The sequence below is a fragment of the Nomascus leucogenys genome, chromosome 12, assembly GCF_006542625.1.
Source record: "Nomascus leucogenys isolate Asia chromosome 12, Asia_NLE_v1, whole genome shotgun sequence".
Classification (NCBI taxonomy): domain Eukaryota; kingdom Metazoa; phylum Chordata; class Mammalia; order Primates; family Hylobatidae; genus Nomascus; species Nomascus leucogenys.
The window spans coordinates 49808277-49939550 of record NC_044392.1 but is presented as its reverse complement, the minus strand read 5'-3'; the positions used below and the strand labels follow the sequence as shown (position 1 = coordinate 49939550).

General features: G+C 44.9%; 4 protein-coding genes and 1 long non-coding RNA gene across 20 annotated transcripts; 2 read left to right on the top strand and 3 right to left on the bottom strand.

The window, feature by feature from the left end:
• Window positions 1-7783: 7783 nt before the first annotated feature.
• On the bottom strand, window positions 7784-14522 carry RFX5 (regulatory factor X5). 8 transcript variants are annotated; one of them, XM_003259229.3, is made up of 11 exons: window positions 14350-14522; window positions 13627-13744; window positions 13343-13471; window positions 13066-13099; window positions 12244-12326; window positions 11866-11985; window positions 11555-11674; window positions 11335-11416; window positions 10819-11020; window positions 10480-10580; window positions 7784-10316 (listed from the first exon to the last, which is right to left on the bottom strand). In XM_003259229.3, exons 3-11 carry the CDS (start codon window positions 13456-13458, stop codon window positions 9324-9326), a joined length of 1851 nt encoding a protein of 616 aa, XP_003259277.2. In that variant the 5' UTR covers window positions 13459-13471; window positions 13627-13744; window positions 14350-14522; the 3' UTR covers window positions 7784-9323. The 8 variants fall into 8 exon arrangements, with proteins under 8 accessions (XP_003259277.2, XP_012366680.2, XP_030680411.1 ...); XM_012511226.2 differs by having other exon boundaries at window positions 13620-13744; window positions 14350-14446; XM_030824551.1 differs by having other exon boundaries at window positions 13717-13744; window positions 14350-14446.
• Window positions 14104-15029, top strand: LOC105740603. The gene is made up of 2 exons (XR_001116670.2): window positions 14104-14327; window positions 14771-15029. It is a non-coding gene; the product is annotated as an uncharacterized LOC105740603 (long non-coding RNA).
• Window positions 15030-31435: 16406 nt separating this feature from the next.
• On the bottom strand, window positions 31436-39830 carry SELENBP1 (selenium binding protein 1). Of its 2 annotated transcripts, XM_003259236.4 has the most exons (12): window positions 39741-39830; window positions 36856-36912; window positions 36585-36697; window positions 36146-36331; window positions 35341-35461; window positions 33858-34040; window positions 33411-33589; window positions 32903-32981; window positions 32698-32819; window positions 32324-32416; window positions 32058-32176; window positions 31436-31837 (listed from the first exon to the last, which is right to left on the bottom strand). In XM_003259236.4, exons 1-12 carry the CDS (start codon window positions 39742-39744, stop codon window positions 31675-31677), a joined length of 1419 nt encoding a protein of 472 aa, XP_003259284.2. In that variant the 5' UTR covers window positions 39745-39830; the 3' UTR covers window positions 31436-31674. The 2 variants fall into 2 exon arrangements, with proteins under 2 accessions (XP_003259284.2, XP_030680407.1); XM_030824547.1 differs by lacking the exon at window positions 39741-39830 and having other exon boundaries at window positions 36856-37042.
• A 26036-nt stretch (window positions 39831-65866) lies between these two features.
• Window positions 65867-68262, top strand: PSMB4 (proteasome 20S subunit beta 4). Its single transcript, XM_012511287.2, has 7 exons — window positions 65867-66055; window positions 66309-66515; window positions 66773-66919; window positions 67090-67171; window positions 67557-67673; window positions 67864-67952; window positions 68139-68262. The coding sequence occupies exons 1-7, from the start codon at window positions 65916-65918 to the stop codon at window positions 68149-68151; spliced, it is 795 nt and encodes a 264-aa protein (XP_012366741.1). The 5' UTR covers window positions 65867-65915; the 3' UTR covers window positions 68152-68262.
• Window positions 68263-69039: 777 nt separating this feature from the next.
• On the bottom strand, window positions 69040-126762 carry POGZ (pogo transposable element derived with ZNF domain). 8 transcript variants are annotated; one of them, XM_030824538.1, is made up of 19 exons: window positions 126419-126762; window positions 109056-109180; window positions 107893-108051; window positions 97655-97830; window positions 96590-96698; window positions 95097-95387; window positions 94797-95015; window positions 91896-92002; window positions 90886-91223; window positions 90334-90488; window positions 78878-78978; window positions 78208-78354; window positions 75297-75431; window positions 75012-75184; window positions 74705-74845; window positions 73868-73924; window positions 73544-73656; window positions 73240-73264; window positions 69040-72786 (listed from the first exon to the last, which is right to left on the bottom strand). In XM_030824538.1, the coding sequence occupies exons 2-19, from the start codon at window positions 109177-109179 to the stop codon at window positions 71124-71126; spliced, it is 4233 nt and encodes a 1410-aa protein (XP_030680398.1). In that variant the 5' UTR covers window position 109180; window positions 126419-126762; the 3' UTR covers window positions 69040-71123. The 8 variants fall into 8 exon arrangements, with proteins under 8 accessions (XP_030680398.1, XP_030680397.1, XP_030680404.1 ...); XM_030824537.1 differs by lacking the exon at window positions 126419-126762 and adding an exon at window positions 109280-109464; XM_030824540.1 differs by having other exon boundaries at window positions 69668-72786; window positions 94797-94988.
• Between the last annotated feature and the right edge of the window lie 4512 nt (window positions 126763-131274).

Sequence of the window (131274 nt, the reverse complement as noted above, 5' to 3'; positions counted from 1 at the left end):
GGTGGGCGGATTGCTTGAGCTCAGGGGTTTGAGACCAGCCTGGGCAACATGGTGAAACCACGTCTCTACAAAAATACAAAAATTATCCTAGCTGGCATGATGGCATGCACCTGTATTCCCAGCTACTTAGGAGGCTGAGGTAGGAGGATCACTTGAGCCTGGGAGACAGAGGCTGCAGTGAGCCAAGATCATGCCACTGCACTCCAGCCTGGACAACGGAGTGAGACTCTGTCTTAAAAATATATATATCGGCCTGGCGTGGTGGCTCACACCTGTAATCCCAGCACTTTGGGAGGCTGAGGTGGGTGGATCAGTCGAGGTCAGGAGTTTGAGACCAGCCTGACCGACTTGGTGAAACCCTGTCTCTACTAAAAATACAAAAATTAGCTGGGCATGGTGGCGGGTGCCTATAATCCCAGCTACTAGGGAGGGTGAGGCAGGGAATCACTTGAACCTGAGAGGCAGAGGTTGCGGTGAGCCGAGATTGCACCATTGCATTCCAGCCTGGGTAACAGAGCGAGACTCCAGCTCAAAAAAAAAAAAAAAATTCTCACCACTGGTCTGGATTGGGAAGAATCACTAGTCCACATGTTAGGCCCACCAGCTCTTGGCCAGCTTCCAATCAGCTGTTCCGCAAATATCATGAGACGATGATCCTCCTTTAGCCCAGAGTTTAAAATGTCATGTATCCCCTCAAGAGATAACGTTCCAAACAGCCACAAGACTAGCCTTTTGAAACATTGTAGAAAGACATGTGACAACCTTTTTTATAGTAGGAAGTTTTCTTATTTTCCAATGACAGAAAAAATTTCAGGAACATCTCTGTTCAAATTTGAAGCAGGCACTGTTTATAGCTAGTCAGGTATAGACCACCCCACTAAAAATACACACACACACAACCATAAGTAAAAGATTTTAAGTTTCCTATTTATAGCTCTAAGGGTTTATATGTATAAATTTCTTTCTTTCTTTCTTTTTTTTTTTGAGACAGAGTCTCACTCTGTCGCCCAGGCTGGAGTGCAATGGCGCAATCTTGGCTCAAGGGACCCTCTGCCTCCTGGGTTCAAGCGATTCTTCTGCCTCAGCCTCCCGAGTAGCTGGGATTACAGGCATGCATCACCATGCCCAACTAATTTCTGTATTTTTAATAGAGACAGGGTTTCACCATGTTGGCCAGGATGATCTTGATCTCTTGAACTCGTGATCCGCCCGCCTCAGCCTCCTAAAGTGCTGGGATTACAGGCGTGAGCCACTGTGCCCGGCCCATATGTATAAATTTCTTTGCATCCCTTTATGACTGTCTTTCTGCTGTTTTCTGGAGGTTTTTTTTTTTTTAATTACCTTCTGCTTTTTTTGTTTTTGTTTTTCTTGAGACAGGGTCTTGCTTTTTTGCCCAGGCTAGAGTGCAGTGGTGTGATCTCAGCTCACTGCAAACTCTGCCTCCTGAGTTCAAGTGATTGTCGTGCGTGCTTCAGCCTCCCAAGTAGCTGGGATTACAGGTGCACGCCACCATGTCCAGCTAATTTTTGTATTTTTAGTAGAGACGGGGTTTCACCATGTTGCCCAGGCTGGTCTCGAACTCCCGACCTCAGGTGATCTGCCCACCTTGGCCTCCCAAAACGCTGGGATTATAGGTATGAGCCACTATGTCTCTACCAAAATCACAAAAATTAGCCAGACGTGGTAGTATGCACTCCAGCCTGGGTGACAGAGCGAGACTCCATCTCAAAAAATAAATAAATAAAATAAAATAAAATAAAACCCTGTAACACTCATTAAAATCTCAAAATCATTCAGTGCTATGGTATTCTAAAGTGAATAGATTCATCCTCAATCTCAGTCATGGTGAGGACAATATTTATTTGGATGAGTCTTATCTATTCTATCACCAGTGGTTTATTTTACCATATGCCTGTTACCTCTCATCTGTCTGCAGCCTGGTCCAGTCCTTCATCTCCTTCCACATGGATAATGGCAACAGCTGCCTGGCTCATTCCTTTAACTCCAGTTCCTCCATCCTTTAATGCAAACTTCATGTCTTTCATTCATTCATTTATTCAACCAACAGATAACTATAATAGTTGTTTATTCTTAGTTTATTTTACTTTAATTAATTATTGAGACAGGGTCTTGCTGTGTCATCTAGGCTGTAGTGTAGTGGCACCATCTGGGCTCACTGCAGTCTTTTCGCCCAGGCTGGAGTGCAATGGTGCAATCTCAGCTTACTGCAACCTCCGCCTCCCCCATTCAAGTGATTCTCCTGCCTCAGCCTCCCGAGTAGCTGTGATTACAGGCGCCCCCCACCAAGCCAGGCTAAACTTTTTTTGTGTTTTTAGTAGAGACAGTGTTTCACCATGTTGGCCAGGCTGGTCTTGAACTCCTGACCTCAGGTGATCCGCCTGCCTTGGCCTCCCAAAGTGCTGGGATTACAGGCGTGAGCCACCGTGCCTGGCATTTTTCTTTTTTTTTTTTCTCGAGACGGAGTCTCGCTCTGTTGCCCAGGCTGGAGTGCCGTGGCGCCATCTGGGCCCAATGCAACCTCCGCCTCCAGGGTTCAAGCTATTCTCCTGCCTTAGCCTCCTAAGTAGCTGGGATTACAGGTGCCTGGCACCACACACAGCTAATTTTTATATTTTTAGGTTTCACCATGTTGGTCAGGCTGCTCTCGAACTCCTGACCTCAAGTGATCTGCCTGCCTTGGCCTCCCAAAGTGCTGGAATTAGAGGCGTGAACCACAATGCCCGGCCTCACTGCAGTCTTGAACTCCCAGGCACAAATGATCCTCCCACCTCAGACTCCTGAGTACCTGGGACTATAGGCACGTACCACAATGCCTGACTAATTTAAAAAAGCTTTTTTGTAGAGACAGGGTCTCACTATGTTGCTTTAACTCCCGGGTTCAAGTGATTCTCTTGCCTTGGCCTCCCAAAGTACTGGGATTACAGGGATGAACCACCACGCCCAGCCTTCTTCTAGTTTATTTCTCACTATTGTTCATACACATCATGTCCGCCTGACAGGTCTCTTTGGGTTGTACTGCCATGCCACATCCCCACACTCGTTTTTCCTATAATGTCCTCCTCTTTTTCGCCTATCCAAGCTCTTACTTATCTTAAAGGCCTAACTCAAACCTGCCTTTTCCATGAAGCTTTCACAAATTACTCAGCCCAAACTGATGTCTCTGAATTTACAGCTCTTATGCGGTAAAGTATCATGACTTAGGTTTTTTTTTTTTTTTTTTTGAGACGGAGTCTTGCTCTGTCGCCCAGGCTGGAGTGCAGTGGCGCAATCTCGGCTCACTGCAAGCTCCGCCTCCGGGGTTCACGCCATTCTCCAGCCTCAGCCTCTCCGAGTAGCTGGGACTACAGGCGCCCGCCACCACGCCCGGCTAATTTTTTGTATTTTTTAGTAGAGACAGGGTTTCACCGTGGTCTCGATCTCCTGACCTCGTGATCCGCCCGCCTCGGCCTCCCAAAGTGCTAGGATTACAAGCGTGAGCCACCGCGCCCGGCCGACTTAGGTCTTTTTGTTTTATGATATGTCTTATGTTGTTTTGTCCTTGCTTTATGAGTTTGACTTGTGCAGCTAACTCCTACTCACATCTACAGTGGTCATCTCTGATTCTTGCCTCACACACACGATCTCACTCTGGGCTCCCACAGCACTCTGTGCTCACTACTTATATAACTCACACTGTGCTGTGATCATTTATTTGTCTGTCTCCCCAGCTAGAATGTTTAAAGTTGGGGTCTGAGTAAACCAGCTTCTTTTTTTTTTTTTTTGGAGATGAAGTCTCACTCTGTTGCCCAGGCTGGAGTGCAGTGGCACGATCTCGGCTCACTGCAAGCTCGGCCTCCCGGGTTCACGCTATTCTCCTGCCTCAGCCTCCCGAGTAGCTGGGACTACAGGTGCCCGCCACCACGCCAGGCTAATTTTTTTTTGTATTTTTAGTAGAGACGGGGTTTCACCATGTTAGCCAGGATGGTCTCGATCTCCTGACCTCATGATCCACCCAAAGTGCTGGGATTACAGGCGTGAGCCACCACGCCCAGCCGTAAACCAGGTTCTAACAAATGCCTGACATTTAAAAAACAAGAGGGAAAATATCAAAACCACAGTAAAGGATTCCTACTTCTGGCAGCATGGATAAAAGAAAGGGCTATCCATTAAAATACAACTAGATCCTAGATAAATTACAGCAAACGTACTTTTTAGCACATTGCTGAGTTCATTAGAAAGAGAAATCACTAAAAAAAAAAAAAAGTACAGGCCAGGCACGGTGGCTCACGCCTGTAATCCCAGCACTTTGGGAGGCTGAGGCAGGCGGATCACGAGGTCAGGAGATCGAGACCATCCTGGCTAACACGGTGAAACCCCCGTTTCTACTAAAAATAAAAAAAATTAGCCGGGTGTGGTGGCGGGCGCCTGTAGTCCCAGCTACTCGGGAGGCTGAGGCAGGAGAATGGCGTGAACCTGGGATATGGGGGTTGCAGTGAGCCGGGATCGCGCCACTGCACTCCAGCCTGAGCAACAGAGCGAGACTCCATCTCAAAAAAAAAAAAAAAAATACAAATTAAAAAAAAAAGTTGAAACCTATATAAAGGAAGAGCAACATGGAGTAGTAGAAGCAGGTTTACCCTGAGGACAAATGCCAATGTCAGCACTGTGATCATAGTCTAAGCCTTGGGCCTAGGCCAAGGGAAGAGAAGAAAAACCTGCAACTCCTGAATTAAACCTGGACTCTTGAAGGGGCTAACATAGTCCCAGGTTTATGCAAATGCAAATCCTCTCTGGAGGGAAGTATTCCTAATTTAGGTCCTCGGAATTCCCACAGATGAAATTTAACAAAATATGAGTTCAAAACCCCAAAATATAAAATAGGCAAGGCACGCTGGCTCACGCCTGTAATCCCAACACTTTGGGAGGCTGTGGCGGGTGGATAGCTTGAGGCCAGAAGTTCTAGACCAGCCTGGCCAATATTGTGAAACCCCGTCTCTACTAAAAAATACAAAAATTAGCTGGGTGTGGTGACATGCGCCTGTAATCCCAGCTACTTGGGAGGCTGAGGCAAGAGAATCCCTTGAACCTAGGAGTCAGAGGTTGCAGTGGACTGAGACTGCACCATTGTGCTCCAACATGGGTGACAGAGCAAGACGCCATCTCAAAACAAAAAACCCCAAAATATAAAGTATACAAGTAAACAAGCTACCATGGACAGGACTCAGCAGAAAACAACAAAATGGATTTAGACATCCAAGATGTTACAGAATATAAAATAACAATCCCAACACATTTCAAAGAATTGGTATCATAGACACTACATTCTCTGAACACAAATGATTAAGCTAAAAATCAATATCAAAAAGATACAATTTGGGCCAGGCGCGGTGGCTCATTCCTGTAATCCCAGCACTTTGGGAGGCTGGGATCACGTGGGCGGATCATGAGGTCGGGAGATCGAGACCATCCTGGCTAACACGGTGAAACCCTGTCTCTACTAAAAAATACAACAAATTAGCCAGGTGTGGTGGCGGGCGCCTGTAGTCCCAGCTGCTCCAGAGGCTGAGGCAGGAGAATGGCCTGAACCCGGGAGGTGGGCTGGCAGTGAGCCAAGATCACGCCACTGCACTTCGCCCAGGCGACAGTGAGACTGTGTCTCAAAAAAAAAATTACAATTTTAAATGTCCAGATATTTGGAAGTTTGTTTCTAAATAGTTCATGAGTCAAAAAGTCATAAAGGTAATTTAAATATTTTTAGAGCTAAGTAATAAAAATACAGCACAGAAAAACTTGTGGAATGTAGAGAAACAGGTTATTAAAAACTTAAAATAGTAAAGAAGATAGCCTGAAAATTAATTGGCTAAGTGTCAAAATGAATATGTTGTAAAGGAACATAAAATTAAACCTAAAGAAAGCATAAAAAAGATAGCTATAGATAAGATCCATAATTAATGAAATGGAAAACAAATACATAAGGGAGAGGATCAACAAAGCTCAAAGTAGCATCTGAAGATATATAGGTAAAATAAATTTCTGGTGCAATTGATCAAGACCAAAAAAGGAGGCACAAGTAAACAACAGAAATGAAAAGGAAGATATGCCTATCAACAGAGCAGAGATAAAAAAGAAACAAAGCCAGGAGCAGTGGCTCACGCCTGTAATCCCAGCACTTTGGGAGGCAAAGGCAGGCGGATCACTTGAGATCAGGAGTTTGAGACCAGCCTGGCCAACATGGTGAAACCTCCTCTCTACTGAAAATACAAGAATTAGCTGGCCATGGTAGCACGCACCTGTAATCCCAGCTACGCCGGAGGCTGAGGCAGGAGAATCGCTTGAACCCGGAAGGCAGAGGTTACAGTGAGCCAAGACTGTGCCACTGCCCTCCAGCCTGGGTGGCAGAGCGAGACTCTGTCTCAAAAAAAAAAAAAAAAAAAGAGCTGGGCGTGGTGGTTCATGCCTGTAATCCCAGCACTCTGGAAGGCTGAGGTGGGTGGATCACAAGGTCAGGAGTTCGAGACCATCCTGGCTGACACGGTGAAACCCCATCTCTACTAAAAATACAAAAAAAAATTAGCTGGGCGTAGGTGGTGCACACCTGTAGTCCCAGCTACTCGGGAGGCTGAGGCAGGAGAATGGCGTAAAACCTGGGAGGCGGAGCTTGCAGTGAGCCGAGATCGCACCATTGCACTCCAGCCTGGGAGACAGAGCGAGACTCCGTCTCAAAGAAAAAAAAAAAAAGAAACTAGAAGAAATATATGCACTTTATGTTAAGAAAAAATACATGAAATGCACAAAACCCTAGAATAATACCTTACCTAAGCTGACTCAAGAAGGAATAGAAAGCCCAGTCTATAATTATTAAAGAAATGGAATCAATAGTTAAAATTATTCCCACAAAGAAACATCAGTCTCAGATAGCTTTACAGGTGAGTTTTACCAAACTTTCAAGAAACAGTTTGTTTCAATCTGATATAAATTCTTCCAGAGACTAAGAGGGAACAGTTCACAACTCAGAGGGTATATAAACCAAAGGACCATGGTAGAAGCCTCTTTAGAAATCTTACTGAAAACAAAGGCACTAACATGTACAAGAATGTTCATAGCAGCAGTTTGAAATAGCAAAATACTGAAAACATCCCAAATATCCATTGATAGATGAATGGATAAATAACTTGTGGTTTATGCACTTGATAAAATATTATGCAGATGAAAATGAATGAATCATAGCTATATCTACAACAGCATGGATGAATCTTAGAAACAATGGTAAGTGAGAAAAAGCAAACTGCAGGGGACTATTAGAGTATAACATAGCTGGGCACAGTGGCTCATGCCTGTAATCCCAAAGCTTTGGGAGCCCAAGGCGGGCAGATGGCTTGAGCCCAGGAGTTTAAGACCAGCTTGGGCAACATGGTGAAACCCTGTCTCTACTAAAAATACAAAACTTCAGGCATGATGGCAGGCACCTGTAGTCCCAGCTACTACGGAGGGTGAGGTGGGAGGATTGCTTGAGCCCAGGAAGTGGAGGTTGCAGTGAGCCGAGATCACACCACTGCACTACAGCCTTCACAATAGAGTGAGACTGTGTCTCAAAAAAAAAAAAAAAAAAAGTATAACATTTTCTGTAAAGCTAAAAAACAAGCAGAATTAAACACATTTTAAAAATTATATATACATACATGGTTAAAAAAATATCTATAGCAGATAATAGACACGCAAATTAAGGACAGTGGTTACCGCTAAGAAGAGGCGGGGGACAGGCTAGGGAGGAACACAAACACAATGGTATTTCAAATGTTTTAATGTATAAATTGTGTTATGGGTCACGGGTACTCATTAGTATGCTTCATAATTTATTCACGTTAGATATACTCTTTATAGATATCAAATATTACATATTATAATTTCTTAAAATCTGCTGTGGTGAAAATAAATGAACACATGAAGTCTCCCTGAAAGAAAATCAGTGTTTCTTGGGAAGAACCAAGATTCCCTGACAGAAGCTACCCTATGTAGAGGACAAAGTAGGTCTTCAATAAATATTAGTTGGTTTACTGCTTTTTCCAAGGATACATCTGGAGGGTCTGCATTCCTTTCTCATTGGTGCCGCCTGACCACAGAGCTAGCTTTTTCCGTGACATCTAACCTAAACCCCGCAGTCCTAAGTCCTGACACGTATGACAAGACGCTGCCACCTGGTGGATACAGAATAGATTTAATGAAATGGCTAGTTGGTGGAACTGGCAATAGGGTGAGAGATAGGGAAGCAGGAATGAGAAGACAAAAGTTAAGAAACAGGAAAAGGAAGGAGCTCCATCTCTAATATATGGAGGTAGAAAAAAAGGGACTATCATCTAAATGAGACTGGAGAGTCCCTAGAGGAGAATGGCTTCACTCTCCTTCCTTCTGAGACTAGAAACAAGAGGAAAGAGGCTACAGCTTGTATTGAGGGAAATGCAAGACCGCGGAGAAAAGAAAGCAGGTCTAGCTGATCTCAACTTAGCAAGCTAAAATAATAGTAGCCTGGTGTCAGCGGCCACCCAAGCAACTCCCTGCTCCTAGTTTCCACTTGGGGAATCCATGTGATTTTGGGGAGGCTGACCCCCACCCTTTTCCCCAAAGGTGCTGTCCATGATGTAGAATAAGCAAATTAGCATGTACCATCCTCCTGGCCACAGTGATTGGTCAGGGGTGGACATGTGACCCAGGCCTAATCAGTGTGAATATTAGGGCTTTTGCTGAGATTTCTGGTACAAAGATGCCTTCTTTTTCTGATTGGACATAAGTGGGGAAACGTGTAATCCTAGGAATGCTGGCAGCCATTAAGTGGCCCAGACTTAAATGGTCCTACAGAAGATGCAACAGTGAGAAAAACGTCAGTCCAGTATTTAGAGACATATTGAACTACTGGGTCAGGCTTCACCTGGAGCCAGCACTACCTATGGACTTTCCAGTTACATGAACCAATAAATCCTTTTTATTTTAAGCCAGTTTGAATTAGGTTTTCTGTGATTTAAAACCAAAAGATTCCTAATCTATACATTCATCATACTTAGCCCATTCCTACCTTCCCACAGGATAGCACAGGGAATACAGGTAAGGTCACTACAGATTTATTGGTTACACTAAAGCCAAGGGTATCAAGCTGAAAAGGTCAGAGGCAGCAACCAGGTACTAAGTAGACTGGGTGACTCAGCTGTCTGTACAGAGGAGAATGGACTTCCTTAGGAAAAGAATAGCCAAATAAGAAGCAAGTGCAAAGAAGGGCCTCTACTAGGCAAAGTTAACGTAGGGATATAAACACTCTTCCCCACAGACCTATATCATGGGGGTGTTGCTTTGGGGTCTTTATGCTCCTGGGATAAGGAAGTTTGAAGCACATGCTCCTTTAAGTCTTTATTACCCTGTGGTGCAGTGCCTACCTCTCCTTTTGCCAAAGGAAAAGCCTCCTTTTGGCTTCTGCTGCCCTTGATGACACTGACTTTTGAGGGGACCAACGGAATTTTATCTTCTGCTTCTTTGGTATGCCGGGAACTGGGGCCCCTTCCTCCTTTGGAAACAGTACCATCTCCCTGACCCTGGGCAAGCACTGCCCCCTTTTCAGCCTCTCCCATTGGCCCTGGCCTCTCTGCCCCTCCAGCTGAGTTGCCTTCCCCTCCTGAGCCCCATGTCTCCCATGGTAACCTTGAGTACTGGGCAGAGTCCATGGCAGCTGCTGACTTGTGAGGGGTAGAATTCCTTTCCCCACTTCCACCTGACTTTTTTCGAGGGCGCCCCCGTTTCCTTTTGGCATCACTTGCTGTATCCTCTATATCCTGCTTTGCTGCTTTAGCTGGTGGATCCTGCCCACTGGCCTCACTCACAGGTACTTCAGCTGTCCTCTTGACACCCTTGTCATGTGGTCCTTGGTCACCACCTATGCCTACCTCTCTGTTCTCTGTGCCCCAGGGCTGAGTGAGTCCCCCAGGTGGAGCTCGCCCAGGCCCAGGTCCAGGTCCAGGCAAAGCAGGAACAGTTGGTAAGATCATGTTAATGATGGGCACAGCTGCTGGGGGTGCCCCGGCCCTACTAGACAGAGGCAGTGTAGCCACTTTCAGGGCACCTGAAGAAAGCCTGGGGGCCAGAATAGGTGGAGAGACTGGGATTGGCGGAATAAGCGAGCGAGGGGCCCGGGGAAGAAGCAGAGGCAGCCGAGCCACTAGGGCATTAACCTGCAGGTTATTGGCTCCTGGGGCTGAGCTCTCAACTACACTCTTCTTCCGCTCTCCACGTGCGAGAGGACCGGTCCCAGTTCGGGCTTCCAGATCCTTAGGAGGCTAAAAAGTAAAGAGAGGAACACAGTAAGGTGTGAAGACTGAATACTGGGGGAAACATAGACGCCAAAGGCACAGGAGGTGGAAAAGCAAGGGACCCAATTGGAGAAGGATATACTAAGCCCCCAGCCCAGGACAGCAAAGTCAGGGCCACTGACTTCCTTACCTGGGCTGGTCTCTCTGGCTTCTTGTGGGCTCCACCCTCTGGGTTCTCCACACCATTCTTTGGTTTAGATGACCGTTCCCGAGGTGCATGTTCGTCCTCTTCTGCAGAGGTGCCAAAAAGGTAATAGAGTAAAGGTGAGGAGGAAACTGAGGAATATGGGAGTGAGGCAATTCTGATTGACTGACTGGTAGAGACAGGAAATGGGGTGCTAAAGCATGTCTTAGAAGGGTCTCCAGGAAGAGAGGGCAAATCCAAGGTGTCTCTATTCTAGTGTGTGGGAGGGCCACTGAAGCTGAAAGTGGCTCAGGGTTGCTGAGACATAAGAGAGGGTCAACCCACCAGCAAGCCCCATGGCCTTAAGCACATGGGCATGTGCAGATCGGGCAGAGATGAGATGCTGCTGTAGCAGGAAGCGGGCGACCTCAACGATGGAACTGAAGGAGCGTTTCAGGATCCGCTCTGCCCAGTCACAGGTCAGGGCACATGCTGCCTCCACCAGTTCATCTCGAGGTGCTGGGGTTACTTCTGGGCCCATTTCTGGCTGAAGTGGGGAAGGACATGCCCAATCACACTCCAAATTAAAGAACCCTTGCCCCCTCTCTTGTCAGAGACCAAAGACTGTTGACCAAAGCTGAGACCAGACTGGGGATGGGAGTAGCATCTACCTATCCCATTGCAGAAGCCCACAAGTTCTCTTCATCCTCTGCCTCAGCTACAGGGTTGGCAGAAGGGAACATCATACCTAGAAGCTATGTACATAATGACTGAGGCTGTTAGCCCTCAAAACATGCCCCAAAGACCTCTGACTTTTACCTGGGAGAGAAGAGTGGAATTGGAAGGTGATTTGGTACTTACACTCTCAGAACCCTTTAGGTCAAGTCCAGGCAGGGGTGGCATAGACACCAAGGTCTTCCTCCTTATGCCACTGTAGCAATATCTGATGCAAGTTAAAGAGCAGCCAACACATGGCGATCTCCAAGCCCCTCAAGCAAGTTAAGCTGTTCCACTCCTGGCTCTCCACATCCTAAGTCTTCCTCCCAGGTCCTCCACCCCCAACCTCTATAGTCAAGGATACTTGGACTGGCCCCGGCCACCAAGCCTTCGAGCTTTGATGTCAGGGAAGATCTCTCTGATGATCTTGCCAAAGTTGGCTGTGCTGAGTGGGCGGCAACAGGCAAGACTCTCACAGTACTTCCTGAGTGAGAGGGGAGCAGAGTGGGAAGATACTCAGAGAAGGAGGCCATGGGTAGGCTTGAAGAGTCCCTAGGGATCAAGTGTGAGGAACCCTTTAAGAAGGCAGGCTTTATCAAGGCAGGAAGCTCTTCATGGGTGGGGGGGTCCTATGCCCACCAATCCACTCACCCCACCACCCACCCCTCCACCCACCGATAGGCATCATAAACACTTTGCTTTGGCAGACAGGTGTCAGTGTGCTCTTCGAGGTGGTTGCGGATCCACCTATAGGCATACATGTACTCCTCATTGCTCAGTGTACTTGGCTCTGAGCTACAGAAACAAAAGGAACAAGCATTACTAAGACCCTAACAGTTGTCCTGGTTCTTCCCAAACTACCACTTTAGTAGTGCTGGACCAAATTTAGTTCACCCAGAATCTACCTTTCCCCAGTAAACCAAGTCAGGGCGAGGACCTTTCCTCTTCATCAAGGACAGCAGTTACGAGTCTTCCTATTCATCTAACCCCTTCCCAGTGAACCTTTCTCTAAGAATCAGAACCTCTGCCATCTAAAACTACCATCAAACCTACCTTTTGTCTGCAGTGCTGGGTCCTGAGGGGAGCTGAAGGTAGAGATACAGCTTGTCATTGTCAGAAAATTTCTGTACATCTTGCTGAGGTAGGAGAGAACAGAGGCAGGAGAAATAATAAGGCCAAGAAGGACCCAATGTAGGACCCTCTGATCCCCATCCCAAAGTCTAGCTGACTTACAGGGTGTCAGACTGAAAAAGGACCTTAGAAATTATTTGACAAGGCTGGGCGCAGTGGCTCACGCCTATAATCCCAGCACTTTGGGAGGCCGAGGCAGGCTGATCACGAGGTCAGGAGATCGAGACCATCCTGGCTAACACGGTGAAACCCCGTTTCTACTAAAAATACAAAAAAAAATTAGCCGGGTGTGGTGGCGGGCGCCTGTAGTCCCAGCTACTCGGGAGGCTGAGGCAGGAGAATGGCGTGAACCCTGGCGGCGGAGCTTGCAGTGAGCCGAGATTGCGCCACTGCACTCCAGCCTGGGCGACAGAGCGAGACTCTGTCTCAAAAAATAAAAAATAAAAAAAAGAAATTAGTTGACACTAGGTGCTCTGAGGAGCCCTATAGGCTACCATGGCGAGGAGGGGAGTAGAGGGGATCAGCTCTGACTTCATCTCTGCTGGGCTTCTATGCAAGTGCTCACAGAGATCAAGTGAGAGGGACAAAGTCAAACTGGCAGCAAGTTTGCAAAGCCAACTATCTTCTGACAAGGCAGATGACCCTACCTCTCCCACGTCAACGTTTTGTTGATGCCCATCATCCTCACATCCTCCTCCCTCAGCGTTTCCATCCCTCTGTTGCCCTCTTCCCCAACACACTTACCAGGATCCCCTCTACTTTGTTCTGCACGGCCTTGCTGTGGGGAACAGGAGAAAGCTGGAGGTCACACACAAGATTTTCCCCGTCTCTTTATCTGACTGCTAGGGAGGGAAAAGGACTGAAATGCCCAGCAGGTGCTCAAGAATTGCTACCATGGCCAAAAATCTCCCTCTGCTCCCATGCCCTTGCTGAGAGGCAGTTCATCTACAGCCAAAGTGAAGTGCTGCAGGGATCTATACTCAGGTCTTGGACAGGATTTGGAGATGTGATGAGTACTTACGAAATGGTACCTCGGAGCCTCTGAAGAAGGGTGGTAGGTTCCCCAGCCTCAGCACCACCTGGGGGGGCCCTTCCCCCAGTCTTGGGGCTCTTAGCATCAGGCTCATCTTCTGCCATCCCGGCATGAGGGCTAGAATTGAGAAGGACAGGCATAAAGATGTAACTCACACTGGCCTTCCCTTCCCCAGAAGGCCCCAGGGCACTCCTCATCTCTTTACCCAGGAAGGCAGAGAAACAGAAACAAAGCCTCCGAATTTCCCCAGTGGTCTTTTTCTCACCACTTGCCTTCTCCGAAAATTAGAAATTATTCCATTACTTCGCCAGGCCCATATATACCCAAAGAGATCTTTGCCATCTCCATTCTATCTGCCCCACCTTTCTGAAGTCTTCTAAATCTGGAAAACTGTAAAGGAAGAGATAGGGGGATTGGGAATCCATGTTAGCAAGAAATTTTCATTTCTGCCTCTGACCCCATACTGCCCTCCTCCCCCTCAAAAACAACAATAACAGCCACAAAACAAAGTTCTCTAATTCTCAAAAATACTCCTCACCATTGCATATGCCTGGGAGGTCAGCAAGGATACGAACATATTCTGCCCTTCTAGGCTTGGAAAAAAAACTGGGCCCAAGTTCTCATTGCTTAATCTCGCCACGACTTCCCCCGCTGCTCCCCCTCCCCACGTCGCCGGCCCCTACGTCATCTCCCACAACAGCCCATCCTGAGGCGCGCCCCCACCTCCTTCCCTTCCCCCTCCATTCAATCCCCGGTTTCTGCAAAGTGGAGCGGGGGTGGGGCGGGGTAGCGGAACTCATGGGCTGGGCGTCAGAAACCCGGCAGGGGAATGGGGTCCCAGATTCCGGGCACGTGCACATGGGTGAAGAAGCTGTTGAAAATACGGCTACAATCTTTTTCTGCTCTCCTCCCAACTCATCTTGCCCCCTCCCTACCTCTGAACAGTCGCCTTCCAACACAAGGAACAATAAAGGTAAGGGAGAAAGAGAAACTACCTCGTAGCCACCTTCACTCCAGCCCAGCCCCAAGGTCCTGGCCCAGCCGGCTCGTGCGTTGCTTTATTTTCCTTTTTCTGAATGGTTGTAATAGCCGCGATCTGCCTAGATACACGGGCGGCCTGCTCTGTCATTGGTAACTGCTGCCACCCGGAGACAGAAGGCGCCGGGCTGGTACCGGCGGCCGCTGAAGTCTGCCTGGTAACAGAATCTGATTGGTCAATAGGGGAGGGAAAATCCAAAGTTGGTCTTATTTGAGTCAAGAGGGGGAAGTCCGGGTTGGGTTTCGGTTAAAACTGGGGTCGGTTAGGACTGCAGGTCCCAAGAGGTTCTTCTCTTAAAGGGACCGCAGGATGAAAGAACGGGCGCTCGGCTCCCTTAGGAACTGTCTTTTCTTTTGCCCTCCCCTTTTGTGTTTCAGTTTAGTCTACGGTCCTCAGAGCTGCCGGAAGAGAAGAATCAATGGATGATAAAATAACTAGAAAATGATGGGTAGGAGTGATGGAAGTTCACTGTAAGCTCCTATAACCCCCCCATCACCATCACCACATGCCTAATACAACCTGCAAACACACTTACTCGCAACAGACCTGCAATCTGGGCTCTCTTTCCTTCTTGATGGAGGCCTCAAAACCTCAGCAGTTGTACCCATCAAACTAAAATGCTTTTTCCCTCTTAGTGTTTCTTGGTTTCCTGTGTGTACTTTCCTTCCAAGGAGTTGCAAATGCATTTGCATCCCTATAGTTCTGCAGTCGGTGAACCCTGGAATTTTGATGGACTCCCACGGGGGTGCTGGATGCCACAGGAACTTTTTACACTCAGGGAACATTGTACTGAATAGGTCATGGGTTCTTAACCCTCTTACTTAAGACGTTTTAAGGTTATGAATCAGACGAAAGCAATGGACCCTCTACCATGAAAAATGCACACAGAGACCAAGTTTTGCATCTAATTTCAGAGAGGTCATGGACTCCAGGTTGAAAGCCTCTTACATGGATGTATTTTGTTTTGCACAGCAGACATGTTACAACCAAAACTCTATTTGCCATCCTGACATCTAATACGTTCTCCAGGCTCATCATTAATGTGCTTTTGTAAAGAAGACAGCAATGCTGCCTGAGCTCATCACCATTGCCCTTTACAGCCTACCTTTCCCTATTACCAGCTTCTATGAGTGCTGGGGGAACCCAGGAGATTGTGGAGTTGGGGGAATAAGGATATACTGGCAAGAAGGTTTTCTTTTTTCTTTCTTTTTTTCTTTGACACGGAGTCTCGCTCTGTTGCCCAGGCTAGAGTGCAATGGCATGATCTTGGCTCACTGCAACCTCTACCTCCTGGGTTCAAGCGATTCTCCTGCCTCAGCCTCCTGAGTAGGTGGGTTTACAGATGTGCATCACCACGCCCAGATAATTTTTGTGTTTTTAGTAGAGACAGAGTTTCACCATGTTGGTCAGGCTGGTCTCAAACTCCTGACTTCATGTGATCCACCTGCCTTGGCCTCCCAAAGTGCTGGGATTACAGGTGTGAGCCACTGCGCCTGGCCAGGTTTTCTAGTAACAGCTAAAATTTATTTGGTGTTTATTAGGCCAGGCGCGGTGGCTCATGCCTGTAATCCCAGCATTTTGGGAGGCCGAGGTGGGCGGATCACCTGATGTTGGGAGTTCGAGACCAGCCTGACCAACATGAAGAAACCCCATCTCTACTAAAAATACAAGATTAGCCGGGCGTGGTGGCACATGCCTGTAATCCCAGCTACTCGGGAAGCTGAGGCAGGAGAATCACTTGAACTGGGGATGCGGAGGATTGTGCCATTACACTACAGCCTGGCAACAAGAGTGAAACTCCGTCTCAAACAAAAACAAACAAAAATTTATTTGGTGTTTATTATGTATCAGACACAATACCAAATGCTAAACACCTCGTGTAATGCTCACAGCAACTCTCTGAAGTAGGTACTATTACTGTCTCCATTTTACAGATGAGGAAACCAATATGGAGAGGTGAAGGGGCTTGTCCTTAGTCACATATGTAGTAAGTGCTAGAATCAGGATCCAAAGGCAGGCAGTATGCCTCAAAGCTGATTGTTCTGAGCACTGCCTTAGACTGCATGCATACATGTTTGCAGATACTCATAAACAAATATGGGTATAACGGGCTGGGCGTGACGGCTCATGCCTATAATCTCAATACTTTGGGAGGCAAAGGCAAGAAGGCAAGAAGATTGCTTGGGGCCAGGAGTTTGAGACCAGCCTGGACAACAAAGTGAGACCCTGTCTCGCTACACACACACACACACACACACACACACACACACACACACACACACAGCCAGGTGTGGTGGTGCATGCCTGTGGTTCCAGCTACTTGGGAGGCTGAAGCAGGAGGTTCACTATTACCCATGAGTTCGAGGCTACAGTGAGCTATGATTGCACCACTCTGTCGTGCAGCCTGGGTGACAGAGTGAGACCCTGTCTCAAAACAAACAAACAAACAAAAAAGCCGGCTGGGTGCGGTGGCTCACGCCTATAATCCCAGCACTTTGGGAGGCTGAGGTGGGCAGATCACCTGAGGTCAGTTCGAGACCAGCCTGACCAACATGGAGAAACCCCGTCTCTACTAAAAACAAAAAACAAAAAAAACAAAATTAGCCAGTCATGGTGGTGCATGCCTGTAATCCCAGCTACTCGGCAGGCTGAGGCAGGAGAATTGCTTGAACCTGGGAGGCGGAGGTTGAGTGAGCCGAGATCGTGCCATTGCACTCCAGCCTGGGCAACAAGAGCAAAGCTCCATCTCTAAATAAATAAATAAATAAATAGCAAGCCAAATATGGATATAGGCTGATGGAAAGATAGCCCTAACACCACTGTTTGGTATGAAGGAGAACCTAAGGCACTTTGGTTGCAAACAGAGTTTTGGGTAAATTATCTAGCTTAAAAATTTGCAGATAACAGGGAAAAATTGGAAGCTTTAGTAAGGGGGGAGAAAGTATCATAGTACATAGTACACAGTAAAAGAGATGATTTTGACAGCACTATAGAAGGTAGAATTGAGTAAAAGAAACGGCTAGAGATAGGAAAGAGGGAACTATTAATTTATGCCAGGCATTGTGTTAAGAGCTAGGGATAAAAAGCTGAATAAGGTATGGTCCTTGCCTTGGGCAGTAACAATAAAAATTGTCCGGATAAGCATCATATAATAGCAGGTATTTATACAGAGCCTAATATGTGTTGGGGCCTGTTCTTTTTTTTTTTTTTTCGAGACAGATTCTTGCTCTGTCACCCAGGCTGGAGAGCAGTGGCACAATCTCGGCTCAGTGCAAGCTCTGCCTCCCAGGTTCAAGCAAGTCTCCTGCCTCAGCCTCACAAGTAGCTGGGACTACAGGCGCCTGCCACCACACGGGGCTAATTTTTTTTGTATTTTTAGTAGAGACGGGGTTTCACCATGTTAGCCAGGATGGTCTCTATCTCCTGAACTCGTGATCCACCCGCCTCGGCCTCCCAAAGTGCTGGGATTACAGGCATGAGCCACTGCGTGCAGCCTCAGATAGATACTATGATTATCCCCATTTTACAGGTGAGGAGACAGGCAGTGAAAGGTTAATAATTTGCCCAAGATTACAACCTAATTTAGTAAGCTATGGAGCCAGGATCTGCACCTAGGCTCTTTGTGTTGCAGCTTTTTTTTTCCTTTTTAGACAGAGTCTCACTCTGTCATCCAGGCTGGAGTGCAGTGGCATGATCCTGGCTCACTGCAATGTCTGCCTCCCAGGTTCAAGTGATTTTCCTACCTCAGCCTCCTGAGTAGCTGGGATTACAGGCGTGTGCCACCACACCCAGCTAATTTTTATATTTTTAGTAGAAATGGGGTCTCACCATTTTGGCCAAGCTGGTCTTGAGCTCCTGACCTCAAATGATCCACCCACCTTGGCCTCCAAAAGTGCTGGGATTATAGGTGTGAGCCACCATGGCTGGCCTGTTGCAGCTTTTTCACTCTTGCTGTTTGGCAAGTGGGAGGGAGTGTTCCAGCATTTTCACTGCAACCGCTGGTGAACTCTGCATTCTTGTCCCACAACCAAGAAGAATAAGGTGTGCAGACACTGGAGAGTGAGTAAGGCAGAGTCAGATTTATTTATTTATTTATTTATTTTATTATTTTTTTGAGATGGGAGAGTCTCACTCTGTCACCTGAACTGGAGTGCAGTGGCACAATCTTCGCTCACTGCAACCTCCACCTCCTGGGTTCAAGCAATTCTCTTGCCTCAGCCTCCCAAGTAGCTAGAACTACAGGTGCCTGCTACCACACCCAGCCAATTTTTTGCATTTTTTTTTGGCGGGGGGGATGGAGTTTCACTCTGTTGCCAAGCTGCAGTGCAGTGGCACAATCTTGGCTCACTGCAACCTCCACCTCCTGGGTACAAGCGATTCTCCTGCCTCAGCCTCCCAGGTAGCTGAGATTACAGGCGCCTGCCACCATGCCCAGCTAATTTTTGTATTTTTAGTAGAGATGGTGTTTCACCATGTTGTCCAGGATGGTCTCGATCTCTTGATCTCACGATCTGCCCGTCTTGGCCTCCCAAAGTGCTAGGATTGCAGGTGTGAGCCACTGAGCCTGGCTAAGTTTTTGTATTTTTAGTACAGACGGGGTTTCACCATGTTGGCCAGGCTGGTCTTGAACTCCTGACCAGCCAGAGTCAGATTTATTAAGCAACAGAAAAGCTCTCAGCAAAGAGGGAGCCCGAAAGAGGATTGCCAGCTATGAGGCTGAGTGGGAGGGTGAGGAGGAGGGTGGCTTATGGACTGGGAAAGGGAGGAGTGTGCTGACCGGGCCTGCAGGCTATCTTGGAGAAAGCACCACTCAGAAAGAGGTATGATAGTGTAAAGAACCAATTGGAGGCAGAAGTGAAGGCTTGGCTCAACAACTTGGCCTGGAACCAATCAGGGACTGAAGTGATGATTCACCCTATGTAAATGAAGACTCCCCCTGTGGCCAATCACAGAAAGGTAAGCATATGTAAAATAGGTGAAAACTAAGAGACTAAGGTGTGCCAAAGAGAGAGAAATATGTCCAAAAAGGGAGTGGTATTTGTTCATCTGGGTTCCTAGAGTAGGTATTTCCATTCAAGAATGCGGGCTGTCTCTTATCTGGGACCTGCAGTTTAATTTTCAGGCTGTTCTTTGTTTGAAGGAATTTTACCAAGGACCCACCCTAACTGCCTGCCTCACTGGTTTCTTCTTTCTCCTCTCTCATTTGATTCAGAATTTGCTCTTGGGCACTATTATACATTGCCTGCTAAGATTGGGAGTGAATTTTTTTTATTTTTTAAGAAGGAGTCTTGCTTTCTCGCCCAGGCTGGAGTGCAGCAGCACAAGGTTGGCTCATTGCAACCTCCACTTCCCGAGTTCAAGCAATACTCCTGCCTCAGCCTCCCGAGTAGCTGGGATTACAGGCATATGTCGCCACACATGGCTAATTTTTTATATTTTTGGTAGAGATGGGATTTCACCATGTTGGCCAGGCTGGTCTCGAACTCCTGACCTTAAGTGATCCACCCATCTTGGCCTCCCAAAGTGTTGGGATTACAGGCGTGAGCCACCGCACCTGGACTTTTTTTTTTTTTTTTTTTTTTTTTTTTTTTACCACTGCACTCCAGCCTGGGTGTCAGTGAGGATCTGTCTCAAAAATAAATAAACAAAGAAATAAATAAACAGCTGGGCACAGTGGCTCATGCCTGTAATCCCAGCAATTTGGGAGGGTGAGGTGGGTGGATCACTTGAAGTCAAGAGTTCAAGACCAGCCTGGTCAATATGGTGAAACCCCATCTTCACTAAAAATACAAAAATTAGCTGGGCTGTGGTGGCGTGTGCCTGTAATCCCAGCTACTTGGGAGGCTGAGGTGGAAGAAACACTTGAACCTGGCAGGTGGAGGTTGCAGTAAACCTAGATGGCGCCACTGCACTCCAACCTGGGCAACAGAGTGAGACCCTGTCTCAAAAAAGTAGGTAAAAATAAGTAAATAAATACAATACAATACAATAATAAAAAAGAATATAAAGACAAGCTGCAAATTGGGAGAATATATTTTCAAGACATATAACTAACAAAGGATTATTATCTGGAATTTTTGAAGACTTCCTACAAAAAAAGATAACCGGCTGGGCATGGAGGCTCACGTCTGTAATCCTAGCACTTTGGGTGACTGAGATGGGCAGATCACTTGAAGCCAGGAGTTCGAGACCAGCTTGGCCAACATGGTGAAACCCTTTATCTCCACTTAAAATACAAAAATTAGCATTAGCTGCTCATGGTGGTGCACACCTGTAGTCCCAGCTACTTGGGAGGCTTAGGTGAGAGAATCGCTTGAACCTGGGAGGCAGAAGTTGCAGTGAGCCGAGATTGCACCACTGCACTCCAGCCTGGGCAACAGAATGAGACTCCGCCTCAAAAAAAAAAAAAAAAAAAAGAAAAAAAGGATAACAAACTAGAAAAATGGATGGGAATTTCACAAAAAAAGCAGAAATGGCTCATAAACATATGAAAAGTTATTGCCTATATAATAATCAGGAAAATGCAAATTTTAAAAGATACCATTTCACACCCACTTAATTGGCTTTTTTTTTTTTTTTTTTTTTTTGAGACAGGGTCTTGCTCTGTCACCCAGGCTGGAGTGCAGTGGCATGATCATGGCTCACTGCAGCCTTGACCTCCTGGGCTCAAGCAATCCTGCCACCTCAGCCTCCCGAGTAGCTGGGATCACAGGCACGCCACCACACCCAGCTAATTTTTTTGTATTTTTTGTGTAGACAGAGTATCACCTTGTTGCCCAGACTGGTCTTGAACTCCTGAGCTCCAGCGATCTGCCCACTTTGGCCTCCCAAAGTGTTGAGATTACAGGTGTGAGCCACAGCAAAAGTTTTAAAGTCTGGCAATATTGGGGGTTGACATATTATGAATCAACAAGCGCTTTCATTCACTGTTGCGGGAGTGTAATTTGGTAAAACTGTTTTGGAAAATAGTTTGATATTACTTGGTGAAGTTGAATACGTGAGTATTTCAATTTACATTTAATATCTCAGTAATCCTGCTCTTAGACATATGCCCTAAAAACACAGGCAGTAAAATTTATAGTCTCACTGCTTGCATTAGCAAAAACTGGAAATGACCCAATATCCGTCAACCCTAGAATGATAAGTTGTGATATGTTCACTGGATGGAATCGCACAGAGCAGTGGAAATTAATGAGCTACAGCCACACACATCCACTGGATGAACTTCAGAAAGTGAAAAAAACAAAACACAGAAGAAAACATACAGTGCAATGCAATTTATAAATATTTAATGTCAGGCAAAACTGAACAATATATTGTTTATGGGTAAATACATAGGTGGTAAAAATAATTAATAAAAAGCAATAGAATCATGACCATAAAATTAAGGATAGAAGTTACCTATGGTGAGCAAGGGAAAAGAGTTTGGGAATGGTTGTTTGGCAGTTAGTAACACCTTACATAGCATCTAATTTAATATGCTTGTTTTCCAATGAATGGCCAGCCATTTCAATATATACTATCATTTTCTTTTTCTTTTAACTGTTTCCCTTTACAGTTTTATCATATGCTTTTATTGTATACTAAGTTTCCTTGTATAGTTAGGTGTATTTCTGGACCTTAGCCTCTCTTTTTAAAAAAGATTTAATTTTAATTTTTTTTTTTTTTAAGACAGAGTCTCACTCTGTCACCCAGGCTGGAGTGCAGTGGCAGGATCCTAGCTCACTGCAGCCTCAAACTCCTTGGCTCACATGATCCTCCCACCTTGGTGGCCTGAGTAGCTGAGATTATAGGCGCATGTCACCATGTCCAGCTTATTCTCTTTGGTTGATTCTTTTTGTCTATTTCTCCACCCATAACACACTGTTTTAGTTAATGTTTTGAAATACTATATTTCAAAATATAGTATGTTTTGAAATCTAATGCTGAGAGTCTTCTGTTATTGGTTTTATTAACTAAAAAATTATTCCTATATATGGAAGATTGTATTTTCCAAATGTGGCCACAAAGTTTCTGGTTCCACACACTGTTTCAGAACCTTACAACTTCCCTGTCAAGAGGTGGAGTTGGCCGGGCGTGGTGGCTCACGCCTGTAATCCTAGCACTTTGGGAGGCCAAGGTGGGCAGGTCACTTGATGTCAGGAGTTCAAGACCAGCCTGGCCAGCATGATGACACCCTCTCTCTACTAAAAATACAAAAATTAGGCTGGGTGCGGTGGCTCACGCCTGTAATCCCAGCACTTTGGGAGGCTGAGGCAGGTGTACCACCTGAGGTCAGGAGTTCGAGACCAGCCTGGCCAACCTGGTGAAACTGTCTCTACTAAAATACAAAAAATTAGCTGGACGTGGTGGCGGGTGCCTGTAATCCCAGCTATATGGGAGGCTGAGGCGGAAGAATCGCTTGAACCCAGGAGGTGGAGTTCGCAGTGAGCTGAGATCATGCGATTGCACACCAGCCTGGGTGACAGAGTGAGACTCTGTCTCAAAAATAAATAAATAAATAAACAGATAGATACATAGATAAATAAATGAAAGAAATGGAGCTTAGTCCCCTGTTTCCTTGAACCTGGGAAGGCCTTTGTGACAGGCTCAGTAATCGGAATGTGGTGGAAGTGATGCTGTGTGACTGCCAAGTGTCGGCTGGAGTAGATGACACACCTTCACCTTTGCTGCTCTCTCGGAACACTTGCTTTTGAAACCCAGCTACCATGTTGTGAGGGAGCCAAGCAGCCATATGGAAAGGTCATGTGTAGATGTTCTGGCCCCAGCCTTAGCTGAAGGCCCAAGTGACAGCAGCACGAGTCTCCAGACATGTGAGTAAGTGAGCTATCAGATGATTCTAGCCTCTAGCCTTTAAGCTGCCTCCACTGACACCAAGCCGAGACAAGCTGTTCCTGCTGAGCCCTGTCCAAACTACAGATCTGTGGGCAAAAGTAATGTTGTCATTGCTTTAAGCCACTAAGTTTTGGGGTAGTTTGTTACACAGCACTAGGTAACTGGAACACTATCCTTCGCATTTCCAGGCTAGTTTTAGAAAGAGCTCGACAAGTTTCGTAAAAAATCCTCACCCCTCTGAGGTAACGTGTTCTGATAAGTATCCTCCCTTATTCACTTCCATGTCATTGCAAACACAGGGCCACTTAAATAGAGATTTTGCTTTGTTTTGCTTTTTGAGATAGAGTCTCGCTCTGTTGCTCAGGCTGGAGTGCAGTGATGCAATCTCGGCTCACTGCAACCTCTGCCTCCCAGGTTCAAACGATTCTCCTGCCTCAGCCTCCTGAGTAGCTGTAACTACAAGTGCGTGCCAGCATGCCCAGCTAATTTTTGTATTTTTAGTAGAGATGGGGTTTCACCATGTTGGCCAGGTTGGTCTCAAACTCCAGGCCTCAAGTGATCTGCCCTCCTCAGCCTCCCAAAGTGCTGGGATTACAGGCGTGAGTCACTGCGCTTGGCCTTAAATAGAAGTTTTTCTTGCTATCATGGTTGAATTTGTTTTTAAAACTGGGGATTATACTATAGTTACAGAGTTATTCACATAACTCTACGATTACTTTTTTCCACGAACAATGTGTTGCACACATTCCTCTAGGTCAGATAGTATTGAGAGTAGAGAGTCTGCCACACATCAAAATCAGGAAGTCAGGGAAGGGACTCCTAAGAGCACACCAGAGGAGGCACAGAGCAGATATCCAGAGCATGGAGCCAGCTGGCCAAACACTTGGAAGATGAAAGTGGGAGGACTGGATGCAGGAATGTGAGAAGGAGGACCTCACTAATCCCTGAGATGAGTGCAATTGCCTGATGCTGTCTTTTAGAGACTTACTGGAGTGCAGTGTGCGAGATAATGCTTGAAGGACCAACGATGGGATAGACATCTCCCAATGCTCTCTTATATCCTTTGTCTTGGTGGACTGGCACTACAGCTTTTCTGAGGGTGTCCCTGAGCCCAACAAACTTTCTAGAACCTTCTACATGGCCTCATAAGCCATGGTGCTGGCAGGAGATCCTAGGTGATATGGTAGACTTTTCCCACAGCACACTCCTGAGCTTTGCTATTCTTGCTCATCTAGCTTGGTTCTGGGGTGCGGGGTAGAATCTTTGTGAGCGCAGCAGAGAGAGATATCTGGGTGGGTACCCTCTGCATGTTGCTGGTGCCTGGGTTATCTGTGACAGGAGGGCCTCTTGTTTTTGGAGTCTGTTTCAGTGATATAGGGTTAGACATAGTGAGAGGACGCCAAGATCAGGATAAAAGTGAATAGGATTTTAAGCTTTTATTATGAAAAAGATTCATTTCTTTACAAAATTAATTTTATTGTGTATATTTAAGATATATATAATGTTACTATAGTGAAGCAAATTAATATATACATCATCTCACATATTTACTCAATTTTTTTTGGGGGGGGAAGAACAGCTAAAAACTATGAAAAAATTTAAATATATAAGAGGAGAAGGAAGAATGTAATAAACACTCACATACACATACCCATCATCCTGCTTGAATGATTGTCCACATCTGATCATCTATTTTTTTTTCTTTTTGAGACAGAGTCTTGCTCTGTCACCCAGGCTGGAGTGCAATGACATGATCTCCGATCACTGCAACATCTGCCTCCTGGGTTCAAGGGATTCTCCTGTCTCAGACTCCCTGGTAGCTGGGATTACAAGCATGTGCCACCACACCTGGCTAATTTTTTGTATTTTTAGTGCAGACAGGGTTTCACCATGTTGGTCAGGCTGGTCTGGAACTCCTGACCTTGTGATCTGCTCACCTTGGCCTCTCAAAGTTCTGGGATTACAGGTGTGAGCCACAGCACCCAGCCCCTCCCCCCTTTTTTTTGAGACGGAGTTTGGCTCTTGCCCAGGCTGGAGTGCAGTGGTGTGATCTCGGCCTGCAACCTCTGCCTCCCAGGTTCCAGTGATTCTCCTGCTTCAGCCTCCTGGGTAGCTGGGATTACAGGCACAAACCACCATACCTGGCTAATTTTTGTATTTTTAGTAGAGACGGGGTTTCACCATGTTGGCCAGACCGGTCTTGAACTCCTGACCTCAGGCGATCTGCCCACCTTGGCCTCCCAAACTGCTAGGATTACAGGCGTAACCCACCGCACCTGGCCCTGATCTTTTTTTTTTTTTTTTTGACAGAGTCTCGCTCTGTTGCCCAGGCTGGAGTGAAGTGGCATGATCTCGGCTCACTGTAACGTTGGCCTCCCATGGTCAAGAGATTCTCCCGCTTCAGCCTCCTGAGTAGCTGAGATTACAGGCGTCTGCCATGACACCCAGCTAATTTTTGTATTTTTAGTAGAGATGGGGTTTCACATGTTGACCAGGCTGGTCTTGAACTCCTGACCTCAGGTGATCCGCCCACTTCAGCCTCCCAAAGTGCTGGGATTACAGGTGTGAACCACCCCGCCCGGCCGATCATCTTGTTTTATCCATGCCTCCCCACTCTAAATTACTATAATGCAGACATTCATTATATTGTATATTCATTATGTTGTATCATCTTTAAATACTTAAGTATTTACAGTAAATAATGTAATGTGACTAAAAAATAAAGACTCTCTTTTAATAATGCCCAATGCCATGATCACACCTAAAAATTAAAAATTATTTCTCAATATCATTACACATCTAGTCAGTGTTCAAATTTCTCTAGTTTTCTCAAAAACTGTATTTTTCTCTTGATAGGTTCAAATCAGGATCAACAAAGGTCACACACTGCGTTGTATTTGGTTCGGTTAATGTGTTTCCTAATTCTTTCTAATCCATAGTCTGTCTCTCTCAGTGGGTCTGTTGAGGAGACAGGTCATTTGCTCTATAAGATTTCCCACATTCTGGATTTTTATTGTTGTATCTTTATGGTGGTGTTTGTTTGTTTGAGACAGGGTCTGGCTCTGTCACCCAGGCTGGAGTGCAGTGGCATGATCACAGCTTACTGCAATCTCCACCTCCTGGATTCAAGCAATTCAAGCAGGGTGATGGGTATGTGTATGTGGGTGTGTATTACATTCTTCCTTCTCCTCTTATATGTTTGAATTTTTTCATAGTTTTTAGCTGCTCTTGTCAAAAAAAACCAAAAAAAATGAGTAACTATTTGAGATGATGTGTGCCTATGGTCCCAGCCTCAGCCTCTGGAGTAGCTGGGACCACAGGCACGTGCCACCATGCCCAGATAATTTTTGTATTTTTTTGTAGAGAGGGGGTTTTGCCATGTTGGCCAGGCTGGTCTCGAACTCCTGAGTTTAAGTGATCCACCCAGCTTGGCCTCCCAAAGTGCTGGGATTACAGGAATTAGTCACCGTGCCTGGCCTATAGTATTCTTAAACTTGTTCCTCTGTTCCTTGTATCTCCTGTAAACTGATGAGAGACCTAGAGGCTTGTTCAGACTTTTTCTTTTTTTTTTTTTTTTTTTTTGAGATGGAGTTTCGCTCTTGTTGCCCAGGCTGGAGTGACTGCAGTGGTGTGATCTCGGCTCACTGCAACCTCCGCCTCCCAGGTTCAAGTAATTCTCCTGCCTCAGCCCCCCAAGTAGCTGGGATTACAAGCATGTGCCACCAGGCCTGGTTAATTTTTTGTATTTTTAGTAGACATGGGGTTTCACCATGTTGGCCAGGCTGGTCTTGAACTCCTGACCTCAAGTGATCTGTCCGCCTTGGCCTCCCAAAGTGCTGGGATTACAGGCGTGAGCCAACACATCCGACAGGTGGGCAGCTCTGTTGCCCAGGCTGGAGTGCAGTGACGTGATCTCAGCTCACTAAAACCTCCATCTCCCATGTTCAAGCGATTCTTCTGCCTCAGCCTCCTGAGTAGCTGGGACTACAAGTGCACACCACCACACCTGGCTAATATTTGTATTTTTGGTAGAGATGGAGTTCGCCATATTGGTAAGGCTGGTCTCGAACTACTGGCCTCAAGTGATCCACCCGCCTCGTCCCCCCAAAGTGCTGAGATTATAGCTGTGAGCCACCATGCCCGTCCCTGTTGTTCATTTTCTAACTGGAGTGTTTGTTTTTTTACTGTTGAGTTTTTAGAGTTTTTCATGCATTCCAGATACAAATCTTTTGTCAGATATGGCATGAGTCCTTTAGACATAGCCCCAGTTGTCCTTTTTTTTTTTGAGACAGAGTCTCGCTCTGTCGCCCAGGCTCAATCGAGTGCAATGGCGTGATCTTGGCTCACTGCAAGCTCTGCCTCCCAGGATGAAGTGATTCTCCTGCCTCAGCCTCCTGAGTAGCTGGGATTACAGGCATGCGCTACCATGCCCGGCTAATTTTTGTATTTTTAGTAGAGATGGCGTTTCACCATTTTGGCCAGGCTGGTCTCGAACTCCTGACCTCAGGTGATCCACTCGCCTCTGCCTCCCAAAGTGCTGGGATTACAGGCGTGAGCCACGACGCCCGGCCGCCCCAGTTGTCTTCAGTAGTTTCCCTGCCTTCAGGTATGGCAATTGCTCTTACCAGAATGAACAAGATGAATGGGATGGAATATTGTTGAGTGGAATTTTAAGCTTTTAGGAAGAGATAGAAATGATGTAGAACTACATTATCCTTTCTCATTCTGAAGAAGTTTGGTTATTGAAGAGAACAGAGCAGAGACCAAGGAAAGAAACTTCTGGTAAAACCTTGTAAATCCCAAGGCTCCCTGTAACTCCCTACTCATCTTGAGCACTTCATTTATATCCATTTATTCATTAAAGTGTACTAAGTGCCAACATCCAAGCTAGGTGCTGGGAATTAACAGGGAGTTTAGATTCCAAGAGACATGTGTTTATGATGAGGTTAAGTGCAGCAGGCTTTGTGAGCATTAAAATGGGCCCCTGGCCTGGAGGAGCCAGGGAAGGAGGCTTCCCAGAGGACAAGGAAATCTGGCCTGGATGGCAGGTGAAGCAGAAGGAGGGAATCAGGACTCCAGTTGAGGTGGACATTTCAGGGAGCATGTTTAAAGGCTTCAAAGGGAAAGTATGGTGTATTCCTGGGGTGGTGAGACCATCCTGGGGGTCCTAGGCTGCTCCAATGTTTATAAGAAAGACACCTTTTCAGAAGACTGAAAAGAATGTAGGTCAATACCTGAATGTTGTTTAATATTGTCTAGGGAAGAGAATAAAGGAGTCAGTAGAATTACCATTTGGGCTGGGCACGGTGGCTCATGCCTGTAATTCCAGCACTTTGGGAGGCTGAGGTGGGCAGATATCTTGAGTTCAGGGGTTCGAGACCAGCCTGGCCAACATGGTGAAACCCAGTCTCTACTAAAAATACAAAAATTATCCAGGTGTGGTGGTGCATGCCTGTAATCCCAGCTACTTGGGAGGCTGAGACAGGAGAATTGCTTGAACCCAGGAGGCAGATATTGCAGCCAGCCAAGATCGTGCCACTGTACTTCAGCCTGGGCGACAGAGCAAGACTCTATCCAAAATAAAATAAAATAAAATAAATAAAATAAAATAAAATAGTAATTACCATTTGGCTGCTGTCTCTAAGGGTTCTGAAATTTCTATCAGATTCCTTCTATAAAGAATTGAGCCAGGTGTGATGCTTACGCCTGTAACACTGAGGCTGCAGTGAGCCACGACTGTGCCACTGCATTCCAGCCTGGGCACCAGAGTAAGATCCTGTCTCAAAAAAAAAAAGAATTGAAGGCTGGGCATGGTGGTTCACTTGTGTAATCCCAGCACTTCGCAAGGCTGAGGCAAGATGATCACTTGAGCCCAGGAGTTTGAGACTAGCCTGGGCAATATAGGGAAACCTTATCTTGAAGAAGAAGAAAGAAGAAAAGAAGAAGGAGGAGGAGGAAGGAAGGAGAAGAAGAGGAAGAAAAAGGAGAAGAAAGAAGAAGAGGAGGAGGAAGAAGAAGGAGGAGGAGAAGAGGAAGAGGAGGAGGAATAATAATAATAATAAGAAGAAGAACAACAACAACAGCAACAACACCGCCTCCACCACCACCACCTAGCACAGGGAAAGGAGACATCTCTGAGTAAAGTTCTAAAATACCATCTGGGTGAGGAGACAAGAGTGCCATGGCCTGGCCTGTTGGATTGGTTCACCATGGTGTTCCTAGCCCTCCTGTGTGGTAATGTTCCTGTATTCCAGGTAGAGGTGACACATTTAACCTCCTGATATGGTTTGGATCTGTGTCTCCACCATATCTCATGTTCAGTGGTAATCCCTAGTGTTGGAGGTGGGGCCTGGTGGGAGGCCTCAAAGGCATTTCAGAGACCTTTGCAGCAGCTCCTCCCATCACAGGCCCAGAGGCCTAGGAGGGCTGAATGGTTTTGTGGGCCATGTCCAGGCCCCCCCTGCTCTGTGCTGCTCCCTGTATTCCAGCTGCTCCTGCTCCAGCTCCAGGCATGGCTCAAACGGGCCCAGATATAGCTTGGGCCACTGCTCCAGAGAGTGCAAACCTAAGCCTTGGTGGCTTCCATGTGGTGTTAAGCCTGAAGCTCTGCAGAGTGCAAGAGTTGAGGCTTGGGAGCCTCCGCCTAGATTTCAGAGGATGTATGGAGAAGACTGGGCTCCAGGCAGAAGCCTGCTACAGAGGCAGAACACTTATGGAGAACCTCTACTAGGGTGGGGTGGAGGGGAAATGTGGGGCTGGAGCCCCCACACAGAGTCCCCACTGGGGCACTGCCTAGTAGAGCTGTGAGAAGAGGGCCACTGTCTTCCAGACCCCACAATGGTATATCCACTGCCAGCTGGCACCCTGCACCTGGAAAAGCCACAGGCACTCAACACCAGCCCATGAGAGCAGTCATGGGAGCTGAACCCTGCAAAACCACAGGGGCAGAGCCCAAGGCATTGGGAGCCCATCCCTAGCACCAGTGTGCCCTGGATTTGGGACATGGAGTCAAAGGAGATTATTTTGGAGTATTAATATTTAACGACTGCCCTGCTGGGTTTTGGACTTGCATGGGGCCTGAAGCCCCTTTCATTTGGCTCATTTCTCCCTTTTGGCATGGGAGTATTTACCCAATGCCTATACCCCCACTGTATCTCGGGAGTAACTAACTTGTTTTTTATTTTACAGGCTCATAGGTGGAAGGGACTTGCTTTTTCTCAGATGAGATTTTGGACTTTGGACTTTTAAGTTAATGCTGGAATGAATTAAGACTTTGGGGATTATTGGAAAGGGATGATTGTATTTTGAAATGTGAGAAGGACATGAGATTTGGGAGGGGCTGGCGGCAGAATGGTATGGTTTGAACCTGTGTCCCCAAAAATCTCATGTCAAATTGTAATTCCCAGTGTTGGAGGTGGGGCGTGGTGGGAGATGACTGGATCATGGGGGGTGGGTTTCTCATGAATGGTTTAGCACCACCCCCCTTGGTACTATCCTCGAGATCAGGAGTGAGTTCTCCTGAGATCTGGTTGTTTAAAAGTGTGTGGCTCCTCACCCCTCGCTCTCTCTCTCTTGCTCCTACTCTGGCCATGTGATGTTTGTGCTCCTCCTCCACCATCTGCCATGATTGTAAGTTTCCTGAGGCCTCCTGAGAAGCCAGGCAGATGCCAGCGTCATGCTTCCTGCAGAGCCTGCAGAACCATGAGCCAATTAAACCTCTTTTCTTTATAAATTACCCAGTCTCAGGTATTTATAGCAATGCAAGAGCAACCTGATAAACCTCCCAACAGCTGTGTTCTCCCAGTCTTGCCATCAGTGGAAATATATTACACTATACACAACAGGGGTCCTGGGGTCTCCTGTGTGTGAGGAAGCATATTACATTCTCTTGAGAGTGATGGGTGAGATTTTTAGGTTCATTAAAAGAAAGCATGGGTTAAAAAAAAAAACTTTAGAAACACCGATTTACATTCTCTACCCCCAGGTCTCCTTGTGACAATCACCCCCAAAATTTTCAGATTCTATCTGGCCATAAAAGTGAGATTTTGGCATTATTAGCATCATGTTGGAATCACTGGTATGAACTAGTTACCATAACCGCCCCCCCGCCCCCCCGCCGGAGGCCTCTTTAGCCCTTTCTTGTGCAAGATACAAAGGGTAGGCAGAAGAGGAGACACAGGCCCCAGGCCCCCAAAGACAAGGCCATCTGAAGGACAGGGTCACCAGTTTATTTCTTGGTGCCTCCAAGAGCTCATGGAAAAGCAGCACAGTGAGCAACAAGCAACAGTGGTCAGTAAATGGATATGACTCAACACGTTGCCACAGTCTCAGCTTGGCTGTGTGGTACATGCTGCCAAGGGTCGGGTGCCAAGAGAGAGCAGAATGAAGCCAGGTCCCCAAGGAAGTGAGGGCTCAAAATAGGGAGTGTGGGTGATGAGGGTGGAGTTCAAATCCAGATGTCAGAGCTACAATCGCCCCCAGGGTAGCGGAGCTCATGGGCGAGGGCTGGGCCAAGGGGCTCCTTCCCGAAGTCCACCAGGAAGTTGGGGTTCAACTTCAGCCCTCCTTTTACTGTGTCTACGTCAACCTGCAGCATCACAGAGCCTTCCCTGGTGGAAAAGGGAACGGGGTAAGGGAGAGGTCAGAGGTGGCTGCCCCCTTCCCCTAAGATTTTAGGGGAAGGCTCCTGAGGAAGGAGGAATGACCAGGGTCTCAATGGGCCATCTGTGTGGTGGGGTACAGGGGTCTCCTTGAGGAGTCTTCAGAAAGCCAAATGACCCCTCTGGAAGAGGAGGGCTGGGGAGGTGAGCCCATGTGTCTGCTTCTCACCTGATGAGATCAGGGTAAAACTGCTTGTCCCAGGCACTGTACAGCGACGTGGTGACGTAGAGGCGCTTCCCATCCAGGCTGAGCTGGATCATCTGAGGGCCCCCAGCCACCCGTTTTCCCTTGGGAAAACCAGAGGTCAGAGCCCAGGGTAACACACAGATCCTAGGCACCACCCCAGGCACCACCCCAACCCCAAGAGCATGCTCAGCTCATATTCCTCAAGCATGAGTCTGAGGGGTCCAGCAAGTAGGGGGAGAGGCTCTTACCTTGACCACCAGGGGCTCTGGCTGGGACTTTAGTTCCTGGTCCTCCAGCACTTGCACGGGGCCTCCCTTAACAATGCTGCCCCCGAGGAAGAGCTAGATGGGGAGGTGCAGAGGATAAGGAGGACCATAGTGGGAGGCACAAACATTGCAGGAAGAGCAGCTTGCCTGGCTGGGATCCCTCTCTCCTTTCAGACATGCTCTGCATGCCCATCCCTGGCCTGGACAGTCCTGGGCCTGCGCTGTCCCACAGCACACATGTCTGCTTTTCCTGCACCTCCCTCATCATCCTGCAGCTGCTTCAGACCATCCACCTCATCCCCAGCTTCTCTTCTCCTTCCTTCCTTCCCTTCTGCTCCTCCTGCCAGGGTCCCCACCTGTCCTGTGAGGCGGGGCCTCTGTGGGTCAGAGATGTCATACTGCCTCAGGTCCCCGTGCAGCCAGTTGCTGAAGTAGAGGAAGCGGTCGTCCAGGGACAGGAGGATGTCAGTGATCAGGCCTGTGGGTAGGGGGCCAGTAGAGCCTTTAAGGACTCTTGTTTCCCAGGCCAAGAATCAACTTTCCTATGCCCTAGGCACTCACCTGGCATTTCAGGCAGCAGCCAGCCCTTCACTTTCTTGGGGGGCACCTGGATCACCTTCTCCACTGACCACATACCTCCCTACATTGAGGGGTGGAGGGTGAGGTTAGCTGGCAGAGAGGTTAGCCTATCCGAATTGGGGACTGAGGGTTAGATCTGGGTTGCCCAGACCTGGGAGGGAGAGAATAGATGCCCGGCCTTCTTGCCACCAGGATCTAACTTCATGCAAACCCCTTGAGGCAGGGGTTGTGTCTGCTTCACCACTGCATTCCCAGAACATAGCACAGTGCCTAGCACAGACATTCACTAAGTAGTTTTTGAATGAATGAATAAATACGGCCAGTTAGGGTTCAGGCAGAAGTCGCCCTAGCACCGAGAGAAGAGAGACAGGGCATGCAGCCTTGTTTTTTTTCGTTCCTGGAGATGCCTGGGAGCACCGTTACAGAAGCCTGCTTAGGTAGAGCTGCTGACAAGACTACTGAGAGGGGAGGGCCAGAGGGCGTATGTCACCTCGTTCTTGTAGAAGCGCTGGATGGTGGAGCTGAGTGCGCAGCCCACAAAGCCTTGGGCAGCGTCTGGGTTGTGCAGGAAGCGGATCTCCAAGGGAATAAGCCCATCTTTTAGAGACAGGGTCTGCACGATCTCATGGCGCTGCCAGTCCCATACATATAAGTGGCTCCCGTACAGTCCTGGGGTGGGAGTGGGGCCGGAGGATAGGTTCAGCATCAGGGGTTGGAAGGCATGGGCAAAGACTGGGCCATCAATCAGGGCAGAAGGTTAAGAAATGGATTGAAGGGATCAGGAGGACGCTTGAGCAATCTGAGCATGCAGTACATCCTATGCCATCTCCCTTAGATTCTGGGGCCACAGGAGGGAAGTGCGGGGGTGGGAGATTTGGAGCAGAAAGCAAGGGGATGTGGGCCCAAGGCTCCTGCTGGACTATGCGGGGATTCTCACCAGTCTCCACATCAGCGGGGTTGAAGCCATCTCGTAAGACATTGGGAGCTGCCCACTCAGTGCTGATCATGACATTGTGTCGAGGCTGGTACCAGAAGTCATAGCCCAACGGTGCAGCACCCCCAGGTCGCTCCCACGTCCCCTTCACCTCGAACGTCTCCCCATCCAGCAGCACAAAACCCCCTGAACAGGGAAGGAAGCAGGGTGGCAGGTAGAGGCAGTAGAGACACTAACCCCACCCTCCAGCCCTCTCCCTCAGGCATGTCTAAGAGGCTATAAGCCCATTGCCTCCACCTCCACTGCTGGATTTGCCAGTTCTTTAAATTCAGGCATCCAGGGCCGGGGGCAGAGTGGCTCATGCCGATAATCCCAGCACTTTGGGAGGCTGAGGCGGGCGGATCACTTGAGGTCAGGAGTTCAGGATCAGCCTGGCCAACATGGTGAAACTCTGTCTCTATTAAAAATACAAAAAATTACCCAGGCATGGTGTCACATGCCTGTAATCCCAGCTACTCGGGAGGCTGAGGCAGGAGAATCTCTTGAACCAGTGAGGCGGAGGTTGGAGTGAGCTGAGATCACTCCGCTGCACTCCAGCCTGAGCAACAGAGTGAGACTCCATCTCAAAAAATAAATAAATAAATAAATAAAAATAAAATAAAAAGAAAAAAGAAAAGTAAATAAAAAATTCAGGCATCCAAAGGGTCTCGTCTCATCCAGGTATTCAAAGTTGGCCAGGTGGCAGGGGGGCCTTTACACTAGTCCCCCTGTCTCCTGTCAACTTCATCTCTCTCAGACCACAGCGGGAATGTTTCTCCCACGAGATCTTCTGGGACTCAGCACCTGGTATTTCTCTTGTCCAGCCTCCCACTTTTGGAGTGGGATTCCTCCAGTAGTCTAAGCTCCATTCTGCTCACTACATTTTTTTGAGATAGGGTCTCACTCTGACGCCCAAGCTGAAGTGCTGTGGTTCAATCACAACTCATTGCAGCCTTGACCTCCCTGGGCTCGGGTGATCCTCCTACCTCAGCCTCTTGAGAAGTGGGGGTTATAGGCCTGCACCACCACATCCCGCTAATTTGTGTATTTTTAGTGCAGAGTTGCCAGTGCCAACTCTGTATTATCAGCAGACAACACAGAGACGGGGTTTCACCATGTTGGCCAGGCTGGTTTGGAACTCCTGAGCTCAAGCGATCCGCTGGCCTCGGCCTCTTGAAGTGCTGGGATTAGAGGTGTGAGGCACAACACCTGGCCTGTTTTGACTATAACTTTGAACTGAATTCATCAGTGAAGACTCATCTTAATAGAAATATTCAAAACTGAAGTTACTTGCTAACATTTAAAATACTGGCTGGGATCCAGCTCACTGGTTCTCCTTGGGAAGTCATTCCAACCCTCCCCTTCCATTCTGCTCCTCCCACAGAAAAATGCTTCCCACATTTCACAGCTGTGGAAGTTTTCATGAGCACACAGTGCTGGCAGGTACCTTTGCCATTGCCCTTGACGTCTCCCAGGGAGCTGATCATCACCTCCCCGCTGGCCAGGCAGTGGCTGGTGTGGAGAAAGGCCAGTTCACACTTGGCATGGATGTCCTTGGGCTCAATGACCTGGAAGGGGTGGGGAATGGTGTCAGAATCATACAGGACTGGGAGTCCCTGCTCTTAACCTCCACACTTCCCCTACTTCTATCTGCTGACTCTGTCATCTTTTCCTTCAAAACATGGACACAACTCTCCCTGTGGGAATATGACAAAGATTCAGTCTGGTAACTTCTACAGAGCAGCAAGGGAAAGTCAGAGAGATTGCTAATAACTCCCCAGGCAGAAAGCGTTGACCTTTCCCTATGTGTCCTGAAGGCACACGCAGTCCTGTGAAACCATAAGCTCCTCCCGGGCTGGCCCACACCAGTGTCAACTCTGTATTACCAGTAGACAACACAGTAAATGCCTGGCACCAAGAGTGCACTAAACGAAGTGTTGGGAGGGACCGGAGTTTTTAAGAGAAGCCCTGAGCTCCTAACTGCATGGGGGAATAAATGGCTCCCTCCCTCTCTCGGAGTAAAACAAGAAGCCTTGCCCCTCTTCTCCCATGCCCTGGTCACGTGCTGGAGGTTGATGACCCAGAATGCCTGGGTAGACTCTGCTCTGAGGTCCATCCTCCCTCCCTGCTGCCGAGCCAGATGCTGCATAAGAGCTGGAGGCTGCTGGTTTAGGTCTGGCTTCCTGCCCATAGACTGCCTGGGGTGGCAGGTGTCTTATGGTCTACTAAGATGGCAAGGGCAGAGGACATGCCTTGTGCAGCTTTGGGGCCCGGGGCTCAGAGTCCACGTCCACCACATAGATGCGAGAGGAGATGAGACTGGGCAGCACCAGCTTTGTGCGCGACTTGGTGCTATCACCGAAGCAGCTGCTGCAGGTGTTCCATCCTGAGTGATGCAGCTCGTCCTTCAGGTTGGGCATGGGCAGCCGGTGGATGACCTAGGATGCGGGGAGAGGTGGTGCTCTCCCAGGCCACTCCTCTGTCCACTTTTGGAAGAGGCGCCCCTGTGGACCCATTTTGGTTTGGAAGCATGGCACAGGCTGGATTTCAGCACTCCCCTTGTCCCAGGTTGAGCCTGCACAACCATACCCAGGGAGGGCCAAGGAGGATGGAGCTGGAAAGGGGGGCCCCAGGGCCAGGGATGAGGGCAGCTATGGTCTCAAAGTAGCTGGCACCCAAGCCCCGCCTTACCTGGCAATACTGGGGAGACTTGGGGTCAACATCCACAGTGGCCAGATAATCTGGGGCCTCAGTGCCCGTGTTTCGGTAAATGCAGGGCAGGTAGACAATCTCTTCCCTGGGTCCTGCAGGGTAGAAAGCAGGCAGCAGGGACAGCAGGGTGGGAAGGAAAGGCAGGGGAAGTGCTGGGTGTGCCAGAGGGTGGCGGCTAGGTCTGAAGTCCCTCCACCCCCAGCTGTGGAATCAGTAGTAGGGTGCTGGCTCTCAGACCATGGGCAATTACCTTTCATGGCCTCCAGAGGGGTGGAGTAGCCAGGTCCACAATTCCCACATTTCGTAGCTGTGGAAGCAATGGGGCGCATTGGCTGGGCCACGCTCTGGAGGGTGAAGGCTCCCTCCGCACATCCTGCAGCACACATCCCAGCGGGCCACGGCAGTGCGGCTGGCCTAGGTCCCCACTCCAGCCTCATCGCTCTGGCCTGTCCTCTCCACCCCCTCAGAGCCCTGAGGAGGGTGAGGTTGTGCTGTGAAGAGCTGGAGACACATGACCTGAAGGTGGACAGACAGCCCAGCAGGGCCCCGGGAGGGTGGGAGGAGGGCTGATGCAGCCGGGGTCGTGTGGTGTGGTGAACATGACACGGACTTGGAGCCCAACCCCAGCCCACCACTGACTAGCCAGGGGAGCTTGGGCAAAGTATTGAAGTTCCTCAGCCTCAATTCTGCATCCTCTGTAAAATGGAGATGGTAAGAATTTCCCAGTGGGCTTTTACGAGAAGTAAACACGAGGGTGCAGTAGGTGTGCAGCTCTGTGTTTGTCTGGTTGAAGCCCAGGCACCCTTGGCTATTCTTGAGGAGCCGCTCTCAGGGAGGCGGGGTGGCGCCTGCTCAGCTCCCTTCACCAAGATGTTTCTATATCAGGGGGAGGCCACTTCCTGCTTTTCTCTCCCCTGGGTCCTGATCCCAGGCTGCTAGCCAAGGGCTGGATTACATAACCAAGGATCTGGGGCTAATACCAGCTGGACGTCCTCAGGCCAGTTTCTACCCCGGGTGTGCCCCACTTCCTTTATCTGTAAAGTAAGGTGTTTGGCCCAACTCTGGAGAGCCCAGAGGCCTGCTCACCAGAGAGATAGGGAGCAACCCTCCCTATCTCTGAAGTCTGGCAAGAGGGGCCACGCCAATCTCCCGGATGTAAGTCAGCAGATGTGCAGTAGGGCTGGGACATCACAGCTGCCAGCACCCCAGCATCAGAGTTTGGGGCCTGCTGGGGAGCAGGGGCTAAAGAATAACCCAGAGGGGGCGGCAGGCTGAAAGAAACCCTGGAGTAGAGTCCACAGGCCTGGGCCCTGTCTCCTGCCTTGTCCTGTGGCCAGTCCAGCCTCTGCCTTCACAGCTGGGCCGCAAGTGGGGAGCCAGGAGTAGGCAGAGTGGGGCCTCCACTGGGGCCTGGGACTCCCACTCGCAGCAGCCAAGGGACCTAGGAAGCTGAGAGGCAGCAACAGCGTTCAGAGTCTGGAAACCTGGTTTCAAGTCCCAGGTTTGACGCCCCATTTCTCCATTTTCTCCTCTTCATTTACAAAAAGTGGGCAATAATGATATTCTACCTACTTCGCTAGGTAGATATGGAGGACAAATAAGACAATGTATTCCAAAGTCCTTTCATAAAAGTGAATTAGGCCAGGTGCAGTGGCTCATGCCTGTAATCCCAGCACTTTGGGAGGCTGAGGCGGAAAGATCACCTAAGGTCAGGAGTTTGAGACCAGCCTCGCCAACATGGCAAAACCCTGTCTCTATTAAAAATACAAAAATTACCCGGGCGTGGTGGCATACACCTGTAACCCCAGCTACTTGGGAGGCTGAGGCAGGAGAATCACCTGAACCCAGGAGGCAGAGGCTGCAGTAAGCCAAGATCGCGCCACTGCAGTCACTCCAGCCTGGGCAACAGGAGTGAAATTCTGACTAAAAAAAAAAAAAGTGAGTTACTGTGTAAATATGGGAAGGGCTGTGCCAGAGGAGAGGAGAATGCCAGGAAGTGCTTGATTCCCAGAGAGAGGGCTGGAGGTGGGCCGGGGAGAGAGAGAGAGGTCCAGTTCACAGGAGTTAAGGAGACTGGTTCTGCTACACAACCTTGCTAAGTCGGGGCTTGGCACCAGATGCCAGGGGGTGGGGAAGGAGGTTGCTGGATACAGAAGGGAAAGGAGATTTAAAAACTCCAAGATATCAAGACAGAGATACAAAAACTACAAAGCTAGGGAGAAGCTGAGAGGGAAGTAAAAGTGCAGAGGAGGAGCTGCCCACTCTGCAGCCTCGGCCCACCCCTCACCCCAGCAACCCCAGCCCCAGCATTTCTTAGGGTCAGGCCCAGCATGCCACTGCGGCCCCAGGGAGCATCATTCCTCTTTCTGGGGAATACTCCCCATCTGAAGCATCTCAAGCAAGGTCTCGGAGCAGCTTTGGGTTTGGGATGGACTCATGGAAAGCTCAAGTGGGTTTTCCATGCCAGGCTGGCTGCTGGGCATTCTGCCACCTCAGGAAGAGCCAGCCCCGAGCGGGGAAGGACCTCCCAACCAAACCTCAGTTCCTTCTTAGCCTGTCACCCAGAAGCCTACGGATGGAAGAATAGCAGGGCCAAGGGGGATTTAGGAGTGGGGGAGGCATTGAAACAAGTCCCCAGTGAAAGAGCGCAGGGGTTTCTGATTTCCCTCCCAAAGAGCTTTGCTGTGTGGAGTAGCTAGAGAGTGACCTGGGCACAGAAAGGCTTTGGACTCCCTACCTCGCTGGAGTACAAAGTTGGCCCAGGGCCGAAATCAGGATCACCTCTCTCCTATGTGAGGGCCAGGGACCTAGTGGTGTTTTCTAAGAGCCCCCATCTGATTTTCCCAGCTGCAGAAAGGCACCCTGGCCCTAGCCTCTGCTGGATGGAGCCAAGTCAGGGCCCAGGATCCCATCTCCCAGCAGTGCCTCTGCCCGTCTTCCTCAGAAAGTTTGGCTAAGCTGGGAAATGCAGTGGGGTGGCGGGGGAGGGGATGTGCAGACTGGGGACAATGAAGCAGAGTCCACCACTCCCTCCCCAGCTCCCCACCCAGGTTTTCTAGCATTTTCTGGAGGAGGGCCTTCCAAATTAGGGGCAGACAGAGCAGGCAATGCGTGATTGGAAACCCCTCTCCTTACCCATGCTGCCGACTGGTACGCTTTGATCCTGGCGGGTTTGCTGTGCTGGTGTCAGAGGCCACTGTTCCAGGGAAGGAGCGAAGGGAGGGAATTTATGCAACCAGCTGGGGGTGGGGCAGAGAAGGAGGACAGCCCGGGCTGTAGCCCAGAGTAAACTACTCAGGGCAGCTGGCCAGGATACTCTCAAGTGGCCTAGGGCAACTGGTGTTTGAATTATGGGGTGTGCGTGTATGTGTTTAAGTGTGTATATGTGGGAGCCTGTGCTTTATTTATTTATTTATTTAGAGACAGGGTCTCACTCTTGCCCAGGCTGGAGTGCAGTGGTGTGATCTCGGCTCACTGCAACCTCCGCCTCTTGGATTCAAGCGATTCTCCTGCCTCATCCTCCTGAGTAGCTGGGATTACAGGCACCCGCCACTATGCCCGGCAATTCTGTATTTTTATTAGAGAAGGGATTTCACCATGTTAGCCAGGCTGGTCTCAAACTCCTGACCTCAGGTGATCCACCCGTGTCAGCCTCCCAAAGTGCTGGGATTACAGGTGTGAGCCGCCGCCCCTGGCCAGCTCGTGCTCTTTAGTGGGTGCCTGGGTGTGTGTGGATTTGTGTGTCTGGGCATGTGTGTGTTCCTGTATACCTGCGTGTTGCTCGTGCATGTGCCTGCATGAGTGTGTATCTGTGCCTGTGTGTGAATTTCCACCTGTGTGAATGTGCCTGTGAGTGTGCTTGTGTGTATTTGTGCACGTGTGTGTGTACACCTCTATATGTGCCTGCCAGAGTATCCACGCCTGTGAGTGTGTGTGTGTGTGTGTGTGTGCCTCTGTGAGTATGTGCCCGTCAGAGTATCTACGCCTGTGTGGACATGTGCATAAGTGCTTGTGTATCTGTAGTGTGTGGCTAGGTGGCTGTGTGTGTGCTTGCGTAGGCCTGTGCACGTATGTGTTCCTGTGTCTCCAAATGCTCATCTTTGTATTGGACCTGTCTCTTGGCATTTAGGGGCACCCGGGACTGTGGGCCCATCGGCCATGGTCATTTCTTCCCTAAGATTGCCCTCTTATTCCAGATATTCATACTGTTTGGATAAAAGCTCTGGGGTGAAGTTTTTATTGGCTAGGAAAAAGAATAAAGTCTGGGCTTCAGATTGCAAGTAGAATACAGGGTTTCCAAACCAGAGTGGAGGGAAGGGGAGCAAAATTAGGCCTTGGTGCATTGGGTGTCTGTCTTCTTGGCTCCCATCAGTGAGGGATCATGTGCCCATCAGGGAAGACTCCCTGTGGCTGCCCGGGGCAAGGGTCTTCTCTTATCCCCAGCGCCACTCAACCCCTCTTGGCTCTATCCTGTGTCTATTATCCTCAACATTGTGCCATCAGCCTGCCAGGCATCAAAGAGAGTCTTGTGTGTGCTGCTGGGCATTCTCCCCACAGGGGAGGCCCCAAAGGCTGCTCCCTTGTCTTTGCCAGCTTCCTCCTGTCCTGGCTACCTCCACTCACCCTGCCTTCACCCTTCCCTCTGGCCCTCCCCTCTTCCTCCTCCTGAGGTCTCCATCTCCTGCCTCCTCTCTATTCTCCGGCTTCTTGGCTTGAGGTAGTCCACCACCCATGATCTGAAAGAGAAAGAAACCTTATCCCCACCTTCTCATCAAAAATTACTGAGTCATTAACTTAAAAAAAAAAGAGGCTGTTATTTTGTTTGTTGTGGTCTGTCATTGACTACCTCTTTCATGCTCCTGAGCTCTGACCTGGCTGCTTTCTGCAGCAACTCCATGGCACCCCTCACCTCTGCCTGTGGTTTTCTCCCTGAACTCTTGCTCTATAGCCAGCAAGGTCGTTGGGGAAGTTGTCCTAATCTGGGCTACAGATGGAGGCAGTAAAGGTAGAGGGGCGATTCTCCCTCCTGAGTAGCTGGGACTATAGGTGCCCACCACCACACCTGGCTCATTTTTGTATTTTTAGTAGAGACGGGGTTTCACCATGTTGGACAGGCTGGTCTCGAACTCCTGACCTCAAGTGATCCACCCACCTCAGCTTCCCAAAGTGCTGGGATTACAGGCCTGAGACACTGTGCCCGGCTGACCTGGATAATTTTTTAATTTTTTTTGTAGAGATGGGGGTCTCACTATGTTGCCCAGGCTGGTCTCAGTCTCTTGGGCTCAAGTGATCTGCCTTGATCTCTCAAAGTTAATTTTGGATTTTTAAAAAAATAATAAGTACTACTTTTGTAACTAAAAGCTCAAATAAATATATTAAAAGAAAAACTATAAGGAAGATGAAAGGAAGGATGGAAGGTCACATGCAGTGCAGGTGAGGGCCACAGTGAGGGCCCATGCTGGGGAGAAGGACTGGCCCTGGTCCCTTTTGAGCTACAGCTCTCCCACCCAGCTGCCTGTCCTTTCCTCTGGAGCACCTCTTTTGAGCCAGATATGGTAGACAAAGTGGCGAACAGGGCAAAGTTGTACCTTCATGGAGACGATTTTTTAGGGGAGATAACTGATAATCATGCAAATATACAAATAAAGAAAATCACTTCAGATAAGTGCTATGAAGGAATAGGGTAATGTAGGGGTGACTGATGCAGCATTAGGTGGGGTTGCTTGGTATGTATGGGTACAGAATTATATGCAAACAAACAGCATGAAAGAACTAAAACAAACAAACCAAAAAGCACAAACGTGTGCAAAATGCCTGTAAGGCATAAAGGTAGCAGCCTGTGGAGATCTGAGGCAGGACTGGCTGGAGAGGTTGGGGTTTTCACCAGCCAAGTAGAGTTTCAGAGCCCTGTTCTGCTCATTTCTCCTTATATTAACAGACCAACTCCATACCCTCAGGGATGTGTAGGAGATGTGAAGGCAGTAGCGTTTACTGAGAACCTGCTACTAGAGGTGACTGGCGCCATGCCGGGCCCTACACACTAACAATTAGCTCAGGTTCTGCCCATGGCACAGCTGGAGAGGTTGAATGCCTTTTTATTTTTCTTTCTTTTTTTTTTTTTTTTTTGAGACAAGAGTCTCCCTCTGTCGCCGGGCTGGAATGCAGTGGCCTGATCTCCGTTCACTGCAACCTCCACCTCCCCGGTTCCAGTGATTCTCCTGCCTCAGCCTCCTGAGTAGCTGGGACTACAGGCACATGCTACCACGGCCAGCTAATTTTTGTACTTTTTAGTAGAGATGGGGTTTCACCATATGGCTAGGCTGGTCTCAAACTCCTGACCTCGTGATCTGCCCGCCTTGGCCTCCCAAAGTGTTGGGATTACAGGCGTGAGCCACCGTGTCTGGCCTGTAAATGCCTTTTTCTTCATCTTACATTCAGGAAACAGAGTTTTCCCAGTTCATTCCGTTGCCCACACTTAATGCACTGTTTCTGAATGACAGTGAGTTCAAAGCCTGCTGCTCAGGATAATAACATGGCTCAGAGAAGAGAAATAATTTTTTTTTTTTTTGAGATGCAGCCTCACTCTGTCGCCCAGGCTGGAGTGCAGTGGCAAGATCTTGGCTCACTGCATGTTCCATGTCCTAGGTTCACACCATCCTCCTGCCTCAGCCTCTAGAGTAGCTGGGACTACAGGTGCCCGCCACCACGCCCGGCTAATTTTTCGTATTTTTAGTAGAGACGGTATTTCACTGTGTTAGCCAGGATGGTCTCGATCTCCTGACCTCGTGATCCACCCGCCTTGGCCTCCCAAAGTGCTGGGATTACAGGCGTGAGCCACCGCGCCCGGCTGAAATAATTTTTTTTAACGCCCTCTGCCAGGGCTGTCTATAAAAAGCATGATTTGAGAACCACTTGGAGGACTTTCTCCCCACCGCCAATCCACTCAAAAATATCCTCCCTTTGGCCTGCCATTGATGCTTGAAACTTCACCAATAGCAGTTTATTTCTTTGTGTTACTACCAGATGGCCTCTTCTCACCTCCTGGCTACAGTGAATGTCTCTGGAGTGGTATCCCTTTAAGCTCCTAGTACTGCAGCACCACTCAGTTTTATCAGAAGCATGCCTCCCAGTGGGCAGCACTGAAGAGTAGCTGGGGGCCTAATCACATCCAGGGAGATGCTAAGGTTGGGGACAGAAGGTGTTTAAAAAGCAAATGTTATCGTCTTGACTACTTTACCTCTATCGCTTAAAGAGAAGGAAGAATAAACAGTGAGGTGGCTCACACCTGTAATTCTAGCACTTTGGGAGGCTGAGGCAGGCGGATCCCTTGAGCTCAGGAGTTCAAGACCAGCCTGGGCAACGTAGTGAAACACTTTCTCTACAAGAATTACAAAAATGAGCCAGGTGTGGTGGTGTGCACCTGTAGTCCTAGCTACTTGGGAGGCTAAGGAGGAGGATCACTTGAGCCTGGGAGGCGGAGGCTGCAGCAAGCTGTGATCATGCCACTGCACTCCAGCCTGGGCGACAGAGGAGGCTCCATCTAAAAAAAAAAAAAAATTATAAGCCATTTTGTTTCAGTTATGCCTCCTAGCCTCCCTCCACCCTGAATTTTTTGAAACATTGCTTTAATGTTTCAGAATATATCTCTTTAAAATAGGAATTCTGAATTGGGTATGGTGGCTCACTCCTGTAATCCCAGCACTTTGAAAGGCTAGGGCAAGAGGATTGCTGGAGCCAGGGAGTTCAAGACCAGCCTGAGCAACATAGGGAGACCCCATCTCTATGAAAAAAAAAATTACCTGTGGTCCCAGCTATTCAGAAGGCTGAGGTGGGAGGATCACTCAAGCCTAGGAGTTTCAGTCCAGGCTGGACAACATAGCAAGACCCTCGTCTCTTAAAAAAAAAAAAGGAAAGGAAAGGAAAAAGAAGGGTCCGACTAGAACAGAAATTATGTATCTTGTTACACATTTAATGCACAAGAAGAAAAGACGAGGTGGGTTTGAAAACCAATTATGCAGACTAGAAGAGGTAGCAGCAACTTTGGTTACAAGGACACAGGTGATGCTTGCCATCACCAACACCCTCTCTCCAGCCTTTCTCCTGTGCCAAGCCTGGCTCCAGAAGAACTGAGACAAGAGCCATAAAATGGCTTTCATGCAATAATCTCCACCTTTACGAGGTCCACTTGGCTAGCACCCATTCATTTAAGAGTCCCGAGAAGAAAGAATTACATCAGTCTTGGTTAATGGTCCAAATTAAGCCATCAAACCCCTAATAAAGCTTCTATTTTGAACATGTTACAATACTTGAAATAAAATTTCCAAAGGAAAATAAAAGCCCTTCCATTTGGGGGCGGGAAGGATCTTTGGTCCCTGGGGTCATATCCCTGAGTCACAGTTTCTCTATTAAGGCTCAGGACGGGCAGAAACAAATCCTTTTCTTTGGGGAGCCCAGGCCTCGACTTTCTCACCTCAGCACCTGAATGCTGCCTGAGAAGAAGGTAGGGGATCCTTCTCCCAGTGTCCCAGAAGGACCGGAGGCCGGAGACTTTGGGAGACATGGCCTCAGGTCTACATGGAATTGGGAGGAGGCCTGGGCAAAGCCTTCACTGCCCATCCTGGATCTGCTGTCTCTTTTGCATCATATCCACCCGGCTGGTTTCTTTTACAATCTCCCCAGGGTCACATCCATGTGCAGGAATGCTAAAAGTGCTGTGTAGGATATGGGAGCCCCAGATTTCCTTTCTCACCTTTTCAAAAGGCTGCTCAGAAACCAAAGTTTAAAAAGGCTTAAACTGAAAATAATAGCTGTCCCTAATATACAGTGATCTTTAGCAAATCAATTGGAAAAAGATAAATTACACAAATAAAAACATTCCAAGGATATGAAAATACAATGTAAATGGCTAATAACCATAAGAAAACATACCAGATCTCAGCCATTAGAGAAATACTGGTTAAAGCAACAAAAAGATATGATTTTCAAAAATAAAAAGATTGATAATATTCAGGATCAGAAGGAGTGTGGGGAAAAGGGCCACTCGTGTATCCTACTGGCAAGACTATAAAATGGTGGAACATTTTTAGAAGGAAATTTAGCAACATCTAGCAACATTTTAAATGGAAATCCACTTCTAGTGATCTACCTTATGGAAATCAATAAGTTTATAAATATATAAATATAGTATGTTCATTGCAACAATGTTCTTAATAGTGAAAGGTTGGAAACAACCAATAGGAGAATGGTGAAATATATTATGGAACATCCATAGTATGAAACACCAAGCACTTTAATGTGTAGTTTTCTATATACCAACACAGAAGGATATCAATAAATACGGTGGAGGGGTGGGGGAAACCAGAAAGTATAATCTCATTTTTTTTTATTTTTATTTTTTGAGACAAGAGTCTCGCTCTGTCACCCAGGCTGGAGTGCAGTGGTGCCATCTTGGCTCACTGCAACCTCCGCCTCCCGGGTTCAAACAATTCTTCTGCCTCAGCCTCCCGAGTAGCTGAGATTATAGGCGTGTACCACCAAGCCTGGCTAATTTTTTTGTATTTTTAGTAGAGACGGGGTTTCGCCATGTTGGCCAGGCTGGTCTTGATCTGCCTGCCTCAGCCTCTCAAAGTACTGGGATTACAGGCATGAGCCACTGTGCCCAGCCTCATTTTAATTAAAACGACATAAAAATTAAGCTATATAGTTTTAACTAGTTAAATTTATATTTATTTATTTATTCATCCATCTATATGTTCATAGAAAAGGATTTGGCTTATGATTGATGCCAGTATTTTGGGAGGCTGAGGCAGGCAGATTGCCTGAGCCCAGGGGTTTGTGACCAGCCTGGGCAACATAATGAGACCCCGTCTCTACAAAAAGTTAAAACAATTTAGACCTGGCAGGCTCCTGTAGTCCTAGCTACTTGGGGGCGGGGAAGGTGTGCTGAGGTGGGAAGATTGTTTAAGCCCTGGAGGTCGAAGCTGCAGTGAGCTGTGATTGCACCACTGCACTCTAGTCTGGGTGGCAGAGTGAGAAGCTGTCTCAAAAAAAAAAAAAGTAAGCCGGGCACGGTGGCTCACTCCTGTAATCCCAGGACTTGGGGAGGCCGAGGCAGGTGGCTCACGAGGTCAGGAGATTGAGACCATCCTGGCTAACACGGTGAAACCCCGTCTCTACTAAAAAAAAAAAAAAAAAAAAAAAAAAAAAAAAATTAGCCGGGCCTGGTGGCAGGTGCCTGTAGTCCCAGCTACTTGGGAGGCTGAGGCAGGAGAATGGCATGAACCTGGGAGGTGGAGGTTGCTGAGAGCTGAGATCGTGCCACTGCACTCCAGCCTGGGCGACAGAGCAAGACTCCGTCTAAAAAAAAAAAAAAAATTAAAGAAAAGGATTTGTAGAGATAAAGCTTCCCTTATCATGCCAAATGTAGCTAACAGTGGTTACCTGAAGAATTGGATTACAGGGAGCAATTTTTATTTTTCACATTATGTATCAATCATATTTTTAAAATTTTATATGCAGTTTGAAATACATGTGTAAACAATTGAAACAGTGAAAGAATACAGTAACATTTTTGCCTATAAGATGAGCAAAAACTTTAAAGGTTAAAATCTTGTATTGGTGAGACTATGAGGCAAAGGGACCACTCATTTAGGACTAATGAGAGTGTCAATTGGTGCCTTACTAACAAAAACAATTTGTCAATACCTCACAAAAGTTAAACAGTGCATGCTGTTTTACCTAGGAATTCCACTTCAAGGATGCAATCCCATGGAAATACCTGCACAAGTAGGCAAGAAACAGGTACAGGTTGAGGCGGTGGCTCACGCCTGTAATCTCAGCACTTTGGAAGGCCGAGGCACGTGGATCACCTGAGGTCAAGAGTTCGAGACCAGCCTGGCCAACATGGCAAAACCCCATCTCTACTAAAAGTATAAAAATTAGCCTGGCATGGTGGCACACACCTGCAATCCTAGCTACTTGGGAGGCTGAGGCAGGAGAATCACTTGAACCTGGGAGGTGGAGGTTGCAGCAAGCCAAAATTGCACCACTGCACTCCAGCCTGGGGCGAAAGAGGGAGGCTGTCTAAAAAAAAAAAAAAAGAAAAAAGAAAAAAGAAATAGGTACAGGTTGAGCATCCTTAATCTGAAAATCTGAAATCCAAAATGCTCCAAAATCTGAAATGTTTTGAGCACTAGTGTGACACCACAGGTAGAAAATTGCATGCCTGACCTCACGTGTTGGGTCACAGTCAAGACTTTGTTTCATGTACAAATTATTTAAAAAATTGTATAAAGTTACCTTCAGGCTAGGTGTATAAGGTGTTTATGAAACACAAATAAATTTGCATTTAGACTTGGGTCCCATCCCCAAGATATCTTAATATATATATATATGTATTCCAAAATCTGAAAAAAATCTGAAATCTGGAACACTTCTGGTCCCAAGCATTTTGGATAAGGGATACCCAAACTGTAATAATAAAAATAACAACAGCTATCATTTATTAAATACATGGTACTGTTCGAAGCACTTAGGGAAAAAGAAAGAGAAATGAACCACATCCACCTCATATAAAAGCTTTGCACGTGCCAGGTACTTCTCTGAGCTCTTTGCATGTTCTGCCTTTACTTACACAGGGTTTACAACATCCCTATGAAGTGGGTATTTTCATTATGTCCAATGTACAGATAAAGAAGTTACAGCATAGAAAGAAGAAGTAACTCATGCAAAGTTACACAGCTAGTGAGTAGCAGAGCCCAGGATCTGAAGCCAGGCAGTAGCTTCGGGCTCTGGCCTGGGACCTCTATGCACATAAGTTCGCAGCCCCTTCAGACAGAATGCTTTTGTGTTTTGTTGCTTGGGTGGCTGGCCAGCACATTCAGCCCTTTCTATATTGGGTGGGAGGCAAAAGGCCAGATACTCACCTTCCCAGGCCTTAGGGCTCCTTGCTGCTAGGAGCAAGCCTGTGACTTGGTCTTGGACACAGCCAGGTGTGCCCACTGGGGACTCCGACACAAAGAAGTAGGGAGTGGGTTCTGGTTGCTGCAGGGAAGGCTGGTGTGCGGGTGGGTCACCATGCTGCAGAAGCTCCCAGGGTCCAGCGCAGCTGGTGGTGCCATGGCAGCACATAGAATTTGAGGGGCAGAGGCAGTGTCCTTTGATTGGGATCTAGGACAAGAAAGGGCTCTCTGGCTACAACCACTTCTGCCACTGGGGCCTTATGATCGAGCAGATCCAGTGATGCTTGGTGAGTTGGGGTGATCCATGGGATGAGGTAGGCAAGAGCCAGAAGGAGAGTCCCCAGGGTGACCCCAAAGTATTGAGCCCAGCCCACTTCAGCAAAGAACAGTTCTCTTGAAAAACAGCCTCTTCTGAGCTTCTGGGTCCCAAGAGAAACCAAACATGAGAGGATGGGACACCAGGTAGCCTTTGACTCAAGCCTCCTTATGAACTGGGGATTATCTGATCCACCTAGCTAGCCCAGGAACCAAGCTCAGGAGCTCCTCATCCTTAAGTAGAACTGGGTTGAGCCCGAAAGGAACCCTGAGAGTGAAGCTGCCAACAGCAGAGAGAAGCTGTGGAGTCACCTGGCTAGCCCTGTCTTGCCAATACCCTCTCCTCTCAGTCCACCCTAAGAGCTTTAGTAGTTACACATGAAGACTACAGAGAAGAAAAACATTCTAGGCTGGGTTACAGGTGGCTGGCTCTCCACCATACACCATCATCAGCCAGAAGTGGTCTATTATTAAGAGATTAACAAGAATTTTAGAACCAGACTGTGTGTGTGAATTCCACTTCCACCGGTTACTAGCTTTATGAATCTGGGCAAGTAATTTAACCTCTCTGTACCTCAGTTTCCTCATCTCTAAAAGAGAGAAAATAAAATATCTACTCCCCTCGTAGGGTGTTTTGAAAATTGCATGATGATATACATAAAGCTCTTCGAAAAGCACCCAGAACCTAACATACGCTGTGGTGTTGTTGTTGTTGCAGCAATACAGCCCTTCTGAGAAAGTTCTAGAGAGCTGTTGAACAGCAGTGTGAAATACTTAACACTACTGAGCTATATGTTTAAAAATGGTTAAGATGGTAAATTTAATGTTTTGTGTTTTTTTGTTTTGTTTTTTGAGTTTCGCTCTTGTCGTCCAGGCTGGGGTGCAGTGGCGTGATCTTGGCTCACTGCAACCTCTGCCTCCCGGGTTCAAGCGATTCTCCTGCATCAGCCTCCCAAGTAGCTGGGATTACAGGCTCGTGCCATCACACCTGGCTAATTTTTTGTATTTTTAGTAAAGGTGGGGTTTCACCATGTTGGCGAGGCTGGTCTTGGACTCCCGACCTCAGGTGATCCACCCGCCTTGGCCTCCCAATGTGCTGGGATTATAGGCATGAGCCACTGTGCCCGTCTGAAAATGTAAGTTTTTAAACATAGAATTTTCTAATTACGATTTTCACTTTCAGGCTGGGTGTGGTGGCTCACTCCTGTAACTTCAGTGCTTTGGGATGCCAAGGCAGGGGGTCAGTTGAGGTCAGGAGTTTGAGACCAGCCTAGGTAACATAGAGAGACCGCATCTACAAAAAAAAAAAAAAATTAGCCAGGCATGGTGGGGCACACCTGTAGTCCTAGCTACCTAGCTATTTGGGAGGCTGATGCACGGGATTCCTTGAGCTCAGGAGTTTGAGGTTACAGTGAGCTGATGGCACCACTGCATGTCAGCCTGGGTGACAGAGCAAGACCCTGTCTCTGGAAAAAGAAAGGAAAGAAAATGAGTGGTCTTTTTATTAAATTGCAGATAATTAGAAATGCCTCTTTATTTAAAAAATAATAATAATAACGCCGTTTTGAAAGACGGCCTTCGAAGTTACTGTCGTTGCATTGGCCACGTTGCCTTGGAGGAGACGCAGCCTGAGGGTCTGCCCTGACTCATGAGCAGGGCCCATGCTTTGCTGGGTGGACAGGCTTGGATAGAACAAAATCAAAGGGCTGGTGAAAGGGGGTTTGGGAAGAAGGCCTGTGAATGGACCTCACAAGAAGAGCCCAGAATGCAAGAATATTTGTGTCTAGTGTAGCCATTCAACCAGCAGGCCCTCTCCCTGGAGGATGCTCGTGACGATGGAGGGTGAGGCGAACCTGTTCTGTGGATGTCATTGTTTTCTCACTAGATATTCCATGAACAAAGAGGTTGTGGTGGCCAGAGCAGAGGCTGCACATAGTCTTGCCAGCATGGACCTCCTCTTTCTGAGTCAGACCCAGTTGCAGCCACTGCTGAAGACACAGAAGCTACCACAACAGTCCACCACCTCGGGAAGGGTTGTTTCCACTACTCTCTGCCAACATGGAGGGAACAGAAATGCGTTCTCTTTAGAAGACAGTTTCATATTTCTAGGTCTGGATTTGCTTTCTCTGACCCGATACTGCCACCGCCACCATCTATAGACATCCTGGGTGTCTCATACACTATCACAGTGCCCCACACTGAGTTACCACTTCTGACAAAGGGTCTCACTGTACAGTGAAAGACGGGTAATGATACCCAGCGTGTGAAGAGTCCTGCAAGTGTTAACCCATCTTCACAGCAAACACATGGAGCTAGGCAATATTATTAGCTCCATTTTACAGATAAGGAAACTAAGTCACAGAGAAGTTTCATAAATTGCCTGAAGTCAATTGTGAGTAGTGAGGTCCATATTTGAACCCAGACACTATGGCTCAGAGTCCATGCTGTGAACCCATGGGAGTCATGGATCTTACCATGTACCTTGTCCCTCAGAAGCAGCTGGCCTTAGGGAAGACTCAGTTATGGCAAAGCTTCTGAGGTTTGACTGCTGGCCACAGAACGCAGTTTATGCCCTGAACCTGCAATCATTCTGCAGCAGCATTTCTCTCTCAGCCGGAATTCATGATGGGCCCAGGATCAGAGAGGTAGAAGTGGAAGTGGGGCCTCTCGCTATTGCACCTGATGACCCATTCACAACATTTTCATGTGCAGTCCCATGATGCTGAGCTCTGCTAGGTGGGAGGTTTGATGCCCCACAGAGATTTGCTTCCGCAAAAATAAGTATTGAACTGGAACCTGAGACAGCTACCTTGCTCTTCTGGGCTCCTTATGCCACCAAGTGAACAGGCAGAAAAGGAGAAGATGTGAGCTGTGGTGATCAATCCTGACATCTTGATGATTTACAGGAAAAAGAGTTGCTGCTACACAGCAGGGCCAGGGAGGAGGATGGGTGGAACCCTCAGCAGCCCCCAGGAATATCTTGTACCACCATGTCCAATAGTTAAGGTTAACAGAAGATGAAAGCATGAGATAACCAAGACTTCAGGTCCTCTAGGAGCAAAGGTTTAGGTCACTCCACGAGGAAAGAACCCCAACCATCTTCAGTCCTGGCTGTATTAACATGGTGGTTAAGAGGTTGAGCTCTGGTACCAGACTGGCTGGGGTTCGAATCTGTGTGCTAACACGGCTGGCTGTGTGCCTTTCCTTACGTTAGTTTGCACATCTATAAAATCGAGATGATAATAATTAATATCTCAAATGGTAATTTTGAGAATTAAATGAGTTAATACTTGTAAAGCACTTAGAACAAGTTCTGGCATGTAATAAACACTCTATAAATGTTACCTATTATTAAGTCAAAGAAATGAGAAGTAAAAGGGAACCAAGTCATAAATACTAGCTACAGCCTCAGGATCAGTTGGGAAAATGAGACTAGGACACAAAACCCCTGTACAGAAATGTTTATGCCAGTTTTATTTGTAATAGCCAAAAACTGGAAAGAAAAACCCCAGATACCCTTCAATTTGTGAATGATTAAATGAACTAGTAGGTCCAGGCCATGGTGTATTACTCACCAATAAAAACGAATAAATGATTGATACATTCAGTGACCTGGCTGAATCTTCAGAGAATCATGCTGAGTGAAGAAAGCTAATCAAGAGGTTTCATACTGTATGATTTCTTCTAAAGAACTTTTTTTTTTCTGAGACAGTCTTCCTCTGTTGTCCAGGCTGGAGTGCAGTGGCATGATCATGGCTCACTGCAGCTTCAACCTCCAGGGCTCAAGGGATCTTCCTGCCTCACGCTTCCAAGTAGCTGTGACCACAGGTGAGTGCTGCCACACCCAGCTAATGTTTTTAACAATTTTTTTGTAGAGATAGAGGCTGGGCACAGTGGCTCACACCTGTAATCCCAGCACTTTGGGAGGCTGAGGCGGCAAATAACATAAAGTCAGGAGTTCGAGACTAGCCTGGCCAACATGGCGAAACCCCATCTCTACTAAAAATACAAAAATTATCCAGGCGTGGTGGTGCATGCCTGTAATCCCAGCTACTCAAGAGGCTGAGGCAGGAGAATCGCTTGAACTCAGCATTTGGAGGTTGCAGTGAGTGGAGATCACTCCACTGCACTCCAGCCTGAGGGACAGAGTGAGACTGTATCTCAAAAAAAAATTTTTTTTTTTGTGGAGTTGGGGTTTCGCCATGTTGCCCAAGCTGGTCTCAAACTCCTGGGCTCAAGTGATCCTCCTACTTCCGCCTCCCAAAGTGCTGGGATTACATATGTGAGCCACCACGCCCAGCCTATAGAACAGGGGTCCCTAAACCTCGGACTGCAGACTACCACTGGCTGTGGCCTGTGAGGAATCAGACTGCACAGCAGGAGGTGAGCTGCAGGCGAGCTTTACAGCCTGAGCTCTGCCTCCTGTCAGATCAGCAGCCACATGAGATTCTCATAGGAGCTCAAACCCTGTTGTGAACTGTGCATGTGAGGGATCTTTGCTGTACGATCCTTAAGAGAATCTAATGCCTGATGATCTGAGGTGGAACAGTTTCATCCCAAAACCACACTCCATCCCCCACATCCGTGAAAAAATTGTCTTCCATGAGACACATCCCTGGTGCCAAAAAGGTTGGGGACCATTTCCTTTTTTTTTTTTCTTTTTTTTTTTTTTTTGAGACGGAGTCTCGCTCTGTCGCCCAGGCTGGAGCGCAGTGGCGCAATCTCGGCTCACTGCAAGCTCCGCCTCCCGGGTTCATGCCATTCTCCTGCCTCAGCCTCCCGAGTAGCTGGGATTACAGGCGCCCGCCACTACTCCCGGCTAATTTTTTGTATTTTCAGTAGAGATGGGGTTTCACCGTGGTCTCTATCTCCTGACCTCGTGATCCGCCCACCTCGGCCTCCCAAAGTGCTGGGATTACAGGCGTGAGCCACCCGCGCCTGGCCGGTTGGGGACCATTTCTATAGGACATTTTTGAAATGATAACATTGTAAAGATGGAGAACAGACAATGGTTGCCAGGAGTTAAGGGGGTGTGAGGTTGGGAAGGAAGTGCATGTGGCTGTAAAAGGGATCTTTGTGGTGATGGAAATGTTCTATATCTTGACTGTGTCAATGTCAATATCCTGGTTGTGATAATGTACTATAGTTTTGCAAGATGTTATCAATTGAGAGAAACTGTAAAGGGCAATCTTTCTGTTATTTCTTACAACTTCATGGGAACCTATAATTATCTCAAAATACAAAGTTTAATTTAAAAAATGAGAACAGTCATTTATTTATTTATTTATTTATTTTTTCCTCTTGAGATGGAGTCTCGCTCTGTCACCCAGGCTGATCTCAGCCTGGGTGTGATCTAGGCTCACTGCAATCTCCACCTTGGGGTTCAAGCAATTCTCCTGGCTCAACCTTCCAAGTAGCTGGGATTACAAGTGCCTGCCACCAAGCCCATTTAATTTTTTTGTATTTTTGGTAGAGACAGGGTTTCACCATGTTGGCCAGGCTGGTCTCAAACACCTGAGCTCAGGTGATCCACCCGCATTGGCCTCCCAAAATGGTGGGATTACAGGCATGGTCCACCGCACCCAGCCGAGAACAGGAATTTCTACCTATATTTCCTTCCTTACTGTGTTGTGTGTGTTTATATGTGTGTGTGTTTAATTTGTAGCATTTGCCAGTTTCTGTGGTGTAAATACTCCCACTATAGCTGTTTTCAAGCTAACATTGTGATATCACAAAAAATGGAATTGGGAAGGCACAATCAAGATTAACAAGCCAGTTTAGACCAAGACAATTTGTCTGCCCTATTAGTTGGGCACACGTTAGAAAGGTTGATAGTATCTCATGTTGGAAAGGTGAGAGAGAAGGGCCCTCCTGCATTATTAATGCCATACGCATTGAAGTGCCCTTGTTTAAGGGCAATGCTGTTAGTAACTTTTAAAATATGAGATGTTATACTTTTTGACTGAAAATTCAACTCTTGTACGATTCTATTTTATAGAACTACTTAGGTGCATAAATATACACAAATAACTGTCATTGAAGCATTATTTGTAATAGTGGAAACAGAAGACTTTTCATTAATAAGAGAATGGTTAGGCCAGGTCCAGTGGCTCACACCTGTAATCCCAACATTTTGGGAATCCAAGGCAGGAGGATCGCTTTAGCCTAGGAGTTGGAGACCAGCGTGGAAAACATAACAAGACCTTGTCTTTACTAAAAAAATAATAATTAGTCTGGCATGGTGGCACACCTGTTCTCCCAGCTACTTGGGAGGCTGGGGCAAGGAGGATCGCTTGAGCCCAGGAGGTTGAGGCTGCAGTGAACTGTGATCACACCACTGCACTCCAGCCTGGGTGACAGAGCAAAACTCTGTCTCAAAAAATAATAAGAAAAAGAAAGCACTTGGGAGGTCGAGGGAGGCAGATTGCCTGAGCTCAGGAACTTGAGATCGGCCTGGGAAAAATGGTGAGACTCCATGTCTGCAAAAGATATAAAAATTAGCTGGGTGGTGGGCGCCTGTAGTCCCAGCAACTGGGGAGGCTGAAGTGGGAGGATGGCTTGAGCCTTTGGGAGGCAGAGATTGCAGTGAGCCACTACCCACCACTGCACTGCAGCATGGCCAACAGAGCCAGACCCTGTCTCAAAAATAAAATAAAATAGGCCAGGCGCAGTGGCTCACACCTGTAATCCCAGCACTTTGGGAGGCCAAGGTGGGCGGATCACCTGAATCAGGAGTTTGAGACCAGCCTGACCAACATGGAGAAACCCGGTCTCTACTAAAAAATACAAAATTAGCCGGGTGTGGTGGCGCATGCCTGTAATCCCAGCTACTCAGGAGGCTGAGGCAGGAGAATTGCTTGAACCTGGGAGGCGAAGGTTGCAACGAGCCAAGATCGTGCCATTGCATTCCAGCCTGAACAACAAGGGCGAAACTCCATCTCAAAACTAACTAACTAACTAACTAAAATAAAATAAAATAAAATAAATAAAAATTAACCAGGCATGGTGATGCGAGCCTGTGGTCCCAGCTACTCAGTAGGCTGAGGCAGGAGGATCACTTCAGCCCAGGAGGTTGAGGCTGCAGTGAGCCATGGATTGCACCACTACACTCCAGCCTGGGTGACAGAGTGAGACCCTGTCTCAAAAAGAAAAAAAAATGGTTAAATAGTTCATAATATATCTGTTCAGTGGAATATTGTGAAGCAATTACAACAAGTTAAGTAGACTATACAAGGAAGGAGGGCCAAGACATTTGAGAGCAAAAGGCGGGCTGCCAAACTGTATATAACACGATTCCATTCCAAAAAATAAAGAAACAATTCTGTTTGCATGTGGATAAAAACAGTCTAGAAAGATACAACAAGATATAAATGAAGGTTACTTGGGAAAAGAGTGAAGTTGGGTAATTTTTACTTTGTGTATTTATTTATTTGAGAGAGTTTTGCTCTTGTTGCCCAGGCTGGAGTGCAATGGTGCTATCTCGGCTCACTGCAACCTCCGCCTCCCACGTTCAAGCGATTCTCCTGCCTCAGCCTACCGAGTAGCTGGGATTACAAGCACCTGCCACCATGCCTGGCTAATTTTTGTATTTTTAGTAGAGACGGGGTTTCACCATGTTGGCCAGGCTGGTCTCGAATTCCTGACCTCAGGTGATCTGCCCACCTCAGCCTCCCAAAGTACTGGAATTACAGGCATGAGCCACCACGCCCACCCTTATTATTATTATTATTATTTTTATTTTTTTTTTTTGAGACAAAGTCTTGCTGTGTAGCCCAGGCTGGAGTGCAGTGGTGCAATCTCGGCTCACTGCAACCTCCGCCTTCTGGGTTCAAGCAATTCTCCTGCCTCAGGCTCCCAAGTAGCGGGACTGCAGGCGCCCGCCACCACACCTGGCTAATTTTTTTATTTTTATTTTTTTTATTTTTAGTAGAGACCGGGTTTCACTATGTTGGCCAGGGTAGTCTTGAACTCCTGACCTCGTGATCTGTCCGCCTCAGCCTCCCAAAGTGCTGGGATTGCAGGCGTGAGCCACCGCGCCCAGCCGTACCTGTCCTTCTTGGGAAGGCTTTCCAGATATTTGAAGGGACTTGGGTGTTGTCATCTAAGCTGTCTCTGCATTAGGCGACGCCCCAAGCTCAGTAATGCTGTGGTCCCTGCAGCCTCACAGAGTACCACCTTGCTGGTCCTGAATAAGAGCCAAAAGAATTCTCTGGATTACCAGGTAGAAATTCCTATTCTCTTCTTGTACTTTCTTCCAAACGAACAAAGTCTCTCTCAAAGTCTCAAAGCCATGTGTAGTGGCATAAGGATCTTGCCTGTGAACAGCCACTGCTCTCCAGCTTGGGCAACATAGTGAGAACTCATCTGTCAAAAAAAAATTTTATAGTAATGCTAAAATCTAAAATCGTATTATAACCTCTCCCAACCCACCATTTCCCTCTCCAGAGACCAAGTTACTCCCTTCCTCCCCTTTCCCCAGGAAAGCCTACTTCCTGCTTTAATTCCATTATAATTGGCAGATTTCATTTCTTTTTATTTATTTATTTTGAGGTGGAGTCTTGCTCTGTCGCCCAGGCTGGAGTGCAGTGGTGCGATCTCGGCTCACTGCAAGCTCCGCCTCCCGTGTTCTCGCTATTCCCCTGCCTCAGTCTCCTGAGTAGCTGGGATTATAGGAGCCCGCCACCACGCCCGGCTAATTTTTTGTATTTTTAGGAGAGACAGGGTTTCACCGTGTTAGCCAGGATGGTCTCGATCTCCTGACCTCGGGATCCGCCCGCCTTGGCCTCCCAAAGTGCTGAGATTATAGGCATGAGCCACTGCATAAGGCCTTAAATATTGCCTCAAACCTCAGTGACCTTTGCCTAGAGGTGTAAACCTTGACTCTAATCTACCCCGCCTAAAGGACAATGACTCTGGAGCATAATCTTGGCAGGAAGCATGTTAGAACTGCCCTTCTCATTGCCAGTCTCTGATTTTATTTGTTTGATTTAGCACAGATCAGGGGAAAATCTGAATATCCATAATCAGACAGGTTCACTGGTCTGAGAAGGGTGTGGAGGTTGAGCACAAAATTTCCTCTCCCTATTCCAGAACTTGGGAGTTACACAGTTCAGTGAACCCTTGAAGGTAGAACATCAGAGGAAGAGGGTACAGAACTGGATGTGTAAACTGTTGATCTTCTGGGCATTCCTGGTTGTGAGCTTTCCCAGTATGAGAGGTGCTCAGAACGGGGTGGGCCAGGCCTAGTGGTTCAGGGGAATAACATGTGTTCTGAATGTGTGTTTATTCTTTTCAACTTTATTATATTTATTTATTTATTTATTTAGAGACGGAGTCTCACTCTGTTGCCAGGCTGGAGTGCAGTGGCGTGATCTCTGCTCACTGCAACCTCCACCTCCCTGGTTCCAGCGATTCTCCTGCCTCAGCCTCCTGAGTTGCTGGGATTACAAGTGCCCACCACCATGCCCAGCTAATTTTTGTATTTTTAATAGAAATGGGTTTTCACCATGTTGGCCAGGATGGTCTCAATCTCTTGACCTCATGATCTGCCCGCCTCGGCCTCCCAAAGTGCTGGGATTACAGGTGTGAGTCACCATGCCTGGCCTTATTTTTATTCCTTATTTTTGAGACACAGTCTCGCTCTGCCACCCAGGCTGGAGTGCAATGGCACCATCATGGCTCACTGCAGCCTACGCATCCTGAGGGCAGGCCATCCTCCCACCTCAGTCTCCTGAGTAGCTGGGACTGCAGGTGCACACCACTAGGTCTGGCTAATTAAAATTTTTTTTTTTGTAGAGATAAAGTCCCATTATGTTGGCCTTGAACTTGAACTGCTGGGATCAAATGATCTGCCAGCCTTGGTCTCCCAAAGTGCTAGGATTATAGGTGTGAGCTACTGTGCCTGGCCTTATTTTAAGCAATGTCACCAAAGGGCTGAGGAAGGAATGAGGACTACATGAACTAAAATTTCAGAGAGGGGAGAACTTTTCTGAGGTGAGTTGAGTATATGCTTAGGATTGAGTTTAACCTAGACAGAATGCCTCTCCTTGGGAAGACCACCAAAAGTTTCTGGTGGTCATGCAAAGCAAGTTGGAAACTTAAGGGGCCTCTAACTATGGCCAGTTTTACCTATGGAATATTTGCTGAACACTGGGAATGTGCAGGAGCCTGGAGAGTCAGGCTAAAAGCTCCTAAAAGGCAGACTGAATCTCCTATGGTCTGGAATTATTGATTAAAAAATGAAGATCTGCTGAGGCAGGGCAGGGAGAAGAGCCTCAATTACTCAACTGGTCTTCTCCTCCTCAAGATATTTGCCAGATTTTGAGTCTGCATGAAGTAGAAGCCTGGAGAGCTAGTTCAATATCAGTCCGTATTTCAGGGCAGAGAAGATGAATACCTGTCCAGTTTTCAATCGAAGGTTGTGAAAGGCCGGGCGCAGTAGCTCACACCTGTAATCCCAGCACTTTGGGAGGCAGAGGTGGATGGATGGCTTGAGTCTAGGAGTTCAAAACCAGCCTGGGAAACATAGTAAGACCCCAATCTCTTAAAAAAAAAAAAAGAAAGAAAAAGAAAAGAAAAATTAGCCAGGCATGGTGGCACGTACCTGCGGTCCCAGCTACTCGGGAGGCTGAGGTGGGAGGATCACCTGAGCCCAAGAGGTGGAGGCTTCAGTGAGCCATGATTGCACCACTGCACTCTAGTCTGGGTAACAGAGCAAGGCTGTCTCAAAACAACAACAAAAGGTTGTGAGAAGGGGGACGAACCAGGCTGAAACAGCAACCCAGTCCTGACACAGTCTAATCCCAGATTGAATTGAAGTGATCAGATCCTTACTCTATCTGCCTAATAGAAAAAAGGGAAAACCCTCTTTGGTAGCAGATAATATGATATGGCTCCTCTATATTTACTCATAATTTCTGGCAAACAATACAAAATTGTAAAACTTGCAAAGACAAAAGTAAACGTGACCAAAATTAAAAAAAAAGATAATAGAAGCAGACCCACAGATGATCCAGATATTAGAGTTAGCATTCAAGAATGTAAAATAACTACAATTAACATGTAAAGGAAAATAGAGAAAATGATGAATATATAGATGAAAATATGGATCATTTAAACAGAGAAATGGAATCTATAAAAAAAGTCAAATGAACATATTAAAACTGAAAAAAATCTGAAATTAAGAACTCACTGTACAGGTTTAATAGCAGATTGGGTACAGCAGAACATAGGATTAGTGAACTTGAAGACAGGTCAGTAGAAAATACTCAAACTGAAGGACAGAGATTTAAAAAAGAATAAAAAAGAAAAAGAAAGGAGGAAGATTAGGGGTAAGCTAAGATATCTACCATACATACATTTGGAGTCTCAAAAGGAGAGAAGAGAGATTATTGGGCAAAAGCATTATTGGAAGAGATAAAAACAGTAGTGCAGCCATGGATAAGCTGGACATGTTTTCTTTCTTATCTTCCTTTTATAGCCCCTGAGGCCAGATAATGTTCCAAACTGATGAAAGGTATCAATTCACAGAGTCAAGAAGCTCAGCAAAGCCAAGCAGGGCAGATACAAACAAAATAATTCCTAAGAATATGCTAGTAATACTATTAAACACTTGCTAGGTGTGGTGGCTTACACCTGTAATCCCAGCACTTTGGAAGGCTGAGGTAGGTGGATTACCTGAGGTCAGGAGTTCAAGACCAGCCTGGCCAACATGAACCCCATCTCTACTAAAAATACAAAAATTAGTCAGTCATGGTGGCATGTGCCTGTAATCCCAGCTACCTGGGGAGGCAGAGGCAGGAGAATCGCTTGAAACCAGGGGGCAGAGGTTGCAGTGAGCCAAGATCATGTCATTGCACTCCAGCTTGGGCAACAGAGCAAAACTACATCTCAAAAAAAAAAAAACACAAAAAACAAACAAACAAAAAAAACTATTAAACATCTTAAAGAAGTCAGAGGAAAAAAAGCCACATTACCTTCAAAGAAACAACAATATGACTAACAGGTAACTTTTCAACAAAAACAATAGAATTTGGCTGGGTGCAGTGGCTCACACCTGTAGTCCTAGTACTTTGGGAGGTTGAGGCAGGCAGATCACCTGAGGTCAGGAGTTTGAGACCAGTCTGGCCAATATTATGAAAACCCGTCTCTACTAAAAATACAAAAATCAGCTGGGCATGGTGGCGCATACCTGTAAACCCAGCTACTTGGGAGGCTGAGGCAGGAGAATCGCCTGAACTCAGGAGGTGGAGGTTGCAGTGAGCTGAGATTGTGCTGCTGCATTCCAGCCTGGGCAACAGAGTAAGACTCTGTCTCAAAAAAAAAAAAAAAAAAAACCGAAAAACAAACAAACAAAAAACCAGTGGAAGCCAGGAGACAATGAAATAACACATTTAAAGTTCCAAAAGAAAATAACTATCAACCTGTGCCAAAGGATAAATGCTACAAAAATAAAAGTTTAAGAAAGACACTTTTACCAAAACAATCTTGAGGAGGAACAAAGTTATAGGTCTCACATTTCCTGATTTCAAAACTTATGACAAAGCTACAGTAATCAAAACAACGTGGTACTGTCATAAAGACAGACACACTGGCCAGGCATGGTGGCTCACGCCTATAATCCCAGCACTTTGGGAAGCCAAGCCGGGAGGATCATGAGATCAGGAGATCGCGACCATCCTGGCTAACATGGCGAAACCCCGTCTCTACTAAAAAATACAAAAAATTAGCCAGGCGTGGTGGTGGGCGCCTGTAGTCCCAGCTACTTGGGAGGCTGAGGCAGGAGAATGGCGTGAACCCCAGGAGGCAGAGCTTGCAGTGAGCTGAGATCGCACCACTGCACTCCAGCCTGGGCGACAGAGCAAGACTCCGTCTCAAAAAAAAAAAAAAAAAAAAAAACAGACAGACATACAGACCAACAGAATAGAATAGAGAGCCCAGAAATAAACATTCACATACATGATCAAATGAGTTTTGGGCTTTTTTTTTTTTTTTTTTTTTTTGGAGACAGGGTCTCACTCTGTTGCCCAGGTTGGAGTGTAATGGTGCAATCATAGCTTATTGCAGCCTTGAACTCCTGGGCTCAAGCAATCCTCCTGTCTCAGCCTCCCAAGTAGCTGGGACTACAGGCACATGCCACCACATCCAGCTAATTTTTAATGTTTTTGTAGATATAGGGTCTCATTATATTGCCCAGGCTGGTCTTGAACTCTTGAGCCCAAGCAATCCTCCTACCTAGGCCTCCCAATGTGCTGGAATTACAGATGTGAGCCACCACACCCAGCCTCAAATTAGTTTTGGCAAGGGTGCCAAGACCATTCAATGGGGAAAGTAGAGTCTTTTCAACAAACAGTAGTGGGAAAACTGGATATCCACATGCAAAAGAATGAAGTTACAGCAATACAAAAATTAATTCAAAATGAATCAAAGATTTAAACTAACAGCTAAAACTGAACTCTTAGAACGGAGGAAAAGCTTCATGATGTTGCATTTGACAATGATTTCTGGAAATGACACCAAAGTCAGGACCAGAAAAGAAAATAAATAGGACTACATCAAAATTAAAAGCTTTTGTGCATCAAAGGACACTTTGCAAGACAGACTCAGTTCCTGCCTTTATGGAACTTTTAGCTTAGTAAGGCAGACAGTCTTCCAAGTTATGATGAACGCTATGAGAGGTGTTATAGAGTTGAATTACAGAGGATATAAAACTTCAAATATCCTCAGGGAATCCTCAAGGGGGACTCACATACTAGTGCAGCCATGGATACACTGGATATGTTTTCTTTCTCATCTTTCTGTTCTAGTCCCTTGGGACAGACCTTGAGTAGGTCAAGAAAGAATCCTTAACTGTATTGGAGTTGAAGGTTCAAATCCCATTCTCTTAAAAAGTGGAGTAGCAGGCCGGGCACATTGGCTCACCCCTGTAATCCCAGCACTTTGGGAGGCCAAGGCGGGCAGATCACCTGAAGTCAGGAGTTCGAGACCAGCTTGGCCAACATGGTGAAACTCCATCTCTACCAAAAATACAAAAATTAGCCAGGCATGGTGGTGGGTGCCTATAATCCCAGCTATTCAGGAGGCTGAGGCAGGAGAATTGCTTGAACCTGGGAGGTGGAGGTTGCAGTGAGCCGAGATGTCTTATGTCTTGTTCTCACCTTCTTTTGAATATTGCATCATCATTAGTTAGCAATTTGCTTTCTCTGACATCCTACTCTCAGGCTGGATGGCTCTGGATCCTCTCATTTAAAAAATTATTTTATATATAGATAAAATATATAGCTACATTACCCCACCGATAACATAGTTTCTAAAAGCTCAGGGTCACATCCCTGAGGTGACCCTCTCCTGCCTTAAAGTGTCTGCCTGAGAAAACTCAAGGCTGCCAAAATAATTTACTTTGTTCCAGCCAATACCTGAGAATAGGCCAGGGGCAGTGGCTCACGCCTGTAATCCCAGCACTTGGGTGGGCAGCTTTCTTTCTCTCTCTTTCTTCCTTTCCTTCCTTTCCTTTCCTTTCCCTCCCTCTCTCTCTCTCTTTCCTTCCTTCCTTCCTTTTCTTTCTCTCTCTCTCTTTCCTTTCTTTACTTCTTTCTTTCCTTCCTTCCTTCCTTCTTCCTTTCCTTTCCTTTCTTTCTTTCCTTTCTTTTCTTTCCCTTTTTTGAGACAGTGTTTTGTTAGTTCTGTCACTCTGGCTAGAGTGCAGTGGTGAAATCTTGGCTCACTGCAACCTCTGTCTCCTGGGTTCAAACAAATCTCCTGCCTTAGCCTCCCAAGTAGCTGGGACTACAGGCGTGTGCTACCACACCCGGCTAATTTTTGTATTTTTTGTAGAGATGGGGTTTCATCACGTTGGCCATGCTGGTCTCGAGCTCCTGACCTCAGGTGATCCACCCGTCTAAGTCTCCCAAAGTCGTGGGATTACAGGTGTGAGCCACTGCGCCCGGCCTGAGGTGGGCAGATTTCTTGAGCTCAGGAGTTTGAAACTAGCCTGGGCAACATGGTGAGATCTCCCCTGGTCTCTACAAAAAAATACAAAAATTAGGCCAGTCGTGGTGTCTCACGCCTGTAATCCCATCACTTTGAGAGGCTGGGGTGAGAGGATTACCTGAGGTCAGGAGTTCGAGACCAACCTGGCCAATGTGATGAAACCCCGTCTCTACTAAAAATACAACAACAACAACAACAAATTAGCTGGGCATGGTTGTGCACCCCTGTAATCCCAGCTACTGAGGAGGCTGAGGCTGGAGAATCACTTGAACCAGGGAGGCGGAGGTTGCTTTGAGTTGAGATCATGCCACTGCACTCTAGCCTGGGCAACGGAGCGAGATTCCCTCTCAAAATAAGAAAAAAGAAAAATAACAAAAACAAAAATTAGCTGGGCGTGGCACCTGTAGTCCCCAGCTACTCGAGAGGTTGCTAATTCTGTAAATGTTCACTTCCCTGACTCTACTGACCCTCTGTCTCACCGTCTCCTACCTCATTTTCCCTATAAAATACCCATTACTTGCATACAAATTGCAGTTGAGTTCAGTTCATGCTGAACTCTTTTTCTTTATTGTAGTAGTTATTATTGATTGAAATCTGTCCTTTCCACTTTAGTGTCCGGCTTTGTTTATCTTTGACAAAATTCACCAATTTGATGCAAGACACTGTTTCCAGCCCCTGCTATGGAGTTACATTGAGAAGGAAACCCCTGGAATTTAGTTTCACCCCTACACTTCCAGTGGAATTTTTCTGCTTCTTTAGAGGTGGGCAACGGCCCTTGACAATAAGGAAACTTTCAGACTTGTCTAAGGTCCCACAGGGAGTGCTTGATCCACCTGAGCTATCATGCCCCACAGGGTATACACAAGAGTATACACAAGTGTATTCTTTTTTTTGTGTGTGTGTGTGACAGGGTCTCACTCTGTTGCCCAGGCTGGAGTGCAGTGGTGCCACCTCGGCTCACTGCAACCTCCCTCGGGTTCAGGCGATTCTCCCACCTCACCCTCCCAAGCAGCTGGAATTACAGGCCTGTCTAATTTTTTGTTTTGTTTTGTTTTGTAGAGGTGAGGTCTCACCATGTTGCCGAGGCTGGTCTTGAATTCCTGGGTTCAAGTGATCCTCCCGTCTTGGCCTCCCAAATTTCTGGGATTACAGGCATGAGCCACCGCACCCGGCCCTGATTCCTTTTTTTATTCTAGCGTCAAGATTCAGTTCTACCGTTATCGGCTGTGTGACTGGGTAAATCACTACACCGCAAGCTTCGGTTTCCTATTTACAAAATGTGTCGAATAATGCCTGCCGCATGGGGCTGCTCTGAGGAGTACAGATGTAAGAGATCCTGTGTTCATTGATATTTTCATGTGGGCTTTTTGATAATGATCCAAAAGGAACATGAGAATTGTGACTTCTCGGCGAGGCGGCTTACTCCTGTAATCCCAGCACTTTGGGAGTCCGAGGCAGGCGGATCACCTGAGATCCGGAGTTCAAGACCAGCCTGGCCAACATGGTGAAACCCCGTCTCTAGCAAAAATACAAAAAAATTAGCCAGGCGTGGTGGCGGGCGCCTGTGATCCCAGCTACTCGGGAGGCTAAGGCACGAGAATCGCTTGAATCTGAGAATCGCTTGAATCTGGGAGGCAGAGGTTGCAGTGAGCAGAGATCGCGCCACTGCACTCCAGCCTGGGGGACAGAGCGAGACTCCGTCCCCAGAAAAAAAAAAAAAAAAACAAAAAATTGTGACGTCTCACTCAGGATGAGCGTCTTTAAGTGGCCACCTCCCCACCCCACCTTCATGCCTCCCTCCTCCTTGAATCGTGTTAGAACGCTGTGATCTGGTCCAAACTCCACGGAGATGCGATGCGAAGCGATGTTTGGCAATTTCAACTCCCAGTCTCGGTCGCCACCTGGGATTACTGCACTTTCAGCTACGACCTCATCAACATGGCTGCTGGAAGTCGCCTACAGGAAAAAAAAAAAGAAGTGACACTGAAGGATCACTTCCGCTTCCGTTGGCGCAAGCGCTTTCATTTTTTCTGCTACTGTGACTAAGATGGAAGCGTTTTTGGGGTCGCGGTCCGGACTTTGGGCGGGGGGTCCAGCCCCAGGACAGTTTTACCGCATTCCGTCCACTCCCGATTCCTTCATGGATCCGGCGTCTGCACTTTACAGAGGTCCAATCACGCGGACCCAGTAAGTTCTCGGCGTTTTCGCTTGCGTAGCGGGAGGGACCGTGGGGCCTGGTGCTGCCGGCCGGTTTTGAGAGCCCGGGAAGGTGAGGCGGGGACCCCGGGGGCGCGCGAACGGCAGGGGAGCTCGGGGCGCGGAGTCCTGGAGAATGCAGAATAACTGGAAGGAATTATAGAAAATCAGAAGCGGAGCTCAGTGCGCGGAAAGAGGGCGCAGGCCATCCCTCCTCTCAGCTCCCACCGTTCTCACTCTTTAGGAACCCCATGGTGACCGGGACCTCAGTCCTCGGCGTTAAGTTCGAGGGCGGAGTGGTGATTGCCGCAGACATGCTGGGATCCTACGGCTCCTTGGCTCGTTTCCGCAACATCTCTCGCATTATGCGAGTCAACAACAGTACCATGCTGGGTGCCTCTGGGGACTACGCAGATTTCCAGTATTTGAAGCAAGTTCTCGGCCAGATGGTGTAAGTCATCCAGAGAACAGGAGAGTGGTTCCTAAGTAGAGAGGGGAGTCCCCTGTTTTTTATTTCCTTCGATGGGATGGGGGGACTTGTTGCAGCGGGGGACTGGGAGAGTTGTTGGAGGTGGGCGATCTGTGTTTGCAATAAAGTTTTTGGCATTAGGAGGTGTAAAATGGGGGAAGGTGTGGTAACTTCTTTTGGGGATGGGTGGAGACCCCGACTTAATTTTCTCCCTTTTCTCACAACCAATTCCTTTTAAGGATTGATGAGGAGCTTCTGGGAGATGGACACAGCTATAGTCCTAGAGCTATTCATTCATGGCTGACCAGGGCCATGTACAGCCGGCGCTCGAAGATGAACCCTTTGTGGAACACCATGGTCATCGGAGGCTATGCTGATGGAGAGAGGTTCATATGAATACAAATAACTTATTTCCTTTACCACCCAACCTAGTACCTGTGTAGTATCTCTTGTCTCTTCTCCCCAAGTGAATCCCGCTTTAACTCAGACCCCATGGTCCCCTTCAGCTAAGATGAACCTAAGGTGAAATGAGTTTTGACCCATTGTGTCCTGTTAGCTTCCTCGGTTATGTGGACATGCTTGGTGTAGCCTATGAAGCCCCTTCGCTGGCCACTGGTTATGGTGCATACTTGGCTCAGGTAAGTAGTAAGAGGTGGGGGAAAGGGAAGACAAAAGGAAATGGATTAGTGGTTGTCTGCTTTTCTCCTGAAATTCTGATATGAGGGATGGGCTGGGATCGCTATTACTGGGCAGATGGTTTTCTTTGTAGTCTGGGGGCTGTAGGTGTTGACACTGATTCCAGTGACAAGATGGCATGTCTGGGAGTCAGTAGACATGCAGAGAGGACACCCTAGAACTTCTTGAAGTGGCTCTTAGCTTCTTTTGTAAGCAGAGTTCATTCTGGTGAGGCAAGAGGTAGAATGTCATCTTTTCACTCTTTAATGCTTTTTATTCCATAGATTTGAGACAACTAGCCTGTTATTCAGCCCAATATCTCCCATGGTTTCCCCCCATTCTCCTTAGCCTCTGCTGCGAGAAGTTCTGGAGAAGCAGCCAGTGCTGAGCCAGACTGAGGCCCGCGACCTAGTAGAACGCTGCATGCGAGTGCTGTACTACCGAGATGCCCGTTCTTACAACCGGGTGAGGGACGTGCTGGGAACCTAACTGGCGGGCTCTGGATCCTTGCAATCCCTGGGTCTCTATGCTTTGAAGAACAGATTGCCTTGTGTGACTCCAATTTTCACATTGGGGAAGACCTCCACCTGACCTTTCATTTAAGGACTTCTTTAAGGGGGGGGTGGGCATTATTGAATGCTCTAATTTCTTCCAGTTTCAAATCGCCACTGTAACCGAAAAAGGTGTTGAAATAGAGGGACCATTGTCTGCAGAGACCAACTGGGATATTGCCCACATGATCAGGTGAGTAATAGGGAAAAAATTGGTGACAGATTTGAGAGGTCTTTGGCTTACACTAAGCTGGGCTTTTCTGGGAGGCTCACCCAGGAAAATTCTCTGGGTGGAGAGTTTTGGTTGGACAGTACAGCTATTTTTAGAAATTGATCCCTTTATGCTTCACACTTTTATTATTCTGTCTTCCTTTTTTAGTGGCTTTGAATGAAATACAGATGCATTATCCAGAACTGAAGTTGCCCTACTTTTAACTTTGAACTTGGCTGGTTCAGAGATAGACAGACTCTTTTGTAAAGTAAATAAATTCTTCAAAATTCTTGCTGAGTGGTTTTTGTCTGACTGGGTCACACCAAATGCAAAACTGCTGAGTACTGCTATGTGCCATCTCCCTCCCTGGTCAGAGAACCCTTAGGGTCTTGCAGCACATACAGAATTCTCTGCACAATACAGAAAGATACACTAGCGTCATTTGGAGCTGTATTAGAAGCACAGCTTCCTGTAGAAGCCAGACTTAATTTTTGTGTGCTAACTGGCTTTTGTGTTCAAATTCTCCTCCCAAATCTTCCAACACTGCACTGGATTATCAAAGAATACAGGTTTCTTAATGTTGGCTGTGATTTTCATTAAAATACCACTTTAATCTAGTGGAGCTGTTCTGCATCAGGTTGCCCTCAAGTCAGCTGGGGCGTTAGCCATCCCTGGAATGGTTCTAAACCTGCATTATTTTAGAGACAAAAGTCTCATTCTGTTGTCAGGCTGGAGTGCAGTGGCATGATCATAGCTTACTGCAGCCTTGAATTTCTAGGCTCAAGCAACTCCTGCCTCAGCCTCCCAAGTGCTGGGATTACTGGCATGAGCCATCATGCCCAGCTTGAATTTTTAAAATGAACACTGTAGGCGATTCTGACACGTATCCTCTCCAAACTTACTGAGAAAGAAAATATAGGCAACAAATTCAAAGCATAGAAATTCAGTGAGAGAACTGAAGGAAAAAAAAAACCATCCCTCCATTTGCATTGTCCGTAACAACAAACTTGTAAAGCGAAACAATGAGCTTTCAATCTGAAACCTCCACACATTCAGTCTCAACACAGAAAATAGTCAATAAATACATGTTTATTGATTAAACTGAATTATAAAAAAACCAAAAAAAAAATTTCCTTCTACTACTAAGCCATGCAGGCAGAGTCCACAAAGACAACTTCCTGGCCAAAACCCAGCTGATCCACTGTTGGTATTATGATCTTAAAAAAAATTACCCATCAAGAAAGTCAATCGTGTGCATTAGACAGGAACCCCAGCTCTGCTAAGGCTGTGGCTGCTGCAGAGACTACCAAAGAGTAGGATTAGGTTGTTGTAGATAGACGTGACCAACCATAGTTCTTGAACTTTCTCAAAGGCAAAGGCTGACTTCAAAGTCCATAGTCTGTCAATAAAATGGCATCAGGCAAAAAGCTGGGGAAGAGAAGCCCAGATGGATCCTTAGTTGTTTTCTGATGTCAAGGGTTCACAAAGCTGGCCAAGCTGTTTCTGGAAGGGACTTTTCCAGTTCACTATATTATAGTGTGCTGGGGGATGAAAAACAAAAAAGCAGGGTGGGGTGGGAGAAATGGGTGGTAACAAATGTCACACCTGTACCACCAGGCCCATCACATCTTGAGCATTCCCCAGTCTGTGAAAGCCTATTAAACAGGGTCACCTAGAAAAAAAAACAAGTTTATAAATCCATTTCCCCTCATTTTATTAAATGTTCCACTTATGTACATTTTAAAGACGAATCATTTACAAGCTTGTGCAGGTTGCTTCCTTGGCTCACAGGAGGGGAACATTGTTGAAAACCTCAGGATAAACAGAAGACTTGGTTTTTTGCTCCTTTTCTCTGTACGGTACAGTACGTTTTGGTTTACAACCATGAATACATACAATTAAAAAAATCCCTCATGCAAACTGTAGAAAAAATTTTCTTTCCTTGAAGCTGGCAGTGAAAAATAAAGATTCATGTCATTTTCTTTGTGCACACCCCTGTGAGCTGCTGCTTCCTGTCAGATTCTTCCCTAAGTATTAAGAGAAATAGGGGAAAGTCACAGAGCACGCTGGATTTCAACAAGTGGTCTTGTCTTTTTAAAGTTCAACACTTCTTGAACAATTAGCTCCTGGCGGTAGGACCAGTAATCCCTTAAACAGGCATGCTCTCCATCTAACAGGATGAAGTTCAATAAAGCAGGGACTGCCCCTGGGGGCTTACAGGATTAAGACTCAAACCGGGAATGGCTTCCACCCTAAAACTATTTGATCGCCTCAGTACCTCTTGCTTGCTAATAACACCTGTATGATCCTTTGTCCAGAGGGATGGATGGTGTGAGAATGGGGAAAGGGGCCAAGGATCACAAGTGCAAAAAATATTGTTTATGTCATGTTTTGGAGGGAAGGTGGTGAGGAAAAGACAAGTCTATTCATTCTGGATAATTAAAGGTGGTTTCATGCATTTTTAAAGCCACAATTTTATATCTAGGGTTGCTGTAGAAACCAACATCTCTGGAGAGGGAAGGAAAGAAAAGGAGAAGGAAGAGAGAGTTCAGTGGGACTTTTTTTCCATTTTCATTTTTATATAAAAGTGTTAAGACCACAATGAAAAAAGTTTTTTATCCATATATATAATAAACCAGTTTGTGAGCTACATAATTTGTCTTTCTCATCTTCAGAAATGTTCTCACATTGACAATGATTAGATAGCATCATGCCCAAAGACATTGGCCACACAATAAAACAAACAAAAAAACCCAGAAGTACTATGATACAATTGAGGTAAAAGGGGAAACAAAAAAATTTAACATCTGCCCACAAATAATTTTTTTTTCTTTTTCTTAATTTTGTCAGAAAAATACCAAACACAGTGATTTAAATTAAAAAAAAAAAAAAAAAAGTCACAAAAACCTGTTTTTAGCAGAAGTGAATGACCAATGGGCCAGCTCCTTGGCTCAGACGTGATTACTATTGGTTTTCCTAATTAATCCACAAATCCACAGGGAAGTGTAAGTCAACTTCAGGGGGGAGTGGTGGTGTAAAAATTAAAAAATATAAACCAAATACCCCACTTGGTATGCCCCCTTTTCCCTAAGCCCCTTTACCCTCCCTCACATGTTCCCACCCCCACTCCACACCCCCTCATGACCGCAACACTCAAATCTCCATCAGATCTAGGTCAGCTTCTTCAAAGCCATAGAAAGACTCGGTCTCACTTTCACCCTCAAAGAGCTGGTGAAGGCTTTCAGGCTCAATTGTCTCTTCAGGAGATGATCTGGGTCGTGGAGTGGAAGACTCAGAATGTTCCCCACTCAGCTTCAGCTGCTCCTCTAGGGAGGCAATTAGCTCCTCCTGCATGTCAGCATTTCTTGTAGGTGAGTTAATGTTGCCATCGGGGCCAGGCAGAACACTAGCCACCAGGAAGGAGCGCTGAACCAGCTCTGGACAGTCCCCAATGACACCTAGCACTTCACCCAGCCAGACAAGCACCAGCTGAAGCAGGACATCAGAATCACATGCAGTATCTGCCATTTCCCGAGCCTGTTCCTTCCATTTTTTATGCAGGAAGTTCTTGACAGTTCTTTTGATGCATACATCTAATGGCTGAATTTTGGAGCTACAGCCTGCTGGGACCACTGCAGGCAAAGTGCTAGAAGCACTAAGCATAGCCAGTACCTCTTCTGACAAGTGAGTGCGATGACAGTCCATCACAAGCATGCCTTTGCTGCGCTGGCAAGCTGTGTGCTTCTGCCACACTCGAGTTGACCACAGCTCCATGATCTCGTCATCACTGTAGCCACTCTCCTTTGCCTCTAGCAATATGGAGTCTGGCATGTTAGCAGGCTGATCCATCTGCCCTCTGTAGAAAACCAGGGTGGGAAGGACAGTGCCATCTGCCAGAATGGCCAGGACTACATCACACCAAGGTTCCCCTGTGCCCACTGTCTGCAGGGCATTCTCCTTTCGATCATCACTGCTCAGCACCTCTGTATCCAGGAACAAAGAGATCTCATCAATAGCCACAATCATAGATAAGGGTAAGTCCTGGTTGTGAATCTGCCGTTGTACAAATTCAATGAAGAGTCCTGCATTCTCTGCTACATCCTTAGGTAGGGTGTGGGCCACAGCTCGCCGGGCATGGGGAGTCAGGTGGTGCCGCAACATGAAACGCACAGCCCACTCATAGGAGATCTTAAAGCCCCCTTCCAAAGAACGTCCTATTTTGGTGGCCTTCTGGAACAAGGTCTCCTCATTTACAGGTAGCTGTTGTTCACGCTGGGTTAGCACCCACTCAGCCAGTTTCTCTTCTGCCTCAAAGCTCAGATATTTGCCCTCTAGATTCTCCCCCTGGGAGGCCTGGAAACGTCGAAGCCAACGGCGAATACGTCGCTGGGGATTTCGGAAGTGTTCAGCTGCCTGTTCTGTATTGCAGCATAGAGCAAACAGTACTACTCGAAGCTTCTTCACAGATAGCTGCTCCTTTTTGCCAACCCCGCCACTACCACCACCACCTGATGCTGGCTCAGGTTCCTGGGTGACTGGGCTCCCTTCATCCTGATCATCAACATTCAGACATTCGGCTCCCTCTGTAGCCAGCGGTGGAAGGGCTAAAGGCTGCGGGTGAGTGGGGGTTGGTGGTGGGGTTGCAGTTGAGGCTGGTGATGGGAGTGCTGGGGCTAAGGGAGTTGGTAGCTCTTCAGGCTCAGCTGGGGTGGCCCCCGCAGATTTCACAGTGGCAGCTTTGCTAGTGGGGAAGGAAGGAGGAGGGTACATATTCTTCACGTTCCGGTCATGCACTCGGTCACGAGTCTGGCCATGCCTAAAGGGGTGAGGAGCAAAGAGAAGAAGAGAAATCTCAGTTCAACTAGGAAATTGAAATAATAATATAATATGGCCGGGTGCGGTGGCTCACGCTTGTAATCCCAGCACTTTGGGAGGCCGAGGCGGGCGGATCACGAGGTCAGGAGATCGAGACCACGGTGAAACCCCGTCTCTACTAAAAAGACAAAAAATTAGCCGGGCGTGGTGGTGGGTGCCTGTAGTCCCAGCTACTCAGAGAGGCTGAAGCAGGAGAATGGCGTGAACCCGGGAGGCGGAGCTTGCAGTGAGCCGAGATTGCGCCACTGCACTCCAGCCTGGGCGACAGAGCGAGACTCCGTCTCAAAAAAAAAAAAATAAAAATAAAAATAATAATAATATAATAATAATAACAACAACAAAGAGTAAACACACTGCAAACCAGAAATTAAATTGTGAGGTGAGTTTTTGTTACCTTGAGTGAGCTATCCAAGTGAGTCCTATGGAAAATGAAACAATAAAAAAAGTTAGCTCAGTGAAGAAATAAGCGCTCCAAAGACAGTGCCCTGGGATTTCAACTTACTACATACAAATACGCTGTTCACAGTGACCAACTTTCCCAGTTTTATATAAACTTCCGGTCGGAAGGTTTCTAATTTGGTACAGTACATCTCAAAGTGAATGAGTGAGGCCAGGTAGGTATGTTCCTGATGCATACAGTACAAAACTGTATCTTTTTTCCTCCCCTTGCTCAACTAATCCCCATCTCTCCTACTTACCCCGTGGCAGGATGCTGCTGGATCTGTGAGAGGGGTTGAATACCAAATGCTTGGCCATAGCATCGCCCACAGAGGTAACAAAGGTACATGAAGTGCAGGCCAGCTTGATTCCACTAAAAAAGAGAATTGAGACTATGTAAGACAAATACAGCAGTGACACTTGAGACCATTAAGCTTTGAGGCTTAAAAAAAGGAATGCCCTCCCACTTTCTCCTTTTTCTGAAATTAATTCACATAACCACCTCTCCAAATAATGAAAAACCTGAAAATTAATTAATGTAAAAACCTGAAAAATTAAGATGCTGCCAATAAGTTTTTTCTTACCTCACAGAATTTTTAAACAAAGCCAAATACTTGGGGCTCTTCCGTGGAACATGATTGCTGAGAAAGACAAAGAAGTGGTATGAGTTATGGAGTTCTGCTGGCTAAGCAAGAGACCAACAGCCAGTGACAATGCCCCCAACAAAAGAGATGCTTCTTCAGTGCACCCTAATCTCAATCTAAGCCAATTTTCCTGTCGCCATGCTTCTTAAACTTTAATATGCACACAAGTCACCTAAGGATCTATTAAAATTCACATTCTGATTCAGTAGGCCTAGGGTGGGGCTGAGAGTCAGCATTTCTAACAAGCTCCCACCTAATACTACTGGTACTTGAATAGCAAGGCCCTATGAAATTAGAGCACAGACTATCAAAACTGAAAAAACAAAGCCTCTCACTCTGCTAGGAGAGAAGAACAAATAGCTCTAAGAGTTGAAGGAGGAAACATATTAGAAGCAGGGAGGAAAATGAAATGAGTGCTCAAGAATCTGGCTGGGGCTGGGCGCAGTGGCTCACGCCTGTAATCCCAGCACTTTAGGAGGCTGAGGCGGGTGGATCACCTGAGCTCAGGAGTTTGAGACCAGCCTGGCCAACATGGTGAAACCCCGTCTCTACTAAAAATACAAAAAAAATCAGCCAGGCATGGTGGTGCACACCTGGAATCCCAGCTACTTGGGAGGCTGAGACAGGAGAATCATTTGAACCCAGGAGGCAGAGGCTGCAGTGCGCCAAGATCGTGCTATTGCACTCCAGCCTAGGGGACAGAGAGAGACCCTGTCTCCAAAAAAAAAAAAAGAATCTGAACTCTCAAGCTAAAACACTGGTTAAAAACCAACTTACTTGATCATGTGGTTGGCATAAGCTCGAGAGCAGCAGGTGCTATAGCGACACAGAGAGCAGTGTACGTAAGTAGGGAAATGATTAGGGAAGTCTGGGATCTCAAAGCTGCACTCCAGGCATGTCTGCCGGCCCATGACACTCCTGTGGGAAAAAAAAAAAGAATTCTCATTACTGCCTCAGGGGTCCCCAAAATGTAGGGTTTTCAGACAACAAACCCTGCTAAAAAGCTACCAGATTGTACTGTGTATCAGGAATAATCCTGGCCACCCAGTCCCCACCCGCCCAGCACTTAGAAGAAGGCGCTGACATTTTCCTAACAGCTCTCTTCTGGATGCTGCGCTGGACAGGGGGATAAAGGAAGACAGGCAGAGGGTCCATTGAGGAGGTCAGCGGTGCTGCCTCCTGCAAGGCGCTGGGAGGTGTATCATTAGAGGATACAGGAACAGTTCGTGGCTGCCCTCGGGAAGCCCGGATTGTCACCTGAGAATCAAGGGAAGTAACAATGAGACATCACCCACACTAAATTTCAGAATACTGAAAATCTCTATTCCTCCCTCCCTGGGCCTATAAAAGACACTGGCAAACTCTTTACCTTGGTGCCTGGTTTCAAGCCCTCCAGCTGCTTGGGTTTACGGAAGGTTTTATGGTGTTGAAGCTTGTGTTCAATTTTGTCCTTGGCAAAGAGAAACTGCAGCCGGCATTTGTTGCAGTGATAAACATTTCTCTTCTGAAGTGGGGGAGGGAAAAAAAGAGACAAAATCCCTTAAAGGTTCCCAATAAATTTTCTTTTTTGAGGAGAAAGCAGATCAATGTCAACCATATCATTCTTCCCACCTTTCTGTTGATAATTTAAGAGAGTAAGAAAGAAATATGCAACATTGCCACAAAACCTACCATTGAGAATCACCTCCCATGATCTCAAAGATGGATTCTAGTCCAGGATGACTAAGTTCTCAAATCATCCTTTCCTGACTTGTTTTAACAATTTGAATGAGTGATGTAACCTTTATTTGTATTGTATCTTTACATTGCTGACAATTGGACATTCTCCTGGACATTATTCATTCTTCTTTTTTAAAAAAAGGACAATGTACATAGTAAAGAAAAGTCATATTTTTTCTATACTCTTCCAACTTTGCTTTCAACTCTGACACTCAGTCCCCTTCCATACAAACAACTTATTACCAGTTTCCTGAATATGCTTTCGTGGGCAGTCTACACATATAACTATATCACAAATACATTCATATCCAATCATTACCTGCCCCGCTCCCTTTTTTTGAGACAGGGTCTCTCTCTGTAGCCCAGGCTGGAGTGCAGTGGCATGTTCATAGCTCACTACACGTCCCAAGTAGCTGGGACTACAGGCCCGTGCCACCACGCCTGGCTTTTTTGTATTTTTTTGTAGAGATGGGGTGTCACCATGTTGCCCAGGCTGGTCTTCAACTCCTGGGCTCAAGTGATCTACCCGCCTTGGCCTCCCAAAGTGCTGGGATTACAGGCGTGCACCACTGTGTCTGGCCCCTACTTTTTTCCCTTTCCTTTTGGTAGAGATGTTGTCTCACCATGTTGCCCAGGCTGGACTCCACCTCCTGAGCTCAAGTGATCCTCCCACCTCAGCCCTCTTCTTTTTCTCCTTTTAACACAAATGATAGCACTTATCTATACCTTGCTGTTTTCCCACTTAACACATCAGTATATACAGATATGTCTCCTGGTGAGACCATTTTGAGGATTCAGTCTGCCTAGTATTAAAGTCCTTCAAAAATAGAACTCATGTCTATGATTTTCTTTAGTAGGATAACAAAGCTCTGTAAGCTTAGGCTAAGAGACAATTTCCATGCCCCTATTTGGAAATACAGTTGTGGTAGACGATCAGCAGTCACTACTGTGCAAAGGAGACTATGAGTATAATAGGGTGCGTATGTTTGTGTGCATATGTGTGCGACTATTAAGCACACACGCACCCATCTTATTCTCCATTTTGAATCCTCTCTTATATACCTTTCACTCTCCTCTAGTGGCTCTCTTCTTGTAGTATTTTAAAATGAAGTCATAGCTTTTCATCTTATAAAGAAAATAAAAGCAACAAAAAACTCTTCTTTGCCACTTCTTCCTCTGGATTTACCTACCCTGGGTCCTCCCTTTTTATAAACAAACTTCTTTAAATACATCGTCTTCATTTCCTTACCTCTCATTCATTTGTTCTGCTGAAATCTGACTTCCACCCTACCAACCAACAAAATGGCTCTCATCAATGTTGCTAAATTAAAGGCCTATTTCTAAGTCTCTATGTTGCTTGACACCTTCTTGTAACATATGACATTTTGATCACACCCTTTTCTTTAAAACACTTCTTCTCCCCAGTTTCCTTAAAGTCAAGACTCTTCTGGTTTTCCTCCTAGTACTATGGTGGTTGCATTATAGATAAGAGACTTCAAATATCCTAAGCCTTCTCTTATTCTCAACAGGGTTGGGGGACCCATGGCATTTAAGTTTAAAATCTACAGGATTTATACAATGCTGATTCCTAAATCTTTTCTACAACCCAGAGTTCTCTCACAGGCTTCAGACCTATTATCCAACAGCTACACTTGACATCCACAGATACTGCTAACTTACAATATCCAAACTCATGATCTCCCCCCTCACAAATATACTTTCTCTATTGTTTCTATTTCAGCAAATAGTTCCCTCATTCACCAAACTGCCCAAGACAGAATCTTAGGCACTATTCTTAACTACTGCATTGCTACCTTCACCTAATCCATCTCTACATCATAAATATCACAAATCTTCTGAATATCTCTCAACTTTACTCTCTTTTTATTTCAAAAGCCAATAGCCACTATCATCTCTCACCTAAACTATTGAAAAAAGCCTTCTAGCTAGTTTCCCTAACTGTAGTCTCAATCTCCTTTAATCCATTCTCTGCAGTGCAGGCAGTATAAAATCTTAACTAAATCTGAACACATCACTCCAGGGCTTAAAACCCCTTTAGTGGCTTCCCAATGAATTCTTTTCATGGTTTAAAAGATCCTCCATGATCTGTCCCTGCCTAACTTCCAACCCCTCTGTCTCTTACACCCTACACTGAATCTCTCTGAATTTCTTGAACCTCCACAATCTTGCTTTGTGCCTTGGGCACACTGTTCTTCGTCTTATTTCATCTGGCTCATTGTTATTCATCCCTCAGGTATTAAACAACACTTCTTTCTGGAAGCCTTGCTAGGCACCCAGAATAGCTATGTGATTTTCTATATCCTGTACTTTCCCCAACACAGTACTCTTCATGCTTTATTGTATTGTTTGCCTTGTTTACTACTAAATCTCTAGCATCTAGACTAGTACATGGCACATTAAGTGAATTCCATAAATTTCTGCAAACATATGGATATTATAATCTCTGCCCAAATTATTTGCCTAGCTCAGCCCTGGCCCCAGCATCCATGTTTAAAAAAAAAAAAAACAAGAGAATATGGGAATTGCTTGGTGCCTAGTACCTGGTGCCTCATGTAATGCTGTTGGAATGCATTGCCATTTTTGAAGACCTTCAGGCAATAAGGACAGAGCAGATGCCGGGTATCCTCATGGATCATCCGAAAATGGACATCTACCTCAGAGTAGAGTGAGGAGCGATATTGACACACCTGAGTCACATAAGAGGGAAAATAAAGCTAAGAATGAAGTGAACAACTGAGAGGCCTTAAAAAAAAGGTAGCAACAAAAATTTTTAAATTAAAAAAAAAAAAAAGTTTTCCCAAATGCATAGAAATCAAATTATTTTCCTGACTTTGTAATGCTGGGCTATGTTTGTGACAGATTTAGCTATTACTTTAAAAATAGGAAGGGACAGAAAGTCTAAGAATAATCCATGTTCTCTAAGAAAAATAAAGCCTTTTCTGTCAATTTCCAAAGGGCACGTTCAGGAGACAGACACTCCCTTAGAATATGCACATGTTCCCTGGCTAGTCTACTTGTGGACATGTTCTTTTATGTTTTTCTCCTGCATGGAAACCCTGAAGATAAACTGTGTTTACTATTTCTTCTGTACCTACTCAGAGTTCCTAAACTGAGTGTATGCAGTAGGTATTCAGCAATACTCATTAGTAGATTCTTTGTATTCTGCCTGAGAGCAAAACTGCTAAAACTCCCTGGAGAAAAAGGCAATACCTGGCAAACATAAGGCATCTCTCCAGGCTTATGAGTATCCTTCATATGCTGGAGAAATAGTGGCTCACTTTCAAACGCCCACTCACAGATCTTGCACTTGGCTGTAAGAAGAAAAGTAATCAATAAATCCACTTGAAAATAAGACGAAAGTCCTGCTGACTCACAATCTTTACTTTCTCTGACTCCTTTATTTTGATTTTCAACAATCAGTAAATCATAGGTCCCTTCTGTTCTTTAAATGGCTCCACCTTAACATTTGTGTTGCTGATAATCTTATGTATGTAGCTCAGACTTCTTATCAAAGCTTCTTTCTAGATCTTATCTATAAGACATTTTAAATTGGTTATTCTATCATCAACTCTAACCTAATTCAGCATCCTCCTGGCTTACCACTGTTTCCCCTTTTCCTTTCCCCATTTCTTCCTGAGCTCAAAATTTAGGCACTATCTCGGACTCCAAACCCTGCATTCTGTCACCATTATTTCAAACTGCATGTAGGAACTGTCACTATTCTTATAATAAGGCAAAAACTTGCTACTAACCCATATGATTTCCCACTGTTAATCAGCTGGCCTCCAATACCTCCTACTCTCTTTGAAATTGTCCATTTTGTCAAGCTTATGAGAAAAAATTTTGACAAAATTTTATGACACAAATTAACAATTCTGTCAAATGTTTGAGACAATTTTTGGTAATTTCATGTTGGCCAGGCTGGTCTCGAACTCCTGACCTCAGGTGATCTACCTGTCTCAGCCTCCCAAAGTGCTGGGATTACAAGTGTGAGCCACCGTGCCTGGCCCCCTTTTTTTTTTAAGAGACAGAATCTCACTCTGTTGCTCAGGCTGGAGCATGATCATAGCTCACCGCAGTCTCCTGAGTAGCTAGGACTATCCTTTGAGCTCAAGCGAGCCTCCTGTTTCAGCCTCCCAAGTAGCTAGGACTACAGTGGCCACCACCATGCCCAAGTAATTAAAAAAAATTTTTTTTTGTAGGGACAGGGTCTCGCCATGTTGCCCAGGCTGGCTGGAAACTCCTGGCCTCAAGCAATCCTTTTGTCAATCTACTTCAGTCTCCCAAAGTGCTAGAATTACAGGTGTGAGCCAGTGCACTAGCCAATTTTGGTAAGATTTTTAACTGCTACATATTTTGAATTATACAGTATGGCAAAAAGAGAGAGATTATTTACATTTTTCTCACTTTAATGGAATTAGTTTCAAGTTTCTACAAACATGAAAACTGGAAGCTTAAAGCCCTGGGCATTTACTGGACAATGTCTAACCTCCCCCCACCCCCAGCCCCCTATACCCCAGCCAAAGAAATATGAATAAAGTTGAAACAATTTTTTTTTTTAACTACCTAGAACCCTGGATTTTTGTTTTTGTTTTGAGACAGAGTCTCATTCTGTCTCCCAGGCTAGAGTGCAGTGGCTCAATCATGGCTCACTGCAACCCTGACCTCCCAAGCTCAAGCAATCCTCCCATCTCAGCCTCCCAAAGTGCCAGAATTACAGGTATGAGCCACTGTGCCTAGCCAAGTAATTTTTTAAAGTAAAACAAACAAATAAACAAAAGCCACGGGTTCTTAATCTGGGGTCTATGGAACAGGCCTCTAGGAATCCAGGTTTTCTCTGAAATTATTTGCAAAAGAGTAAAATGTAGATTTTTCTAGGAAGAGGATTCACACATTTCATATTTATTCTCAAAGAGGTCTGCAACTCCATTTAGAAACACTGTCTAGAGATACATTAGGTGCTATGAGGACATGGATAAATAAGAAATTCTGCATAAAGGAATGAGGAAAAGCTATAATAACATATAAAAGCTGAACTGTCAAAGAAGAATGGGGCTTAGCCAGCCAGAGAGAGGACCAAGAGAAAAGCAGGAGGAAAGGCAAGTAGGTATGAAAGTTAACCACATGTTTGGGAAACAGTTAACTAGCAACATAACAATATTATCTCTTTTCCGCCCACCCCCCAATTTGTTTACCTCTTTCATTTTTCTTTTCTAGAACACCTTTAAGCAATCTTTTGTCCAGGCCTTTCTTAGTCTGTTTCCCCTGGGCAATCTCATTCAATCTTTCTCCTATAACCTGTTTATCAGCTCTATTTTCACAGCTGTCACGCAACATCAATAATAAAAACACTTATTAAGCAGTTTCTAATGTACAAGCATCATGTTAAGATTTACATGTGTTGGCTGGGCGTGGTGGCTCATGCCTATAATCCCAACAGTTTGGGAGGCCAAGGCAGGCGGATCACCTGAGGTTGGGAGTTCAAGACCAGCCTGACCAACATGGAGAAACCCCGTCTCTACTAAAAATACAAAATCAGCCAGGCATGGTAATGCATGCCTGTAGTCCCAGCTACTTGGGAGGCTGAGGCAAGAGAATCGCTTGAACCTGGGAGGCAGAGGCTGCGGTGAGCCAAGATGGCGCCACTACACTCCAGCCTGGGCAACAAGAGCGAAACTCCCTCAAAAAAAAAAAGAAAAAAAAGATTTACATTGTGTTATCTCAAGAAAACTAGTGAGGTAGGAACTCAAATATAAGGGGATTTAAGAGATCTCTGGTAACCTTTGACGCATCAGTTCTACAGGGGAAGGAGCTAATACAGAAAAAGATTCAAGAGGGAGAATAAATTGATTCTCCATAGTGGCTATCCTAACACTGTCCCTCTGAGCACCATCACCCTCATTCCCTCCTTAACACCTAACACAATCTCCTACTTTGAGGAAATAGGCATGAACAACTGTAACTTCTGCTGCTTGTTTTCCAGACTATGGAAGGATAGATCTCTTGTACCTTCCTAAGGCTCATCCAACCTCATCATGCCACGTATTCCAAGATTTTGTCAATTCATTTTCCCTGTCTTGAATCTTCCCCACCCCCGACAGGCTCTGACTCCTAAACATGGTTAAGCTCCTTAAAGCATCCTTCTCTCAATCCTATTTCTTCCTCAAACTTTCTCCTTTCCACTAACACAAGATTTTTTGAAAGATTAGAATAACCTACATCTACCTTTAAGGAGATGCTCAGGAGGTGGAGGTAACGATGCCAGGAGGAAAAATGTTATAATATTTGAAGAAATGGGCCGGGTGTGGTGGCTCACACCTGTAATCCCAGCACTTTGGGAGGCCAAGGTGGGTGGATCACGAGTTCAGGAGATTGAGACCATTCTATCCTGGCTAACATGGTGAAACCCCGTCTCTACTAAAAATGCAAAAAAATTAGCTGGGCGTGGTGGTGGGTGCCAGTAGTCCCAGCTACTCGGGAGGCTGAGGCAGGAGAATGGAGTGAACTCAGGAGGCAGAGCTTGCAGTGAGCTGAGATCGCACCACTGCACTCTGGCCTGGGCGAAAGAGCGAGACTCCGTCTCAAAAAAAAAAAAAAAAAAAGAATATTTGAAGAAATGTACCTTAAGATAGCCACTATGGAAAACAGGAATAACTAATAGTCTTAGCCATTTTTTAGTCCCAAATCTGACACTAACAAAAGCTATGCAACCTCTCCCTTGAAAGTTTATATGTAATTTCAAGGGGCTCACAGGACACCTCACCACCAAGCAGGTTAAGATTTCTGTATTAGACATAAATATTAAAAGACTATGAATCAGGGCCGGGTGTGGTGGCTCACGCCTATAATCTCAGCGGTTTGGGAGACAGAGGTGGGCGGATCATCTGAAGTCAGGAGTTCAAGACCAGCCTTGCCAACATGGCAAAACCCTGCCTCTACTAAAAATACAAAAATTAGCTGGGTGTGGTGGTGCACGCCTGTAATCCCAGCTACTCGGGAGGCCGAGGCAGGAGAATTGCTTGAACCTGGGAGGTGGAGGTTGCAGTGAGCTGAGACTGTGCCACTGCACTCCAGCCTGGGGTGTCAAAAGCAAAACTCCATCTCAAAAAAAAAAAAAAAAAAAAAAGACTATGAATCAGAGTGCGGTTGCTCATGCCTGTAATCCCAGCACTCTGGGAGGCCAAAGAGGGTGGCTCACTTGAGGCTAGGAGTTTGAGACCAGCCTGGCCAACATGGTGAAACCCAGTCTCTACTAAAAATACAAAAATTATCTGGGTGTGATGGCACATGCCTGTAGTCCCAGCTACTTGGAAGGATGAGGCAGGAGAACTGACTGAACCCAAGAGGTGTAAGTTGCAGTGAGCTGTGATTGTGTCACTGCATTCCAGCCTGGGTGACAGAGTGAGATTCTGTCTCAAAAAAAAAAAGAAGACTAAGAATCAGCATTAGACAAACTTACGAAAAGAACCCTAGGGCCATACAAGCTCCTTCAAGTCATTGCACTGCTCTTAAACAAGTGTGAATAAAAATGTAATGCTATTTTTTGGGGTTTTTTTTTTTTTGAGATAGGGTCTACTCTGTCACCCAGGCTGGAGAGCAGTGGTGTGATCATATCTCACTGCTGGCTTGACTTGCTGGGCTCAAACAATCCTCCCACCACAGCCTCTTGAGCAGGTGGGGCTACAGGCACATGCCACCACACCTGGCTAATTAAAAAAAAACAGAGATCGAGATAAGGTCTCAAGCAATCCTCCTGCCTTGGCCTCCCAAAGTGCTAGGATCAGAGGCATGAGTCACCATGCCTTGGCCTGTAATGTTATTAAGACGATACTGTTATCACAATTAAATATAATGATCCACTGATATTCTGGGGACAACTCAGAAAATTTTAAAATAAACTAGGTATTGAATGATATTAAGGATTTCTGATTAATTCTGTTAGATCTTTTTTTTTTTTTTTGAGACGGAGTCTTGCTCTGTCGCCAGGGTGGTGTGCAATGGTGCGATCTCAGCTCACTGCAACCTTCGCCTCCTGGGTTCAAGTAATTCTCCTGCCTAAGCCTCCCGAGTAGCTGGGATTAGAGGCGTGTGCCTCCACACCCAGCTAACTTTTTGTATTTTAGTAGAGATGGGGTTTCACCATGTTGTCTGGGATGGTCTCGATCTCCTGACCTCGTGATTCACCCACTTCGGCCTCCCAAAGTGCTGGGATTACATGCATGAGGCTCCGCGCCCGGCCCTCTTTTCTTTTTTTGAGACAGCGTTTCACTCTTGCTGCCCAAGCTGGAGTGCAATGGTGCGATCTCAGCTCACTGCAACCTCCACCTCCTGGGTTCAAGCAATTCTCCTGCCTCAGCCTCCCAAGCAGCTGGGATTACAAGTGTGCACCACCATGCCCAACTGATTTTTTGTATTTTTAGTACAGACAGGGTTTCACCACGTTGGCCAGGCTGGTCTTGAACTCCTGACCTTAGGTGATCCGTCCGCCTCAGCCTCCCAAAGTGCTGGGATTACAGGCGTGAGCCACAGCGCCGGCCTATTAGATCTTAACAAAGGTACTGTGGCCATATACAAAAGAAAAAAAAAAAGGCCTTATTTTTTAGAGCTACATATTAAAAGATTTAGGAGAAAAATATGATGATGTCTACAATAAACAATTCAGAAAATAAAAAGAAAAAAATCCCCCAAAACATTAGCATGTAAAAATAAGCTACTTTTTGAAAAGGTATCTGCACTCCCGTGTTTATTGCTGCACAGTTCACAATAGGCGAAATACAGAATCGACCTAAGTGCCCATCAACAGATGAATGAATAAAGAAGATGTGGTTGCTGGGCACAGTGGCTCATGAGGTCAGGAGTTTGAGACCAGCCTGACCAACATGGTAAAACCCCGTCTCTACTAAAAAATACAAAAAAATTAGCTGGGTGTGGTGGCGTGTGCCTGTAATCCCAGCTACTCAGGAGGCTAAGGCAGGAGAATCACTTTAACCCAGGAGGTGGAGGTTGTGGTGAGCCAAGATTGCACTACCGCACCTCAGCCTGAGCGACATAGCAAGACTCCTTCTCAAAAAAAAAAAAAAAAAAAAAAAAAAAAAGATGTGGTATATATACCCAGTGGAATATTATAGCCATAAAAAAGAATGAAATTCTGTCATGCAGCACATGGTTACAACTGGAAGTCATTAATGTTAAGTGAAGTAAGCCAAGCACAAAAAGACAAATATCACATGTTCCCACTCATACGTGGGAGCTAAAAAAAAGTAGATCTCATGAAGAGAGAGTAGAATGGCGGTTACCAGAGGCTGGGAAGAGTAGGGGAGTAGCGAGTTGAAGAGAAGCTGATCAACAGGTACAAACATATGGTTTGAAAGAAGAAATAAGATCTAGTAGATCAGTAGGGTGACTATAGTTTACAATCACTGTTGTACATTTTAAAATAGCTAGAAGAGAATAATTTGAATGTTTCTAGCATAAACACATAGAGTGATGAATATTCCAAGTACATTGATTTAATTTTTATAGATTATATGAATGTATATTAGATTGTCACATGCATCCCTAAACCATGTACACCTATTATGCATCAATTCTTTTTTTTGAAAAAGCTACTTTTGGGCTGGGCACCGTGGCTCATGCCTGTAATCCTAGCACTTTGGGATGCTAAGGTGGGTGGATCACAAGGTCAGGAGTTTGAGACCAGCCTGGCTAACATGGTGAAACCCTGTCTCTACTAAAAATACAAAAAAATTAGCCGGGCATGGTGGTGGGCGCCTGTAATCCCAGCTACTTGGGAAGCTGAGGCAGGAGAATCACTTCAAACCAGAAGGCGGAGGTTGCAGTGAGCCGAGATTGTGCCACTGTACTCCAGCATGGGTGAAGGAATGAAGCTCTGTCTCAACAACAAAAAAAAAAAAAAAAAAAAAAAAAAAAAAAAAGCTACTTTCGACTGGGCATGCTGGCTCATGCCTATAATTCCAGCACTTTGGGAGGCCGATGCAGGTATATCGTTTAAGGCCAGGACTTTGAGACCAGCCTGAACGACACGGCGAAACCCCATCTCTACTAAAAATAAACAAACAAAAAAATTAACTGGGCATGGTGGCACATGCAAGTAATCCCAGGAACTTGGGAGACTGAGGCACAATAATTGCTTGAACCTAGGAGGTGGAGGTTGCAGAGAGCCAAGATTGCGCCACTGCACTCCAGCCTAGGTGACAGAGCGACTGTCTCCGAAAAAAAAGCTGAGTATGGTGGCTCACACCAGTAATCACAGCACTCTGAGGCCGAGGTGGGTGGATTACTCAAGCTCAATAATTTGAGACCAGCATGGGCAGCATGGCAAAACCCTATCTCTACAAAAAACACCCCCCAAAACAAAAAAAAAACCCAAAATTAGCTGGGCATAGTGGCATGTGTCTGTAGTACCAGCTATTCAGAAGGCTGAGTTGGGAGGATCATCTTAGCCTGGGAAGTGGAGGTTGCAGTAAGCCAAGACTGTGCCACTGCACTCCAGCTTGGCTAACAGAGTGAGACCCTGTCTCAAAAAAAAGAAAAAAAAAACTACTTTCATGCCAGATCTGTCAAGGGTGCAAAAAAGGAAGTTACGAAATACTGCAAGAATAAAATTGATACATACTAAGGAAAGGTGATTTCGGTAAGTATAAAATTTTGTCACAAGAGACTCAAAAATTAAGTCAGGGAAACCAAAAGAAAAAAGATCAATGAGGGTCTACACTGTCTGTTTCTTTTCCATACGGAAAAACTTATCTTCCCTCTGTGTAATTTTATTATTTGTGGAATTTCAGAATAACAAAACCCACCCACCATATTATGCGTAAAAATGAGTTAGGTGCCCAGCCTGGGCAACACAGCAAGACCCTGTCTCTACCCCCAAGAAAAGGAATAAATTAGCTGGGTGTGGTGGCGTACGCCTACAGTCCCAGCTACTCAGGAGGCTGAGGTGGGAGGACTGCTTGAGCCCAGGGGTTCGAGGCTGCAGTGAGCTAAGATTGCACCATTGCACCCCAGCCTGGGTGGCAGAGCAAGACCCTGTTGTCTCAAAAAACTGGTGTTTTCACTGAGAGGTATGGATGAGTTACTCTGGCTTCACATTACTGACAGTGAAGAATCTTGAGTCCTATTCTAGACCAAGCTGGCTATCCTGGCACTACACTGCAGTGTCACCATTGTTTCTTTTTTTTTGAGACAGAGTCTTGCTCTGTTATCCAAGCTGGAGTGCAGTGGCGTGATCATGGTTCACTCTAGCCTTGACCTACTGGGATCATGCAATCCTCCCACCTCTACCTCCTGAGTAGCTAGGACCATAGGCGTGCGCCACCACACCCAATTTTTGTTATTTTTTTTGTAGAGACGGGGTTTCTCCATGCTGCCCAGGCTGGTCTTGAACTCCTAAGCTCAATCTGTCTGCCTTGGCCTCTCAAAGTGCTGAGATTACAGGTGTGAACCACTGCACCTGGCCCGGTTGATTCTAATATACATTCTACTCCCAAATGATTAGTCCAAAGTTCCACTGTCTAATATGGTGGCGCGAGCAACATGTATCTAGTGAACACTTAAAATGTGGTAAGCTCAAACCCAATTTAGATTTGTATTTTAAAAGATGTTTTTTAATGGAGGAAAAAAGAATGACAAATATCTCATTAATTTTAAATTTTGAGTTCATGTTGAAATATTTTTAAGATACTGAATAAAATATGCCGTTAAAATTAATTTTGCCTGTTTTTTAAAACTTTACAGTAGACCCCCTTTGCCAATGGGAGATATATGTTCCAAGACCCCCAGTGCATACATGAAACCTCAGATAGTATTGAACCCTATACATATCATGTTTTTTCATATATATATATCTATGATAAAGTTTAATTTATAAATTAGGCAAAGAGATTAACAATTAAAAATATATATAATTATATATAAAAGGACAATTATAACAATATACTGTAATAAAAGTTATGTGAATGTGGTGTCTCTCTCAATAATCTTATTGTACTGCACTCACCTAGTTTTGGACTGTGATTGAGACTAAAATTGAGGATAAGGGAGCGCTACTGTATTTAAAGTGAAAAAAATTAAAATTACTCATGAAGCTTGCACATTTCTACTGCCTAGTGTTAGTGTAAGCCATTGATGTCAATCCCATTTCCCTTGCCAATAAATGGTCAAAGAGATATAAAAGGAAAGCAATTCTCACTCATAAGAAAACAGATTCAAGAAAGATGGGAAGATGGCCGGGCGCGGTGGCTCACGCATGTAATCCCAGCACTTTGGGAGGCCGAGGCGGGCGGATCATGGGGTCAGGAGATCAAGACCATGGTGAAACCCCGTCTCTATTAAAAAATACAAAAAATTAGCTGGGTGTGGTGGCGGGCGCCTGTATTCCCAGCTATTCGGAGAGGCTGAGGCAGGAGAATGGTGTCAACCCGGGAGGCGGAGGTTGCAGTGAGCCGAGATTGCACCACTGCACTCCAGCCTGGGTGACAGCGAGACTCCGTCTCAAAAAAAAAAAAGAAAGATGGGAAGATAAGATCTCTTCTTTGTCTAACAATTTTTTGTCTGGACATAGTGCCTGACACTTATACAGCCACTCTGCTATGAGCCAGAGACAAGAGAATCGTTGAAAAACAGCAGGGCAGTCAAGTTCTAGGCTGAAGCATCCATTTCTGTATCTCTCAGTTAAATGATATAACATATTCTTATTGTTTTCTTTTGTTTTGAGACAGAGACTCGCTCTGTCATCAGAGCGATGCATCAAGCTGAGTGCAGTGGTGCGATCTCAGCTCATTGCAACCTCCACCTCCTGGGATCAAGTGATTCTCATGCCTTGGCCTCCTGAGTAGTTGAGATTACCTGCGTGCACCACCACAGCCAGCGAATTTTTGTATTTTTAGTAGAGATGGGGTTTTACCATGTTGGCCAGGCTGGTCTCCCCTGGCCTCAACTGATCCACCCACCTAAGCCTCCCAAAGTGCTGAGATAACAGGTGTGAGCCACCACACCCAGTCCTTGTTGTTTAATTCATTTTTAATTAAGGATTTTTACTTGTAGCAAATGCATCCAGATAATATGCATATGTCTTCTATGCTTTTGATCATGATCATGCTGTTTTCTATCACCTAAAAGCTTTTCTTACTACTCTCCATCCATCTAAACCTTTCTTGGAAACCTAGCCACAAGGATTTTTTCCCTTCTCTGAAGTATTTCACCTGTCAATGATATCTTAAAATGTCTGTGTTTATAATATACTATCTTGTTCTCACATTTTCCTATATTTACATAATTTTTGTCTTAACAACAAAACTGGAAATCCAGTAAAGGATATGAGAAGTATTCTCAATACTGGGCTCAAATCCTCACTATGTCTCCTTAGTAGAGGTGTATTTAGAGGTGTATGCTCATAAGCAAATGACTCCATTTCTTTGAGCTTATGTTCAGCCTACATCTATCTATAAAATGTACAGTGTAGAAAACATTCCAGCTCACCTTATATTTCACTGAAAGCACTGTCTTAATGATAAAGTACTTCATAATATTATCTTTTTTTTTTTGGAGATGGAGTTTTGCTCGTTGCCCAGACTGCAGTGCAATGGCATGATCTCAGCTCACTGCAACCTCCGCCTCCCGGGTTCAAGCAATTCTCCTGCCTCAGCCTCCCAAGTAGCTGGGATTACAAGTGCCTGCCACCAAGCCCAGTTAATTTTTACATTTTTAGTAGAGATGGGGCTTTGCCATGTTGGCTGGGCTGGTCTCGAATTCCTGACCTCAAGTGATCCGCTCACTTCGGCCTCCCAAAGTGTTGGGATTACAGGCGTGAGCCACAGTGCCCGGCCATATTATCTTTTATCCTACTTAATTTCTTTGAGCTTATGTCCAGCCTACATCTATAAAATGTACAGTGTAGAAAACACTCCAGCTCATCTTATATTTCATTGAAAGCAATGTCTTAATGATAAAGTACTTCATAATTTTTTTTTTTTTTTTTTTTTTGAGACGGAGTCTCGCTCTGTCACCCAGTCACCCAGGCTGGAGTGCAGTGGCGCAATCTCGGCTCACTGCAAGCTCCGCTTCCTGGGTTCACACCATTCTCCTGCCTCAGCCTCTCTGAGTAGCTGAGACTACAGGCGCCCGCCACCACACCCGGCTAATTTTTTTGTATTTTTAGTAGAGACGGGGTTTCACCGTGGTCTCGATCTCCTGACCTCGTGATCTGCCCGCCTCGGCCTCCCAAAGTGCTGGGATTACAAGCGTGAGCCACCGCGCCCGGCCAGTACTTCATATTATCTTTTATCCTACATAAGACCTATCAGGGTATTAACTAAAGTGGAGAAGCAAATAGATGGCTGTTCCTTCTATAAAGAGACCTAAGAAATAAATTCATTACATTTGTTTTTCTACAGTGGTTCTGAATCAAAGCCCCTAATAATGCAGGATCTAACACTGAACTCAATCCATGCTTGAACAAAATAAAAGTCAGGCTTGTAAAAAAAAAAAACAAGGTGAATGAAGTAAAGAACTGGCTACAAATATGAAAAGTACTTCCTCTGCACTGTTACCCACATGTAAATAAATATGATGGGCTCCCCCCAGCACCATTCAAAGAGTGAACGGCAAAGTATATTCCCCTAGAGTTTAAGAGTTTCCAAACTTACTAGTAGATTCATAGGGACTATGAACATTTTCCAAGTGGCACTGAAGCTGGAAGGGAGTGGAAAACTGGCGGTAACAGTGCTGGCAGATAGTGTGACCATCTACCTCACCGTTCTGCTGATCGAGTTCTACGTGGTGTTTCATATGGTTCATGAATCTGTAATAAAGCACAAAGAGAAAGTACAGAAAACATAAAAAATAGGTAGCCTTTTAGAAATATAATGGTAAAATCACAGAACAAACATTATCTGCTCCCCTCCATTCCCCAAACTTCCTGTTTGGGATATCCTTTCCTGAGCCCAGAAAGATAACGAATTCTTGAAACTAAGAGAGTTCTGTGAAAGGAGATATACTGCTTTCCCTTACTCGATCCAGTTACCTTTTGTTTATTACCACAATATCTCCTTCTATAGTCCTAGTTATTGATTTAATGATAACCCCAGCAAGATTGCATAGTAGTTAGGTCCATTCTCCAAAGAGAAAGACTTAAAATATATAAGAAAATGTAAGTCTTCTCTTGTCCAAGGTAACTTCCAAGGCTCTTCAACACTTACCGAATATTGTTTTTTAGCCTTTTGGTACAATGTGGGCATCGGAAAGATGTGGCGACCTTAGGGAAATTTGTGAGCTGGGCTACTTTGCCACCATCCCGTCCATAGTAGAAGTCATCTACAAGCATAATGAGTTTGGTCTGGACGGCATCACCCACGTTCTCATTTGGCTCTGGTACTTTGGTAGGTGGTGACAGAGCAGGAATAGGTGTAGAAGAGGGTGTGGAAGCAACAGGAGCTGTTTTCTCAGGGGATGGGGGCTTTGCTGCTGATGGGACACTGGGTTCTGAATCCAGGGACTTTCCTTTCTTCTGGTATTCAACCATTTCTGGGCAACAGTACTATAAAGAAAGACATCTGATCATTCTGGTTATCCTGGGGGCTAGAATGTGCTAACTCCTTAACTTCACTACCATTCCTTGTTAACGGTTTGGTTTCAGGTATTCTCATTCAGCTTTCACCCTTCAGTTTTTTAGTGTTTCCAAGTTTCACTCCTTTTCTAGAGTATATCCACAGCCATAAGCCACCCAAGCACTGAACTTTGTACTTCTCCCTCCTGCCTGTCTTAACTCCCTTAATCATTAGTATAACTTGGCTCTGAGCTCCCTGGCAAAAAAGAAGTTCCAATCTTTTTATCTGGACTAACACCAAAAAATGAAAAGCTAAAAAATGGAAATAAGAGCTCCCGACTCATCCAATGACACAATTAACAGAAAATGAACTGAGGCCAATATGGTTTGAGTCCTTATTATCTATAAACCTGTTCTCCTGTGTGGTTTCAAAATCTACCATGCTAAGAAAGTAAGATCACATATGTTCTGATCTATTTGAGGGTCTTTAAATGTATCCCATCACATTCCAAAGTACACAGCTCTTCTAAAAACAGACCAAGAGAAACAGTAATCCTTTAAAAAGCTTCAGTCATTTTAGAGCCCCTGTTTTACAAGCTTCCAATATTAATGAAGGTAAATGGCAGAAGCCACTTAAGCTGGATCACAGGTGATATCACTTACACACATGTGACCTCTCAAAGCTTCAGTAACACGAAATTGAGCATTACACCGTGGACATATTTTCCGTCCACCATCCTGGAGGTCAAATACTGGGATGGAAGAGGTCACTGAAAGAAGTGAGAAGAATTGATAAGATTAATACAATGACACTGGAAAAAGATTACTAACCTTTTGGGAAAAGGTCAAACACTCCCTGAGAAGTATATAAAAGAGTAATAAGCAAGCATGAGAGATCACTATGGTTTTTTGTTTGTTTTTGTTTTTTTTGAGACAGGGTCTCTCAGTCTGTTGCCCAGGCTGGAGTGCAGTGGCACGACCACAGCTCACTGCAGGCTTGACCTCCCTGGGCTCAAGATCACTATGTTTGAGGCTTCCTTTTACTGTTCTAACTCTAGGCCAGGGGTCAGCAAACCATAGCGCACAGATCAAATCCAGCCCAGCTACCAGTTTCTGTTTGGCCCATAAGCTAAGAGTAATTTGTATGTGACTTTTTTGTTAAGGTTTTTTTTTTTAAATCTTGCAGAACTGAAGCTATATCCAATAAAAAACTCCTCACCATTCTCCCCTTGCCTCCACCCCAGCAACCACAATTCAACTTTGTCTCTATGAATTTGACTACTCTAGGTACCTCAAGTAAGTGGAATCATATGGTGCTTGTCCTTTTGTGACTAGCCTATTTCACTTTAGCATAATGTCCTCAAGGTTCAACCATGTTGTAGCACATGTTGCAGCAGAATTGCCTTTCTTAAGCCTGAACAATATACCATTGTATGTGAATACCACATTTTATTTATCCCTTTATCAGCTGATGAACCTCTGTGTTGCTTTCACCTTTCAGCTATTGTGAATAATGTTGCAATGAACATAGGTCATAGATGTACAAATACCTGTTCTAGTCTCTGCTTTCAATTCTTTTGGGTATAGAAGTGGAATTCCTGGAGCATACAATTCTATCATTTTTAAGTTTTTGAGGAACCACCATACTGTTTCCAAAGTGGCTGCATCATTTTACATTTCCATCAACAGTGCGTAAGGGTTCTGCTTTCTCCACATCCTCAACAATATTTGTTATTTTATGGTTTTTTGACAGTAGCCATCCTAATAGGAGTGAGACGGTACCTCGTTGTGGTTTTGATTTGCATTTCCATAATGATTAATAACACTGAGCACCTTTTCATGAGCTTATTGGCTATAACTTTCTTTGGAGAAAGGTCTATTCAGTCCTTTGCCTACTTTCCTACTTTTTTTTTTTTTTTTTGAGATGGGGTCTTGCTCTGTTGCCCAGGCTGGAGTGCAGTGGCACGATCTCGGCTCACCACAACCTCTGCCTTCCAGGTTCAAGCAATTCTCCTGTCTCAGCCTCCCAAGTAGCTGGGAATACAGGCACAAACCACCACGCCTGGCTAATTTTTGTATTTTTAGTAGAGACGGGGTTTCACCATTATTGGTCAGGCTGGTCTTGAACCCCTGACCTCATGAGCCATCTGCCTCGGCCTCTCAAAGTGCTGGGATTACAGGCGTGAACCACCATGCCCAGCCAGTCCTTTGTCTGTTTTTTAAAAAGGTTGTTTGGGAGTTTTTTTTAATGTTGAACTGTACGAATTCTCTATATATTCTGGATATTAACCCCTTATTAGATATATAATTTGCAAATATTTTCTCCCATTCTGTGGCTTCCCTTTCCACTGTGTTGATAATGTCCTTTGATGCACAGAAGTTTTAAATTTTGATGTAAGTTAATTTACCCATTTTTTTCTTTTCTTGCATATGCTTTTGGTGTCATATCCAAGAAATAGCAATCACTGTCAAATCACGAATCATGACGCTTTTTGTCCTATGATTTTTCTAACAGTCTTATAGTTTTAGGTTCATTTAGGTCTTTGATCCATTTTGAGTTAATGTTTGTATTTATTGTAAGGTAAGATCCAACTTCATTTTTTTGGACATGGATATCTAGTTTTCCCAACACCATTTTTTAAAGATTTTTACTTTTTTTTGAGAAAGGGTCTCATTCTGTTGCAGTGGCATGATCATGGCTCACTGCAGGCTCAACCTTCTGGGTTCAAGCCCAAGCCATCCTCTCACCTCAGACTCCTGAGTAGTGAGGACTGCAGACATACACCACCATGCCTGGCTAATCGTTTTTGTTTTTTTTTTTTTTTTTTTTTTTTGTAGAGATGGGATCTCACCATGTTGCCCAGGCTGGTCTCAAACTCCTAGGCTCAAGTGATCCTCCCACCTTGGCCTCCCATAATGCTGGGATGAGGTGTGAGCCACTATATCTTGCGGTTTTTATTTTTAAATGGTTGAAATAAAATAATACAATTTTTCGACACATGAAAATCTTATGAAACTTAAATTTCAGAGTCCCTAAATAGTTTTTAGTGGAGCACAGCCATGCTCATTCGTTTATGTATCTGTGGCTGCTTCCACACCACAACGGCACAGTTAATAGCTGCAACAGAGGCTATATATTGTGCACAAAGCCTACAACTTTACTACTAGGCCCTTTACAGGAAATATTTGCCGACCCCTGCTCTAGACCATTGAAAACTGTCATGCTCATCATTCTCAACCTGAACATCTTTCTACCAAATCCCAACTTCAAAACCTTGCTCAGAAATCCATCTCTTCCATGAAGTTATCTTTCATTATCTCACCCATCTCTCATCAATCAATTTCACTAATCTCCAAAGCACAATTACACACAGAATTTCTTGCAGCTGATTCAGTTACACTTTTTGTAAGTGGCTTTCTCCTTACTAAAGTTTCTGTAAGAATAAACTACAGCAGCTATATTTTTTTTATTTGTCTATTTCTGAGTATAAAGCTCTGATACAACAAACACTTTATTAATGTTTTTGAATGACTGGCTGCTCAGGGTCTTTCAGGTTATCGTACCTTTCATTGAAGACTCAGGTCCGCTGGTTCTTTGAGAGCCATGAGCAGAGCTGTTGTTGGACACCACCACTGGCCCAGGACTCTGGCCCAGGGAAGGGATGGTGTTAAGGGTATTCACCAATTTGGCCACTTCATTGCTATTTTCGCCTGTAACACCAGGTCGCTTCACAGTGACAAAGCTGGCAATGCTCACTGCAGGTGGAGAGGGGAAGGAGGGAGCTACAGTGACCAAGTGATAATCATCTGTTCTCCACCCACCATCCCATCCTAGCTCTGCCATCTCCTCTTCCCAAGCCTTACCTAGCTTGGGATTCGTGGTCTGGTTTGACTGGCCTGGAGACTGAACAGCTAGTTGCCCCAGTGAGGTTGGCTGTGTGGCAGTGGGAGTGGTGGAAGTGCTGGGAGTGGACTTGGTCTGCTGGGACTGGGACTGTGGGACGGTGCTTCGAATGGTAAGAGTGGCCGGGATGACGGTGGTGAAGGTGTTGGTGGTGGGCCTCACAGGCATTGTGGAGCCTGGCCTCACAGGGGTCATCTGGGAGAACACTTGTGGAACTCCAACTGTCGGCTTAACAAACTGGGTACCTGGAGCTTTAAAAGAGAGACAAAGTACCAGATCTTGGTCAGTGAGCTCACCTATAACACATTCTCCCTGCCTTTACTGGAAAGATTATTTCCCCAAACCGATGGATGATCATCAGAGCTTTCCAAGAGTAGTATAGATTCTGAAGACTAAGAAAGCATAAGGTGTCCATGTTGACAAAATAAATTAGCCTGGGCAGTCTAAAAACATTAAGTTAAGTAAGACTCCCATCAACTCCTCCTAAAACACCTTACCACACTGCCTTTTTAATTCTAAGAATATAATCAGTGGCTTGATCTCGGTACTAGAAGAAAAGATTGGGAGGCAATATGGGTGTATATAGGCCAAATGGCAAACCTGGTCCTGAAAAAAGAAATCAGTCTTTCTCAGAGTACTAAAGGAGTCTTCCATCCTCTTCTATCAACTCAGAAGACAGACTATGCCATTCTACTAGAATGTCCCAAAGAGGAATGTCTCCTAGCTCAACTGTAGACAATTCCACTGAGAAAAATAAAGAAATACCAGGGTAAGCTGGTCAGACTAAGGGCCAAAAACCCCTGTGGGCTATGAGAACAAAAAACAAAACCTTAGAAAGACAAGCTACAGAGGTACCCTTACAAATAGCTAAATTAAGATACTCTTTTTTGGTCTGAATTGTAGTAAACTTATACATGCTAAATAGAGCAATGGAAAATTCTAAGATTTTAAAAAAATTATCCTTCTCAGAATCTTACAAAAAAAAAATACAATCTAGCAGAATCTTAAAATAAAATACTATCTAGTCATTGACAGTATTTATCCATAAAGGGAATGTCATTTATTTATATCTAAAATCTATGCTATAAAATTAAAACAAAGTTTATAATCCCACCGTGCAAATGAGGAGATGTGTAAGGAGTGTAGAATTTATGAGTTTGCATTAATAACATAGTCTTAATAGCTGACTAAATACCAGTTACAGAAAAATGACTGTAAACTCTGTTTTACTACTTGATGAAGGGTGGTGAAAAGCTAAACAGAAATAATTAAAACCACCACCCTGGCCAAAGGTTAGAAACAGATTTTTAAAAATTGGGCTTAAATCATTAATATTTTTATATTTTTAGGTTTTCTTTAAATATACTTACTAAATGACTTAGGATATTTAGAACAATAAAAACAAATCTTCTGGATGCCGGTTTATTCCAAATGGATAGACATTTTTCCTTACCTGGAACTAGTGTAATTGGTCTAACCGTTTGGCCTTGCTGTACGTTCAGCACAATCCCAACCTGATTCATTGCATTTTGTACAGGCCGGACATTCCTTACAGGAAATCCCTGTATTAAAAAGCAAAATGATCTTTAACATGGAGACCAATTAATACTAACAAAGACTGCAGTATGACCTACATCCAAAAAAAAATTCCCATACTCTTACTTAATGGTTCTTTCTCCAGAATTAGAGCTTTTAAATGACTGAGATGGAAAAATTTAGGAAATTCTGGCAAACTTTTGAGAGACAAAATATCAAAATTAGAGAACAAGCTTTGGAACATATGAGCAAAAATGAAAACCTATTTCCTGACTTAAGAGAGCATCAGCTTAAAAAAACCTCATCAACAGACTGGCTCCCTAAAGTGCTAAATGAACAGAAGTGGGGGTGGGGGTTGGGGGCAAGAGCAATGTTCACTGGAGTGATTCAACATACAAACAATCCTAAGAAATTGTTCCAAAAGTCTACTTCAAAGGCCATAAACCTTTGGCAAATTCATAAGAATTTACAACTCAGGAAGCCACAGGCAAAGAGAAGCATCTGCCTTTAGAATCCATATTCAGAATTAGGCTTTCAACTTCAATCCAACACATTATATTATCAAATAAGTCATCTTCCTTGTCTCCCAAAGGTCTCCATGAACTCCACCAATTACATATATACATCTCCAAAAGTTAACTAACTCATCCCATGTGAAGAGAAGCAGTCCAAGCAAAGGGTGAAAAGCCTCAAGAGCCAAGCGTTAAGGCTTCTTAATCCAAGCTTTCCCACTAATTTCTGCCTAGACTTTAATCAAATCACTTAATAAACTTCTAAGGGGTTTAAAGAGGATATTACCCAGCTATGCTATGTTGGGCTTTCCACAGTCGGCATCAAATTACAGAACAGTAAATGAGAAAGCCAGGTCAAAAGACAAGACTTAGAACCACTTCTAATGATGCCAAAGACCCTAAGTCAGAGCTTTCAGAGGTTTATAGTCTTTCTCTCCTCTAGCAACCTTGGAATTCAGAGTCCTACTCACCTGCGTAGTGATAAATATTGGTTGTGAGGCCACAGGGGAACTAGTCACATGATTGGCATTCTGCATGACCTGAACAGGCCTCAATACTGGTTGAGTAACCATTGTGCCCAGACCTGGGGCTGGATTCTGGGTCAGGATGAGTGGTTGTCCACCTTGCTGGACCAAAGGATTGCCAGCTAAAGGGTAAAGGAAGAAAAAAAAAAAAAAAGGAATGTTAGAAACAATGTTAAACCCACATTTTACTTTATTTTATTTTATTTGATACAGGGTCTCACTCTGTCACCCAGGCTGGAGCACAGTGGCACAGTCACGGCTCACTGCAGCCTCAACTTCCTGGGCTCAGGCGATTCTTCCACCTCAGCATCCCAAGTACAAATCCACATTTTATTAGAAATGGTGTCCTATATGCCAAAATACCCAAGACTGCCACTCATCTCAGGTTTAATGTGACCAAATTCACCAAAAATTTAAGCTTCACCCAAATCTACAACTAACAGAAAAACAGATGGGTAGAGGAGGTTCACTAACACTTCACCCATATGTCTTAACTGGGGATGAAAGACACATTAGAATTCTATGTGGCTAGCACCCCGACTCTCATGATTTAAGTGACCACACATAATCTCCCCCACCAAATCAGCAGAACAAAATATGTTAAGTCTTTTTCCATATTTTAACTAGGTAAAACCTATTTTATTAGAATATAATTTGTTAGCTAATCTCCCTTAATTTTTTAAAAAGAATATTCATCAACAAACATTAATTCAGCAAGTACACAGAATCTAAGGAATGGTTTCTCTTCCTAGTGAGTTAAATCTGAGAAACGCAAGATTCTTTAAGCAGCCACTGGGAACCCAGAGACTGACAGGCTACCTACCGTAGCCTTTCTCTTCATGTCATCAGGGCTGATAAACAGAAGACCTGGACAAAAACTAACCCACACCAAGTAAAAATGACATGATTTCAGAAGATAATGATTCATTCATGAATAAATATTAATAAACTGGGCTATTTATTATTGAAATATCTTAAATTCTTTTCATTTGTGAGAAAATTTTATAAATATTTTTAAGTCCCCTATTTCACGACATTTGGTGAAAAAACCAATACTAAGTTTCCTGATTTACAAAGAATACTCAAAACCAGATAGAAAATTTCAGAGAGCCAATATACCCAAGCCAAAGAGTCAAGCAGGCCAGGCATGGTGGCTCACACCTCTAATCCCAGCACTTTGGGAGGCCAAGGCAGGCAGATCACTTGAGGCCAGGAGCTCAAGACCAGCCTGGCCAACATGGCAAAACCCTGTCTCTACTAAAAATACAAAAATTAGCCGGGCATGGTGGCGCATACCTGTAATTCCAGCTACTTGGGAAGCTGAGGCAGGAGAATTGCTTGAACCAGGGAGGCGGAGGTTGCAGTGAGCCAACACTGTGCCACTGCACTCCAGCCTGGGCGACAGAGCAAGGCTCTGTCTCAAAACAACAACAATAACAAGAAACAGAAAACCAAAGAGTCAAGCAAAATATGGCCTCAACTTTTTACCCAAAATCACCAGAATGGGATGGGCCCCTCTGAAATTTATGTTCCACTTGGCAGGTTGTATCACCACAGTTAACTACAAAGCTAGACCACCAAAGGAATAGGTATGTAGGTGGCTACTAATGGGCCAACAGTGGCTTATCTCATACTCTCTCAGAAACTGAGAGCTCATCAGTAGACTAGACCCTCAGTTACTGAGCCAGAAGACTAGTGATTGTAGAGGCAGAGAGATAAATAAAACAGAAAATTCCAGCAAGTTCTATCCATGTTAAACTATACTGGCAATTTATCTATGGTGGGTTTTTTTAAATTTTTAATGTTTTATTATGGAGAAGTTAAAACATACATAAAAAGAGAACGCTATAGTGAACCCCTACGTAACCACCACCCTGCTTCAATAATTATCAATGTATGGAAGTCTTATTTCATCTATACCTCCTACATACTTACTAGTTCCCATATCACTTTAAAACAAGTTCTAGATCATATCATCTATAAGTATTTCAAAATATACCTCCTACATAAGAACTTCAAAAAAAGATAAAAGAATCATACCAACATAACTCCTGAACATTATAATAATTATTCAATATCAAATACCCAGTCAAAATTCAAACTTACTTGTTTGTATTTTTTAATTTGTCTGAATCCAGTTACGAAATGTTTGCAAAGTGCAACTGATGAACATAACTCAAGTCTTTTAATCTATAGGTTCCCCAACCATCTCTTTCTATCCTTTTGAAATTTATGGTTGAAAAATGTTGACTAAGCAAAAGTCTATATTTCCTAGTCATTATTTTAACTACTAGGACAAAAGAAAATAAATTATCTCTTATTTATCCTAATTCTAAAAATTCTTAAGATAATTACTAGCTCACCATCCCAATTAAATACAAGAAGGGAAAGATGGAGGCTTTTTGCATTTATGTGAAATCAGTCAGCATTAGCAAGTCTCTTAAAGACAGACCAGGTTTCCATGAAACCCGTAAATACCATTATAAAGAATTTTAACAGCATTTTCTGCAAATATTTTCTCTTATATCAGGGTCAAGTTTAAATTTTGGTGGATTGTTAGAATTTTTCCAAAAAGGCTGGGCAAGGTGGCTCATGCCTGTAATCCCAGCATTTTGGGAGGCCGAGGTGGGTGGATCACCTGAGGTCAGGAGTTTGAGACCAGCCTGACCAACATGGAGAAACCCCGTCTCTAAAAATAACAAAATTAGCCAGGCGTAGTGGCGCATGCCTGTAATCCCAGCTACTCGGGAGGCTGAGGCAGGAGAATTGCTTGAACCCAGGAGGCAGAGGTTGTGTTGAGCCAAGATCGCGCCACTGCACTCCAGTCTGAGCAATAAGAGCGAAATTCCATCTCAAAAAAAAAAGAAAGAAAAAAAGAATTTTTCCAAAAATATGGTACAATCAAAAAATGGTTTTCTAAGACCAGATTAGATTCACAATGCAATAGAAAGCAAAAGCCAGACTATGGAAAGCCATACTGGGTAAACTACACTTACTTATTTAGAAGCATTTTAATGATTTCTGCAATCTTTGCTCAAAGGAATTCTGACAATTCAAGTGTCTTACAAGGTTCTATTTCCAGAGGATGAAACAGGCAATCACACTTCTGGTGCTTTAAAAAAAAAAAGCCTTTAAAAGGATTATTCAGCCTAGAGCAGTGGCATGCACCTGTAGTCCCAGCTATTTGAGAGGCTGAAGCAGGTAGATCACTTGAGCCTAGGAGTTTGAGTCCAGCCTGGACAACACAGTGAGACCCCCCATCTCAAAAACAAAACAAGGCCAGGCGTGGTGGCTTACACCTATCATGTCAGCACTTTGGGAGGCCGAGGCAGGTGGATCAGTTGAGGTCAAGAGTTCGAGACCAACCTGGCCATCATGGTGAAACCCCCATCTCTATTAAAAATACAAAAGTTAGCTGGGCATGGTGGCATATGCCTGTAATCCCAGCTACTTGAGTGACTGAGGCACGACAATTGCTTGAACCCAGGTGGGGTCTTCAGTGAGCCAAGATTGTGCCCCTACACTCCAGTCTGGGCAACAGTGTCAGTCTCAGTCTCAAAAATAAAAAATGAAAAATAGCCAGACATGGTGGCGTGCGCCTGTAGTCCCAGCTACTTGGGGGACCGAGGTGGGAGGATCGTTTGAGCCTGGGAGGTGGAGGGTGCAGTGAGCCAGCTGTGTTCGTGCCACTACTGCACTCCAGCCTGGGTGACAAAGTAAGACCCCATCTTGAACAAAACAAAGAAAACAAGAAACAAATGAAACAAAACAATCCACCTCGTTGACAATTAATTTCATGAGTTTTCTTCTGTACTTCAGACGTCATATGGTATCAAGCACATTATTTTTTGAGATGGAGTCTTGCTCTGTCACCAGGCTGGAGTGCAATGGCGCAATCTCGGCTCACTGCAACCTCTGCCTCCTGGGTTCAAGTGATTCCCCTGCCTCACCCTCCCAAGTAGCTGGGACTACAGGCACATGCCACCAGGCCCAGCTAATTTTTTTGTATTTTAGTAGAGACCGGGTTTTACCATGTTGGCCAGGATGGTCTCGATCTCGTGACCTTGTGATCTGCCCGCCTTGCACATTATTAATTAAAAAAATCAAAGAATTATGCAACTAACTTTCTCCCTCTAAGTTTGTTCTCTCTTGATTTTTTTCCTTCATTCATTCTTTTTTTTTTTTTTCACAAGGAGTTTTGCTCTGTCACCCAGGCTGGAATGGCGTGACCTCAGCTCACTGCAACCTCTGCCTCCTAGGTTCAAGTGATTCTCCTGCTCAGCCTCCCAAGTAGCTAGGAATACAGATGCCCACCACCATGTCCAGCTAATTTTTGTAGTTTTTAATAGAGACAGGGTTTCACTATTTGGCCATGCTGGTCTCAAACTTCTGACCTCAGGCGATCTGCCCGCCTCAGCCTCCCAAAGTGCTGGGATTACAGGCATGAGCCACTGCGCCCAGCCTTCCTTCATTCTTTTAAGTTTTCTTCCATACCCTTAAAGCCCAGAAATAGAGGGCTAAATACAATAGGAATTGAAAACCATAATTAGTTATACTGTCAGAAATTTATAACATTAAATTCACATAATTCACAGCTCAGAATTAAGCAACAGTTTATTTCACCTCATAATGTTTCTTTCCTGTGCAAACATAAGATCAGTCAGAACTACAGGAATAATTTTAAAATACTAAGTAGTAAATTCTAAAGAACATCAAACAGAATAGTAAAAATATTCCAAAATTTTATTCCTGATACTTTCTTTTTTTTTTTTTGAGATGGAGTCTTGCCCTGTTGCCCAAGTTGGAGTGCAGTAGCGTGATCTCAGCTCACTGCAACCTCCACCTCTCAGGTTCAAGCGATTCTCCTGCCTCAGCCTCCCAAGTAGCTGGGACTACAGGTAAGTGCCACCACGCTCGGCTAATTTTTTTGTATTTTTAGTAGAGATGGGGTTTCACCATGTTGGTCAGGCTGGTCTTGAACTCCTGACCTCAAATGTTCTGCTCACCTTGGCCTCCCAAAGTGCTGGGATTACAGGTGTGAGCCACACACTCGGCCTTGATACTTTCTTAAAAGCAAAACACACACAAAAAACCAAACCCGGCTTTGAGATATAATCCACATACTGCCCATTTAAAATACACAATTCAGTGATTTTTTTTTTTTGTATATTCCCAAGGTTGTGCAACCATCATCATCATTATTTACTTCTAGAACATTTTCTTTTCTTTTTTTTTTTTGGAGATGGAGTTTCGCTCTTGTTGCCCAGGCTGGAGTACAGTGGCGTGATTTCGGCTCACTGTAACCTCTGCCTCCCAGGTTCAAGCAATTCTCCTGCTTCAGCCTCCCGAGTAGCTGGGATTACAGGCACATGCCACCATGCCTGGCTAGTTTTTTATATTTTTAGTAGAAACGGGGTTTCACTATGTTAGCCAGGCTGGTCTCGAACTCCTGACCTCAGGTGATCCGCCTGCCTCGGCTTCCCAAAGTGCTAGGATTACAGGCGTAAGCCACCACACCCGGCCTAGATCCAGAACATTTTCATCGCCCTCAAAAGAAACCTCATTTCCCCTAGCAATTATTCCCCATTCTTTTCTCCTCCCAGCCCCTGGCAACCACGAATCTAATTTCTCTCTCTGTGGACTTGCCTATTCAAGACATTTCATATAGATGGAATCATATAATACATGACCTTTTGTGTCTGGCTTCTTTCTTTTTTCTCTTTTTTTTGAGACAGAGTTTTCCTCTTGTTGCCCAGGTTGGAGTGCAGTGGTGCGATATCGGCTCACAGCAACCTCCGCCTCCCGAGTTCAAACGATTCTCCTGCCTCAGCCTCCCTAATAGCTGGGATTGCAGGCATGCGCCACCACACCTGGCTAATTTTGTATGTCTGGCTTCTTTCTCAGCATTATGTTTTCAAGGTTCATCTATGTTATAGAATGTATCAGTATCTCATTCCTTTTTATGCGCTAATAATATTCCATTGTGTACATATATTACATTTTGTTTATCCATTAATTTATGGACACAGGTTGTTTTTACTTTAAGCTATAACAAATGATACTGCTATGAACATTAGTGCACAAGTTTTTATGTGAACATGGTTTTCCATTCTCTTGGGTATACAGCTAGGAGTAGAACTGCCGGGTCACATGGTAACTCTATGTTTAACTTTTCGTGGGCCAGGTGAGGTGGCTCATGTCTGTAATCTCAGCACTTTGGGAGGCCAAGACAGGCAGATTACTTGAGGTCAGGAGTTTGAGACCAGTCTGGCCAACATGGTGACACACTGTCTCTGCTAAAAATACAAAAGTTAGCCGGGTGTGGTGGCAGGCACCTGTAGTCCTAGCTACTTGGGAGACAGAGGCACGAGAATCATTTGAACTTGGGAGGCACAGGCTGCAGTGAGCCGAGATCGCGCCACTGTACTCCAGCCTGGGCAACAAAGCAGGCTGGAGTGCAGATTCCATCTCAAAAAAAAAAAAAAAAAAAAAAAGTAATACATGCCACAAACACCTTCCAGTTTGTGGTTTGTCTTCTCCATGTGTGTGTTTTTTTTAATCACATCTTTAATATAGTTCTATTTATCAATTTTACCCTTGATGGTTAGCTCTGTTTTTGTGTTTGGTTTAAGAAATCTTTCCCTCTTCTGAGACCACAAAATTTTTTTTAAATTTTAAATTTCTAAACTTTTTAAAGTACACTAAGTGAAACAATATTGAATTGTTTAAAAATTATTCTCATTTGCTGGCGGGGAGCAGTGGCTCATGCCTGTAATCCCAGAACTTTGAGAAGCCGTGGTGGGTGGATCACTTGAGGTCAGGAAATTGAGACCAGCCTGGCCAACATGGTGAAACCCCGTCTCTACTAAAAATACAGAAATTAGCCGAGCATGGTGGCGCATGCCTGTAATCCCAGCTACTAGGGTGGGTGAGGCATGAGAATTGCTTGAACCAGAGAGACGGAGGTTGCACCACTGCACTCCAGCCTGGGTGATGGAGTGAGACTCTGTCTCAAAAAAACAAATGTTATTCTCATTTGCTATGTTACTAATGTAGTAAGCAGATAATATATCAATACAATTAAACTGAAGGCTTAAAGGGAAACTGGGTTGTAAGAGGCAATATTTCTCATTCACTTTATTCTGAAGCCATATCCTTAAAGTTGGACTAGCATTTCAAGAGTTCCTAGGCTGGGCACGGTGGCTCACACCTGTAATCCCAGCACTTTGGGAGGCCGTGGTGGGCAAATCACCTGAGGTCAGGAGTTCCAGACCAGCCTGGTCAACACTGTGAAACCTCATCTCTACTAAAAACACAAAAAACTTAGCCAGGCATGGTGGTGCATGCCTGTAATCCCAGCTACTCAGGAGGCTGAGGCAAGAGAATTACTTGAACACAGAAGTGGAGGTTGCAGTGGGCCAAGATCACACCACTGCACTCCAGCCTGAGTGACAGAGGGATACTCTATCTCAAAAAAAAAAAAAAACAAAAAAGAAAAAACAAGAGTATCTGATGAAAAAAGTTACAGAACTGTATGTATTTTTTATATAGATATATAAAGTGAAATAAATTAGACAACTGCAATTAATTTATGCTTATCTATGGATGAATTTTTTCTTGGAATACACAAGACTGTGGTTACTTACCAGTCTATACCCACTGTCTTCTTTTCTTCATGAACATGGGTTATGGGTTAACATTTGAATTTAAATATTAGAGGCTTTTGAAGTAAATAAAGTCAATTTATATTTTTTAGAAAAAATTAGTACACTGGCCATAGGCTCGCTCAAGAATCAAGGGTACATTCAAGGAGTCAAGGAGACTAGGTCATCTTAGCATGTCATAAGATGCTCAGCTGGCCTGGCATGGTGGCTCACTCACGCCTGTAATCCCAGCACTTTGGGACGCCAATGAGGGAGGATCGCTTGAGCTTGGGAGTTTGAGACCAGCCTGGGCAACATGGTGAAACCCTGTCTCTACAAAAATAATAGAAGTTAGCCAGGCATGGTGGCATGTGCCCGTAGTCCTAGCTACGTGCGGGGCAGAGATGGGTGGATTGCTGAGCCACAGAGGTTGAGGCTGCAGTGAGCTGTGTTCACGCCTCTGCGCTCCAGCCTGGGTGACAAAGCGAGATCCCGTCTCAGGGGAAAAAAAAAAAAAAAAAAGGATGCACAGCCATCTCAGCATGGGCCTTGGAACCCTGGGATCAAAGAAAAGGTTAGGTAAGCTGGTTGCTAACAGAACTTTAACAGTTTAAGAGACACATAGGACTACTCCTGTGGTAGTGGGTTATCAGAACTTATAAACATTAGTGTCACTAAAGTTGTTATACAACTCCCCCACTGCTAAATTTGACTGGCTTAAAAAAAAAAAATACACAGGAAAGCAATATAATACAGTGGAAATCCCGAAAGTTTTGAAGTCCAGAAAATTCAAATACAGTTTAGTCACTTAGCAACTATTATCACTTATAACTAAAGCAAATTATTTAGACTCTCTAGGCCTCAGTTTCCACATCTGTAAAATAATAGAAATCTTCACATAAATGGTTCCCCATCTTTATATACACAAGGGTCCCCATTTATAAGTTTTTTAGAAGTCTAAAGATTCCCCATAAAATCATCATATTTTCAGTATCCAAATACTGAAAAACTTTGGAAATCGTGGAGGTTTTAAAGTTTGATAATACCTAAAGTTGGTAACAATGCGGGGAAAGAGCTATTGGCGGGCACTTATTTAGAGCAACCTATCAGGACAACTTGACAGCGTCTATCAAATTATAAACACCTGATCCAGCAAATCTCACCTCTAAGACTTTATATTGCAAATATGTTTTACACAGTGGGCAAAGACACATGCCTGAAAACATTCACCACAGCATCATTTGTAATCACAAAGGATGCGGACCCTAATAAATGTTCAACAATAGGGGAATGCATATGTAAATGGTTATATCCCCAAATTAAAAACCATACTCTTTTCTAACAGCAGTATAAACTGACACAACATTTCTAGATGGCCAACCCAGGAACAATACTGATCACAATTCTTAAAAACTGTGATAACCTTTGAGCCAACAATTTGTTTCAGAAATATATTTGCAGAACTAATTAACAATGCGAGAAAAGATACAGAGATAGGAATGTTCACTGAAGCTCTTTAAAATAGCAAAATACCCACTTACAACCCATTGTTTAATAAGGTAATCAAATAATGGGAAATACAGTTAGTCATCAAAAATGTTATAGATGACTTCATTAAGACATTCACTATTAAGGGGAAAAGGCAGGCAGAGTAATGTACAACTTGTATAATCTTTTTTTGTAAAAAGAAAATCACCACATATAACACATAGATGTATATAAAAATAAATATACATACAGAATAAAAGTAACCATCAGTTATCTTCAGGTGGTGGGATTATGGTTAAACATTTTTTCTTCCTTTCGATTTTTTTTTTACTTTATAGTTTTTCTACAATTCATATATTATTTTTGTAGTACTAAAGCTGTTTTAGTTTTAAAGGAAATAATTAAAAAATACAGTCTCTTGCAGTAATGCAATGACTCTATGAAAGTACCTACACTTCAGTTATGAATCTTGAGACATAACTGGTCAACAACTCATCTTAGGAGTGTAGAAATAGACATCAGAAATTAAATAGAAACCAATACTATATAGCCTTTCTATTAAAAAAAAAAATACACTAAAAACACTAGTCTTTCACCATTTCTTTCATGTAGACAACAACCCTATCCTATCTTCCATACTCAGGAACCAATAAACAAATGAATCTGCCAGAGAAAATACAGAACTGCCCTGGGAAAATTCTTACCAAACTAATGGAATTTTTCTCATTAAAGAAACAAAAACAACCAACCAACCAAACAAAAAAAGCTTAACAGTTAGGAATTTTGAGTTGACATTTTCTCTCTGAGAAATTATCAGTAGCAAGAATCTATTGCTCTCTCACTTGAAACACCAGTATCGAGTCAGCACTAACTTAGAAGGAATAGCACCATCTACAGAAATCACTTCCATATCAGAGAATCATTACTAAATTCATTTTCCAACTAGTAGAACCACATCTGTACCTAACTAAACAGGTATGGCTGTCCCTGAGACCTTTTTTATTCTTTCACCCCTCTAGCCCAGGATTATTATTTCCCAGTAATCCCACTTACCATTGTTGTTGGCAATTAATGTGACAAGAGTCTTCTTTGTACTGTCGCTGTTCTGTGCCCCGCTGCTACTAACGGTGGTGGATGTAGAGAGGTGCCCAGCAACAGAAGCATGGGCAGCGATGGGCACTGGAGCCGAGACTGGCTGCTGGCTCACAGAAACTGTGGGGAAGGGGAGGCATAGTCACTTGGAGACAGGGACAGATGACACTAAAGGATACTGCTCTAATCTTCCCTTTCCATCTTGTTGTGGGTCTCTATAGCCAAAAAGTTTCCTGTTTCATAAATCCAACTGTTCATGTGATTTCTCCTCCTACTTAACCCTTAGTCCACCATTTAAACACAATCCCTTCTTTGTCTCACATCTCCTGGTTAATTAAGTTACATCACTGAGCCCACTGAACTGGGATTTTAATCTTTGCTTACACAGCACTAGCAAACCTCTAGGACTCAAAGGTTTATTATTACCACTAGTGGTATTCATAATCATGCATATTAAGCCATCCAAAAGACCCTGAACTGTGCCCTATTTCAGCCTAAACCAATGCCATCTTCAGGTCTCAAGACAGGAAAGATAAAAATAAAGAGCAACTGGTACAATTTAGGGGAGCAAAGGAACTCCACCCATTTTCTGAATTCAGGGCAATCTAGAATTTGACCCAGCAGCATCACCTTTATGAAAGAAAAGCTAACAAGCCTAAATTTGTAAACTGTCCATGAAGGCAGACACAAGGCAATTTCTACTCCACTCACAAAGGAAACCAAGTTCAAGTAAAACAAAAAACAAAAAACAAAAAAAAAAAAAAACAAGACTATGGGAAGCTATTTTTGACTGGGTATATAAATGTACACTGACACACACACACCACCACTTTGAATTCTTGTTCATACATCTTTTAATAAGAAGACTGCTAGATATTTGATAAACACTGGTTAATCCAACCTTCCAATGTTTTCAATGAATTAAATATATAGTTTCTAGCTATATGGATGAGGAAACTGAGGTTTTCACAGACTAGAGCATGGGAAAAAAGGTAGCACCAGTGAGTGCCACAATGAGGTCTCCCTGGATTCTTAAAGTCCTTTTCCATCTCACACTTTGTTAACCAAAATACCATTCAATTTAATTAATTTAAACCATCTAAGATCAGAAGAGCTTTTGTTACCTGTGGTAGTTTTATCCACTGAATTATAATCTTCAACTACAGAGTCCTCAATGACATCACTGATTTTCTGCCATGGCTCCAACTCCTCCTCCTCACATTCCATGAACAGGTCGGTGTCCGCCATGCTACAAGAAAAACATTCAAATAAGATATAGGCCTAAGAATAGGAGATATTGCTTTATACCAAATATGAAATCAGAACTTTGACTCCATTGGTAACCTACCTCCTTGGGCTCCTTTATCATATCCTCTAGCCTTCCTCCATTTCCAAGGGTTCAGAATTACAACTATTATTGAATATTAAAATCCATTCCACAGCAAATTATTTAATAATTAGGGTTACAGGCCGGGCATGGTGGCTCCCGCCTGTAATCCCAACATTTTGGGAAGCCGAGGGAGGTGGATCATCTGAGGTTGGGAGTTAAGAGAACCAGACTGGCCAACATGGCAAAACCCTGTCTCTACTCAAAATACAAAAATTAGCCAGGTGTGGCGGTGCGCCCCTGTAATTCCAGCTACTTGGGAGGCTGAGGCACAAGAATCGTTTGAATCCAGGAGGCAGAGGTTGCAAGGAGTCGAGATCACAGCACCGCATTCCAGCCTGGGGGACGGAGTGAGACTCTGTCTCCAAAAAAAAAAAAAAAAATTTTAGGATTATAAAAGTTTAGGCCAGGCACAGTGGCTTATGCTTGTAATCCCAGCATTTTGGTAGGCTGGAGTGGGTGGATCACTAGGTCAGGAGTTCAAGACCAGCCTGGCCAAGATGGTGAAACCCCATCTTTACTAAAAACACAACAATTAGCCGGGCACGCTGGCAGGCGCCTGTAATCCCAGCTACTTGGGAGGCTGAGGCAGGAGAATTGCTTGAACCCCGGGCAGCAGAGGTTGCAGTGAGCCAAGATCGCACCACTGCACTCCAGCCTGGGCAATAGAGACTCCATCTCAAAAACAACAACAACGACGACAAAAGGTTTAATGTGTAACACCCAGGGCCAGGGTTAGGATGAGGACAATGAGGTGAGTCAAGCAAATGCAGGATCGGATTCAGTCTTTATTTAAAATAGATATTCTGTCCATTATGGATTGTTCTGCATTAATATTGATCTTTGAAAATGATGCATTAAAATGCATTTATTATGATTACTGAACCTCTCTGTACTCCTTTAAATTTTGCATCTAAGATGAGAACCTCACTTGTCATACTCTAGTCCCAGTCCTACTACTACCTTGTACGTCTAGTCTAGGAAATCCTGGAGGCCATTCCACTGTGATTTTGGAGTCAACCCTTAATTTGAAAACACTGCCTAAATTACATGTCCCTTTAAAAAATTAAAGTCTGAGCCGGGTGCAGTGGCTCACGCCTGTAATCCCAGCACTCTGGAAGGCCGAGGTGGGCAGATCACCTGATGTCGGATCACCTGAGATCGGGAGTTCGAGATCAGCCTGACCAACATGGAGAAACCCCGTCTCTACTAAAAATACAAAATTAGATGGGCGTGGTGGTACATGCCTGTAATCCCAGCTACTTGGGAGGCTGAGGCTGGAGAATCGCTTGAACATGGGAAGTGGAGGTTGCAATGAACCACAATTCACGCCACTGCACTCCAGCCTGGGCAACAACAGCGAAACTCCATCTCAAAAAAATCAAAATAAATCAAAATAAAGTCTGTATCTCTGCATTACAGACAAAGAGTTATTGCTACTCTGCCCTCCAATAACAGTTTACTAAGGGTCAGTTTCTTTGTGTTGGAACGGGAGTACTATTACTGCTCAGTGTTCAAACAAAGCCTCTACTGCAAAGGCTCTAAGTGTCCTTAGTGTCTTAGTAATTCTGCTGCTACATCCACAAGCGAAAACCAAAACCAACCAACCAACCTAACCATTCTGTTTATTGAGTAGTTAGTTAGGGCCATACAACCTGACAGAAGCAGTTAGCAAGATGCCCAACAGATGGCATTGTTTCCCTTGAAAACTGAAAATAATCTTGCAGTGCCCCAGTGAGTCAGCTATAGCCAGCGGCAGTCTGGGTTTTAATGGGTAAAGTGCTTAACTGGATTCTAACTGGTCTTTAATCTTCTATTTTAATTATTTCTGTCTTTCTAAACCAAAGCCACAAAGGGGGTGAGGAAAGAAAAAGATCTAAGGGATCAACTTACTTAAATTCGCTTATTTTCAGGCTTCATTATATGAAGACAACACTAGCCAGAAACTGAATTAAAAAGAAACCAAATCCATATCACAGGTATTCTTTGAGACAAAGACAACACATGCCTTTGTTTTCCAGTCTAATTCCACTACAAAATACGACATTTTCAAAGACTTTTTCCTTAAATACTTAATTTTATTCCATTGTTCTTTGCTGTATAACTTTCTGAGAGCTTAGAGTCAACAGATAATTAATGCGCAAATATCCAACACCCAGCAGAATGAATATAAACTGTGGATAATAACCTCTGCCGATGGTTTTCAAGGACCTACTTTTGTCCTAACCACTTAAAAGCAAACTCTCCACACATATGAAAACTTTGCTTTGGAATATGAAGAGCTATCAGAATACAAATTGTGGTTTTCAATGTCATGCCTGTGGTTATTTTAATAGCATATCTGAAAGGGTGTTCTTTTATCTTAAGTATTTATAATACCTTAAGAGTTTCAGTTCTTTATTTTATAAAGCAATGAATTTTAATAAGAATATTGAAATTTCTTCCATTTGACTTTCTGAGAGAAATGGAAAGAACTCCAGCTTGGGTAGCATAGCAAGACTCCATCTCTACAAAATTTTTTAAAAACATTAGCCAGCTGTGCGGCACACACCAGCGGTCCCAGCTACTAGGGAGGATGAGGTAGGAGGATCGAGGATCGCTTGAGCCCAGGAGTTCGAGATTACAGCGAGCTCGAGGTTACGGTAACTGCAGTGGTGCCACTGCACTCCAGCCTAAGCTGGAGAGCTGGAGAGCAATACCCCATCCCTACAAAATAAAATAAAAAACAAATGGAAACAACCGAAAAGGGCAGATCTGAAAAGATGGCAAAGAAAAATGTTTATGTCCTAACTACTTTTTAATCAAGTGAGAAAAATATCTCTTCTCCTTAGGTATGAGTACTGCCAAGATATCCAATGCAAATTAAAAGACTCAAAATGAAAAGAAAATCCAACTTGACCGGACACAGTAGCTCACATCTGTAATCTCAACACTTTGGGATGCCGAGAAGGGTGGATCATTTGAGGATAGGAGTTCCAGACCAGCCTGGCCAACATGGTTAAACCCCACCTCCACTAAAAACACAAAAATTAGCCGGACATGGTGGCACATGCCTGTAATCCCAGTTATTCAGGAAGCTGAGGCAGGAGAATTGCTTCAACCCAGGAGGCAGAGGTTGCAGTGAGCCAAGATCATGCCACTGCACTCCAGCCTGGGCAACAGAAGCCAGACTCTCTCTTAAAAAAAAAAAAAAGGGGCCGGGCGCGGTGGCTCACGCTTGTAATCCCAGCACTTTGGGAGGCCGAGGCGGACGGATCACGAGGTCAGGAGATCGAGACCACAGTGAAACCCCGTCTCTACTAAAAATACAAAAAAATTAGCCGGGCGTGGTGGCGAGCGCCTGTAGTCCCAGCTACTTGGAGAGGCTGAGGCAGGAGAATGGCGTGAACCCGGGAGGCGGAGCTTGCAGTGAGCCGAGATTGTGCCACTGCACTCCAGCCTGGGCGACAGAGCGAGACTCCGTCTCAAAAAAAAAAAAAAAAAAAAAGAAAGAAAGAAAAAAAAGAAAACCCAACTTATGGGGAAATATTTTTCATGTTTTTTTTTTTTAACAACATAGAAGATGGAGTTAGCTAATAAGGTTTGTCAACTCAGAAAATATTAGGTCTGCTGACTGAACATATTTCACAGACTTAACGCACAAAGCATCTCTGAAAGACACTGAAGCCAAATTTTTCGAAACTGTCCTTGATTCTAACCTACACTCTGCTATCTCAGGATGTGATCAATTCCTTTCATTTTCAGCATCTATATCTCAGGGTCAAAAACATGATACAACAGAGATATATCAACCTAATGTAAATACTCAGCAAACCAAAAATAGAAAATGCAAATTTAGATCCTTCTTGTAGTTTTCTAGTTATCAAAAGGAAATCTTATACTAACATAATAAAATGCAGTATTTAATATTTCTACCAAGATTCTCAAGAAACACCACCATTCTCTGTGGTCTTTCAAGTAATCCATGGCATAGTCTCCTTTCAACTTTTTTTTTTAGCCCCGATCATGGCAAGGACAGCCTTTCAACTGTTTTTGAACAAAGAAGACAGGAATTACTAAATATGCAGTGTTAACATATATATCCAGATTCTGAAAATGTGACCTCCTCAAAAAAAAAACAAAAAACAAAAAAAAAACAGATCTTCCCAAACTATCGTTCCACACATTTAACCTCCTTCCATACCAAATCTTTCTCATAAGGTAAAAAAAAACAAAAAAAACAATGAATTTTATTCCCTCTTCCCTAATTTCTTGCTACGAAGGATTGGATACTTATCACACTAAAAAAATTATGTTGAAATGTAATCCTAAGGAGCATTTTAATTTCTCATTTTTTATTCCAAAACTGCCAAATAGAAATGCGAATTTCAGATATTAAAAGCCAGCCCATAGTGAAATAGTGTCACATCAAGAGGAAAATGGCCGGGTGCGGTGGCTCACGCCTGTAATCCCAACACTTCGGGAGGCCGAGGTGGGGGGATCACCTGAGGCTGAGAGTTTGAGACTAGCCTGGCCAACATAGTGAAACCCCGTCTCTACTAAAAATACAAAAATTAGTCAGGTGTGGTGGCACACGCCTGTAATCCCAGCTACTCAGGAGGCTGAGGCAGGAGAATCGCTTGAACCCGAGAGGCGGAGGTTGTAGTGAGCTGAGATCGTGCCACTGCACTCTAGCCTGGGCAATAGAACAAGACTCCGTCTCAAAAAAAAAAAAAAAAAAACCAAAAGGAAAACTTGGATGGGCAGTAAATTTGGGAATCATACTGCAACCAAGTGAAGAGGCAAATTTTCATACTACAACTATGAGTCTCTGAATCAAAATTGTAGTGGTTCCTTTCCTGCTAATTTTAATGAGATACAAATTTTAATTGAATAAAAAAGTTAGACACGTATTCGTCACTCAAGTTTCAAAAATTATCAACTCAAAATGGATTCCTTCATTTATGCCCCCACTTCCCTCTATTATACTGAAACAAATCTCTAAAACATCATATTCATAAATATTTTGGTATGTAGCTCTAAAAGATAAGGACTTTAAAAGACGATAGTTTAAAAAAATTGTATGGCTGGGCGCGGTGGCTCAAGCCTGTAATCCTAGCACTTTGGGAGGCTAAGGCGGGCGGATCACATGAGGTGAGGAGTTTGAGACCAGCCTGGCCAACACGGTGAAACCCTGTCTCTACTAAAAATACAAAAATTAGCCAGGTATGTTAATTCCAGCTACTCAGGAGGCTGAGACAGGAGAATTGCCTGAACCCAGGAGGCGGAGGTTGCAGTGAACCGAGATTGCACCACTGCACTCCAGCTTGGACAACAGAGCAAGACTCCATCTTAAAAACAAAAAAATTGTATTACCATTACATGTCTAAAAAATTGATAATCCCTTAATATCAAATATCTAGTCACCATCCCAATTTCGTTTTTCTCTTCTTTTTTTTTTTTTTTTTTGTGAGATGTGGTCTCATCCAGGCTGGAGTACAGTGGCACAATCTCAGCTCACTGCAACCTCCACCTCCCAGGCTCAAGCAATCCTCCCACCTCAACCTCCTGAATAACTCTTGGGACAAAGAGCTAACTCTTGGGATAACCAAGAGCCACCATGTCTGGCTAATTTTTTGTATTTTTTTTTTTTTTGTAGAGAGGGGGTCTTACCATGTTTCCCAGGCTGGTCTCAAACTCTGGACTCAAGCAACACACCTGCCCCAGATTCCCAAAGTGCTGGGATTACAGGTTTGAGTCACTGTGCCCAACTTTTGATGTGTTTTGATCCATGCAGTTATCTTTACAGATACTCAATGTGTCCTATTTTGGCCAGTGGGAATGTCTTCAGCTGGCTGCTGAGTCCTTCTGACACAACCCTAGTATCGTTTGATACAATCTTTGCTGACAGTCAAGATGTTTCAGTTCATCTCATACATTTCCTGCCCCAGACCTAGAACCAGCCAATTCTTCAAGGAATGATACTGGTGGGGAACGAGTTTCCAAGACCACAATAAAAGGCTAGGGTCCTTCTTGCTCATTTTAAATAAAAAATTACCTCCATATGCATCCCCAAGTATTAGCTATCTTCAACTTTGCTCTTATGTCATCTGACAGAAAAATTCCACATCCACAAATGTATTTCTTAGAAATCTAAAAAAAAACCTTTCTCCTGAAATTTTTACTTGAAATGTTTGTCTTATGTATTTATTAAACTACTCATTACTTCCCCTCATATCCTATCCTGACTGTATGTATTCCCCTAACAAAATACCTAGATCATTAAGAGAATTTATATGTAGTTAAGATATTTTGGCCAGGTGTGATGGCTCACATCTGTAATCCTAGCACTTTGGGAGGCTGAGACGAGAGGATCACCTGAGTTCAGAAGTTCGAGACCAGCTTGTGCAACACAGACAGACCTCATCTCTATTAAAATTTTTAAAAAATTGTTTTTAAAAGATAAATTTTAAGAAAAATATAATCAAACAATCAAAGGTTAACAAAGAGGACATATTTAGTTTAATCAAGCCTTTTAGCAAGTAACTTTTCCAGACTATCTTTTCTTTGCCTGTAATCACACCACTTCAGGAGGCTGAGGTGGGAGAACTGCTTGAGCCCTAATTGTTTGAGCCCAGAGGTTCGAGACCAGCCTAGGCAACTTGGTGAAATCTCATCTCTATAAAAAGTAGAAAAATTAGCAGGTTGTTGGTGGCATGCACATCTGTAGTCCCAGCTACTCAACAGGCTGAGGTGGGAGAATCTCTTAAGTCCAGGAGGTGGAGGCTGAAGTGAGCTGTGATTGAGCCACTGCACTCCAACCTGGGCAACAGAGCAAGACCCTGTTCTCAAAAACAAACAAACATGCAAACAAACAAAACTATCTTTCCTTGAACAGAGGATATAGACAGATCATGTCAAACATTTCAAACAAAATTCTCAACTATTCCTAAGCTAGTAAGGATCTTTTTCAAGCAAATGCATGAGGGGGTGGTGGCAGAGGTGGAAAACAGAGATTTAGATACAGCAGAAAGCCTACACCTTTACTTTCAAAAGAAGAGCTCATTTCTAATCTTCAATTAAATTCCCAATAGTGCTAAAATATTTCATCATATTCCAGTGTTCTCCAACATATATCAGGCACTGCCCAAGCTATACACTACATCTGCAGAAGGATTCATTCAACACCTATACCTAGCTTACATAAAGGGAACCCTAGTTCATAAAAGACATAAATAATTAAGGAATCTTCATAAGTGACAGTGAATTTTATCAGAGGTCAAGTTTGCCCCCCAGAGGGCATTTGGCAATGTCTAGAGACATTTTTGGTAGTCACAATCAGGGTGGGGGTGAGGAGAGGTGTTACTGACCTATCTAGTGGGTAGTGGCCAGGAGTGCTACAAAACATCCTACAATGCATAGGATAGCCTGGAGATTATCCGACCCTAAATGTCAATAGTGCCAAGACTGAAAATCACTGATCAAACTGAATACATGTTCTGAAAACAAGGGCAATTTTTAAAAAATCATCCCACATTCTATACATAAAGAACTATCATTTCTTCTTAAAAATATTTGTCCTCTCAGGCCAGGCACAGTGGCTCATGCCTGTAATCCCAGCACTTTGGGAGGCCGAGGCGGGCGGATCACGAGGTCAGATCAAGACCATCCTGGCTAACACAGTGAAACCCCGTCTCTATTAAAAATACAAAAAATTAGCCAGGCGTGGTGGTGGGCACCTGTAATCCTAGCTACTCGGGAGGCTGAGGCAGGAGAATGGCGTGAACCTGGGACATGGAGCTTGCAGACTGGGCCACTGCACTCCAGCCTGGGTGACAGTGCGAGACTCCGTCTCAAAAACTGCAACAGAGCAGAACAAGGTTCTTATGAATTATTCAAATGGTTGTATCTTATATGTTAAAATTTTTTTTATAAAACCCATATATACCTAGTCTGTTTCATCCTATAATCACCTACCTGTGAAACTTGATTTTTTTTTTTTTTTTTTTTTTTGAGACAGAGTCTTGCTCTGTCGCCCAGGCTGGAATGCAGAGGCACGATCTCGGCTCACTGCAACCTCCGCCTACCGGGTACAAGTAATTCTCCTGTGTCAGTCTCCCAAGTAGCTGGGACTACAGGTGCCCGCCACCACGGCCGGCTAGTTTTTGTATTTTTAGTAGAGACAGGTTTTCACCATATTGGCCAGGCTGGTCTCGAACTCCTGACCTCAGGTGATCCACCCGCCTTGGCCTCCCCAAAGTGCTGGGATTACAAGTATGAGCCACAGCACCCAGCCAGGAACTTGATTTTATCTTCATATTCACCTGACAACTTTTAGGTCACAGGGTCTTTGTCGCCTGGGCTATAGTGCAGTGGCGCAATCTCAACTCACTGCAGCCTCGACCTCCTGGGCTCAAGCAATCCTCCTGTCTCAGCCTCCCAAGTAGCTAAGACTACAGGCATGTGCTACCACGCCTGGTTAATTTTTGTATTTTCTATAGAGTTTTGCCATATTGCCCAGGCTGGTCTTGAACTTCTGGACTCAAGTGATCTGCTTGCCTTGGTCTCCCAAAGTGCTGGGTTTTACAGGCATGAGCAGTTGTGCCCAGCCTCCCCAGTTCTAAATTTTTTCTAGTTGTGGCCCCTTTACAATTCCTCTACAGGTTACTTTTGCTACATATAAACTCTTCTTGCTTCTTCAACTTCCAAATCATTTTTGCAGAGAGCAGTGCCTCAAAGTGACAAAATGGAAACCTATTTCTATGTTCTTCCTCAAAAATCTTATTTATGGTTGAACTTAAAAGTTACAGTAGCTCTGTATCTCAAAAGCCAAAGGTTATGATTGTAATATGTTTAAATAGAAAAACATTAGCCAGGCCCGGTGCAGTGGCTCACGCCTGCAATCCCAGCACTTTGGGAGGCCGAGGTTGGTGGATCACTTGAGGTCAGGAGTTCGAAACCAGCCTGGCCGTGACCAGAGACGTGGTGCAACCCCGTCTCTACTAAAAAGAAAATACAAAAATTTGCCAGGTGTGGTGGTACACGCCTATAATTGCAGCTACTCGGGAGGCTGAGGCAGGAGACTCTGTCTCAAAGGGAAAAAAAAAAGAAAAACATTAACCAATAAACTATTGACTAATAACTCACATTAGTTATCAGCTGTTTTGTCTATGGCGTTTTTTTTTGCAAACAAATAAACAAGAAAAGCCAAGAACAATGTATGAAGTATTACCGACAATAATATTTAACGTGAATCAAATCAATTATTTATTTATTTTAATTTAACTTTATTTTTTTTAAATTTTTTGAGATGGAGTTTCACTCTTGTTGCCCAGACTGGAGCCCAATGGCGCGATCTCAGCTCACTGCAACCTTCACCTCCTGGGTTCAAGCGATTCTCTTGCTTCAGCCTCTCACGGAGCTGTAATTACAGGCATGCGTTACCATGCCTGGCTAATTTTGTACTTTTAGTAGAGATGGGGTTTCACCATGTTGGTCAGGCTGGTCTTGAACTCCTGACTTCAGGTGATCCACCCACCTCAATCTCCCAAAGTGCTGGGATTACAGGTGCGAGGCAACGCGCCCGGCCCAAATCCATTATTTAAATGTAATTTTGCGTTTACAAGAAATACAGCAATAAAAGAACAAATTAAATTTTACCACGAAGAAATAATGAGATAAACCCAGAAAGTGGGACATTCTAGAAGGAAATAATCAAAGCAGAATATGGAACATTCTATAAAACTAATATAGTCTCTTTAAAAATGTCAATGTTCGGCTGGATGCGGTGGCTTATGCCTGTAATCCCAGCACTTCGGGAGGCCAAGGCAGGTGGATCACCTGAGATCAGGAGTTCGAGACCAGACTGACCAATATGATGAAACCCAGTCTCTACTAAAAATACAAAAATTAGCCAGGCGTGGTGGTGGGCACCTGTAATCCCAGCTACTCGGGAGGCTGAGACAGAAGAATCGCTTGAACCCAGGAGGTGGAGGTTGCAGTGAGCCGAGATGGTGCAATTGCACTCCAGCCTGGGCAACAGGAGCGAAACTCCGTCTTAAAAAAAAAAAAAAAAAGTAATGTTGGCTGGGCGTGGTGGCAGGCCAAGGTGGTAGGATTGCTTAAGGTCAGGAGTTCAAGACCAATCTGGGAAACAGAACTGATCCCTCTAAAAAATTTTTAAAAAGAAAGGATAATCATATTATATTCATGTAGGAGAATATATTTATTCCTAGGAAATGCACAAAATATTTAATAGAAATATCTTGAGAGTGACTTTCAAGGGGTTAAACAAATACATAGATATTTGGCTTTTTTTTTTTGGAGACAGGGTGTCACTCTATCCCCCAGGCCAGAGTGCAGTGGCACAATCATGGCTTATTGCAGCCTCAACCTCCTGGGCTCAGGTGATCCTCCTGCCTCAGCCTCCCAAATAGTTGTCACTACAGGCGGGCTATTTTGATATTTTCTTATAGATACTAGTATGCCAACTTTCAAAAAATATTTGGCATGGTTAGAAATACAAAACATTAAACATTAAATACAAAACATTAAAAATCATCCTGTCACCAGGCACAGTGGCTCACGCCTGTAATCCCAGCACTTTGGGAGGCCAATGCAGGCGGATCACAAGGACAGGAGTTCGAGACAAGCCTGGCCAACGCAGTGAAACCCCGTCTCTACTAAAAATACAAAAATTAGCCGTGAGTGGTGGCTGGTGCCTGTAGTCCCAGCTACTCGGGAGGCTGAGGCAGGATAATCGCTTGAATCTGGGAGGCAGACGTTGCAGTGAGCCAACATTGCGCCACTGCACTCTAGTCTAGGCAACAGAGCCAGACTCTGTCTTAAAAAAAAATCATTCTGTCTAGGTGGTGGACAGTTTAAGTGTTCCTTGTTGAATTCTTTCAACCTTTTCTTTTTTCTTTGTGACAAAGTCTCGCTCAGTTGCCCAGGCTGGAGTGATCTTGGCTCACTGCAACCTCCGCCTCCCAGGTTCAAGCGATTTTCCTGCCTCAGCCTCCTGCGTAGCTGGGATTACAGGCATGCGCCACAGCGCCCGGCCAATTTTTGTATTTTTAGTAGAGAGGGGTTTCACCACGTTGGTCAAGCTGGTCTTGAACTCCTGACCTCGTGATCCGCCCACCTTGGCCTCCCAAAGTGCTTTGGTTACAGGTGCGAGCCACTGCGCCCAGCCTCCTTCCCCCTTTCCACATGCGTGAAATTTTCTTAATAAAAACTGAGGTAGGGTAGGAGGGAGTGGAACTACCTACTCATATCTTAGCTGTGATATTCTGTACTGATACATTCTGCCGTATCTCTTTGGTATTTACTAAATAACTGGTAGCCTTGTTGGCTGAATTTCTTGATTTATTCCCAGGACCAATTTTCATGTAGCTTGTATATATACTTTCTCTTTTTTTATTTTTATGCATCCATTTTCACTTAATATACATTTCTTAAGACATAGCAAAATAGTTAAGTAAGAAATAACAAATTAAGGTGGATTATGTAGGCTACCAAGGAGGTACATTACTCTCTTCCATTAATCCATTATTTGACATCTTGGTAACCTAGGTGGTTTCTCTATTTTGTAGTAATTGTAACATGATTTTTTTGTGCACTCAATAGGTTTTACTTAACACTGCAGGCTCACACAGAACTATTAGCAATACTCAGTCTCTTGTCTCATCCTTCAATCCATAATATGGGAGTACCAGATAAATACCCTTCTGGGGGGAAGGGGATTATTTCTTAAATGCTGGCGAATATGGTAGTCTACTTTATACTAAGGCCCTATATGATCAGCTAGTCAATAAAAGTCTATATAATTGTAAAGCCAAGATAAAAACAGACCTTTTAAAACAATGTACTATTTACAAGCAGCAAAAAGAATCCTGCAGATACACCTGTCTACTTTTAAGGTATTTAATGGGCAGCAAATGTTGCCTATCTTCATCTCAAAGAAAATGAGAAAAAGATCTGTTTTCTACAACTATCCTGACATACTTGGTTCTTGAAGCTCTGAATTCCTTTGTCTTGTTCTTTCATAGCTGTAAAGTCCAGAAATGAAGAATGAAGAATTCAGAAATGAAGAATTTGGTATCTAACGTTTTCAATTTACTGCCAGTACATACCTGCCCAAAAATCAACATAAAAAGAACATTTGGAACAGGAAAAATATTGTATAGAAAACAAACATTTTAAGAATACCACTTTCTTGTTCCAGGGTGAAAAATAAACAATGATAATCCTCAACATAACTGGTAATTATGTTTTTAAGTTACCTCAATTTTTGGCTCTAGAAAGGACTAATACCAGAAAACCTATAGGCCTGAATACTTAATCTGTGTATAAAACTATAGTTAAACATGTAATAAGCTTTTATTCATCCAGTCTTTTGCACAGCCTATTCTGTCCCTCACAACATCTAACTGTTGTAGTACCTCATATATAAGAATCATAAGGGTTTTACGTAGTCTTAACAACCTAAAATTTCCAAACTCAAAATACTTTCCTCTTGTCTGGTAGCCAGTCCTGTATCAACAAACACCCAAATATTTAGTTCTGTGCTCTTTACTAAAACAAGTAAAGTAAGCAACAAGCTCTCTTTTTTAAAGGGGTTCAATATTCAGGAGTCCCTTTCCCAAGAAAAATATCTACTATGATGGAAAGCTTTTCTTTGATGACAGTTGTGTGTTGCCTAAATTCCATTTCTATGCTTTCAAGTTCTTTTAACTCTGCTAAAATCTAGCAATAGGTTAGTGTCTCTCTTCTGCTCTCCTCCCCTTGGTTACATATAAAAATATGTTTTCCAGTTGGGCGCAGTGGCTCACGCCTGTAATCCCAGAACTTTGGGAGACCAAGGCGGGTGGATCAAGCGGTCAGGAGTTTGAGACCAGCCTGACCAACATGGTGAAACCCCATCTCTAGAAAAATACAAAATTACCCAGGTGTGGTGGCGCATGCCTGTAATCCCAGCTACTGAGGAAGCTGAAGGAGGAGAATCGCTTGAACACGGGAGGCGGAGGATGCAGTGGGCCGAGAGTGCGCCATTACGCTCCAGCCTGGGCAATAGAGCGAGACTCCATCCAAAAAAAAAAAAAAAAAAAAAGACAAGTTTTTGTGGATATGGCTTAATACCACAAACAAGAATACCAAAGAATCTATCAAAATGTTACCATATTGATATTATGACAAAGGCATTAACCAGCTCTAGGATTTGTAATCAACCAGCTCTAAAGTTTGTATTTTACAGATAAGGTCAATACAGTGGTTTAGAGAGACTAAGTAACTTCCTCAAGGTTACAGTTAGTAAATATCCCAGTTAAGATTCAAAGCAAGCTTTTTTTGCTTTAGAATTCTTCCCCAGGTCACTGCCTCTTCCATCAACTTCAACTATTTATAAATTCTCCCAAAGTTCCCCAAGGGAGTTAGATTTGAATGATCTAAAGAGCAGAAACATAGGACTGACTGAATGATTCTCATTTTTCTGACTCTCAGAATTATTGAAGACGCCAAAAATCTTTTATGTGAATTTTATCTTTCCACGTTTACCACATTCAAAATTTTAAAATTTAGTATTTATCAATGTATTTTAAGACAAGCCCATTACAAGTTAACATAAATAACATTTCAACAAAAAATACTTTCCCTCCAAAAAGTGAGAAAAGTAACGCTGTTTTGCATTTTGCAAATCTCTTTTATGTCTAACTTGATAAAAGATGGTTGGATTCTCACAGTTACTTCTGCATTCAGTCTGTTGCTATACGTCGTTTTGGTTAAGTATATAATGAAAATCTAGTCGGAAAAGGGAGAAGCATTTTAATAACCTTTTCAGATAACAGTGTTTGGTAAATACTAAAACTCAATAAATGGTAGTTTCTTTTTTTTTTTTAAATAAATAGAGACAGGGTCTCGCTATGTTGACCAGGCTCAACTCCAACTACTGGGCTCACACGATCCCTCCACCTTGGCCTCCCAAAGTGCTGGGATTACAGGAGTGAGCCACCACACTAGGCCAAATAGTAGTTTCTTAAAGGATAGTAACATTTTGGAATCTGAAACCACATCAATCCACTTTTTCACTGTTAAAATTGCTATATCTGGTATTTTCAAAGGATCTTTTACCTTTACTTGATTTTGCAACATCGTGCACTGATCATTTGCAAAATATAGATTTACTGAGTTATGCCCATCTGCCAAATAACATATTTCATTATACAACATTTTTAAATATTGCAGTCCTTAACCACTGATATCATAAGGAAAGTCTTTTAAGTACTAGGAAGCTGTCAAACTCCAGCTGTCAACTTTTTAAAATTTCTAATTTTCACCGAAATTTTATCACTGGTAATAAATACTGTCAATTGTTTTCCTAAAAGTGACAAGCTCACTTCATTTTCAAGAAATATCTGCCAAATACTAAGTGTGAAAAACCATAGTCTGCCAGTCGTTCTTTCAAGTAAAAATGCTACTCCATGAAAGAAGCCACTCATAACCCAATCTCACAAATGCTTTTCCCTCACAACAATCACACCTCCATAGGCAGCATAAATGCTTTATCCATGTTTATTTCATCACAAATTCTTAAAAATTAAAAAGACATGCAGTCAAAAGCTAAGACTTAATAGGCCGGGCACGGTGGCTCATACCTGTAATCCCAGCACTTTGGGAGGCCAAGGCAGGTGGATCGCCTGAGGTCAGGAGTTCGAGACCAGCCTGGCCAACATGGAGAAACACCGTCTCTACTAAAAATACAACCCGGGAGGAAGAGATTGCAGTGAGCCGAGATAGTGCCATTGCACTCCACCCTGGGCGACAGAGCGAAACTCCGTCTCAAAAAAATAAAAACAGAATAATAAATTTTACTGCTTCAAGGGCATTCTCAAGTAAGTAGTTTGGTGCCACTGACTTGCTTTGTGCTAAGGTACTGCCAGTAGTTTTACCCAGCCTTGCTTTTGAACCATCAGTGTATCAGTGAAAACAATAAATAGCATCTTACTATTATTTTGAAAATAGTTATGACCTTGAGGCTCCCCTGAAAGGGTAAGAGGAGATCCCCATGGGTCCTCTGTCCACACTTTGAGAACTGCTTTCCTACATTATACCACTAGTTCAAGATGGGAGTGAAAACTCTTAACTAAATCACGTTCGTCCCAAGAGTCCATTCTGTTACCTTCTTTAGTTTGAGATACACCACCAACACAGCTCTGGAAAAGGGAAGGAAATCAAGGGCACAAGGTGTCACTTGTTTCAACATCTTGAACACTTTTATGTTAGACCAGTAATTCTCAATGTAGTGGTTACATTAATCAGTCTCAGCCGCAGGACTGCTCATTTGAAAATGTAAAGATGACAACCCCCCTCTGCTCCATTCAAATAAATTTGGGGGATGAGCCCCCCCAAATTGTACGTTTAACAACCTTCAAGTTACTTTTTATGCACCCTGAAGTTGAGAACGATTGTGCTAACTGTTCGAATTCAGAGTTCAAGCTCTCAGACCCTGAGCAATGGTGTCTCAAAATTAATAGTTTGCCAAGGAGCAGCCCTCCCTGCCCCCTCCGTTTCCCTTTCCTCTAGTTGGGTAAATGCCTACAGAAGTAAAACCCGGGCCGGGCGCGGTGGCTCACGCCTGTAATCCCAGCACTTTGGGAGGCCAAGGCGGGCGGATCACCTGAGGTCAGGCGTTCAAGACCAGCCTGGCTAACATGGTGAAACCTCGTCCCTACTAAAAATACAAAAATTAGCCGAGCGTGGTGGCACATGCCCGTAATCCCAGCTGCTAAGAAGGCTGAGGCAGGAGAATCGCTGGAACCCGGCAGGCAGAGGTTGCAGTGAGCAGAGATCGTGCCATTGCACAGCAGCCTGGGCGACAACAGTGAAATTTCGTCTCAAAAAAAGAAAAAAAAGGTAAAACCCAATTTCTGTGGAGTTTTGAGCTGCGGTGAGAGGTGTCTACAAGTTTGGAGGGACAGGCTACACCGCCTGCATCAAGACAGCAGCTGTTCTGAGATAGTCCAACTGCATCTTACTTTCCATTTCGAAAATGACACTGGCCACTAAATGACTCTTGAGGACTCATCAGCACTACCTTTTTCTGAACTAAGAATGTCTAAGACAAGTGCTACTAGCAGTTTGAGAGAATCCCACATCTGGAGAGGAAGGAAATAAGAACAACACGCAGAAAGACGAAAAGCAAGTAGATCAATGACAGTACTCCTTTGCAAAAGGTGCCAAGAATCTAAAGAAAATAGTCCCCGGGATAAACATGGCGCCCACCGCGGCAGGACATAATCACCAGAAAATAAAGATTCCCGCCCCATTCCATTTTATAAATCACGGCGCCATCCCAAAAGAAATTCGGGGACCGAGGGAGGAGACTTCGTAAACTAGCTGCAGTGCACTGAGGCTTAGGATGTACTATTAGACCAAGCAGAGATTACATAACACAAGGGATCGGCTCAGCAATCACTCATTTTCCTCCACCCGCTCAAAACGAGCGCCCCACTCCTTCTGGGAGCGGGGACAGGGCGGGGAGGGCCGCGCACCCCCCCCCCCAAGCGCCGCTCCGCCGCCGCCGCCCACCCCCACCGCCGCACGGCCTCGCCCCCTCGCCGGCCCCTCCCGCCGCGCCCTGCCATCTCGCCGCCACCCGCGCCCCCGCCCCTTCCCCAGCGGGCCACCGCCCGCGCCCGCGCCCGCGCCGCCCACTCCTCCGAGACGCCTCGCGCCGGGCGTGCGTGTGGACGTCGGGCTGTGTACGGGGCCGTGGAGCGCGAGTGCGCGCGCGCGCGCCGCGGCGGGCGCCGGGGGCGGGGGCGGCCGGCCAGCCGGCAAGCAGGGGCCTCCGCCGCCGGCCCTTTGCGCGGCTCCCGCGGCCCGGGGCGCACGCACACACGCTCGCGCTCGCGCGCCGCACTCCGCGGCCGCCCCTGCCGCGGGCCGCGCCGCCACTCGCGGTGGGCGGGGGCGCGCACCGCCGGCCCCCCCGCCCCCACCCCCGCGCGTACCGGCCCCATCCCCCTCTCATTGTTTCGCCTCTGAACGCCTCGCCGAGCGAAAAGATAACGGAACCCCCGGGAGCAGGGGGTGGGGAGGGAGAAGGCTCGCTCGCTCACTCACCTCCCGTGGTCGTCGCCGCCGGTAGTCTGACCCGAGGAAGGCGCCGTCGCCTTAAAGGGACCTTACACCCAGCGCCAGAAGGGGGTGGGAGCAGGGGAGGGGACGGGGGCTTGGGGGGGAGACGAAGAAGAGGTAACCGTTGAAAGCTCGTCTCCCCAAGGGTGAAAGGAAGCCTCCCTCGGGTTCGAGTGATTTGGGGTGGATTTTTTTCCCGAGGGGGGCGGGGGGGGCCCCGAGGGAGGGGGGTGGGGGGGCCAAGGAATGCGGCTCCGTGTACGGGAGCTGGCGCGGGGGAGAGAGACGCCGACTCCCCCCACCGACCCTCTCGCCCCGCGGAGGGATACGTCTCGTCACTTCCGCCCTCCCCTTTTTCACGGCCTCCCAATTGGTCGGAGCGCGCTGCACGTCATGGGCTCATCCAAACCCCTGCCCGGGCTTCTTTTCTAGTCAAGTTTGGCTGGGCCTGCAAATAAATAAATAAAGGAAAACATTTTTTATAATGAAAAAATAATAATTAGCTTCAGAATCTATATCTAAATTTTGGTGAGAAAAATGAGACTCCCAAAGAAAATATTCCCCAATTTACTTGCCTAGAGTTTCCAAGGAAGTGTTGGGAGGTTCCCTCACTTTCCACTCAAGGCTTAGATCCAGTCAAGAGGGAGACTTCATGACATAGGCCAGGTGGTGAGGCCCAGTGGCACCAACAGCTGTCATTAGAACAAAGAACAAAATGGCACTCACTCTTTCTCAAGAGACACTCGGCCAAGTAGCCTTGTGGCTGTGGCCTTAAGTGAAGAACTTTTAAAAGCCATTTTGATCCTCAAGCCCTTCTGGATCCTGGAAAGAAGTGGCACACGATTGTTAAAGCGATTATTGTGATGGAAACTGCTTTGCTCCCATTGTGAGTAGATTCAGCAGAGATCCCCAGTTCTAAGAAACCACACACACTCCACATCCTTATGCTTTTTGCTCCAATCAAGGCTGAGATGGGTTGGCTCAAAGAAATTGGTTAGTCCACTCAAACGACCATCCACCTGTTTATTCTTCCCCAAACAAAAACTACCTCTTTTCAGGTAGCTAAGAAATTTTGTCCTTTATTGCCTTCTGAGATTATAAAAATGTAATATTTTCCTTGAATATTTGAAAATGTTTGCTATTTAAGCAATACACAAATATTTGCTTCAAAATAAATGTGAAATCAAGGTACTTGGTGCAGAAAGGGAAAATCCAGAACTATGTTTATTCGTGCTCTTTATATACACACTCCATTCAAACCACCAGACTGAAAATAGGCAGTGGAAGTAGGCATTCCAAATTGTATGCACCTGCCCATGTAAGTGTGCACATGTGCACACACACACACACACACACTGCCACCACCCAGTTTCATTCCATTTCATACCAAAACCATGTGAGTGATTTCCACTAGTGTAGGATGCTTAGGAAGGACTTCATTATTTGAATGAGAAGAATCACTAATCCTTCTGAAAATACTTCTGAAGACTTTCCAGACCTGATCTGGAGAAGCCCATATTAGGATTATGGGATCAATCACCAAAAGATTACATGAAACTCAAATCCTATTTTATGCTGTCGTGTAATTACTATAATTCATTATATATGTTGTATTTACATTATGTATATTACATGTTACTAACCTTTGAACAATTCCAACATATTTTCCCATGCTCTGTCAATTTATTCTCCCAGTCAATGAGATCTAGCGCAGACTATGCCATGTACCGTTGACCAATAACCATTAGCATGCTTTATTGAAAATGGATCATGCATCCATTCATTCATTCAATAAATATTTATTGGGGGCTGGGCATGGTGGCTAACACCTATAATCCCAACACTTTGGAAGGCCAAGGGAGGAGGATCACAGCAGTCTGAGACCAGCCTGGGCAACTTAGCAACATCCCATCTCTACAAAAAAAAAAAATTTTTTTTTTAACAGAGTCTCGCTCTGTCACCTAGGCTGGAGTGAAGTGGTGCGATCTCGGCTCACTGCAACCTCCGCCTGCTGGGTTCAAGCAATTCTCCTGCCTCAGCCTCCTGAGTAGCTGGGACTACAGGCGTGTGCCACGATGCCTGGCTAATTTTTTGTATTTTTAGTAGAGACGGAGTTTCACCAAGCAGGCTGGTCTCGAACTCCTGACCTCGTGATCTGCCCGCCTCCGCCTCCCAAAGCGCTGGGATTACAGGCGTGAGCCACCGTGCCCGGCCCAAAAAATTTTTTTTCATTAGCTGGTTGTGGTATTCCTAGATACTTGGAAGACTTGGGAGGATCACTTGAGGCCAGGAGTTTGAGACTGCAGTGAGCTATAATGACACTACTGCACTCTAGCCTGGGAGGGACAGAGCATGATCCTGTCTCAAAAAAAAAAAAAAATTATTGAGTACATGTACTAGGCACTGTTTTAGGTGCCGGGAATACAGCAGCAGCAACAACGACAAATCCCTGAATTTGTGGAGTTTACACTCTAGAGGGAAAGAGACATAAAATATACACATAAACAAATTGTTCTGTTATCTATTGTTAAATAACAAATGACCCCGAACTTAGTGGCTTAAAACAACAATTCCATTACCTCTCATCATTCTGGGAGGTAATTAGGCTCAGCTAAACAGTTCTCACTTGGAGTCTCGTATGCAGTGGCTAGGGCTGAAGTAATCTCAAAAGCTTCCTTACATGTCTAGAAGTTGAGGTTGACTGTTGGCTTGGACCGCAGCTGGGGTTGTTGGTAGACCATTTACAAGTGGCTTCTCCATGTAGCCTGGGCTTCCTCATATCATAGTGGCTGAATTCCAAGATTGAGTGCCCCAAAAGGACCAGACAGAGATCGTGACCTAGTCTCAGAGGTCATATAGTATTACTTCCATTACAGTTACAGGATGGAGAGCATAGATCCCCATCTCTCAACGGGAATAGTGGAAATGTCACATTGTAAGAAAGTGTGCGGAAAGGGAAATCTTCTTGTGGCCATCTTGGAAAATGCAATCTGATATACATTATGTAAATAAATATGGATTATATGAAATGGTGACAGGTGCTATGAAGGGTAAAGGGCAGGATAGGGGAATTAGGAGTGTGGTGCAGACATGGGGGTGGAGAAGTTGCTATTTTATGTGGGGTGGTTGGAGAAGTCCTCGTTAAGGTGACATTTGGGCAAAGACCTGACGAAAGTGAAGCAAAGTTTAGGTTTTACCTGTAGTGAAAATGAAGCTGCTGGAGGATCATAAACCAAGTAGCGACACGGCCTGACTCACGTTTTTAAAGGATCACTGTGGCCGCTTGTGAAGAATAACTAGTAGAGGCAAGGGCAGATGCAGGGAGACCAGATAGAAGGCTATTGCAATAATCCAGGTGAGAGATGATGGTAGCTTGGACCAGGATGGGAGTTGTGAAGCTGCTGCTTCAAGTGATTGAGTTCTGTGGTGTGTTATTTACTCCTCTCTAACCAATTTTTCTGTCATTTAGTTTGTGCCCTGGGAGACAGTTTTGACCCATAATGCCCAACAAAATGAGTGATGGTGCTATGCCTGCCACCAAGAAATAGAGAAAGACTATCATGCTGAATGTAAAAGTGGGAGTTTTGTAGGATCTGGAGGCACCTTTGAGGAAATGGGTGAGGAAACAGAGAGTAAAGATCAACAGGCAATTAGGGATCAGGCAATTAGGCAACAGGCAATTAGGCAACAGGCAATTAGGGATCAAAAGACATGGAGTGTCTTTTGACGTTGTAAAAGGTATCCTGGCCAGGCATGGTGGCTCACGCCTGTAATCCCAGCACTTTGGGAGGCCGAGGTGGGTAGATTACAAGATCAGGAGTTTGAGACCAGCCTGGCCAACATAGTGAAACCCCATCTCTACTAAAAATACAAAAATTAGCTGAGCGTGGTGGCGCATGCCTGTAGTCCCAGCTACTCAGGAGGCTGAGGCAGAAGAATCGCTTGAACCCGGGAGGTGGAGGTTGCAGTGAGCCGAGATCACACCACTTCACTCCAGCCTGGGCGACAGAGTGAGACTCTGTCTCAAAAAAAAAGAAAAAAAAAGGAAATGATAAGCAAAGACATTTTATACCTTCAGAGGATTTCAAGGAAACCCTGCCACCTTACAACCCTGGTGCAGCACTTCAAAAGAGACTATACAGTTAACACTTCTATTTCCAGAAATGTATTCCCTGTGCTAAAGAGAGAATGCCCATATTAATTTGGACAGTGTTGGAACATTTTGCTGTCTTCAGCTAAAACACAGGTTTCCACAGTGAAGTAACAGAACTGATAGCTTTGGTCTCTCTTTTGGACCATCTGGATAATGGTTTGAACCATCTTGATGATGATGGGAAACCCAAGTAGTAGGACAAATAACCTGAATCAGATCCTTAGCAATCAACTCATATGTGCCTCTATAACATACTGGGGAGGAATCTGAAAGCCAGTCCAGTCCGATATGTTGAAGAAATTGGATCCTAATAGTGGCACTCCTAAAAATTATCCCAGTCTTCAGTAGCCAACTTAGAAACTTTTTCTAAGAAAGAAAGTCAAAGGTTAATGGACGTCCCAAGCTGAGTTTTTCAGTTACATAGCTGCAGAGTGTTTCTTTTCTACAGTTTATGGAAATACTTATTTGCTTCCTTGGCTTACGGTTTCTGCCACGAGTTGAAAATTGGGGCTGGGCACAGTGGCTCATGCCTGTAATCCCAGCACTTTGGGAGGCCGAGGCAGGCAGATCACCTGAGGTCAGGAGTTCAAGACCAGCCTGGCCAAAGGTCTTTAGTAGAGATGGTGAAACCCCATCTCTACTAAAAATACAAAAAATTAGCCGGGCATGGTGGCACGCACCTGTAATC

Coding starts and splice junctions, on each gene's coding strand:
- RFX5 (XM_003259229.3), bottom strand. CDS start 13,458: ATGGCAGAAGATGAGCCTGATGCTAAGAGCCCCAAGACTGGGGGAAGG. Junction 11,986..12,243: donor CCCAGCACTGCAGACAAAAG/GTAGGTTTGATG, acceptor TTGTTTCTGTAG/CTCAGAGCCAAGTACACTGA. Junction 11,021..11,334: donor ACCTAAAGGGTTCTGAGAGT/GTAAGTACCAAA, acceptor TCCCCACTTCAG/CCAGAAATGGGCCCAGAAGT.
- SELENBP1 (XM_030824547.1), bottom strand. CDS start 37,042: ATGAGGCTGGAGTGGGGACCTAGGCCAGCCGCACTGCCGTGGCCCGCT. Junction 34,041..35,340: donor CGTCAAGGGCAATGGCAAAG/GTACCTGCCAGC, acceptor TTCCCTGTTCAG/GGGGTTTTGTGCTGCTGGAT. Junction 32,982..33,410: donor AGCGCTTCTACAAGAACGAG/GTGACATACGCC, acceptor CCCTCAATGTAG/GGAGGTATGTGGTCAGTGGA.
- PSMB4 (XM_012511287.2), top strand. CDS start 65,916: ATGGAAGCGTTTTTGGGGTCGCGGTCCGGACTTTGGGCGGGGGGTCCA. Junction 66,516..66,772: donor CAAGTTCTCGGCCAGATGGT/GTAAGTCATCCA, acceptor ATTCCTTTTAAG/GATTGATGAGGAGCTTCTGG. Junction 67,172..67,556: donor ATGGTGCATACTTGGCTCAG/GTAAGTAGTAAG, acceptor CATTCTCCTTAG/CCTCTGCTGCGAGAAGTTCT.
- POGZ (XM_030824538.1), bottom strand. CDS start 109,179: ATGGCGGACACCGACCTGTTCATGGAATGTGAGGAGGAGGAGTTGGAG. Junction 78,979..90,333: donor TAGTCCCTATGAATCTACTA/GTAAGTTTGGAA, acceptor TTCTTCTTACAG/CCAAGTGCAAGATCTGTGAG. Junction 73,265..73,543: donor CAGCAGCATCCTGCCACGGG/GTAAGTAGGAGA, acceptor CATTTTCCATAG/GACTCACTTGGATAGCTCAC.